Genomic DNA, 144,179 nt, shown 5'->3' with positions numbered 1-144,179 from the left:
CATGGCCCACATTCAATCCACAACACTCCTGAGTGAGTCATAAACTCACTTTAATTTAAAATGTAGATATTTAACAAAATAAATAAAAGTACAAAAATACTTAGATAATGTTAATATAATTTTCTAAGTCAATATGCTGCCCTTGGGAATCTTTATATATGGCTTAATGGTCACCTTTCTGTTTGACTTTGGTATCAGTTGTCTTAGACCAAAACCCCTAATTTTTTCAGATGAAATTGAAGCTCAGAGATGATGAGACCTTTCCAAGTACACATAAATAGCAAGAAGATTAAACTCAGGACTCATTTTGATCTTGAGCATGTTTTCATTCTCTCTCAGTAGGGGATGAAGGGTTGAATTAGATGACCTCTAAGATAATTTCAGGCTCCAGGACTATGAGCCTCTGATTCCATTATCTTTTGCCTCCAGATCTGCTACTCTTTCTACTAAACCAAAGTTGGGGAAATTGGACTAAAATCTTCTTCCCTGTTACACTCACTCATTGTTGAATCTGGCAGACCATTAAAACAAGTCTCCCCAAGATCTTGATGTCCCTTATTAGAGTTTTGTTTGACTTGTTCCTTAGATAAATTAGCTTTCTAGAACTAAGTCTTAAATTCTTTGGGACTCAGTAACCTCATTTATAAATAGGGAGGGATGCACTTGATGATCTCCAAAGTCTCTTCCAGCTCCAAATTGATGTTCTTATTTTCTGTGGTTCTAATTTTACCCCCTGTTTATTTATCTATAAGGAATATGCTTCATTTCTCTTGTACAGGTGGTAGTGGTTGTTTAGTTGTGTCCAATTCTCTATGATCCCATTTTGGTGTTTTCGTGGTAAAGATAATGGCTTGCCATTTCCTTTTCCAGCACATTTTAGAGATGAGGAAGCCAACTGCATAGCTGGTAAGTGTCTGTGTCTGAATTTGAACTCATGAATATTTGTTATTCCTGATTCTAAGCTCAGTGCTCTATCCACTGTACTACCTATGCTGCCCTCTTATACAGAACAACTTTTCAAATTTTTTAGGAAACTACCATGCAATAGTGACATAGTGAAATAGAGCTCTGGATTTGGAGTCAGGAAAACCAAAGTTTGAATTTTATCTTCAGATACTTATTAGCTATGTAACTCTGAGCAGATCATTTAAAATTTATTGGAATTTATTCATCTGAAAAAAGGGGGATAATAATCCTAAATCCCAGGGTTATTATAAGGATCAAATGACAATATTTTTAAAACTCTTTGTAGATTTTACAGTAAGGGCTATATAAACATTAACTAAAAATTTCTGTGATTCCCATCAACTGGGGAGTAGCTGAACAAATTGTGGTATGTGATCATGATGAAATACTACTTGCTATAAGAAATGATGAGCTTGTTGATTTTAGAAAAATATGGGTAGGCTTGCACAAAATAATGAAGAGTGAAATCAGCAGAACTAAGAGAATGTTGTGTATAGTTAGAGCAATACTATATTTTTTTTTGAAGAAGAAATTTAGCAAGTAGTTTATTAGGTTGTCCAGCAGAGGGGAAAGGCAAATTAAGTGCCTGCTTCCCCTGTTGTATCCCTCCCTCACAGCTTCCACCATCTCTAGAAGTTACACATCATACAAATTTCAAACAAAGGAACAAAGAAACAATCATCATGAGAGTGTCCAAATAAGGCACACAAACTGATTTTCACATAGATAGATAACTAAAATGTATTTCTCAGGAAAATCAAAATTCCACAATCTTTGGGTCTCTTGAGGTTGTCTGGGGTTGGCCAAACCTAGGATCCTAAATTAGGCATTAAACCTACCTGGTTTCTAAGCAATTACAAGTCTAGTTTTTTTTCCCATGGAAGTAGATTTAAACAATGTAAGAACAATTAATAAATTTCTAGACAATCCATAATTAATAATTTCCCCCATATTACCAAAGAGTATTTTGTACCATCTTTTTTCCAGAAATGATAAAAGATTTGTACTTTTCTATCCATGTTTTTCTCTTAGTCCATAGAGTCCAAAGTTTTTTTGGGGGAAAACCTGATATTTGCTTGTTCTCAAGTTTACCCAGTCCTTGATTTTTACATTAAAAAAAATGGACATTGGCGATTCTATCAACTTTTTAGTATTTAGAAATATTGAAATGTATATATATTTCATCAAATGTTAGGAGAAAATTTGCAATGGAAATTATATATATTAAAAATCTCATTTTCATGATCAACAGACTGATTTCAGAAAGTCCTAGACTTACATTAATTGATAGTAAATGCAACAACAAGACCACACAATAATCAGCTGTGATGGATGCAGTTCCCCCAATAATGAGGCAAATCAGGCCAAGTCCCAACAGACTTATGATGGAAAGTGCCATCTGCAATCAGAGGGAGAACTATGGGGACTGAATAAAGACCACAACATAGTATTTTCACTCTTTTTGTTGTTGTTATTTGCTTGCTTTTCTTCCCCTTCATTTCTTATCCCCTTGATCTGATTTTTTTTCTATGCAGCACAAATACGCAAACATCTCAGAACTGCACATGCCTAATCCATACCAGATCACTTACAACAATATTATTTTAAGAACAATTTTAAATGAATATTATTCAATTTGACTATTATAAATACTCAAACTAATCACAAGGGACATATGAAGGAATATGCTATTTGTATCCAGAGAAAGAACTAGTAAATAAAATATGTTGAAAAGTTTTATATACATACATACACACACATACATTTGTGTATAATGATTACTTCTCTATGGTAGGAAAGAAAAAAACAGAAGTTACATGGTAGCTATTATATTTTTAAAGTTGTATATAATAGATTTACAGTTTCATGTGCAATCATCTTTTAAACTTTATTCTATTATATAAAGAAATTATTTTATTTCATAAATTTAAAATAGAATAAGTAAAAGTTTAAAAAATGACTTTTCTATGAGAAACAGCTCTGTATTCTTCCTCCAAGCCTTATAAAAATAACAGAGTTGCCAGATGTCTCATCATCCTGGCCCCCTCACTCTGGACCTGCTCTACCGTGTAAAATCTTGTACCCATAACAAAACACAATCCTCCAAAAGGTACTTGATTAGGACAGAGGATAATAGGATGGCCACATTCCTCATTCTGGATATTTTCCTCTTACTACAGTAGCATAACATTGTATGAGCTTTATCCAGATTCACAAGTGTGCAGTCAATTGAATGTCACAAGTCTTTCCTGCGTCTTTTTCATGTGAATTATTGTCAAACTGGACTTTTCCTATTCCATTCTTGTAGAGGTTGTTTTGGGAACCTAAAATTGGGACTTTCCATTTTATTAATTACAAAATTTAGAACTAGTAGGACTTCAAAAGTCAACCTACTCATTTTATGAATGAAGAAATCCCCAGTGGAAATTAAGGGACTTGACCAAATTTGCATAGGTAATAAGCGTTCTCAGAATACAGATTCAATGTTTATTCAATTATACTTGAAGTAGATAAATAGACAGATAGATAGATAGACAGATATAGATATATAGTGCTCGAAGGGTTGTAAAGCATCTCAGAAGTATTTCATTTAATTATTACAACTCTGCCTGATTAACACAACTCATTTCAGCCTATTAAAATTACTTTTGAACTGTCATTTTCCCATGGATCATTTTGGCTGCTACAAGAAAGGATTTTGGATTTGTCTGAGAATTTGGGTTCAAATCTTATGCCTTCTCCATCACTTACCTGTGTGTGACCTTAGCCTTTTTGGGCTTCACTTTTCTTGACTGAAAAAAAGAGAGGTTTGGACTAGTGTTTTCTTAGATTAGTTCTAAGTCTGTGATCTAAACATTCTCAGTTTAGTACCTTCTGCAAATTTGTTCATTTCTTCTATATCTCTTTGTTAGTTGTTTTTATCATGACCCCCCTTCATGAGCCCTTTTGGGGTTTTCCTGGCAGAGATACTGAAATAGTTTGTCATTTCTTTCTCTAGCTCATTTTGCAGGTGAGAAACTGAGGCAAAAAGGTTTAAGTGACTTGCCCAGTTGAGAACAAATTTGAATAGGAAAGATAACTCTTCCTAACTCTGAATCCAGTTGCTCTATACACTGTGCCACCTAACTGCCCATCTCCTACATCTTATAATATCATTTATTACATTATTGGACACGGGGAGATGGCGTCAACTAAATGGCTCAGTGGAAGTCATGAAGACCAGAATTCAAATCTGCCTTCAGACATTTAAACGTACTAATTATGCAATCCTGAGTATGTCACTTAATTCCAATTGCTTTGCCAAAGAAATCCAAAAAACAAACAAAAAATTGTACAAAGTAGGGTCAAGTTTTATTAAAACTTGAATGAAAAAAGGAATATAAATCATATGTAGTTGAGTGAAGAGGAAAGTTTAATGAGGATAAAGAATGAATTAGTGGACTAACTAACATAAGACATAAGGAAACAAATATGGCCTCCTAAGCTAGATACCAAAACTAAGGAGATAGTAATTTCTCTACCACTTTGGGCAGCTGAAAGAAGAAACTCAGCTTGTTATAGGGGATGTGGAAGGTTAGAAGAGCAAGAAAGGCTAGTGACTTCAGGACAGGTCTAGATGAGAGGCTTGGTGACTGGAAGGGAAGTAATAATCAGTGTCAATAAATAAATAATAGTGTTTGAAGATTTGTGAAGCATCTCAGAGGAATCCTCTTAATCCTCACAATAATCCTGGGAGGTAGATCCTACAATTATTTCCATTTTACAGATAAGGAATCAAAGGTCATTCAGATTAAGAATGCTAATGTCTCCCACAAATTTGACAGATGTGGATTGTGAAGGAATAATGGATAGGCTTAGTTAGAGACAGGAAGATCTAGAATCAAAATCTATCTCCAGTACTTACAAAGGACAAGTCCCTTGATAAGGGAAAAGTCACAAATAAGTCCCTGAGCCTTGGGTTACTAATCTGTAAAATGGGAATGACACTACTTGGACCCTTACATTGTTGAACAAATGAGATGAATATCAATCTTCAATGATTATATATATATATATATATATATATATATAATATATATATATATATATTGACCTTGTGTATATATCCTATGCTTATTTCTCTGTGAATGAGTTGAATCTTCCCTATACAATATGAACTTGTTCTTCACAGGAATTATCTCACTTTTGTATTTGTATTCATGTCACTTAGCACAGTGCTTGGCACATAGTAGGTGTTTAATTAATATTTGTTGCAGAGGGCAGAGATTAAAGGCAAGAAGACCAATTAGAAGGCTGTAGTTAAGATAAGAAAGGATAAGGTATTAATTAGATGGTACAGTGGAGTCAGGAAGATGGAAATTCAAATTTGGCCCTCAGACACTTACTAGCTGTGTGATCCTATGCAAGTCATTTCACCTCTGTCTTCATTTGCAAAATAGGGACAAATAATAGCACTGAACTTTGCATGGTTGTTGGGCAGCCCAAATGAGATAATATTTGTAAAGCACTTAACAAGGTGCCTGCTACTGAGTAGATGCTATTAGCTACAATGATAATGGTGAGGAGGAGGAGGAGGAAGAGAAAGAAGAAAAGGAGGAGGAGGAAGAGGAGGAAATGGAAGAGGAAGAGAAAGAGAAGGAAAAGGAGATAAAGGACGTCTATATTAAGAAGATGGAGAAAGGAGTGAAGAGGAGCAGATAAATTTGTGCAGCATAGAGAGAACTGAATAGATAGGTCTTAGCAAGTTATTTAACATGAAGGTAAAAGGAAGAGAGAGGAATCCAAGAATTATGTATTGGAGGTTTTTAGCTAACAGCCCATTCCCTCTTGGTACATAGGTGGTAGAAGCAAACAGGTTGCTACAAGATCCCAACAGTAAATTCCTGGCCTTCACTTGATTCCTTCTGATCGCTTATTCTAGTTTCTCTTTCTTTTATTGCTCCCAGATGCAAATGGTGTGAGATCTGAAATTTGGCATTTTAGGAAATAATCAAATATAAGTGGAAGACTAGAGCAGGATGGAGACTGCAGGAGACAGATTCCAAGGGGTTTGTGTTCTCCATTCCTCCGCCCATCCTAATGGGGTAGGGCCTAGGTGCTCCTGCCCTTCCTGTGACCCCTTCCTTTCTGATGCCTTAATGATCGTTAAGACAGAGTGACTAATGCGAAGAAACATCCAGAAAGGGAAGAGCTGCATTGAGATCAAACTTTGTACCCAATACCCAGCCCAGAGGGTGTGGCTGGCAGCCTAAATGGTCATACTAGCCCCGTCTTAGAGCTTATACTTCGGGCTCATGGACGTGGGGGAGACAGCAGGTACAACATCACCCACAGCACATGGAGAAGATAAGGATCAAACAGGAAAAGTCTTCTTCTTTTCTGACCAGTTATAAGAAAAGGAAAAGAATGGAGACATTGATAGAAGGAAGAGCTGAAATCAAACTCGACCTAGCCTAGCTGAAAGATGGAGATGGGGAGGGGGGGGAAGCTTTTGCTAAAGGCCAGTCGCTAGTGGCCGTTGGGCAAAGACTTTCGAGGAGTCTAGACATTGCTGAGAGGTGCAGTGGATCAGAACAGGTGTGAAAGGCTTTGAGACAAGGTCAGAAAAGAACCCAGATGAAACAGGTATAAGCACACAAAGGGCTAAGTTTTTTTTCTGTCCTTACATGCTCACTCTCCCTTTCTGCAAAGAGCTCTTTCCCTCAAAAGAATTCATGATCCTCAACATTATATTTTACAAGACATTTTCCTTCCAAAAAGCTTAATACTTGTGAACTTTTGTCAGTCCTCACAGATTTCTCAAATTTCCAGGGAGTATTAAGTGTCTCTGTTAGGTGGGAAAAGTAAAGGTTAAGCTCCTTGCTTCAGAGTGAGAAACTGGAGCTGTCTCTTTCTAGACAATAAAAATAGATGCTTTATATTCATTGACAGTTTAGCCAGACAATGACATTGGCAGAGAGACAGAGACACAGAGATATAGAAACTGAGAGAGACAGAGAAAGAGAGAGATTGAAAAAAAGACTGAGACAGAGACACACAGAGAGAAAGAGAGACAGAGACGAGAGAAACTAAGGGACAGAGAAAGAGAGAGATTGAGAGGGAGAGACAGAGACAGAGACAGTGAAAGAGACAGAGACAGAGACACACACAGAGAGACAGAGAGACAGACAAAAAGAGAAAGAGAGAGACAGAGACAAGGGATTGGTCCCTCCTCTTACTATAAATTCCAATGCTGGTTTTTAAGAAATGTGTCACCATCCCCTCTGTTCCTTCCCCTCATCAAAACTGAATGCTGTATAAATATAATGATCAAACTGATCCTTAAGAAGAAATATGAAAACACATATTGTCCTTTGCAGAGGGAGGGAGTCTATGGATATGGAACAATACATAAACTGTTGACCTTGATTAATTTGTTATTTTTTCTAATTACTTTTTATTTTCCTTACTCTTTTCTTTTATTGGTTTATAAAGAACAGAATAAGGAGGGCTATATTAGGAAATGAAAATGATGAAAAAAACCCAAAAGATATCATTAAAACTTTTTTTTAAATGTGTTCCAGAAATATTTCTGGATATTTATTAGTTCAAAATTTCTTAATAAAGATCAGTATAAAAAATCTCATTTTAATGACAAATTATATGATTGAGAAGTGGGCGATTTAGATCAGATAGAGAGAATTTTTGTTAGATACTTTTGTTATAGAATTCTAGAATGGAAGCAAGAAGTCTTGGATGTAAATCTCTGTTCAATTAATCAGTTGACTAATGGTGTCTCAGTCAGGTATATTTAATTTTCAACCAATGTTACTCCAATAAGACTACTGTGAGGTTAAAAATAAGAAGCATTTTATTCACTTTTTCAAAAACCTTCAAAAACTTAAAAAAGATTATTTTAATGAACACATTCAGTGTCTACTATATGCAAAGCCCTATTAAACATGTATTTAGTGATCTATGACACCATAAATTATGTTTAAAAACTTCATTTTCCATCCAGAACTCAAGTTCCACCACTCCTGTGACCCTGGGTTCTAATTGATGACCATTGCATTTTATCTTGCCCTGTCTCAAAATATCACCAAACTTTCTACGCGTCTCTATATCATGATCATTCTTTCCTGGAACTGAAGATTCCATCTCTATAATTCTAATTAATGGGCATTTCATCTTATTTTGCCTAAGCTCAGGCCATGTTGGTTCCAGGCCATCTCCATGCCCTAAAAAATATACCTTGTTTATTTCTTTCCAATAATAAAATCTACACTACCATTTCTTATAGAAAACCTCAAGATGTCCTATTACTAGTTACAATTCTCTCTGATGATATTCTCCAAAACATTCTTCCCTGGCCAATATTCCTTTATATATGTGATTTTTCCCATTAGAATGTATTTCTATCCACAGGAGTTAAGATTTTTAGGAGTCAAGTTAATGATTGACTCCTAGAGGGTTTGATGTATTTATTATTGAATACTCTATAAAATTTGGTTGAAGGCATTATGAGTATCTTAGTAAGGTACAGTCTGCCCGCATGAGTACACACAACAGTAAAATTTTAAGCATAACTGTGAGTTTTGCCCATCCCCAAGATGATAACTCACAACAGAAGTGCCTGAGATGTGCTGAAACTTAGCCTGAGGAGAAGAGATCCCTAGAGCAGATTTTTCCTGATTAGATGGTAGTAGATGGGGCACTAATAGTGCTCCTTAGAACCATATGACAGACATAAACATATGTAAACTCTCTCAGCATGGTACATGAACAGTATTTCTGAATGTCATATCCTATGGAAGAAGGGAGATTTTGTATTTCCTAGACAGCATGCTCCCAAGAATCCAGCTTTCTAATCAGAGGAAGGTTTTCTGAGCAATACTGCATGGTCAACCCCAAGTTCAAGAGATCTCAGCTTTGAGAGTTTGGAGATCAGAACTTTAAAAAAGAAAAAAGAAAAGAAAGACTCTCTAAGCCTTAGCTAACTCTTGAAGACTAAGAGTTATAGGTTACTTTCAATGAAGTGATCTGCTTGTGATCAGTCAACAAGCACCTATTAAGTGCTAAAAATAGTGCTGAACAATAGATTTATAAAGAAAGGCAAAGAACCAGTTTCTGCTCTCAGTGGGGGAGACATCATGCAAACAATTATGTGGATGCAGGGGAAGGGAAGGAAAAAAAAGGAAAAAAGAAGAAAAGAAATTTATGTAACTTTATAATTTATTTGAAAGCAATAGCAAATTGTACATAATAGATTTGCATTTCATGCACAATCATCTTTTTATTATATAATGTTAAAAATAATTATTTTATTCCATAAACTAAAAATGAAATACATATTTTTTGGAGAGGCAATTCCTCCAATAGGAGAAACTACATTTTCTGTGTATCTCTATGACTTTGACTTCTCTCATTCTTTATCTTCATCCATATTTTCCAAAATGATTCGCTCATCTTTCACAAAGACAAGAAGTATCAAAGTATATGTTTCTCTTATTTGGAGGGTCTTATGTTTTTTATAGCATTCCTGTGCTTTCATATCCATATTAAGGCGCAGTACTCTCCACCCCTGAGGACTCTTCCCTGATTGATTCCTTCCAGAACCTCTCCTTTGAGAAAAATACCCCTGCCAACCATTTATTCTTTCTTCTTCATGCTGTACTCCTGGCTCTTCTCTGAATTTTCTCTACCATGCCCTGGAATGAGGTACCTCCATCCCTCTTTCCCCATACATTATATTTCTTCTTATAGGTTATCTTCTCTCATTAGAAGTTAGCTCTCTGAGGGCAGGGATTCTCTTTCTTTCCACTTGTATTTATGTATGCTTAGCTTAGTAGGATGCTTGGCACATAGTAATTAAGGGGAGATAGGTAGTACAGTGGATAGAGTGCCCATCCTGGAGTCAAGAGGAACTGAGTTCAAAACCTGTCTCAGACACTTAATAGTTATGTGATCCTGGACAAGTCAATTAGCCCTGTTTGTCTCAGTTTCCTCCTCCATAAAATGAGCTGGAGAAGGAAATGGTAAACCACTCCAATATTTTTACAAAGGAAAAAACCACTCTGGTATCTTTGCCAAGAAAACCTTAAAATTTTTTATTTTATATTCAAATGATATTCATGAACCATGCTGATTGGACATACACATCTGCTTCTGAAATATACTTTTACAGAAAAACTCTAAATGCCCCATTTGCTATCCTCTATTAATCTGGAAAAATCTACTCTCAGGGTTTCTTCTCTCAGGCTGAGTTCCACCACATGGCTATCTCAGTGAGATACTTCTGTTGCAAGTTATCTTGGGGATGGAAGTGGTGAGATAACTAACAGTTCATACATAGAGTCTGACACAATTAATTGACAAACAAATAAGTAAATCCTTGTTGACTAGACTTTATCCTCTGCAACAGATATTAGTAGACAAATTATCATTATTTTCATGGTGCCATGATAGGAGATGACCAAAGATTCCCATGAAATGTTGTTTTTTCATATATTGTATCTAGGATATACTGCAACATATCTAACATATATAGGACTGCTTGCCATCTAGGAGAGGGGGTGGAGGGAGGGAGGGGAAAAATCGGAACAGAAGCAAGTGCAAGGGATAATGTTGTAAAAAAATTACTCTGGCATGGATTCTGTCAATATAAAGTTATTATGAAATAAAATTAAATTAAAAAAAAGAAATGTTGTTTTTTGTTCCTTTGGACAATATGATAAAAACCAATAACTCTAATTTCTTTATCTGTTCCTCCATGGAGAAACTGTAGGTCATCCTTCCATTTAAGTGCAATTTCCTTCTATTTCTTGTTTCATTTATAATGAAATGAAAGATGGATACAATTCATCTCCTTCAGTAATATGTTCACCCAATGGTCTTTAGATAAATATTTCATGTTTACAGTAGCAAGACCTAAGTTAAAGTGTATCTATTGTATGTGTGGGTTTTTGTTTTGTTTTGTTTTGTTTTAGCGGTTTCTCCCCTCCTTTATATTTGTTCCCTGAAGATGGAGCTGACCACAGAATAATAATAATTCCGTTTCTTATTTTTCTTAATTTCCTAGGTTTCCATGGCCAAACAAACCTTAAAATCTTCTATGAATATCAGGTATCATCATCAATGTTATTATTGTTAGGCAGAAGAGGGCAAGTAGGACAGGTATTTAAGGAGTGGTAGGAAAGGAACACTCCAGAGAAGAGAAATGCTATTTGAAAAGAGGAAAGGGAATGAGAAGACAATATAAAGTGAATAACAGAGTGGAGAGCATTGCCTTTTTACCCCCAGATCAGAGTTAGAAGTAGAAAATGGGTGAGTCCTCCACAGAAAGGTGACAGAGCTGCAGGAAGCGATAAGGACTTGGAAGAAGAAAAAGAATAAAGAGAAGTGCAAAGAGTTAGCTTTGTTCAAGTTAGAAAAGACTAAGTAAGGGTATTACCCATAATTAGTGGGTCAGGATAAACAGAGACTACAAAAACCAGGAAAGTTTAGAGACAGTACAGATCAAAAAGCAGAACACATAGAGTTAAAGTTCTGGTTTATATTAATTAGATATGTGCCTCTGTGTTGTGTCTGAGAGTCATGCTTCATAGTCAGAAAGAATTCAAAGAGATTCTCTTGTAGTCATAAAAGACTTTATTAATGAAAGAATAAAACGGACTAAATTCTGCAAGTAGAGTCTAGAGATTCAAGTAATTCATAAAAGTTATATACTGAAATTTGGGGTTTCAGTCAGCAGGCTAACAGATATCCTAGATAAAGAAACAGGGTCCTACATGAGAGAACAAAGTTGTAAAATACAAAAGACAGATTAGGGAAGAGCCAGGATGTGTCTTCTAATAAAGAATTATCCATCAGATAAGGAGATATAGTGGATATAGAGATATAGGGATATAGTGTCAGGATGTGATTTTTACAAAGGACAAATTAGGATCTGGGATGTCATCAAGTAAAGAACCAGGATGGGGTATTGGCAAGGTCCTGTCAATCAGATAAAAGTTTGTTATTCTGCATTCCTTAATTAGAAATGGATTTTTGAGTAAATTCTAGACTCTGACCCATCATCTCATTGGATAAATCTCATTTCCCTGAGTCTCAGTTTCTTTATCTGGAAAATAAAGATAATAACATATTAACTATGCAACAACATTTTGAGGAAACTTTGTAAACTTTATTTTAAAATTTTGTTTATTTAAATTTAAATTTATTTAAAAATTTTTTTAATTAAAAAAAGAATAAGAAAAAAGAAAAACAGAAAAGGAATACAAAATAAAATGGAACAAAATAAAAGAGAACATTGTCATATGCCTAGCAGAACATCAGGGAAAACTCAAAATATATAACAACAGATGACCAGTTCAAGAAAGTGTGTGTGTGTGTGTGTGTGTGTGTGTGTGTGTGTGTGTGTAATAAAAATTATATTCACACCTGCTGCTTTCTCACTCACTCATTGTCACATAGTTTTTGCTGCGGAGGAATGGTAAAATGGTATGGTGATGGCTTTTGATTTGTATATAAATTGGATTTAAGTGAAGCAGAGTTGCACAAAGTTGCCAGCCTCACTCTCCTAAAGCCACCATTGTCCAGTGTCAGGAAAGAATCAATACTACTAGTGATGGCTCAAAATGCAGTGAATGATGCTAGTGGCTTCAATGTCTAACCAAGTTCTAACTGCTCCACAATACCAGTTTCTCTACCTTCATGACTGTTGTAACAATCTGTTCGTTCACTTATTCCACCAGGAGAAGTATTTACATGCTTGGGATAGACATACTCCTCACTCACCATAATGCTTGAGACCTTTTGGTTACCCTCAACCTGGACAGTTTACTGGGGTATGGCCACTATGCATGCTACAGCTTCTTAGAGCCACAGGTCAGAGTTAGGTGGATCAGGTAGATTCCAAAGGTGGAAAACAGCCTTCACTCCAGAAGTACTCCTCTTCCCTGAACACACCCTACACATAGAAAAGGCAGCATGGTTTCATCCAAAGAGCCCCAGACTTGAAACTAGGAACAAATAAATACTGGCTTGAATATTTACTATCCATGGGCATTCCCTTACCCTCTCTGAAACTTTCCTCATTCATAAAATAGGGAGAAAACTTGAATTCTGCAGGATCAAAGTGGAAAAAACTCTTTATAAGTCTTAAAATATTTTATAAACTTGAACTATTACCAGCATCTCTGAGGCCAAGGGAGAAGAGTCAAGAAAGAGTAAGTTGATACTTCAAATTTTTATATACATCATTTCAATTCTTTCCCCACCTCTGTGTAAACTAAAAACTTCTGTAAACATTGAATCATATGTCATTTCCTCATGGATAAATTAACTCACAATAAGCGCTCATTCTTAACCCTTCTTTCTTTCTCCCTTCCTTTGTCCATAATGGATTTTTTCTAGCTAATTTTTTCTTAATTCTTTTACATAATTGTCTTCTTTTACATTTCTATTGCCTTGTAGTGCTTGTTCCAAAAAATCACACTTTTCCCCTTCTTTCTAATTTTAACCATAAGTAAGAGGGGAAATCTTGCTGACTGAATCAATCAATCATTCAATCAATCAAGCATCTCAGTCTCATTTGTTCTACAAAGATGCTGATATCTTTATCAAATAAAAACATATCTACTGAATCAATGAATCAAAACAAAAATCAATCAAAATCAGGCTTTCTAATGTTATAGTATGAAATATAATTCCATAGTTTTCTATTTGAGCCTCCTCCACTAGCTTCCAATGTTATATTATTTTATTTTGAATGCTTTTTTTAAGATTGTTGACACTTTTTCATAATTTCTTGCCAAAGAAGCCTTCCTTTAAACAAAGGAAAACTGACATATTGACTCTGTCTGACAAGATATGCAACATTCTGTACCCATAATCATGATATCAATTACTTGGGAAAGAACATCTAACATTTGATTAAAAGTGAGCAAACTGAGAAGCACTTTGGCAGAAAATAAGTGTAGACCAACACCTTAAGCTGAATACCACAATAATGTCAAAATAGACCTGCATGCTAAATATAGTATCATTTAAAATTAAAAGGAACCAGATCAGGTACTTTCCATAAATATAGCTAGTCTTTAATCAAACAAAAGGGTTTAAAGGTTGAATCAGGAAGCATTTCTGAAGTGCTTACTATGAGCCAGATCTTGTGTTCAGTCCTGGAAATACAAATAATATAAAAGCAAATCAAATTGTCACAGCTACCTTCAAGGAATTTACAGGATGTCTACACATAAAAAGGAGTTGGAAACAAAGTAGGGGGGAGGTACCTACTGGGGAACAGCAAAGGAGGTCACAAAAGGTTAAAAAAAGATATCATTTTGTTCAGGGTAAAGTTGAAAAGCATTTGCCTTTATCAAGCTTGCTTTTTTGCTGAAAGAATTCTAAAAATAGTTGTAAGGTAATAAATATCTTCTCCTCCACATCCCAATTATTTCAAATGGCCATCGCTAATCATGTTGATATATATTTTGTCACTGGACCTGGATGGTTCTGGAGGGGAAAGTAAGACAGTTAACCTTGCACAGCCTTCCCTCCCTTAAATCCAATTCACTTTCATGTCTTAACATCATCTCCCTGGTATCATGGTCCTCTTCAAGAGCAAAGGACAAATAATAACAACAATATTTAGTTTAGTTGCATAGTAAGTAAATTTTGGGTTTTTCAAATCATATTCCATCTCATTATTTCTTGTTTGGGTGAAAATTCCTGCACAATTTGAATGGAAGTCCTCAATACATGATGATTTCTTCTAAGTTCTTTGGTAAGTAATCCCTTTGTCACTGTAGCTCTAAAATTTGTCTATTATATGCATGGATAAATCAAATCTGTTACTAATTCCTGACTGACTGATTGATGGTATCAGGGGAGAAATAACTCTTCCATGAGTTCATGTGATAGATAGCTGCTGCCAAAATATATTTACTATAGCAGGAGAATTTACATAGTTAAAAGTTAAGTTTCATTATATGCCCAAACATATTTTCAAACATATATTCAGTCTCAGAGAGAACAATATGTTTTATTAGATAAATACTTCTATTACATATTGCAATTCTCTATTTTCCTCTTAGGGCATAAAAGTTCAAGAAAAGACAGATTCATAATAGCTTGTTTTTTTCAATGTCATAAAAATTGTACAAATGTAACCAAACAGTCATAATGTCATATGTAAACAAACCTAGTTAAAGAGATTTTCTAGGTAAATTAAGTCAGTTTACAGATTAAACTAAAATTTAGAGGGTTCACAAATAGGCTAACTGAGAGGGAAGATTTACATATCACCAAGATAACCAAGAAGATTTAGGGAAATCCTTCCTTCCAAAGGAGAGTTAAAAAAAAAAAAAAACAAAACTAAAAAACTAAATCACTTTAGCTCTCCTTTGGTTTCTATCTAAGGAAAATCAGTCTTCTCTTAATTCACAAGTCAAATTTTGGTCATGTAAGGTTATTATTAACAGCACACAGGGTTTTAGTTAATCAACAGTTGTAGGAGCCCTCAGCCCTGAATAATAAAATGAAATAAAAAATTAAATGAATTCCCATTACAAAGGATTGATCACAATGCCCTGTTGTATTATTCAGTAGAGAAATGGAAGATATTCAGGGCACAGTGAAGAAAGTGCTGGGTCTGGAGTCAAGAAGACTCATATTCTTGAGTTCAATGTTGATCACAGCTACTAAGAAGCTGTGTGATCCTGGTAAATGACTTTTAAATAGTGAATACTATTTGCCTCAGTTTCTTCAGCTGTAAAATGAGTTAAAGAGGAAATGGCAAATCACTATAGTATCTTTGCCAAGAAAATCCCAAATGAGTTTATGAAGAGTTAGACGTCACTGAAAAATGACTGAGCAACAACAATAAAAGAGAATAGCAAAGAAACTTATTTATCCAAATCATTACAAAACAGAAATCAGAAAAGACATACATAGGAGAATAAATGCCAGACAATGCAGAATGAAGGAGCTTTCCCACTGAGAGTGAAATAACTCAGATCAACCAAATAAGTTTCCCAGGTCTTATCCTGAAGTTTCTAAATTAGCAAACTGGGTATAGGGACATGATGCCAATTTCTCTCATGTTTTCCCAGAGTCTTTTTCTTCAGCAACTTGAGATGGTATTGAACTTTTCCATTTTTCTTCTTGGATCTAGAAACCAAAAATTCCCAAAAGAATTCTGAAGAAAACTAGTACTTCAAGAATCCTAAAGGAGACTATTCCTTGAAGATCCTCAAAGGAATCTGGCAAAAACTAGAGCCCTCTTGACCCTCACTAATGTTGCCTATCCCTCACATAGGGTAGGACTTTCATCTCCATCAATAAGGAGAATCCTATACTAATGAGATTTGAGCAAAAGTTATCATCATCATCATCATCATCATCATTTGAGGGAACTGAGTTCTCCTATAACTTCACATTCTATTATCTTGCCTGAAGTCTGGAAACCTGGACAAGTAGACTTTGGCTGACTTTGTACAACTTACTTAAGCTCTCCACACCACAATTTCTTCAATTGTTAAATGGTCTCTAGGTTTCCTTCTAATTCAGATTTGTTTCCATCCTTCTATTTTTTTTTTTAAGGATTATAGCAACAGAATGACATATTCTATTACATTCATCTGTTAGGTTTAGTCAACTATAATTGAACTCTTAATATTCCAGTTCTGTCATCCAGTATACTAGCTTCCCCTCTTAGATTCATGTTAATTATAATTTGGACAAACATGTCAACTGTACCTCTGACGAAAGTCATTGATGAAAGTGTCTTAACAAAATAGAATCTGGGACAGAGGTTGAGGTATCCTGCTAGACACTTCTGACTGCATTGATACTGACAAATAATATTTGGGAAGGGTCAAATTTAGGAGTCATGTCTTCTATTCCCTTATTTTGGAGGTGAGGAAACAGAGGGTTAGAGAGTTTAAATGAATTGTCCAAGGCCATGTAGCTAGTACGTAGCCAAAGTGAGATTTGAAGCTGTTACCTCATTTTAAAACTAATGCTCTTTCCAATCCATCATTTTTTTATACCACATTTTCTTAAAATTTCATTGTTAGTATTATACAATAATCCACCATGAATCTCTCCAATATCCTTTATGTGGTGTTCTAGTTGTTTTTCTGGAGGTCTTTGGAACAGCCTTCATTTCAGCATAGTAATCATCATTAGCCAGATGATAAAGTCCAAATTCTTTATTAACTCCTTCAGTCTTATCTCCTTGCTGGGGCTCGGCTAGCTTTCTGGAGCCCTTTACACTGGCTTTGGTCTCAGTGGAGAAATGAAGGAGGACAGGCCAGCCACCACTGTATTGGGAGATGGAATGAATGTCACTGGATGAGTTTGTCCCACCTCATATGCTCTATTATAATTATGTCATTGTAGATGTGAATCTTGTAGAATAGGTGTCAATCTTGTAGAACTATATTAAGTACTAAGTACATGTACTGAACTAGAGAGCTATTAATCACCATGCTAAACTAGATAACCATTGTATTATCAATTCCACTTAGCACATTGTTGTGAGAATCCTTGCCTAAGTATATTTCTCCAGAGTTCTGGCTCTTTATACTTTAGATAATTTATAACTTTTCATTTCAGAATATTATCTAGCTTCCTGAAAAGGCTCACAATCAAAAGAATTTTATGCTAGCTATTTCTATAGAAATAATGTATATAAAGAGTGTCTCTTTTCAAGAATATGAAATGCAATCAGACGGATAGTTTATAGAATAGGTCTATATCTTGAACAGACATATGGAATGGATAATAAACTGGGTCCATAATTGAATAGGAGAAATAAAGTAGGTTTTAGTACATTTGGGAAATTGTTCAGTGCTTTTAATGATACTAATATTTTCTTATAAATAGGCCATATTTTCAAACAACCCATTTTTTCCCATTATATGACTATGAAGTATAGTATACCACAGACTCTGAAGAAGTGATAGAGTTGTAACATTGTCAAAAAAGAAGTGAAGTTCATCTGGCATGGTTTGTTCTTCATGAATTATTATGTTCACCTCTTCCCTTTAATTCAACTTATGCCTTTAATGATATGTTCTAGAATTTTTTCCAGGAAAAAAAGCTCACCTGTCTATAAACCAAAATATCAACTTTTTCTTGATTTGAAACGTAGACACCCATCTCTAATTCTGTGGCACCTCTCCCATTCTTCATAACTTTCAATGGTGGCTCAATAATCAAGTTACATTTGCAAGATTGATCAGTACTTTGGGAGATAGCCTAATTGGGTCAGTTAACTTGAATTCATCGAGGGCAATTTAGTTCACATTCTTATTTTCCTTAAATTTAAATTGCTTTGCCCTTTTCATAGTGACTAGAAACTGGAATTAAATGGATGCCCACCAACTGGAGAATGGCTGAGTAAATTGTGATATATGAATGTTAGGGAATATTATTGTTCTGTAAGAAATGACCAGCAGGATGATTTCAGAGAGGCCTGGAGAGACTTTCATGAATTGATGCTAAGTGAAATGAGCAGAACCAGGAGTTCATTATATACTTCAACTGCAATATTATATGAGCATCAATTCTGATGGAAGTGGATCTCTTCAACAAGGGGAGGATCCAAATCAGTTCCAATTAATCAGTAACGTACAGAACCAGCTATACCCAGTGGAAAAACACTGGGAAATAAGTGTGGACCACAATGTAGCATTTCCACTATTTCTATTATTGTTTGCTTGTATTTTTGTTTTTCTTCTCAGGTTATTTTTACCTTCTTTCTAATTCTTATTTTTCTCATGCAAGCAAGATAACTGTATAAATATGTATACATATATTGTATTTAACATATACTTTAATATATTTAATATGTATGGGACTACCTGACATCTAGAGGAGGGGGTAGAGGAAAGAAGGGGGAAAAGTTGGAAAGAAATTTTTGCAAGGATCAATATTGAAAAATTACACATGCATATGTTTTGTCAATAAAAAGCTATAATAAAAAAAATTAATTACTTTTTAACGCCATTTTTACTCTCATTTCTGGGAAGCAGACCATTCTCCTTCACAGAAAAGAAGATAAGCAATACGGAGAAAATTCAAATTAGTAAATATTTATTAAGTGACTATTCTGTGTAACATAGCATAAGATGACAGAGGTATGAAGTAAAAAATGAAACAATCCCTATTTTCAATGAGCTTACATTCTCCAGGGATTAGGGGGTAGGGGTGGATATAATATGTGTGTACAGCTGAGAAAATAAAAGTTAATTTGAGGAGATGTGGAATATTATCTACTGGATATTCCCTCTAAGGAGGGATCAATGAAATCTTCAAGGAGAAAATTGCACTTGAATTGAGTCTTGAAGGAAAATAGATATTCAGAAAACTGGATATTAGGAGGGAATTGTGGAGGTTTGTGCAAATTCATAAGGCAAGGGAAGCAATTTTCTATTTTGGTCCCTTCCAATCAATATTGTTGGAAAATAGAGGAGAAATATGAAATAAGACAATAGAAGTAGATTAAAGCTAAATTATAGGGAGTCTTAAATGCTACACTGAAGAATTTTTATTTTATTCTAGAGACTATGGGTAGCCATTGAAGGTTGTTAGCAGGAGAGTGGTATGGTTAATAGACTTGGAAAAGACTATTAGATGTAGAAATAAAGACAATGTTGATAAATTTGAGGAGAGTGCTTACAGCTGAGTGGTAGGATCAGAAATAAGATTATAAAGAGCTAAAATATATATGTTATGGAATTAGATGCAATGAGAATCATAAAATCCATCAGTGCCTTGGAAGTAAAAGAGAAGAGACATAGGACAATAACTTGAGTGATAGCAAGGGTTAAATGATTTTTTTTCATCATCATACAAAAGAACTGAGCATGTTTGTAGGTAGCAGGTAGAGAAATCTAAGATGAGAAAAGAAAGGAATAGTCATTGGGGGAAATTCATGTAGTGGTTGGTATAAAGGACATAAGCAGAAGGAGTAGGCTTTTACGAAGGTCCATTTTGTCCCTAAAGATGAGAATAAAGGAGGAGAGGAGAGGAGAGAGGAGGATAGGTGGATGGCCATTTAGAAACCTTTTTTTTTTTTAAAGCATGATTCCAGCAATCAGACTTTTTCAGTCACATTGACTGAGTTGCTTTCAGAAAGGATTATCCATCTACAGGGAGGCTGTACAAATGTTCCTCTTTCTAGATGATAAATTGATTATCTCAAATCTTGTAACACTGCTGTGTATCCTCGATAAACTCGTGATCTTTTTTCCCCCTGAGGCAATTGGGGTTAAAACTGCTGGGAAAATTGGAAAGTAGTATAGTAGAAACGAGGCATTGACCCACACCTAATACCATTTACCAAGATAAGGTCGAAATGGGTTTATGATTTAGACATAAAGAGTGATATTATAAACAAATTAGAAGAACATGGGATAGTTTACCTCTCACATTTGTGGAGAAGAAAGGAATTTGTAATCAAAGAAGAACTGGAATTCATTATTGATCACAAAATAGATAATTTTGATTATATTGTTAAAAAGTTTTTGTACAAACAAAACTAATACAGACAAGATTAGAAGGGAAGCAATAAGTTGGGAAAACATTTTTACATTTAAGGGTTCTGATAAAAGCCTCATTTCTAAAATATATAGTAAATTGACTCAAATTTATAAGAATCCAAGCCATTCTCCAGTTGATAAATGGTCAAAGGATATGAACAGACAATTTTCAGATGAAGAAATTAAAACCATTTCTAGTTATATGAGAAGGTGCTCTAAATCAGTTTTGATCAGAGAAATGAAAATTAAGACAATTCTGAGATACTACTACACATCTCTCAGATTGGCTAAGATGACAGGAAAAGATAATGACAAATATTGGAGGGGATGTGGGAAAACTGGGACACTGATACATTGTTGGTGGAATTGTGGATGGATCCAGCCATTCTGGAAAGCGATTTGGAACTATGCTCAAAAGTTTGTCAAACTGCATATCCTTTCATCCAGCAGTGTTTCTACTGGACTTATATCCCAAAGAGATTTTAAAGGAGGGAAAAGGACCCACATGTGCAAAAATGTTTGTGGCAGCCCTTTTTGTAGTAGCAAGAAACTGGAAACTGAGTGGATGCCCCTCAATTGGAGAATGGCTGAATAAGTTATGATATATAAGTGTTAAAGAATATTATTGTTCTATAAGAAATGATCAGCAGGATGATTTCAGAGATGCCTGAGCAGATTTACATGAACTGATGCTAAATGAAATGAGCAGGACCAGGAGATAATTATACATAGCCACAAGAAGATTATACAATGATCAATTCTGATGAACATGACTCTTTTCAACAATGAGATGATTGATGACAATTCCAATGATCTTGTGATGAAGAGAGCTATCTACACCCAGAGAGTACTGTGGGAATTGAGTATGGATCATAACATAGCATTTCACTCTTTTTATTGTTTGCTTGCATTTTGTTTTTTTTTCTTTTTGATCTGATTTTTCTTGTGCAACAAGATTATTGTATAAATATGTATATATATTGGATTTAATATGTATTTTAACATGCTTAACATATATTGGATTACTTGACATCTAGAAGAGGGAAAGGGGGAAGAAGGGGAAAATTTGGAATACAAGGTTTTGTAAGGGTCAATGTTGAAAAATTATTCATGCATATGTTTTGGAAATGAAAAGCTTAATAAAAATAATAAAATAAAATGCAGGGGCTTAGATTTACAGCAACTGATATAAAATGAGCAGAACAAAGAGAACATTGTACACAGCAACAAGAAGATGATATGATGATCAACTCGGATAGATGCAACTCTTTTCAACAATGAAGTGATTCAAAGCAATTCCAGTAGACTTATGATGGAAAGTAACATCAGCATCCAAAGAGAGAACTATGGGTCTGAATGTGGATCAAAGCATAGTGTTTTCACCTTTTGTTATTGTTATTGTTTGTTTGCTTGTTTGTTTTTACCCTTTTGATTGGATCTTTTTTTTTTGCACAGTGACAAATTTGGAAATGTTTAGAATTGCACATGTTTAATCTATATTGAATTGTTTGCTCTTATGGAAGGGGGAGAGAGAAAAATTTGGAACACAAAATTTTGCAAAGATGAATGTTGAAAACTATCTTAGCATGCATTTGGAACAATAAAATACTATTGGGAAAACAAAAAATATGCTGGGACTTAGTAAATGTTCATTTATGATAAGTGTCAGAAGACAGAACAATGAATGAAAGACAAGTTGGAGCTCAGACTCTTAGATGAGAGGGAAAGGAGCAATCAAGAAATAAATAAGTATGAATGAGAAAATCTAAGGACCACATGAGTCAGAGAGATGAGAGAGATACTGGGAATAGAAAACAGAATCAGTTCCTGATAAATCTAAGAACCAACACGAAGTAAAGGAAGAGAATTCTGGATGTGGGAACCAGGGTGGATAGAGTCGTGAATTTCGTGAAGTTTCCTGGCCAAGGCAGCTCTTCCAGAGGATTCCTTGTCATTCTAGATCTTGGGGTGGGGTAGAGTTGGGAGTTGTCCTTTGTTCTTGAAGAGGACCAAAATGATATCATTATGTTAGAATTATAGATCTAGAGACAGAAGAAGCCTCCTCATTTTACAGTAAAGGAAATCAAGATCAAGAAGTAGTGATTTGCCCAGTGTCACACAGATTGTAGATGGCAGGGCTAAAGTTCGACCTCACTTTCTGACTTTAATTCTAGGATTTTTGAGGGGACTACACTTCACTTCCTCAATATCTCAGGAATCTTGCTCTGTCTTGAATTAGGTGTAAAAGCAAGTATGAAATGGATAGATACTTTTTTCTTCAAAAATTCAAGAAAAATATATCAGCAAGATAATTGTATAAATATGTATGCATATATTGGATTTAACATATATTTCTATCAAGTTTAACGTATTTTGGATTACTTGCCATCTAGGGGAGAGGGTGGGTAAAGGGAAGGAAAACCTTTTGCAAGGGTTAATGTTGAAAAATTATCCATGCATATGTTTTGAAAATAAAAAGCTTTAATGAAAAAATTTTTTAAAAACCATTAGGGAATCTTTAAGGGAAGTGTAGTTGGGGAAGACTGAAGCTATAGTCTTAGCAAGTTGTTGCACTCTAAATTAATGGCTGAAAAAAAGACAATGACTACATAGGAAAAGGACTGAGGGCCAAGGCTACCTTTCCAGGTATCTCTCCTGTCCCCCAAGCTCCTGGGTGGTGATAGAAATGACAGCAGAGAGACTTTTGTTTTACTTATCCCTTAATTTCCCAGTTTGGAAACCATTTTCTCTTACCAAAGATTTATTATTGCAAAGAACCTTGAAGATCATTAAATTCAAACTCTTCATTTTATAAATGAGGAAACGGAGTCACAGAAATGAAATCATTTAACTAAGGTCATATGTTAGGAAGCCTGTCAGACAAGGTTTAGCCTGGTCTAAGGGCTTCCTTAGACCAAATTCAGCTAACACCAACTGCCTCCCAGTCCTTATTTCTCATCCCCATTTCTAAGGAGGAGGAAACTGAGTCCAAGAGGACAAGGTATTTCCTTTTCAAACAGCATCGGGAAAATCAAGGTGGCACTCCCTACTTTGGCATAATGTGTCTCTAGCCTGCCTTAGGCTCTCTATCCTAGCTATGATTGACACTAAAATCTGATAGCCAGACTACTTAGTGCTCATTGCCAACTTCCTTTCTTCCTTTGTTTTTGTCATCTTTCCTTCCCTTCCCAGGTGATAGATGCTAACCTGACTTTTTCAGATTCTACAAAGTGGAGTGAAGCCTTTCCCCACCCAATGTGCAGAGCCGCCTGGGATTGAAACTGTATTTTAAAAATTCATATTTCCTTGTTCCTGTTAGCTACCTAAATTGCTGCTGTCATGAGCAGAGACAGGAAGTCATTAGAAACAGAGACGTTCTTAGACATCCAACCAACCACTAAATGTTAGAGATGGGAGGGATTGTAGAGATAATCTTATTCTAGGGTTCTTAACCTGTATCTGAATAAATTTCAGAGAGTGTGTGTTTTAAAATAATCCGATAACTCTATTCCAATAGAATTGGTTTTCTTTGTAATCCTACATAGTTTATTTTAATTTTTTTTTTTGCATTTAAAAACATTCCAGAAGACATTCACAGGCTTCAACAGACTTCTGAAAGAGTACATTACACCAAGAAATGACCAGCAGGATGATTTCAGGGAGGTTTGGGGAGATTTACATGAATTGATACTAAGTGAAGTGAGCAAAACCAGGAGATAATTATACACAGCAACAACAAGATTATATAATGATCAACTCTGATGGACATGGCTCTCTTCAACAATGAGATGATTCAAACCAATTCCAATTGTTCAGTAATGAAGAGAATCAACTACACCCAGAGAGAGAACTATAGGAAATGAGTGTGAACCACAACATAGCATTTCCACTCTTTCTGTTATTGTTTGCTTGCATTTTTGTTTTCCTTCTCAGGTTTTTTCTTTCTTCCTAGATCCTATTTTTCTTGTGCAGAGAGATAACTGTATAAATATGTATACATATATTGTATTTAGCATATATTTCAACATATTTAATATGTATTGGACTACTTCCCAGCTAGGAAAGGGGTTGGGGGGAAGGAGAGGAAAGTTTTGCAAGGGTCAGTGTTGAAAAATTACCCATGCATATGTTTTGTAAATAAAAAACTATAATAAAAAAGAGTACATTACACCAAAAAAGAAAATCAAAACCCCCAAACTCATTTTACAAATGAAAAGACTGAGTATCACAGATAGAAAGTGGTTTGCTTAAGTCACACAGTGAATTTGCCAGAAGAGTTAGAACTGGGAGTTAGAATTCTTGGCTTCTAATCTGGTGTTTTCCACTATATCATGCTGTCTCTCAGTTATCTATCCTGATGCCAGAAGGACTTGCCAGGAATTATTTTGTCCATTCCTATTCCAAAAACTTCCTGGTAAAGCTTGGCTTCTTTGGTTCCTGATTCAGCATCAAGCTCCAGTTCCTGGGAATTGTCTTTCTTGTTTTTGATTGCCATCAACAGATGCATCTCATCTTTTCTGATAATGTTTGACCTTATTAAGAATAAGTTTAATGGTTCTCTATTTCTTCATCTTTAAAATGGGTTGAAAAATCACTATCCTTTTTGTCCTTCACAGGAATGTTGTGAGGACAATATGAAATAAAAGATAAGAAAGTCCTTTAGAAGGAAAAATACAATTAGGTCAGATAGTTATGATTATCCCCGTCTATAAGATGAAGAAAATGGGATAGGGGAGTTGACTTGTCCATGGTCATAAGACTGGCAGAACTAGAACTCAAGATTTGAATCTGTCCAGGAATATTATACATAAATTCAAGAGCTTTCCAGATTAAAGATGAAGTATTGTATTGCCAACAGTCAGAAAAAATTCAAATACTGTGGAGTCATGTTAAGGACCATGCCTAGGTGAAAGGGCAGATCAATTCTCTGAGAGCCTCCACAGCTGTGAATCATAATATCTGAAGGAGTTACAAAGCAGCATTTACTGACACAGGTTTTGCTTGTGGACTGGGAATGAAATAAATTGGAGACAGAGGGAAGAGGAGGGAGGTTAGACAACTCAACTGCCTCTGAGTGAAGAGGTCAGAGAATAGCAATTGCCTCTCAATCTCATTGTATCATCATCATCCTCTCACATGAAGAGATCTATTCTACAGGTCTGAGTTAGACCTCCAGCAACCACTGGTAGGTGGGTCCTGTATCACAACAAAGTCACAGTAAAGATCACACAAGATCTATCAGCTTCTACACTAAAGAATTAGAGGGCTTTGAATTAGAGAGCACTTTCCAAAGTGCAAAGAAGCTAGGATTATAACCAAGAATAACTTATCCAGAAAAGTTGAGTACAATCTTTCTGGGGAGAAAAAATGAAAATTCAATTAAATAGAAGCACTGCTGATGAAAGACCACAGCTGAATAGAAAATTTCATTTTCAAATACAGGACTGAAGAGAAGCATAAAAAGGTAAACAGGAAAGAGAAATCAAAAGGAATTCAATAAAGTTAAATTGTTCCTATTCCTATGGTAAGATATTTTTAATTCCTAAGAATTCTATCATAATAGAGAAGTTAGAAGGAGTATACATGAACAGAGGGCATGGATACGATTTGACTATGATGGGATGATTTTTTAAAATTAAGAAATGCATTTTATCCTCACAATTCTGGAGGCAGATGTTATTATTATTTCCATTTTCCAGGAGAGAAGACTAAGAAAAGTAGAGGTTAAAGGACTTTCCCAATTTCACACAGATAGTAAAAGTTTGAACTTGAACTCAGAAGACTGTATACTTTTTTAAAACAAGAAAAACATTGAATTTATTTGAGAACTAGAAAGAGATGACAGCAAGACCACTAATTTAGATTGAAAGAGGATAGCCAAATATTATGAAATATATATTTTTTTAAAACGGTGAAAAAGAATAAATGAAACTGAAAATGTCTGGACAAAGTTTAACATAGGATCTGAATTAGTTCTATTAACCCAAGAGTATTCATGGTGATAAGACAATAATTAAGACTGTATACTTTTAAATGATCTTGCTGTTGTTTAAATATGAATGAAATTAATTTCTTATACTAAATGCATGATTTAGTACAATCGCCATAGTATTGCATTCTAAAGGTATAATAAAGACTAGAAACATGAAAGATCTTTTAAAAATTAAAATTAAAATTAAGAGATGAGAAAGAGGGATACACTGTGAGAAGAGAGAATAAGGAGAGATGAAATGAGGTAAATTAAGAGTTGTAAAAGGAAGAACTTTTACAGTGAAGGGGAAGATGGTGGTGGTGATGGGCAATGACTGAATCTTATTTTCATCATAATTGGCCCAAAGAGGGAATTACATACATACTCAGTTGGGTATGGAAATCTACTGTGCCCTACAGGAAAGTAGGAAGGGATGAAAATAGTAGAAAGGGGAGTTGATAGAAGAGAGGTGTTTTTTGAACAAAACACTTTTGAAGAAGGACAGGGTAAAACGAGAAAGAGAAGATAAATGGGAAATATAGAATGGAAATAAACTTACCCCTAAAATAGAAGCAGATAGTAAAGTAGATTAAAAACCAGAATCTGATAATATGTTGTTTACAAGAAACATAACTGAATCAAAGATATGTACAAGAATAAAGCTAAGAAGCTAGGAGAAAACCTATTTTGCTTCAGTTGAAGAAAAAAGCAATCATAACAATCATGATTTCAGATGAGGCAAAAGCAAAAATAGATCTAATTAAGAGACAAGCAAGGAAACTACATTTTGCTAAAAGGTATCATAGACAAAAAAGTAATCCAATATTAAACACATATGCATCAAATAGTATAAAATCCAAATGTTAAAGAAAAAGTAACAGGTATTACAGGAGGAAGCAGATAGTAAAAATATTCTACTTTCTTTTCTCAGAACTAACTAAATTTAGCCAAAAAATAAACAAGAAAGAAGTTGAAGAAATGAATATAATTTTAGAAAAAATAGATATGATATATATTTCTACCATGTTTAATATGTATTGGACTACTTGCCATGGGCAGGGAAGCGGTGTCAGGGAAGGGAGGAAAAATTGGAACACAAGGTTTTGCAAGGGCTAATGTTGAAGAATTGTCCATGCACAAGTTTTGAAACATAAAAAGCTTTAATAAAGAAAAAAATAGATATGATATGCATCTGGAGAAAACTGAATGGGAATAGAAAGGGATATACTTTTTTCTTAGTGGTACAAGGCACCTACACAAAAATGATCATATATCAGCACATAAAAACCTGACAATAAAATATAGAAAAGCAGAAATATTAAAATGCATCATTTTCAAATCATAATGCAATATGTAAATAGAAACAGATTAAAATCAATTGGAAACTAAATAATCTAATCTTAAAGAATAAATGGATCAAAGAACAAATCATATAAATAGTTTCAGTAAAGAGGATGATAATGAAACAATATTACAAAATTTATGGGATGCATCCAAAGCAGTAGCTATGAGAAAATTTACGTCTCCAAATGCTTACATCAGCAAAATAGAGAAAGAGTCGATCAATGAATTGGGTTCGCAACTAAATAAAAACAAAAACAAAAGACTAGAAAAAGAACAAATTTTTAAAATCCCCAATTAGATGCTAAATTGGAAGTCCTGAAAATCAAAGGAAAGATTAATAAAATTTAAAGTAAAGTAAAGTAAGAAAATTGTTGAACTAATAAATAAGATTAGGAACTGGTTTAAAGACAAAAACAAGAAAATAGGTAAACATTTGATTTGATTTTTAAAAAATAAAGAAAATCAAATTACCAGTTTAAAAAAAAATAAGAGTGAATTCAGCAACAGTAAAGATGAAATTAAAGTAATCACTGGGAATTATTTTACCCAAGTGTATGCCAATAACTCTAACAATCTAAGTGAAATGGACAAATTTTACCAAAAAATATAAATTGCTCAGATTAACAGAAGAGGAAATAGAATATTTAAATACCTCAGAAAAAAAATATCTTAGAAAAATAAATTGAACAGGCCATCAATGAAAAATCAGGGAAAAAATCACCAGGACAAGATGGATTCAGAAGTGAATTCTGCCAAACATTTAAGGAATAATTAATTCCAATATTATTTAAACTATTTGGTAAAATAGGCAAAGAAGATGTCCCACCAAATTCCTTTTATGACATAGATATAGTAATAATACCTAAACCAGGAAGAGCAACAAGTGAGAAAAAAAATTGTAGACTAAAATTCCCTAATTTTAAATTTTAAATAAAATACTAGCAAGAAGTAACAGCAATGTATCTTAAAGATCATACACTATAACCATTTGAAACATACCAGAAGAGCAGGGTTGGTTCAATATTAGGAAAATTCTCAGCATAACTAACCATATCAATAAAACATTAAAATTATGTGATTGTAGATGCCAAAAAAGCTTTCAACAAAATACAATACTTATTTCTCTTAAAAGCAATAGAAAGCAATAAAATAAATGGAGCTTTCCTTAAAATGAAAATGATATCTATCTAAAACTATCAGCAATATTATCTGTAAAAAAGATAAACTAGAAAACTTCCCAATAATATCAGGGGTGAAACAAGAATAAGGATTAAGCTCATTATCACAACTATTCTTCTATTTTGTACTAGATATGATAACTATAGCAATAAGAGAAGAAAAATAAATCAAAAGAATTAGAATAGGCAGTAAGGAAACAAAACTATCACTTTTTGCAAATGTGATGTTATACTTGAAAACTTAAAGAATTAGCTAAAAATCTAGTTGGAATAATTAAAACATCAATAAATTTTCAGGATGTAATATAAATCCATATATGTATTTCTACATATTGTCAAAAAAGTCCAGCAACAAAAGATAGAAAGAGAAATTTTATTTAAAACAAACATAAATAATATAAAATACTTAGGAGTCTACCTAGCAAGATAAACCCAGGAATTATATGAATATAATTGCAAAATGCTTTTTCACATAAATAAAATCAAGTTTAAAAAACGGGGAAAATAATAATTGCTTTTGGAGAGACTGAGCTAACATAATCAAAATGACAATTTAACCTGGATTAATTTATTTAGTACTTATAACAATCAATTTAACAAAAAATTATTTTATACTGTTAGGAAAAATAGTAACAAAATTTATCTGGAAGATCAAAAGTTGAAGAATATCAAAGAAATCAGTGAAGAAAGGTGGCCTAAGTCATATCAGATATCAAACTGTTATAAAATGGTAATCATCAAAACAATATGGTATTGGCTAAAAAATAGAATGATAGATCAGTAGAATAAATTAGGTGCACAATGTATAATAATAAATGACCATGGTAAACTAGTGTTTGATAAATGCAAAGATCTAAGCTTTGGGGAAAAGAACTCACTATTTGACAAAAATTGTTAGGAAATCTTGAAAGCAGTTTTAACAGAAACTAGATATAGATCAACATCCCACATCATATACTAAGATAAGGTCAAAATAGGTACATGATTTAGATATAAAGGGCAATACCATAAATGAATTAGGGGAACATAGAACGTTTTAACTTGTAATATATAAATAAGGAATGAATTTATGACCAAACAAGAGTTAGAGTACCAAAGAATGTAAAATGGATCATTTTTGATTACATTAAATTAAAAAAAATTCACAGACAAAACCAATGCAGTTAAGATTAGAAGGAAAGCAGAAAATTGGGGGAAAAAAATTTTAGAGGAAATTCCTCTGATAAAGGTCTCATTTCTCCAGTATATAGGAGTACAAGTCATTCCCCACTTGGTGAATGGTCAAAGGATATGAACAGGAAGTTTTCAGAAGAAGAAATCAAAGCTATCTATGTCACATGAAAAAGTACTTTAAACTACTGTTGATTAGAGAAAAGCAAATTAAAACAACTCTGAAATGCCACCTCACACTTATCAGATTAACTAATAAAACAGAAAAGAATAATGACAAATGCTGGAAGGGATGTGGAAAAACAGGGACAATAATGTATGTGTAGTGAAGTTGTGAACTAATTCATTCATTCTGGAAAGCAATTTGGAATGATGCACAAAGGTCTATAAAACTGAGTCCCCATAATACCACTACTAGGTCTATATTCCAAGGAGATTAAAGGAAAGGGAAAAGTACCAATGTGTACAAAAATATTTCTAGCAACTCTTTGTGTGTCTGGCAAATTGAGGGGACATGCATCAATTAGAGAATGGCTGCGCAAGTTGTGGCTTATGATTGTGATGGAATACTATTGTGCTATAAGAAATGACAAATACTTTCAGAAAAAAAAAACCTGAAAAGACTTTCATTAACTGATGCAAAGTGAAATGAGCATAACCAGATCATTGTACACAGTAACAGCAATAGTGTAATGATGATTAACTATGAGTGGCAGCTATTTTAAGCAAAACAGTGACTCAAGATAATTTCAAAGGATTTATGATGAAAAATGCTACCCACCTTCAGAGAAGGAACTGATGGAGTCAGAATGCAAATTAAAACATACTTTTTTTTAAAAAAAAAAACATACTTTTTAAGAAATTTAATTTTCACAAGGTTTTTTGGTACATGTTTTCTTTCATAACATAGTTAATATGGAAATATATTTTGCATGATCACACATGTATAATCTGTATCCAATTACTTGCTGTCTCAGGGAAGAGGGAGAGGAGAAAGAGAGAGAATTTGGAATTCAATAATTTTAAAAACAAATGCTGAAAATAATTTTTACAATATGTTTTTAAATATAAAAGAATTTTTACATAAAGCCTAAAATGAGTAATATTTGTAAAATGTTTTGCAAACCTTGCAGCAAATACAGACACACATGCATGCATACACACATAGACACCCCACACAATACACACATATATATACACATATTTAATATCTCCTCATTCCAAGTGCAATGGTCCTTCCCTATCCCAGGATTACCGTACATCATCAAATTCATGTAAAACATACTTCTGAAATGTGCTGTAGGTACAGATGTATTTATACTAACTTTTTAAAATGGTCACACAGAGGATCAGGCTGATTCACAGATCTCTCTGCTGGGAAACAAAGGGCAACAAACGTGTCTTTCAGTGGAAAGACAGTAAGCTGTAGAGGCATAAGCCCTAGAGTTTGACCTCAGACTGAGTTTTACTACATAGGGAGCACTTCATGAGACACTTCTCTCTGAGAACACTTCATGTGTTGAAGTGTATTGCATTGAATGGTTAATAAGCTCTCTGCTAGCTTGAAATGCAGAGAATTAAAAGTGAATGGCTTAATATAGCAATGGGAAGTAATTGATTAAAAGAAAAAGAAGGCTCCATATATGCCAACATAAATTTGAAATAATGAGCTGACATCTATTTTCAGAGAAAAAAACTGATGAAGTCTGAGTACAGATCAAAGTATACTGTTTTCTGTTTTATTTTTTTTTGTGGGGGGAAAGTTCTGTGTTTTATTTCATAACAGGACTAATATGGAATTATGTTTTCCATGACTACACATGTAAATGTCTATCAAGTTCTTCCCTTCTTTATGAGGTGAAAAGGGAGGAAGAGAACTTGGGACTCAATTTTTAAAAAATTAATGTTTTTTTTTTTTTTTTTTTTTTTTTGCTGAGGCAATTGGGGTTAAGTGACTTGCCCAGGGTCACACAGCCAGGAAGTGTTAAGTGTCTGAGGCCACATTTGAACTCAGGACCTCTATAAAAATTAATGTTAAAAAATGCTTTTACATGTAACTGGAAAAATAAAATATTTTTTAAAAATTTTGAAAATACATAATCAGCAGAAGTTAGGCAAATTGAGGAGGATAAGGGAAGTCTTTCTGTAGGAGGAGTGATTTTACTTTTTACCTAAAAAACCCAGTCTTTCTGTAGTGGCAAGGAACTTTGAGTGGATGCCCATCAGTTAGGAAACAAATAAGTTATGGCATATAATGTTATGGGATATTATTGTTCTCTAATAAATGATCAGCAGGATGGTTTCAGGAAAGCCTGGAAAGACTTACATGAACTGATAGTGAATGAAGTGAGTAGACCAAGAGATCATTATATATAGTAACAGTCTCTCTCTCTCTCTCTCTCTCTCTCTCTCTCTCTCTCTCTCTCTCTCTCTCTCTCTCTCTCTCTCTCTCTCTCTCTCTCTTTTCTCTCTTTTCTCTCTTTTCCAAGAGTCACATAGCTAGTGAATATTAAGTGTCTGAGGTTTAATTTGAACTGACTCCAGGGCTGGTACTCTATTCATTGTGCCATCTGAATGCTGAATGCTCCAGGTGTAATTTTTTTCTTGCACAATATGATAAATATGAAAATTATTTTTAAAGAATAGTATATGGATAACCTGTATCCTATTGCTTACTGTCTTAGGGAGAGGGAAGGAAAGAAATAAATTTGGAGCATAAAACTTACAAAAATGAATGTTGAAAACTATCTTTACATGTATTTGGAAAAATAAAATGATATTGAGGGAAAAAATAAAAATTAAAAAGTATTGAAGAGTTTAGTTGATTTTTCCCCTCTTCCTCCTTTTCCCTACTTAAAATACATTTTTGTTGTGTGGGCTAGCTCTTTGGGACAAGGTAGAGAAAGAGATGTGGAAGTAAATTAGTGTCAGCAAGGTGATAAAGTAGATAGAGTGCCGCATCTGGCGTGAGGAAGACATCTTCCCTAGTTCAAATCTAGCCTCAGATATTAACCAGCTATGTGACCTTGTACAAGTCACTTAACACTCTTTGCCTTAGTTTCCTAATTTGTAAAAATGCGCTGGAGAAGGAAATGACAAACCACTCCAGTATCTGTGCCAAGAAAACCCCAAATGGGTTTTCTCAGAGTTGGATGCAACTGAAATACCTGAACAACAACAAAATTTAAAAAAAAAAAAAAAATTTAAGTTTATGGCCTAAGGAGAGCATATCACATCACTTTGCAAGTTCCTTCAACTTCCTTGCCACATTTTATCATTATCTTATCTTAAGGAAGCATGTATTACTTACCCTTAGGCCTCTGAGATAACTACCCCAGGTGCCAAGAGGAAGTGATTGGCCCAATCTCTGCCTTTATCTGCCTGTGGGAATCAGTCCAGATTGGTAAGCTGGTTCCTAGAGTTGGAAGCATGTGTTTGAAGGAAAAATGGAGGGGAGGTAGAAGAGCAGAGGGCAGAGACCTGGCTTTCCCCTCTGTTTACATACAGCTGAACAGAGATATGCAGCCTCCAGCAGCAACACCTCTGCAAGGGAACTGAATTTCGGAAGTAATAAATAAGCAGAATCAGCCCTCAGTTTTTTGTTTTGTAAGTTATTTGTGGCAAATGTTTATTCTGAGCCAAGTCTGCCTTGTGCCATGTATGTGTTTGAATCCTCCTTTCCCTTACTTGAATAGTCAGTCAATTCACAAGTGTTTATTGAGCATTTGCTAAGAGCCAGGTACTGTGCTAAGCACCAGTTGGTACAAAGGAAAACAGAACAGTTCCTGTCCTCAGGGAGCCAACAGTCTAATGAGGGAGATAACATGTAAAGTAATGTGTGAGTACAATATATATACACAGTGTAAATGGAAGGAAGGTTCTAATCGTTGAGGAGTGAAGGAGGATGGGGACAAACTTCGGAAAGATGGTGGCATTTGGCTTGTATCTTGAAGGAAGACCGAGATTCTGGCATGCAGATGGAAGGGAGGGAGGGAGGCAGGGAGAAAGGGAGGGAGGGAGGGAGAGAAAGAGAGAGAGAGAGAGAGAGAGAGAGAGAGAGAGAGAGAGAGAGAGAGAGAGAGAGAGAGAGAGAGAGAGAGAGAGAGATCCACACACATAGAGAGAGACAGAGAGGAAGAGAGAGACAGAGAGAAGAAGGGAAGAGGAGTCAGAGACTGGAGAGAGAGAGGAAAAAGGAAACAGAGACAGAGAGAAAGGAAGACAGAGACAGAGGAAGACAGAGACAGAGAGGAAGAGAAAGAAAGAGAAGGAGAGAGAAAGAAAGACAGACACACACAGAAACAGAGACAGAGAAGAGAAGGAAGAGAAAGAAAGCAAGAGACAGAAAGGGAGAGAGAGAAAGACACAGAGACACAGTTACTGAGAAAAAGAGACAGAGACAGAGGAAGAGAGAGACAGACAGAGGAAGAGATAGATAAATAGAGACAGAGAGGGAAAGAGAGGGAGGAATATGACACATACACACAGTAAGAGACAGAAAGAGAAATACAGACAGACAGAAGCAGAAATAGAGAGATATGAGACAAAGATCAGACAGACAGAGACAGGCAGATACAGAGAGGAAGACAGAGATACAGAAAGAGAGACACAGAGAGGCAGAAACAGGGGGGGAGGGAGGAAAGGGGGGAGAGAGGGGGAGAGGGGAAGGGAGAGAATTCCTTGTATGAGGGATGCCAGTACAAAAATATGGAGCTGGGAGTTGAGTCACATTTGAGGAAAAACTAATAAGCATTGGATTGTGCAGTTTGTCAAGAGAAACAAAATATAAAAAGACAAAGTATAGATAGTGGTCAAGTTGTCAAGAAATTTAAATGCCAAGAATATAAATGCCAAGACTTTATAGTTGAGAATGATGGTAACAGGGAGTCAGTGGAATTTATTGAGTAGGAATGGGGATGGGACATAATCAGACCTCCACTTTGGGAAAACTACTTTGGAGGAGAAGAGGATAGGTTAGAGTAGGGAGAGACTAAACAAAGAGATCAGTTAGAAGACTAGTGCAGCAGTCAGTTAATAAATATTTGTTAAATGCCTACCATGTGCCAAATAGACATCTAGGTAACTCAATGGATAGGGTGCCAGACTTGGAGTCAGGAAGTCTCTTCCTGAATTCAAATCTCATCTCAGATACTTCCTAGCTGTATGACTCAAAGCAAATCACTTCACCCTGTCTGCCACAGTTTACTCATCTATAAAATGAGATGGAAAAAGAAATGGTAAAACACTCTAGGATCTTTCCCAATAAAACCCTAAATGGAGTCACTGAGAATTGGACATGACTGAAATGATCAACAAATATGTCAAATACTGTGATAAGTCAAATCCCCTAAAAGAGAGATGATAAAGGCCTGAACTAGAATGCTAGCTGTGTGAATGTAGAGATGTATGTATGTATGTATGTTCTATATACACAAAATGCTATAGAGTATAGAGGTAAAAATGATAATATTTTGGATATGTGTGGTGAGCGAGACTGATGAATCAAGATGAACTGAAAACCTGGATGCCTAATTTTTTGTATGATTTTGTTTGTCCTTCATTTTCAAAGAAGACCAATGGCATCATAGATGATTTCTTGATTTTTGCATAGATTGGATTTAAGTGAGGCAGAGTTGCACAAAGTCATCAACCTCACTCTATCTTCTAAAGTCATCAAAGTCTAGTGACAGTACAAACTCTTGACAACTGGGATTCTGTGGATGACTTGACATCTTTCATGTCTGACCAAGCCAGCATTTCACAGCACCTGTTTCAGCCTCCTTCATGGTCATTTCCACAAAATCCCTGAAAAGGAATAGTTTGCTTGGGGAGGAAGAGGGTACCTCACTCTCTTCCTTCATCCCACTCCCCATCTTAGCTGGAGGAGGATCTTGCAAACATCAAGGAATTTGATGGAAGTTTGAAGTTCTATCAGCTTCCTCGTTGTGTCCCTGGGACAGTTGACAGCAATGTATACATTGAAAGCAAAGGACAAAATGTATTCTCTGAGGAAAGGAAGAACATAAAAAGGCAATAAAATACCTAAGGAACTTCATAAGTAACCCACAAAGGAGAAAAAGATTTCCAACAATCAAGAGCTATAAGTTAATCCTTTGATAACATGTACTGTTTAAGCTTGAACCCACTTTCTCTATATGTTCTTAAAGGAGAGTTCCTAATAGACTTTTTTCATATCAACTATTCTTGCTATAACATATTATTAAAATGTACTTTTTCTAAAGTTAATCTAATTAATTTGTATTAACATAGAAAACCATTCCCAACCATCCAGGGTCCCTTAGAATCTTGAAGAGAGAAGTCAATTTCAAATTCTAAAGACTTAGCTTGTAAATAGGAATAGGATTTGGGAGAATAAGTCCAGAGTAGGAGCCACATATGTATTGTTATTTTACTACCTTTCATAGATTAACAAATGAGAAATCCTCATATTATAAAGACCTCAAAATGTCTTGCATAATCCAATCAATAAACTTAAATAAAGTGAGACCAGAGTGTTATCACCAATCAAATTATTGCCCACAATTACCCACATATAACCTTATACAAAAAAATCTAAGAACTTTAAATAGATACTGCCACCCCAAATAATTCATAATCTCTAATCTATGTGAATGAAAAAATTTCAAGATATTGAGACCCAGCAGAAGAGATCAAATACGAGATGAATGTCATCCTTGATGGCCTCTTATTAAAAGAGTTGTCATAAAGATGCTTTCTATGAATCTACAAAAAATGAACTTACATCCTAATAATGAAACTACAAAACTCAATAGTGAAACCACAAAAATCAATTAAATTATCAACTTATTCAATAGTTTGTAGAATATCAACTATAAAAAAATAATATCCAGATAGCTATTTACTCCAGGACTACTTCTACATGAGCTCCATAGGGGGAAAATAATAACGTAACAACAGCAATAATGTTGGTTAATGTTTTGCTGAGAATGCTTCTATAGGATCCTACATCTCAAGCTTGAAGAGATCTCAAAGATCATCAGATCCATTTCTTTTATTCTATAAATAAGGAAACGGATTTATAGAAATTAAATGACTTAGTTACAAATCACCAAAGAACCTACAAAAGGTGAGCTTTGATCTTAATACTTGATTTTCAAAAAAGGGAAGACAAACAATTATAAATCATAAGCCAATGAGTTTACCTGCAATTCCTGGCAAGATTCTATAGATTATCCACAATAACAAATAGATAGTTGGTGAAAGGGTGGGGGGAGGAGGGAGGATAGAGGGGAAGTATTAATTATAAGCTTCATCATGAACAAGTCAGGCTAGATTGACTTTCTTTTTTTTTTTTTAAACAAAGTTACTAGATTGATCCATCAATGGAATGCTGCAGGTATAGTCTGCCTGGATTCCAGCAAAGGATTTGACAAACTCTCTAATGCCAAAATAGAGAAATGTGGGCAAGATAGAGCTAGTAGACTTAGATGGATTTGGAACTAGTTGAACGACCAGATCCGAAGAGTAGTGATTAATGATTCCATGTTTTCTTGGTAGGAGAACTCCAATGAAGTGCCCCAGGGATCGGACCTGTTTAGATCTGTTTAATATTTTTGTCAATGTCTTTGACAAAAGTGTAAATGTTCTATTTATCAGATTTACAGAAACAGAAGATAAGAAGGATACATAACATGTGGAATGGTAAAATTGGGGTTTCAAAAAATTTTAGAGGCAGTATACTACAAGGGACAAAATCTAATAAAGAAGAAAAATATAGTAGATATAAAATCTTCCATTTGAGTTTATAGAGAAACTTCATAAGTATAAAATGGAAAACCAGAGCTAATTAGTAACTCATCTGGAAAAAAAAAGAAAGTGGTGGGCAAAATATCAACCAAAGAAACTAAAACAATCTTAGAGTACCTTAAGTTAGAAATTGTGTCCAGAATAAGATGTCCAGACCAGAAAAAAAAATCTAAAATAATGTGTTTCATTGTTGTGAACTGATTCAACCCTTCTGGAGAGCTGTTTGGAACTATGCCCAAAGGACTCTAAAACTCTGCATACCCTTTGATCCAGCAGTGTCTCTATTAGGTCTGTATCCCAAAGAGATCATTTTTTAAAAAAGCGAAAGGACCCACATGTGCAAAAATGTTTGTGGAAGCTCTTTTTGTAGTGGCAAGGAACAGGAAACTGAATGGATGCCCATCAATTGGAGAATGGCTGAATAAGTTATGGTGTATGAATGTAATGGAATATTATTGTTTTATAAGAAATGATGAGCAAACTAATTTCATAAAAGCCTAGAAAGGCTTACTCACTAAGTGAAGTGAATAGAACCAAGAGAACATTGTACACAGCAATAAGATTATGTGATGATCAACTGTGATGGACTTAGTTCTTTTTAAGCATGAAATGATTCAAGGAAATTCCAATAAACAGGATGGAAAGAGCCATCTGCATACAGAGAAAGGATTGTGGAGACTGTGAATCAAAGGATAGTATTTCCACCTTTCTTGTTATTGTTATTATTGCTTTTTTCTCACTTTTCCCCCCTTTCTATCTGATCTTTTTTGTGCAGCATAATAGATGTGGAAATTTGTTTAGAAGAATTGCACATGTTTAACCTATATTGGATTATTTGTTGTCTAGGGTGGAGGTAGGGAGGGAGAAAATTTTGGAACAGAAGGTTTTGAAAGGATGAATGCTGAAAACTATCTTTGCATGTATTTTGAAAAATAAAGCTACTACTATTTTAAAAAATAAAATGAAAGTGTGTTTATTTGTGGGTGTCACATTTGAAGAAAAATATGGAGAGAGTGTCCAAAGGGAGACTGAATGGTGAAGAGTTTTAAAATCATGTCATATAAGGACCAATCAAAGGAATTGGGGATTGAATGGGGATAAGGATATTTAGGAATGACAAGGTAGATATCTTCCAATTTTTAAAATACTATCAAATGAAAGAAATATCCGAATTGCTTTGCTTGGTACTGCCTAGAAGGCAGAAGTAGGGTAGCATTTGCAGAGAGGCTGATTTCAGTTCAGTGTAAGGAAAAGCTTCTTAAAAATTAGAACCATTCCAAATTGGAAAGGGGTTGATGGGCCTATTGTTCAGATATGGCTTGAACTAAAATGGACCATGAGGTTCTTTCCATCTCTGAGATTCTATGATAAATAAATAGCACACAAGAGAAAATGAAACAAATGCAAAGAATGGGACCAAGCAAAGTACTACCAAAAGACTGAGGAGGGGGAGATCAGTTTTTTAGGGTTGTGGGCCAGAGCAGAGAGAATAGTCATCAGGATAGGTTATATGGAAGAGATGGCTTGATAGTTGGACATTCAAGGACTTCCAACAGATGGGTCAGTAGAGTGTAGAAACAATTTCAAATATAAGCAAAGGAATATTCAAGAAAGGGAAGAATAAGAAAGAGGGATGGAGAATAATTCAGTCTAGTTGAAACATAGCTATAGAGAGAGAAGTTACAAAGCATATGATTGAAAGGATAAATAGGAATCAGATTGTAGAGAATTTCAAATGCCAGCATCAGGAAACAGTTGGGAGTTCATGGAAATGTCAAATGCCCTGAATACCAATCCCAACACACCCTCCCAGAAACTTCCCCTCCCAGAAGTTTTAGACCCTATGCCATTTGCCTGTCAAGTTTCTGATAGAATATGGCAGGTCCTCTGTGGACATAACCATGAACTTCTCACTGGATATCATTGGACTTCCTTTCCCTTATTGACCCCCAGACCCATTCTTTCAACCTTGATCACAGTCTCATTCTCAAGTCTAGCTTTGAATCTCATCTCTGCTTTGAGTTATCCCCTGGTAACTTCTCTTCTATTCCCAGAAGAAATGTTGGAGTGAGGTGGAGGAATCCCAAATAAAAGATCTTCCATGCTCTACACTAACCACACAAGAAATCTAAATTTTACTTCCAAGTGGTCATAGCGTTAGTTGATTCACCATACATTCTGTCAGTGGTTTAGAATATGAAAAATGACTACACTGTGAAGAATCTCATGCAAACTAGCTATAAATCTTTACATTGCAGGGATACAAAAATGTAGTATTTTTGACCTGTTTAACTGATAAGTCTGATTTATAAGCTTCCTTTACCTACCTGGGGAAAAAGGGATAAAACAGGGTAGAATTAGCTCTCTGTCACTGGGCCTTGAAGAAATAAAGCCTTTGCTAGGTCATATCAGAAGCAACATGGTAAATTAAGGAACAAAACTGGATTTGAAGTCAGAACATCTGAATTTAACTCCTAATTCTCCTACATACTATTTTTTTCAATGGGAGGAAATGAAAGCAAAACAAAATAAATGCTAATTATTGAAAAATAATAAAATTAAATTACAATAAATGAAAAAGTCATTTTACCTTTTTAGAGGAGATAGGGGGAGAAGGCAAGGCTAAGCACTTGGTTCAAGTCAAAACAAAGAGGTGTAGAAATAAAGTTAACATAGAGGTTTGTTGTAGATTAAAAGTAGAATTCCTAGATTGGAGACAGTGATCACCCTCTATTCTGAGTCCTGCACTGGAACCCTCTGAGAACACCCTTTTAGTGGATGGGAAGCCCCTCAAGAGGATACACTGAAAAGATTCTAAACTGGAGGATGTGGCTTCCAAGTGTTAGGGAGAGAAAACAAAGGTCAGTGTATCAGTAGATTGTAGGATGTAGTTGTAGAAATGCCTTGTGGAAGGAGTGAGGCATATTTATTTTGTTTATTTAAACATATTTTTCCTTTCTTCCCACTCCCACTTTTCTTTTGAATGTGCTCAGAATAAAAGTAATACCTAGAAGCTCTCATCTTGGTTTGCCCATCTGCAAATCAGGCTTAAAGAAGTCTTTTAAGAAATAACTCAAGAAATAGAAAAGGTGAATAGGACCCCAGGCCCTGACTTTCCTTTGGCTTCGAGGGATTCCTTACCAGTCCTTCCTGGAGCTGTAGAAGAAAGTTGGAAAGGGAAGGGGGTAGGGAGAAGGAAAGAGACCAGTTTACCCATCCCTTTTGTATTAAAGTTGTTTGGAAAGCTGATTAGGACTTTCAGTCCTAAATTCTGTGGTTTCATTTGATCACCCATGCAGGGTTTGACTCAGCTCAGCACAAAAACTTGTGTAATTTCTGCCATTCCATCCACCCCATTCATGAATGGGGTGGGCTAATTAATTGCATGTCTTTCTGCTAAGTCTGTTCATTTGGTAAGAATGGTAAACCATTAGAGACAGAAATTATTTGATTTCACACTAACTTTCACAATACCTGGTATGTAGTCGGCACTTAATAAACTCTTGTGCCATTGTCACAATAATAGCAATATTGTATAATGACCTTCTATAAATAATTTAGCTATTCTCAGCAATACAATGATCTAAGATGATTCTGAAGGACTTATGACAAAAGTGCTGTCCGCTTCTACAGAAAGAACCAATGGAGTCTAAATGCCAATTAAAGAAACTTTTTCTTTACTTTCTTATTTTTGGGGGAAGGGGATTATCTGTATTTTCTTTTACAAAATAATAAAAAAGATTGTTCCCTCCTTCCCTACAATGAGATAAAGTAATTTACTCAAGGTCACACAAATAGCGTCTAACTAGGGAATAAGAACCAGGTTTCCTGACGTCTGTATCTGAGCTCTTTTCATTATATCAAGCTACCTTCTAGAAAATCATGAAACAGTTTATAACCATCTATACTTTAAAAGGGGGGGTTGTAATTTATTTTTATATCATTTACATCCTTTAAATCATTCTTTTCTGCTTCTAAAGTAGGGAAGGAGAATGTAGAGGAAAAATCCCTTCCTACTGCCTTGTAATACATTCTAGAAATCCAAAGGAGAGAAAATCCACAAAATAAGAAAAAGAAGGAGCTGTTGGACAGCTTATATTTTTATTTTTTTAATAATGATAGCTTTTTATTTTTCAAAATGTATGCAAAGATAGTTTTCAATATTCACCTTTGCAAAATCTTGTGTTCCAAATTTTTCTCCCTTCCTCCTCTCCTCCTCCAGACAGCAAGTAATCCTTAAATTGATCCTTGATAACCTCTGTAACAAATGAGAAAACTGAGGCAGAGCTAACTTTTATAAAATCATAAAGATAGTGAAGTATTCAAACTCAGCTCCTCTAACTACAAATGCAGTTGTCTTGAATATAACCCAAAATTATTTTCTAAAGATGTGAAGCCTCAAAATCATTGGCCTCCAAAGTAGGGAGAGCAGAATCACTTCAGGGTTCAGAAGTGGAATGTAGCCTGATTCAAAAGGATGTGTAATTTATCAATTGGAGAATGGGAATATGAATTGTATCCCAACTTGCCCACAACAGCCAATCATTAGCTTTTTTCCCAACACAACTACACTACCAACTTCACCAATTATGGCTCAAAATTACATCCTCCCTTCCCCATTGTTGGATTCCCAGGTGCCCAGCAATGGCCTCTCAGAATACCCATAACCTAACCAGAAATCTGGAATAGGTACAATTTCCCAAATGCCTCCCAAAGGATCCCAGATCTTCTTGATTCAGTTTGAATGGTCTCAATTCCTGCTGGTGAAGAGGTTAGTGGCAATAAGAGAGTTGTTAAGAATCCCCTTTAAATCGGCCACAGGTTTAGGAGTGAAAGAATTCATTCATTCCCAAATTATTAGTTGCAAAATGAAAAATTACTGTTGGATAGAAACCAGTTTACACGAGACTGACTTGTACAGTGGCAGAGTTCTATTAAGGAAATGGAATTTTGGCACTGAGAATGCTTTCTCAGTGGGCAGAAGGGTCCTGGCAGCTGGGCAAGCTACCTAGGTTCATCTGCAAAGACCTTAGGTGAGGGCAGCTGTTATATTGGGCATCTTGATGGGGGCTGGGACAGTCTAAGCTGATCAGAAGAGGTTGGGGCTTCAGGCGTTCCATTAGAAAAAGAAATAAAATAAGCTATTAATCAATTCCCTAAAAAAATCCCCAGGACCAGATAGATATACATGTGAATTCTACTCTGAAAGGGATCACAGATTAAATGGAAATACAGTTTCTTAAAGGGACCACAATTTATAGTATAGGAAACAGTTCCCTCCTGCTTCATTTTGGTGGCTGCTTTAGGCTCCCCAGCATCTTCTATTACATTATCTTTTCCCTAGTATCAATGGCAACATGATGCTGTGAAAGAGCTCTTTTTCTTTTTTTTTTTTCAGCTATGACAATTGTTAAAATCAGGCATGAAAATAAATTGAATTTAGCCTTTGACTCCCTCTAAGACAAAATGTTAAACCAAGATTTTCGATATAGTCAATTATGCTAATAGTTTTCCTAATATTGAACCAGCCCTGCATTTCTGGTATAAATCTTACTTGGTTATGGTGTACTATCCTGGGGATGATTTTCTGTAATCTTTTTGCTAATATTTTATGTAAGATTTTTGCATCAATATTCATTAGGAAGATTGCTCTATAATTTTCTTTCTCTGTTTTCAATCTATCTGGTTTTAGGTATCAGTACCATGTCTGTGTCATAAAAGGAATTTGGTAGGAGTCCTTCATTCTCTATTTTTTCAAATAATTTCTATAATATTGGAGTTAATTGTTCTTTAAATATTTGGTAGAATTCACATGTAAATCCATCTGGTCCTGGGGATTTTTTCTTAGGGAGTTGATTAATAGCTTGTTTTATTTCTTTTTCTAATAGGACTATTTAAGCAATTTACTTCCTCCTCTGTTAATTTGGGCAAGCTATATTTTTGAAGGTAGTCATCCATTTCATTTAGGTTACCAAATTTATTGGCATAAAGTTGAGCAAAGTAACTCCTAATTATTGCTCTAATTTCCTCTTCATTGGTGGAAAGTTCTCCCTTTTCATTTTTAAGACTAACAAGTTGATTTTTCTCTTTCCTTTTTCTAATCAGATTTACCAAAGGTTTATATATTTTATTGGTTAAACCCAGATAACATTTCCAATCACAGCTTTCTCACTAAAAATATCACTATGAATCATGTTTCAGTGAGAGCAAAAAATATTTAACTATTGTTAACAAAATATTAGTTTAAAAATATAATTTCCTCCTTATCTCCTTTTAAATGTCTATTTTTAGAAAAATTTCTATTTTAAATTTGTTTTATTTACATAAGTATCATTGTAGTTGTGTATGTTTATAATTTACAAGGGAGTAAATCCAAATACTTTATGTATTCTTGAATGAGATATGTTCAAAAAAAATTTTTTTACTGTGATCAAAACACTTTGAGAATACTGTTTTAAAGATTCAGATTTAATTGTAACCTATTTAATATGTATAGGACTGCTTGCCATCTCGGGGAGGGGGTAGAGGGAAGGAGGGGAAAAATCGGAACAGAAGTGAGTGCAAGGGATAATGCTGTAAAAAATTACCTTGCCATGAGTTCTGTCAATAAAAAGTTTTTAAAAAATAATAAAGATGCTGAGCCCATCCCGGCCGGGGCCCCAGGCCTCCGGATCCTGGACTCCTCGGGACCCGCCCTGGATTCGGGAGCGCCGCAGCCATGGGATCTCAGGGCTCTCACCTGGAACGAGAACCCGAATTGAACTTGATCCTAGAGGAGACTGGCTTCTCTCTGGCCAACCTCAATCGCCTCCATCACCGCTTCCGGGACTTGGACAGGAATCATAAGGGTTACCTAAGCCTGATGGATCTACACAACATAAAAGAACTGGAAATGAATCCCTTAGGGGATCGCATCATCAACAGCTTTTTCCCAGATGGGGGTCATTGTGTGAATTTCCGAGGCTTTGTCCGGGTCCTGGCCCACTTTCGACCATTGAAAGAAGAGGATCCCCGTGTTAAGGACCCCCATAAGCCTGAGCCTCTAAACAGCCGGAACAACAAACTGCGTTTTGCTTTTCAGCTCTATGACCTGGACTGTGATGGAAAGATCTCAAAGAAAGAGATGTTACAGGTCTTGAGGTTGATGGTGGGGGTGGAGGTGACGGACGAGCAGCTGGAAGTCATTGCAGACCGCACAGTGCAAGAAGCCGATTTGGACGGGGACGGAGCCGTGTCCTTTGTGGAGTTTGCCAAGTCCTTAGAGAAGATGAACATCGAACACAAAATGAGCATCCGGATCCTGAAGTGACCTCCTCCCCCGAGGCATCTCCCCCGCCCTCGAGGAACCCACTTCTAAGTCCCAGAGACATTCCCTTCCACTCCGGGCATGTATTCCTGGCAGAACTACCTTCTGCTCCTGGAGGGACCTGCCACCAGGCCTGGAAGAATTCATCTCCAGAGAGCCTCTCTCCTTTCAGAAGGACCCTGAAAAACCTTGTGGGGTTCCCCAGTGGAACCTGTTCTGGAGGGATTCGCTCCCCCCGCCCCCGAATTAATTTAGCCCAATCTAGAGAATCTATGCTGCACCATGGGAGGAACATCCTCATTTCTGAAAGGATCCACCTCGAAGGGTCTCCCCACCCCACATTCCAATAGAGTTCTAGGGGTGCTCAGCACCTCACGCAGGGGGGGTCTCCTCCAGAGCCCCGCCCCCATCACATATGCTTACAAGCCCCCCTTCCCTCCTCTCCGCCTCGCCCGCCTGCTAGGTCATGTAATCAGCACGTTTGGAAGAGCCCTGGTCAGTATGTGGACGCAGGCTCAATAAACCCTAAATGTTCAAAAATAATAATAATAAAGATTCAGATTTAGAGAAGTGGCATGGCATAATAGAAAGACCTCTGGAATTGAAATCAGAAGACAAAATTAAGCATTGCTACTTATTACTTACATACTTGGAGCAGGTTTTGAGCCTGAGTTGCTTCTTACACCTTTCTCCCTACCATGTATTCTTGATACAATAACACTGAACCTTTGACTAGCCTCAAATAAGATACACTATCTCTTGGATCAGCCTTTTTCTACTCAACTCTTTCATCAAACTTTCTTGACTTCATTTAAGTTCCAATTAAAATTCCATCTTTTACAGGAAGCCTTTACCAATCCTTCAATTCTTATGTCTTCCTTCTGTTAATTATTTCCTATTTATTCCTAATTATTTCCTCTTCGTATGCTTGCTTTGCATATATACATGCACATATACACATATACACGTATACACACACACACACATACACTTATTTGCATGTTGTCTCCTCCTTTACAATGTAAGCTCCTTGAGGTTAGGGTTTTTTTCCCTTCTTTTTATATTCCCAGTACTTAACACAGTGGCTGGCACATAGTAGGTATTTAATAAATGTTCACTGATATATTATCTGAGTAGATAGTTGTGTCCTTGACAATAAGAAAGTTCAAAAGTGGGGAGAGTTTGGGGGGAAATACAATGAGTTCACTCTTGGTCAAGGTTGAGATGTCTATAGGACATCCAGTTTGAGATATCTAATAGGCAGTTGGAAATATGAGACCAGAGGCCAGGGGAGATGTTTGAGCTGGACAAATAAATCTAAGAGTCATCTACATAGAGAAAAAAAATTAAACCCAGAGGAGTTAATTAATGAGATCAACAAGTGAACTAGTTATAAAAGAAGAAGAGCCTAGGTCCAGGACAGAGCCCTGAGGGACAACCACATTTAATGGGTATAATTTGCATAAAGGAGAAGTCTGATGGGCTGAGGGAGACCCATGATAGAACAATGTCATGGAAACCTTGAGTCTTCCTGACCTCAGACACGGCACCCTGTTCACTGGGTCTCCTTCTCCTTCTCAGGAATGGTAGAGGCATTGTGATACAAAGAATAGACTGAACTGGAGACACAGGGATCCTTTGTCACCTACCATCTCTTCCACTACCTACTTGTCAATGGGGTAAATCACAAGGCCAATTTATCCTTTATTTCCTTAGCTATAAAATGGAAGCAATGAAATAGAAGGTGTCTAAGATCCCTTCCAACTCTAGAACTATTAGACTATTATCAACAACAGGTAAATGTCTCTCAAGGACAATTGCATTTCAATGGGAGATAAAATCTGCTTGATTTAAGTCAAAGAAACAAGGTCCATTTGTGGAATTTCAGGCTTCACTGGATGTAAAACTGGAAGGAACCTGATTTTATTTCCTCATTTTGCAGCTAAACAAACTGAAGTCTGGATAAGTGACTTTCCCAAGATCATGTAGTTTTAGGGCAGAAAGGTATTGGTCCAAAGGGTGGGGAGCTATAGTTTGTTGACTTGGTTTGGTTGGGAGAGTAGGGGATAGAGGCTTTGTGGACCCTTGAAATCACCCTATTTAAGTGGCTGCCATTCCATTTATTTACAAGACAGACCAGGAAATGTCAGTAGCTCATTCAGGTCTGTGTTATATCTGGAGTCAAGATCTCTTGTAATCCTCTTACTCAGAGAATTAAGTCCTTTAGAATCAGAGGTGGGGATTTAGGGAAGTGGGGTTTCCCCCCTTCATATATTTTCATTATCTTCAACGGCATACCTCATCTTTGTTCCTTTCTCAGCTGTTTCTGGGAGTCCCCAGAAATCAGAGTCAAAGTAACATCAGGCCAGAATCTATCAAAGCACCACCCTACTGGAATGGATTGCTGTCTTATCATGGAAAGATACTAAATCCTTCTCACTTCTTAATTTCCTCATGTTAAATGAAGATAACAGTGGCTATAAAACCTACGAGTGTTGTAAAGCTCCAAATGAGATACACCTTGCAAACTTTCAAGCAACACATTAATGTCAGGTATTAAAACATATTTATTATCTTAGGGAGGAGGGAAATGAGGGAGAGAGAGAAAATTTGGAGCTCAATTTTTTTTAAATGAACTTTTAAAATTGTCTTTACATGTAACTGGAAAATATTATTTTTTAAAATTTATATTTATTAGATAAGTAGTGCTATATTAAAGTGTATGATAAGAATAATATAATATTTCAGACTTTAGCTTTGCTGAATCTCAAGTAATATAGTGGAAAGAATTGAACTTAGAATTATAGAACATAAGTTTAAATCCTACCTTTGATTTCTGTGATATTTCCCATCCTGGAATCTTAGTTTCCTCATCTATAAAAGTGAGGGGTTGTACTGGTTGATCTCTAGGGTCCCTTCCAGATCTGAATTCATGATGTTTTGGCCTACTGAGAATGCATTCCTCTCCTAAAGTGCTTGACTTGCTATGTCTACCACTCCATCATCAGCCTAGAACCTCCCTGTCTATTCAATCTTACTGCATCGTTAGCTCCTGGTCTCCTTAGAACCACTCTGGCTGGGCAGTTAAGGATCCCTATTCCTTCTTTTCCCCTCACAAATAGCTTCCCCATCTCACCATTATTTATGGAACTCATAGAATGTCCCTTTCCCTTTTTCTCCTATCTACTTAGCATTTCATAGTCTTGCTCTTTTCCCCCAAAACTAGGGGAAACCTAGATGACCAACTAATTAATCAACAAATATTTATTAAATATTATTTATTAAACATGGCATTGAAGGTATAAATACCAAACAGTTCCTGTTATTAAGGGGAAGTAGAGTACACACACATACAGATCAATAAATCACTTTTTTAAAGTTTATTTATTTTTAATACACATTGTTTTATGAATTGTGTTAGTAGAGAAAAGTTAGAGCAAAAGGGAAAAACCATGGGAAAGACTTAAAAAAAAACAGAAAAAAAGAAGTGAACATAGAATGTGTTGATTTATGTTCTGTCTCCTTAGTTCTTTTTCTGGATACAAATGGCATTTTCTGTCCAGAGTCTATTGGGATTGCTTTGAATCACTGAGCTACTGAGAAGAAACAAGCTTTCATAATTTTAGATCAATAAATCTAATGCAATTGTGAGGCCAGAGAAAATTATAATAATTGCAGAGATGTAGGAATTGGTAAACTGAGCTGAACCTTGAAGGAAGTTAGGGATTCTAAGAAACATTTTTGAAAAGGAAATTTATTCCAGGCATGGAAGACGGAAGATGGTATGTGGAGTGTGGGGGTATAATTGGTAGTCCAATTGGGCTAGAAAGTAGAGTAAGTATAGAGAAATAATATAAACTGCATCTGGAAAGGTAAACTAGAAGCACTTGTAGATCACTTTAAATACCAGGATGACAGATTTGTTTTTTATCTAAGAATCAAAAGGAGCCATTGAGGATTTTTGAGCAGATACGTAACGTAGTTTGATCTGTGCTTTAATAATATTAATTTGACAGTCTTTGGAAGAAGAAATTGGAGAGGGGAGAGACTTGAGACAGGGAGACCAATTAGAAGACAATCATTCTGGAAAAAGTTAATGAGGAACTGAACTAGGATAGTGACCAATCCTAGTAGATAGAAGGGAGGGAAATGAAGGAGAAATAAGGAGATAGAATCAATAAGACTTGGCATCTGATCAAAGATGGTAGTTAAGCAAAAGGAAGAATCAAGGATAAAGTTGCAAGCCTACATGACTGAGAGAATGGTGTTGTCTTCAAAAGACAACACCATTCTCTCAATCATGTAGGTAGAAGGTTTGAGACATAGAAGATTTGAGGGGAAAGATGAATTCCTTTCTGGAAATGTTGAGATGCTAATTGGATAAACAAAAAATATTTTATATGCATTTGGTGAAATGAAATTCAGGAGACAAACTAGGATTGGATATGTAGATTTCATATTTATTTTAAAAGAGATGAAGTTTGAACTTGAGAGCTGATAAGATAACCAAAGAAAAGAATGCATAAAGATAATTGTATAAATATGTATGCCTATTTTATATTTACATATATATTTACAATATTTAACATATATTGGATTACTTGCCATCTAGGGTCGGGGTGGAGGGAAAAGGAGTGGCAATTGGAATACAAGGTTTTGCAAGGGTCAATGATGAAAAATTATCCTTGCATATGTTTTGAAAATAAAAAGCTTCAATTAAAAAAAAAAGAATGCATAAAATAAGGGAAGAGATCCAGAACAAAACCTTAGGAGACATCTATCTCTAATGGATAGATGAAAATTGGTCCAGAAAGGGAAAGTGGAAAAGAGCAATTGAAAATTATCACAGAAGCTAAAGAAGTTAAGTACATTCAAGAAGAAAAAAAAAAAAAAGAGGAATGGATTCAAGGAAGGAGAAAGTATTTAAGGAGTGATAAAGACCAAGGGAAGAGAGAACATCCAGGGGAAGAACAATTCTGCCAACACTTTATAGGATCATACCTATCTAGAACTGGAAGGGACTGTAGGGATCCAATCCCTTCATTTTACTGATGAGGAAACAGAGACCCAAGATTACATTCAAGGCAACATAGGCAGCAAAGATCAGAGGTATAACCTGAATCCCATCTTCTAACTCTAGCATCAATATTTTAGTCACTAACCCATACTCCCTGCCTCATTTCCTCTTCCCTCCCAGTCCTTTTCCAACTCTTCTAGCAACAGGTTCTGCTGCTGCAAACCCCATAGATTTCTGGATCCAACTTTCCAGCATTTGAGCTGGAAAAGTGTGGGGATAGGGAGTTTACAAGGTAGAAACTATCTAAACAGAAATCCTTTGAGGAAGGACCCACACATCTCCAGGGCGTCCTTAGTTTCAAGTCTCAAACATTCTTCACCTGCCCCCACCCTAGCAGGGGCCAGTTTGGCTCAGGTAGCCAGTGATGCAGGGCAGTGGGTGTATCGGCATTTTTTTTTTTCCTGGTATGGGAGGGGGAGGTTGGAGCAAGGGAAGAAAAGAAGGTGCACAGGTGATTGGCAGAGGACCACGCCTTCTTTTGTCCTCTACGCCAGGTACCCTAGGTTTCCACTAAGAAACCAGCTTGTTTCATTCCAGCAGTCACAGGTGAAGGGTTCACCTTATCTCCTCTCACCTCCTCTTTTTTTGTAAAGGGCGAGGGGCCTTCTGCTTAGCAGGAGAGAGGCTTAACGTGAAGGAACCTGAGGGATCCCTGCCCTGAACCATGGGAAGATCCTACCTGAGAAGGATCCACTGGGTCTTTCTCAGCTGCTTCTACTCCTTCCTTCTTTGGCCAGTGGAACTGGGTAAGTGAAAAATCCCGGTGAGTAAAGATTAGCTGGACAAGTAGCAATGTGGTGCCAGAGATTAGGTCAGGAGAACCAAGAATAGAAATGGAAACAGAGAGACAGAGAGAGAGAGAGAGAGAGAGAGAGAGAGAGAGAGAGAGAGAGAGAGAGAGAGAGAGAGAGAGAGAGAGAGAGAGAGAGAGAACTACTGACACACAATGACAAATAAAGAAAAAGATAGCATAAAAGAGACAACGAGAGAACAAAGACTGGATGTCAAAGGAAGAAAAAATAGCAGAGATTTAGTAATAGAAAAAGAAAAGAGTATAAAAGAGAGAAAAACATTAAAGGGGGGGAGAAAGGAGGGAATAGTGATAGAATAGAAAAATCCCTGAGTAAATAAAGAGATTAAATATTAGAAGGGGGAAAAAAAAGACAGTGAGAAAATGCCTGAATAAATAAGAAAGAAATAGGGAAAGAGTGACACAAGTAAGGAAACATAGGTAAGAGGGAGGGAGCAAAAAGAGAAACAAATGCATAGGGAGAGGCAGAGGAAAGAGAAAGATTGTTCTTTGCTGCTGGACCATGTGTGAGAGGTCCTGATGGCAACTGCTGCTTTCTGGACAAAGTTTATGGTTTTCTACGGTGTTGCTGTAAGTACTTTAAACTACAGCACATCCAACCCAGGTATGCCCATTACTCTAAGAAAACGGAACAGGGGGATCTTATAGTGGTATATCTTCTGGACAGAGTCAGGAAGTTGAGGTTCTAATACTCACTCTTCTATTAACTATATGATCTTTTTTATTGTTCAATCATTGCAGTCATGTCCAACTCTTTGTGACTCCATTTGGGGTTTTCTTGTTAAAGATATTGCAGTTATTTGCTATTTCTTTCTCCAGCTCATTTTACAGATGTGAAAACTGAGGCAAATATGAGCTCCTAAAGTCACTTTCCACACAAAAATTGTATTCCTCCCAACTTTACTGACTCCCATTAGATGGCAGCATTACTGTTCTTTCTTTCTCTCTGGAAATGGGGAAAAAAAAAAGACTTGTAGATATTCTTCCCAGCCAAAGAAAAGAAGCTTCTGATATCCAGATGGGTCACTGATGTTACTGGCCAAGGTATAAAGTAGAAGGGATAAAGAAGACAGGGCAGAGACTCTTAGACCCTTTTATGATCATCAGATGTTGCTCTGGAAGGAAAACTACACTGGGAGTCAGAAGACCTAGGTCCCCACTAGAATGCAGCTTAGTTGCTGTTCAGTTGTTTTTCAATCATGTCCAATTTCCATGATTGCATTTAGGATTTTCTTAGTAAAGATACAGAAGTGATTTGCCATTTCCTTATCCAGCTCATTTTACAGATGGGGAAACTGGAGCAGAGTCAAGTGACTTGCCCAGGGTCACAGAGTTAGCAGGTGTCTGAGGCTGGATTTGAACTGAGGAAGATGAATCTTCCTGATTCCAGGATCAGTCCATTGCAGTAGAGATTCGGCAACACATTGAAAGTCTTATATTGGGTGTAGTACATTAAGAAAGTACTTTGGATCGGAAGTCAGAAAAAATGAGTTCAAGTTTTGGTTCTGGTATTTATTATATGAGTGATTCTGGGCAAGTCATATAACCTTTTCCTGCCTCATTTTCCTCAACTATAAAATGGAAGCAATAATAGCACCTCCCTCCCAGGATTCTTATGAGGATTCAGTGAGATAATATTTGTAAAACGTACTTAGTACAGTGCCTGGCACATAGTAGATACTATATAAATGCTTATTCCCTCCCCCTCCCTTTCCTTCCTCCCAGCTATATAAATGCTATTATTTCAGATTCTTCACACAGACTGACAAGGAAACATTTTTCAAATTGCCTAAGTTGATTGAACCTTAAAAGATGGTATGAGACTAGCTTGCGGAAAGTACAAGGGAGGGTATAAGTGAAAGGAAGTAGTTTGCTCTGGCCAGGAATTCCTTCAAGAGTTCTCAGTTTGGGGTGGGTAGCTGGTAAAATGAAGCTCTCAGTCTCCACACCTATCAATGGAGCATTGTGACAACATGACATTTCTCTCCCATTTTCAGAGAAGGAATTGCATAATTATAGATAACAGGGAAGTATAAGTTTTATTCCCCTACAGGTGTAATGCGTCTTTGTTGACTGATTAATGAATGAGGTGGAGTTCTGGAAGGAAATGGATGGGTTGTTGTTGATTCTTCCCTAGGACCTGATCCCCCCTCCTCCCTATTTGGGAGGAAGAGAGGGAGGGAAGGAGGGAGGGAGAAGAAGTATGATGAAAGGCTTGGAAAAGAACGTCATTTCTCTTAGACAGAAAGAGGCTGGGAGTTTTCTGAGACAAAATCCAAATTCTGGATGGTGTCCAGAAGAAGACTACTTTAGATTAGGAAGTATTTCTAAATGTGTAGCAGGGTCAGGAATTAGGATTGTCCATCTGATGCTGCTTTGTATAGTCCGCTAGATTCTGTATCAATCAAACAGCAAACATTTATCAAATGTCCATCATGTGCCAGTTGCACTAAACACAAGAGATATGAAGACAGATAAGAACAAGTCCTTGTTCAGTAGGCACTATTTTGTATCCATTTATAAATTCAAGTTCTACTCCTTGAAAATTAGTATCCATTTCTTAAAATGTGGATGGTCTGGGATTATAGAGGGATGAAAGGGTCTATCAGTCAATCAGACAACAAAAAACAGAGCGAAAAAGAAAGAGAAAAATTGAGAAGGAAAAAAATAGGGAAACTGAGGAATAGAAAGAGAATTCAAGGAAGAAAGAGACAGATAAAAAGAAGGAAGGAAGGAAGGAAGAAGGAAAGAAAAAAGAAGAGTAAAGGAAGGAAAGAAAAAAGGAAGAAAGGAAATAAGAACATATTCTTATGTAATACACTCTAATGCGGAGGCAATACATCAAAAAAGTATGCATATAAGATAGACATATATGTAAATGTGCATATATACATATGCATATATGTGTGTGTGTACCTATATATCTGTTATATATATTGAAAGTGGAAGGGATTCTCAAAAAGAAAGCACTAACACTAAGGCAGGGAATGAGGAAGAAGTATGATTTAAGCTGAGTCTAAAAGCCAAATCTTTTTCCTAAGATGGATAGGGTTCAGCATCTCTTTGACTCCTTTCTCAGAAATAGAAAAAAAAGAAGGAAGCAAGCATTTATGAAGTGCTTATTATGTGCTAGGCACTATGCTAAGGGCTTTACAAATATGATCTGATTTGATCTTTATGACAACCTTGTAAATAGGTGATATTATCCCCATTTTACATTGAAGAAACTGAAGCAAAAATAAGTGACTGGCCCAAGGTTACATAGCTTATAAGTATCTGAGGCAGGATTTGACCTCACTTCTTCCTGATTCCAGGAATGATAAGTACAGCAAGTGAGAAATTGGTGGAAATTTTTTTTAAGAAAACAATAGTAGAATTTATTTGATTTCTGATTCCAGAGCAAAAGGTAGAATCAAGAAAAAAATATTCATGACAGCAAGGTGGAGGCCAGCAATGGCTGAGTGAAGCACAGGTAAATATGGGGCTAGCTAGAGAGTGAATTCTCATCAATTAGGACAACATGATCTTCAAGGTGGGATTCTTCAAAAGCTTGTATTTTCCAGGACCTGATCTTTGGAGACCAAGCAATTTATCTCCATACCTTGAATTTTTTTCTCTCCAATTCAGCCTTCAAAGAGTAATCTCTTTGATTTTTATCAAAAAAATTATCAATTAAAATCTTTTTAATTTTCCAGTGCATTAGTAACATCCTAAGTCATTTCTCCTGCTCAAAAACCTTAACTGGTTCCCCATTTCCTATTGGATAAAATAGAAACTCCCAAGTCAAACATCCTGAGATCATAGGGGAAAAAAAATCTAACTTTTCAGTCTTATTTCATTTTCTTCTCCTTCCTGTGTTGGATATTCTAGCCAAATTAGAGAACTATCTTTTCTCCAATATCATCCTAAATTCTCCTGAATTGATGTAGGACACTTACCATATCTGGAAAAACTCACTCCATATCTCTGTGCATTGAAATTCTTTTCTTCCTTCTAGATCTAGTTCAATTGTCATTTCCTCCATGAAGTTTCCATCTTCAACTCAACAAGAGTGATCTCCATTTTTCTCTCTTAAATGTTTAATTGCATTTTTATAAAGACTTTTCTTTTCCTTTACATTCTTACACCATACTTATTTTGTTGGATGAAAGAACAGGTAAAAAGCTTTAATAGTATGACGTTTACCACATTTGTTTCTTCTAAAAGTTTAAGCGACTTTCATACTTCCTTCTAAAAGCTCTCTTGACTTCAGAAAATATGTGCTTCAAAAGACCACGAAGCTCATGAAGATGTTAGATGATCCCTTTGATTATATTAGTTATCTGATTATGTTAAACCTGTAGTTTTTGAGATGCTAGTTTTTTGAGTCTCATTAATATTCATGAAGCATGTGTTTTATTGTACTGAGTTTTGAATTTATAAACTAGGTATTGATTTTATGTTTTAGTTCAAAGTATATAGGTTTTTTCACCCTTAGTAAAAATGATTCACACAATACAATAAAATTAGAAATAAGAAAAATTCATATATAAAGATAGTCCCTACAAGTATTAGATCTAGATTCAAAGAATTTATGTTCAAATCCTATGGAGGTTGGACCAGATGACCCTAAAGCCCCTTTCACTGACAAATCTATGATCCTAAGTTCCTATGAAGCAAATTGTGCTCCAAATTTTTTGGAACTTGGGATAATTTTTAGGATAATTTTTATTAAGGATATAACCATCATCATTAATAAGCTTGTTTATTTAATCTTTAATGTTCCTGAACCTAAAAAAGTTTGGAGGAAAAAAATCACTAGAATAAGAAAGAGGAAGAAGAGAAGAAGGAGGAAAAGGAAAAGGAGAAACAGGAGGAGAAGCAAGAGGAGAAGAGGAGGAAGAGGAGAAGGACAAGGAGATAAGGATAAAGAGGGAGAAAAGGAGAAAAGAGACAGAAAAGAAGGTCATTAAAGCATTTTTTTTTAATGTACAGAAGAGAACAGAAAGAAATCCAGAAGGAAATACTAACTAGCTATGTTACTTTGAGTTACTTATTCTTTAATTATCTTTAAAATGAATCACAGAAGTGGATGGCAAACCATTTTAGCATCTTTGCTAAGACAACCTCAAATAGAGTCATAAAGAGTCATACTGGACTAAGCAATAACAACACAGTAGCCCTTGTGAGAGGTGATAAAGGTGAAAGAGGGAATGTATTCAAGAAATGTTGTGAAAATAGAAATGAAAATGTGCCAATTGCTTGGTTATGTGTGGTGAGTGAGAGTAAGGCGTTAAGAAGGAAAATGTGGATACCTAGAATAATTATAGTGCCATTTACAGTAAAAAAGAAGTTTGGAAGAGGGATAGGTTTGGGGGGAGAAGAGTGAAAATAATGAGCTCTGTTTTGCATTTGTTGAGTTTGAGATGCCTTCAGGATATCCTGTTTTAAATGTCCAAAAGGCAAGTAGTGATCAGGGACTGGTGCTAAGGAGAGGTACCAAACTCATTATGTGAGTCATCTGAAAAGATAAAGTTAATTGAACCTATGAGAATTGAGGAGGTCCCCAAGTGAGATCATAAAAAGAGAGAAAGCAAGAGGCACAGGCCAATATTTTGGAGTATACCCATACTTAATGGATGTGATATGAATGATGAATCCTCAAAGATTGGGGAAGAGCAGTTAGAGAAGCAAAAGACAAAATAAAACAAAAAATCCCTGGAGAAGGAGGAGGTAGTTTCCTTGTCCCTAAAACAAGGAGTTTTTGTAGAGAATATTCAGGAAAAATATCAAATGTTAAATATAGCAGAGAAATAAGAGAAAATAAGACTGAAAAGGGGGCATTAGTTCTGGTAATTTGATTAGCAGTTTCAAATGAATGATTAGTTTGAGAGCCAGAGTACAGGGGATTGGGAGGAGAGTGAAAATAGAAGTGGAGGCATTGAATATATATGACCTATTCAAAGAGTTTAATTCAAAAAGGACAAATATAAATAGATAGTTAATAGGAGGGGCAACTAGGTGGTGCAGTGGATTAAGCACCAGCCCTGAAGTCAGGAGGACCTGAGTTCAAATCTAACCTCAGACACTTAACACATCCTAGCTGTGTGATCCTGGGCAAGTCACTTAAACCCAATTGCTTCAGGGGGAAAAAAGATAGTTAATAGCGACAGAGGGTCTTGGTGGGGGAAGATTGAGGATGGAGAAGAATTTGATTTGTTTTGAAGGCCGCAGAGAAGGAATCATTAAAAAGAAGAATATTGAAGATGAAGAATGTTGTAGGTCAGGGCTGACTAATCCTGTGGTTCAATTCAACTGATATTCACCAATAACTCTGCTGGAGTCAATATAAGAATAAATGTGAAACACCTGAAGGAGATCTAACAGTTAACAAACTTTTGAATTGACCAGAGCTAGGGAAGGATATTCAATAGATGAAATCAGCTTCCCTGACTCTGATTTTCTCAAAGTGATCGAACAATCAAGATCAGATTGGTAAAGGGACCTTATAATGTGACCAATGAAGTCCCATCAATAGCCCAAGTCCATGAACCCATTTGAATCTTTTTTAAAATTTTAAATTAGAACTCTTTTTATTTTTTTCTAGATATAATTTTCTTTTTAGGTAATATAATTATATTTATTTTTTCACTTAATAGTCCTTTTTTCCAATTACATGTGAAGGTATAGTTTTTAACATTTACCTCCTTAAAGGAAAACATGTTAAGACCTCAGAATATTGCTCTTAAGACAGAAAATGCAGATTGATGAGTAAAAAACATTGATTTCTGGTAAAAAAAAAAATGTGTGTGTGTGTGTGTGTGTGTGTGTGTGTGTGTGTGTGTGTGTGTGTGTATCTTAAAGGCATCTAGTCCAATTCTTTATTATACCAATGAGGAACAGAGGGATTCAATGATTTGGTCAAGGTTGCATAGGTACTAATGAGCAGGGACAGGATTCAAATACAGTAACTTTGGGAAGTACCATGAGACCTCTCCAGGTCACTAAAGAAATAGAGTTAGGGGAGGGGGGAGTTGGTTATATTTTCTCTTTCCTTAATTTAGTCATTTTGTGGAAGGAAGAAGAGGAAAAAAGGAGAGAAAGCAAAAAAGGAAGGAAAGAAAGAAATATTTATGAAAGAAGGAAAGAAGGATAGATGGAAGGAAGTATTCTTTGGTCTGCATTTAGATGCCATCAGTTCTTTCTAGGAAGGTTAGCATTTTTTCATTAAGGGAAGGAATAGTTTTTAAAAACTTTTTTAAAATTTTGATTCATATCTACAATTGGTATAAAAAAACTCTTTATGAGGACATTTCCTTCACCAATTCAGATCATCAACTATTCTGCTATTTCAATAAATAGGTGGTACAATGCATAGAACATGGGGCCTGGAGTTAGGAATATCTGAATTCAAATCTGACCTCAGGCACTTAACCAGCTGTGTGACCCTGTGTGACCCTGGATAAGTCATTTAATCTCTATTTGCTGCATTTTCCTCAACCATAAATTGGAAATGATAGCAAGCCCTATTTTCCATGATTGATTTGAGAATCAAATGAAATAATATTTGTAAAATGCTTAGCAATAGTGACTTGCATATAGTAGGTGCTTAATAAATGCTTGTTCCCTTCTCCTTATACTAGGCCCTTGAAAGTCACTTGGAGGCACTGAGAGGTTAAGTACCTTCACATCAAACCACCAGTTTATGTCAAGGGTAGGACCTAGATCCAAATCTTTCTAACCCTGAAGCCAACTGTGACTTATTAGCACTTTAAAAAATAAAGGTTGATCGCTAGAATTCAGCATGCTTTCATTAAAGATAATTTAATTCCAACAAATTTGGTTTCCATTATTATAATGGCATCATTCTATAAGAAGATCAAGGGAATGCCATGGATGTGGTATATCTGACTTCAATAAAGAATTTGATAACATTGCTTATAAGCTTCTGATGTACCAGTTGGAGAGACTTGTTTGGTTGTTTGGACTAAGGGAACAGAAGAAAGCTAATATTGCCTTGGAATCAACCTAGAAAAGTGTCATTTATAACTTTCAGTTTTCTGACTTTTAGTGACCCCAGATAGGATTTTTTTGGCAGAGACAATAGAATGGTTCGCTTTTTCCTTTTCTAACTCATTTTACAACTAAGGGAAACTGAGGCAGACAGGGTTGAGTGACTTACACAGTCTCACAGTTACTAGGTGTCTGAGCTCTGATTTGTAGGAGGAGTGTGATCCACATGTCATTAAAATAGTGTGCCATAGATTTGACCTTGACTTTTATTCTGTTCAATGTTTTATCCGTGGCTTAAAGAAAGGAAAAATATTTGTTGCTAAACAGCAAATTTGCCAATGACACAAAACTCAAAGAGAATAACTAGAAGATGGGACAGCTAGATGGCCCAGTGGATAGAACATAGCCCTGGAGTTAGGAGAACCTGAGTTCAATGCAGCCTTAGATACTACTTACTGTGTGACTCTGAGCAAGTCACTTACCTCTAATTATCTCACCAAAAAGAGAGAGACAGAAACAGAGGGAGAGAGACAGAGAGAGACAGAGATGGGGAGAATAACTAGCACAATGGATTACAGAATATGATCCAAAAAGATGTTAATAAGCTGGAATGATGGGAATAAAGTCAAGAAAATTATATTTAATAGCAATAATGTAAAGCAATAATCTAAAAGTCCAGGGCAGCATGGTGGTACAGTGGATGGAGAATACTTAATCTAGAGTCAGGGAGATCTAAATTCAAATTCATCTTCAGATACTTCCTAGGTGTGTGACCCTGGATAAGTCATTTTAATCCTATTTGCCTCAGTTTCCCTGTATATCATATGAGCTGGAAAAGCACACAAACCACTCCAGTATCTTTGTCAAGCAAACCCCAAATGAGATTATAAAGAGTTGAACATGACTGAAAAATTCAACAATATGAAAAACAAAAGTGTAAAATCCTAGGATTAGCTAGGGGGCAGCTAGATAATCTAGTAGATAGAGCACTGACCCTAGAGTCAGGAGGATTGAGTTCAAAAGTATGTTATGCCACAGTCTCCTTGAATTACTCTACCTCAGTTTCCCTGCATTAGTTTCCCTAAATTATAATATCTCAATTTCCCTGAGTTAGCACGCAAACCTCCCCCCCTTTTCTGTTCTGATGGTGTGGGCTGTCAGCAACACCATTCTGTCATTCCTAGGATGCTCAATCCTTGAAACAGAAGCTCAGAGTCAGAAGTGAATGAAGAAATAATCTAGTGTCTAATCCATCACTGGGGATCTAGGCGGAATAATGTTGGAAGTCAAGAAGATCTAAATTCAAATCCTACCTTAGATATTTAACAGCTGTGTTGTTCTGGACAGGTCATTTAGCCAGCCCCTTTAATATGTTTTCTGATCTGCATTAATAATCTATTATGACATAATTAATAAAAACAACATCTTACAGAGTAATGAGGATCAAATGAAATAGAATGTGTCAAGCACTTTGCAAACCTTAAAGTGCTGTACAAATAATAACTGTTATTAACAGGAATCTTTTTTTTGCTGAGGCATTTGGAGTTAAGTGACTTGCCCAGGATCACACAGCTAGGAAATGTTAAATGGCTGAAATCAAATTTGAACTCAGGTCCTCCTGACTTCAGGCTGATGCTCTATCCACTGTGCCACCTGGCTGCCTCTATCTGGCATCTACTTGATGACTTTTAGTGACAGTCAACAATGCACCACCCCCTGAGGCAGCCTACTCTAAGTAATAGGAAGTTTTTTTAATATCAAAGCAAAATCTGTCTCTGTAATTCTCATCCATTGCTCCTAGTCTATGATATCTTTGGTCCTCTTCAAATAACAATTACAGGGTGGATAATTACAATTTTACCAGCTAGGGTCAAGCAGAATATGAGTAATCTTTTTTCTATATGGTAGTCCTTCAACTACATAAAGTCATTTTATCACACCCCGCTACTGTCTTCTTTTCTCTAAGTGAAATGTTTTCAGTTCCTTTACTCAATCTTTATATAACATACTTCCTCCTGTGGATATGATCCAGATAATTAATATTCTTTCTAAAAGGGGAGAGTGAAACTATGACTCCCTTTTTTCTGGATTTTATATCTCTCTTAATGTGCACATTAATTCTTTAGAAAGTCTTATCACACTGCTGAATCCTATTAAAAGTCACACTCCACATCTCTTGAAAACCACACCTCTAATAATAACAGTTATTAAATATAGAACAGGAGAAAACAAGGTGACAACTGTTATCTCTTCCATTTCTAGCATCTCCTTAGCAGGAAGAACAACTGGCCAAGTTGACAAATTTCTCTTAGAGGCTTAATCATTCTTTTATTTAGAACTGACTTGTATTTTTATCTATATAGGAAACTCTTGGTTAAAAAAAATTTTTTTTCTACCAATGCAAATAAATTAAATGCATTAAAATGCATTAAAAAGGCATTTAAAAATTTAGCAGTAATTTATTAGTCAACTTACAACACTGAAGTAAGAAACAGCAGTATATTTTGTTAAACAGTTAGAAAAATTTACAGTATTTCTTTTACTTTTTACAATTTAAAAAATTTGAACTTGACAAATGTGAACATTTCATTAATAATCTGTTCTTTCTATTTTGGGGGAAATTATTAATATCACCTCATAATTTCCCCTCACAATTATTCTCTATTAAAAAACCCACAAGTCCTCCCTTTTAACAATAAATATAGTGAAGTAAAATAATTCACATATTACCAATGTTTAAAAATGTTAAATAAGTCTCAGCCTGCACTCCAGTATATTCCCTCTTTGCCAAGAGCTGGGAAACAGGTTTTTTTATACATGTTTCTGGAGTCCTGGTTAAATTTGTCACAACTCTAAAGCTTTTCCAAGTTTTTATGATATTGTGATCATCATATAAAGCATTATCCTAGGTCTTCTTACTTCATTCTGCATCAATTCATACAAATCTTCTCAGACTTCTCTGAATTCATACCCTCTATTTTTTTAAATTGTGAAACTTGGGACTCAACTATTTGCAAAATATTTTTTTCTTGGTGTAGAATGATTACTCAATATTTGATAATTCTGGTAAGGATAGGGTTGGCAAGAACTTGGGCAAGAAGAGACCCTACTTTTTCTGGCTTCCAGCTTTGAGAGAAGACATACGCAGTTTCAGGCTTTCTTCAGGGACACAGCTTTAGAAAGAGAAAGACTATAAGAAGAAGCAAAAGAACAAGAATTTCTCCCCTCCCAAGCTCTTGCCAATTTTGTCTCTCTCATCACAGGTGGGCATCTAGTCATCATTCTGTACCATTGAGGAGTTTTATATTAATGAACTTGAGTACCAGTATAAATGAACTTACAAATGCAAGGATAATATATTAAAACGAATAGAATTTCAAAGCTCAAAAGAGACTTAGAGATAAAAGGACTTAGATTTGAAGCCAATCCTGTCTTAGAGTTGCCTAAAACTCTAACTAGTTAAATGACTTGCCTAGGGTCATTCAACCAATATGCATCAGAATCAAGTGAACCCAGATTTTTCCAACACAGAAATCTACTATATCTACTCAAGCTACTATACTACAGTGCTTCTCTTTAGGAAATGGTAAATCAAAACTATAACCCCAAACCAAGGATTTATGTGACCAATTACAGGAACTGGATAGCAGTAGCACTTAGCAACAATGTTTGGCACATAGTGGGTGATTAATAAATGCTTTTACTTTGCTAACTAGTACTAAAGAAAAAAAAGACCTGAGCCATAAAAAGCCATAATCTCCCCAAAACCAAGTAAAGTCAGGAAGGCTCTCTACCTTGATATCCTCTTGGACACAATTTTATTTGCATAAAAATAGGGGTACATTTGGGGAAGCAATCCCAACTGAAATCTATATACTTCCCTCAGGGTAACCTCCCTGCTTTGCCACCACAGATAAGGAAATAATAATAAGAAAAATCAGGAATTACCAAGAACATACTGGGTGAGGTTGCCAATGGTTCAACACCTCTGGTTCCAGGAACAACTTAAGAAAAATAAATTAAGAACAAAAGCTCAACTACCATTTTCACTATTATCTACAACTCTTGTTTCCTCTATGAAAAGAATCAGCAAGTAAATGACAAGAATATATTAAGTGAATTAACCTGGTACATTGGAAAAAGCTAGTTTTGGAGTTGGAGGAACCAAGTTTGAAGCCTAAACTCTGCCCCCCTTCAGGATTTTCCTGCCATATAGTAGGCATTTAATAAACATTTATTGATTGATTGAAGATGAGGGAAGCAATACATTCTGTGTATGCAGGATTCTAGAGTACAGAGGATCAGATCAGGATCTCTGGAACCAACACATCTGACCTCTTAGCTCTGTGACCTTTGGCCAATCAATTTACTTCTCATTTTCTTCATTTGTAAAAGAATAACAATAATAGTTGATATCTACCCTAATGCTTTATGATTTGCAAAGGTAATCTCATTTGGACCAGTGAGATAGGTTCCATTATTTAGTCTCAGTTTTTAGAAATGAGTAAACTGAGACTAAGACAAGTTAATTGATTTGCCTGGGATCACATAACTAAGGGTCTGAGAGTTTGAAATCGTTGCTCCTGACCCAAAGTTTAACTCACCTAGGTAGCCAAAAATGAGGACTTTGGACTATATCCCAGTTTCTTAAACTTAAATGTTTCTTTAAATGGACTGTGATCCCTTATGGAGACTTGGAACTGAATGTAGAGGTTGTGAAATTGTGATTTATTATCAATAAATGTTTGATTTGTATGCCTAATTTATATACTCATATATCAGGGTCATGTAAAAATTTATTGGACAGAAAGTAGTAGTGAATGAAAAATGTTTAAGAAATCCTGGACATGATCTCTAAGGACTCATTCTACCTCCCATGAAGCAATGAGTGACTTCTCTACTTTGAGCTAATGTCAAAAATAGAGTTTGTAAATACCCTGCCCACCCCACCCCACTGACTACATACGCCTTTAGGATAGCTCCACACCAAAATCAACAATGGACTAGTCAATACAAAGAAAACAGTAACAATTATGTAGAATATTACTGCTTTTCAAACAACTTCATAGTAACCTCTCCTTATTTCTCATTGCAACACACTACATAGATAGGGGAAAGGAAAAAGGGAACAAGCATTTGAGAACTTACCATGAACTAGGCAGGGTGCTAAGTGCTTTAAAAATATCTCATTGAGGTACTAGTGAGATAGGATTAGTCCAAGTTTATAAATGAGGAAGCTAAGGTAAATTACCAGTTCAAAGATTGTCAATGGCAGAACTGGAGAGAAACTGAATCCCAAGTTTTCTGACTCCAGTCCAGTTCTCTTTTTTACTTCTAGTCATGTCTGTTAACACCCACTGCAGCCCAACAAACACCTATCAAGAAGGAAGAATAACAAAGGTAGCATTCTTAAAGATTTCTTAAACTTAGATAACAATGAAAGGAAAAAATGTTGTAGCAATTGATGGCTTACAAAGCACCTTCCTTGCATCAACACAACAAAGGGGATAGGATACATATTATCACATCCATCTTATAAAAACACAATATACAGATTAAGGTGATTTTTCTAAAGTGAACATCTAAATTTGTCACTTCTCCAAAGCCAAAACTCCAGTGCTTCTTATTACTTCTAGACTCAAATGAAATTCATCAGTTTATATTTGCTACTCTTCAAAATCTTAGACTTTTTCAACCAGATTTCTTATAGAGTATTCCCTTCTATATAATCTATATAATATTGGTCTTCTTGCTGTACCTCACATTATGATTCTCCAATTGCCTTCTGGTTCATTGCCTTTATAGGGACGATTTCCAGTGCCTGTATTTTTTAACTTGTAAAATCCAGATAAAGTGATACTTTCTGTGGTGTATGCAAGGAAATCCACAAATTGCCCAAAATATCAGCTATTAATTTCCTCCATACTTAGTAGACACTACTTTAACATCACAAATATGCTCATTACTACAGGGGGAACTGCTGAAGGGACATCTACTTCAGGAGAATCATCTACTTCTACCGAACTTCACACCACTCATGGATCTACAACACAAATTCCTACAAGAGTAACAGAGAAAATAACGTCTGTACCATCCATTATTCAAGAAAGCAGAACATCCCAGACCACTACAACTCAGGGGACAACCCCAACACCAGCAGCTTCTTCTCATGGCTCCACCACTGTGACAACAGTTAAATCTACCACCACTAGTCAACAGCCTGAAAGTTCCCAGACCACTACAACTCAGGGGACAACCCCAACACCAACAGCTTCCACTCAGGGCACTTCTACTCTGAAAACAGCTGAATCCACAACCACTGGTCAAGAGCCTGGAAGTTCCCAGACCACTAAAACTCAGGGGACAACCCCAACCCCAACAGGCTCTGCTCAGGGCACTTCCACTCTGACAACAGCTGAATCCACAAACACTGGTCAACAGCCTGGAAGTTCCCAGACCACTACAACTCAGGGGACAACCCCAACACCAACAGCTTCCACTCAGGGCACTTCTACTCTGAAAACAGCTGAATCCACAACCACTGGTCAAGAGCCTGGAAGTTCCCAGACCACTACAACTCAGGGGACAACCCCAACACCAACAGCTTCCACTCAGGGCACTTCTACTCTGAAAACAGCTGAATCCACAACCACTGGTCAACAGCCTGGAAGTTCCCAGACCACTACAACTCAGGGGACAACACCAACACCAACAGCTTCCACTCAGGGCACTTCTACTCTGAAAACAGCTGAATCCACAACCACTGGTCAACAGCCTGGAAGTTCCCAGACCACTAAAACTCAGGGGACAACACCAACACCAACAGCTTCCACTCAGGGCACTTCTACTCTGAAAACAGCTGAATCCACAACCACTGGTCAAGAGCCTGGAAGTTCCCAGACCACTAAAACTCAGGGGACAACACCAACACCAACAGCTTCCACTCAGGGCACTTCTACTCTGAAAACAGCTGAATCCACAACCACTGGTCAAGAGCCTGGAAGTTCCCAGACCACTACAACTCAGGGGACAACCCCAACACCAACAGCTTCCACTCAGGGCACTTCTACTCTGAAAACAGCTGAATCCACAACCACTAGTCAACAGCCTGGAAGTTCCCAGACCACTAAAACTCAGGGGACAACACCAACACCAACAGCTTCCACTCAGGGCACTTCTACTCTGAAAACAGCTGAATCCACAACCACTGGTCAACAGCCTGGAAGTTCCCAGACCACTACAACTCAGGGGACAACACCAACACCAACAGCTTCCACTCAGGGCACTTCTACTCTGAAAACAGCTGAATCCACAACCACTGGTCAGAGCCTGGAAGTTCCCAGACCACTACAACTCAGGGGACAACCCCAACACCAACAGCTTCCACTCAGGGCACTTCTACTCTGAAAACAGCTGAATCCACAACCACTGGTCAACAGCCTGGAAGTTCCCAGACCACTACAACTCAGGGGACAACCCCAACACCAACAGCTTCCACTCAGGGCACTTCTACTCTGAAAACAGCTGAATCCACAACCACTAGTCAACAGCCTGGAAGTTCCCAGACCACTAAAACTCAGGGGACAACCCCAACACCAACAGCTTCCACTCAGGGCACTTCTACTCTGAAAACAGCTGAATCCACAACCACTGGTCAAGAGCCTGGAAGTTCCCAGACCACTAAAACTCAGGGGACAACCCCAACCCCAACAGGCTCTGCTCAGGGCTCCTCCACTCTGACAACAGCTGAATCCAAAACCACTGGTCAGCAGCCTGGAAGTTCCCAGACCACTAAAACTCAGGGGACAACACCAACACCAACAGCCTCCACTCAGGGCTCCTCCACTCTGACAACAGCTGAATCCAAAACCACTAGTCAACAGCCTGGAAGTTCCCAGACCACTACAACTCAGGGGACAACCCCAACACCAACAGCTTCCACTCAGGGCACTTCTACTCTGAAAACAGCTGAATCCACAACCACTGGTCAAGAGCCTGGAAGTTCCCGACCACTACAACTCAGGGGACAACACCAACACCAACAGCTTCCACTCAGGGCACTTCTACTCTGAAAACAGCTGAATCCACAACCACTGGTCAAGAGCCTGGAAGTTCCCGGACCACTACAACTCAGGGGACAACCCCAACACCAACAGCTTCCACTCAGGGCACTTCTACTCTGAAAACAGCTGAATCCACAACCACTGGTCAACAGCCTGGAAGTTCCCAGACCACTACAACTCAGGGGACAACACCAACACCAACAGCTTCCACTCAGGGCACTTCTACTCTGAAAACAGCTGAATCCACAACCACTGGTCAACAGCCTGGAAGTTCCCAGACCACTACAACTCAGGGGACAACCCCAACACCAACAGCTTCCACTCAGGGCACTTCTACTCTGAAAACAGCTGAATCCACAACCACTGGTCAACAGCCTGGAAGTTCCCAGACCACTAAAACTCAGGGGACAACACCAACACCAACAGCTTCCACTCAGGGCACTTCTACTCTGAAAACAGCTGAATCCACAACCACTGGTCAACAGCCTGGAAGTTCCCAGACCACTACAACTCAGGGGACAACCCCAACACCAACAGCTTCCACTCAGGGCACTTCTACTCTGAAAACAGCTGAATCCACAACCACTGGTCAACAGCCTGGAAGTTCCCAGACCACTACAACTCAGGGGACAACACCAACACCAACAGCTTCCACTCAGGGCACTTCTACTCTGAAAACAGCTGAATCCACAACCACTGGTCAAGAGCCTGGAAGTTCCCAGACCACTACAACTCAGGGGACAACCCCAACACCAACAGCTTCCACTCAGGGCACTTCTACTCTGAAAACAGCTGAATCCACAACCACTGGTCAAGAGCCTGGAAGTTCCCAGACCACTAAAACTCAGGGGACAACCCCAACACCAACAGCCTCCACTCAGGGCACTTCTACTCTGAAAACAGCTGAATCCACAACCACTGGTCAAGAGCCTGGAAGTTCCCAGACCACTAAAACTGAGGGGACAACCCCAACCCCAACAGGCTCTACTCAGGGCTCCTCCACTCTGACAACAGCTGAATCCAAAACCACTAGTCAACAGCCTGGAAGTTCCCAGACCACTAAAACTGAGGGGACAACCCCAACCCCAACAGGCTCTACTCAGGGCTCCTCCACTCTAACAACACCTGAATCCACAACCACTAGTCAACAGCCTGGAAGTTCCCAGACCACTAAAACTGAGGGGACAACCCCAATCCCAACAGGCTCCACTCAGGGCTCCTCCACTCTGACAACAGCTGAATCCACAACCACTGGTCAACAGCCTGGAAGTTCCCAGACCACTAAAACTCAGGGGACAACCCCAATCCCAACAGGCTCTACTCAGGGCTCCTCCACTCTGACAACAGCTGAATCCAAAACCACCAGTCAGCAGCCTGGAAGTTCCCAGACCACTAAAACTCAGGGGACAACCCCAATCCCAACAGGCTCTACTCAGGGCTCCTCCACTCTGACGACAGCTAAATCCATAACCACTAGTCAACAGCCTGGAAGTTCCCAGACCAGTAAAACTGAGGGAACAGCCCTAACACCAACAGCCTCCACTCAGGGCTCTTCCACTCTAACAACACTTGAATCCACAACCACTAGTCAACAGCCTGGAAGTTCCCAGACCACTAAAACTGAGGGGACAACCCCAACACCAATAGTCTCTACTCAGGGCACTTTCACTCTGACAACAGCTAAATCCACAAACACTAGTCAGCAGCCTGGAAGTTCCCAGACCACTAAAACTCAGGGGACAACCCCAATCCCAACAGGCTCTACTCAGGGCTCCTCCACTCTGACAACAGCTGAATCCAAAACCACCAGTCAGCAGCCTGGAAGTTCCCAGATCACTACAACTCAGGGGACAACACCAACCCCAACAGGCTCTACTCAGGGCTCCTCCATTCTGACGACAGCTAAATCCATAACCACTAGTCAACAGCCTGGAAGTTCCCAGACCAGTAAAACTGAGGGAACAGCCCTAACACCAACAGCCTCCACTCAGGGCTCTTCCACTCTAACAACACCTGAATCCACAACCACTAGTCAACAGCCTGGAAGTTCCCAGACCACTAAAACTGAGGGGACAACCTCAACACCAATAGTCTCTACTCAGGGCACTTTCACTCTGACAACAGCTAAATCCACAAACACTAGTCAGCAGCCTGGAAGTTCCCAGACCACTAAAACTCAGGGGACAACCCCAATCCCAACAGGCTCTACTCAGGGCTCCTCCACTCTGACAACAGCTGAATCCAAAACCACCAGTCAGCAGCCTGGAAGTTCCCAGATCACTACAACTCAGGGGACAACACCAACCCCAACAGGCTCTACTCAGGGCTCCTCCATTCTGACAACAGCTAAATCCATAACCACTAGTCAACAGCCTGGAAGTTCCCAGACCAGTAAAACTGAGGGAACAGCCCTAACACCAACAGCCTCCACTCAGGGCTCTTCTACTCTAACAACACCTGAATCCACAACCACTAGTCAACAGCCTGGAAGTTCCCAGACCACTAAAACTGAGGGGACAACCCCAACACCAATAGTCTCTACTCAGGGCACTTCCACTCTGACAACAGCTAAATCCACAAACACTAGTCAGCAGCCTGGAAGTTCCCAGACTACTACAACTCAGGGGACAACACCAATACCAACAGCCTCCACTCAGGGCTCCTCCACTCTGACAACAGCTGAATCTACAACCACTGGTCAACAGCCTGGAAGTTCCCAGGCCACTAAAACTGAGGGGACAACCCCAACACCAACAGCCTCCCCACAGAGTTCCTCCACTTTGACAACTTTTGAATCCACAACCACTAGTCAGCAGCTAGGAACTTCCCAGACTACCTTTACCTCGTCTTCTGTGGCCACTGTCATTACAAAACAGACTTTTTCAACGACAAATCATGTCACTTCTCCACCTGTTGTGACCACCTCCAAACCCAGCACAACTATCCAGATGACTTCTGAGAATGCTTCAGCCTCCCTAGCTCCAGGTCGGTGAGAACTCCATTTTCTTATTTTATTTTTATTTTTTTGGCAAGGTCTCCTTTAATACACTACAACCTGAGGAAGCCTCTGATTTTGAGGCAAACTATGTAACACCAGAGACAGATTTAGACTTGATATCATGGAGAACAGAGCTAAAATTCTTTTTCAGATCCTTATTAAGCATGATGATAATATTAATCTCTTAGCCTTTGTTTCCTCATCTTTTAAGTGGGGAAGCTATAAACTCATTCATCTTCTAGGTACTTTCCAACTTTAAATCTATGACTCTATTAGAGAGAGAGAGAGAGAGAGAGAGAGAGAGAGAGAGAGAGAGAGAGAGAGAGAGAGAGAGAGAGAAAGAGAGAGAGAGAGAGAAACATTAGTGCTGGATTTTATTTAGAGACTGACCAGGTTTGCTTTGGAAGATGAGGTAGTGCCTAGAGAAATCTTTTAGTTATTGTCAGTTTACCCCTTTAAAGATCTCTCAATTTCTCTTCTACTTCCATTTTTAGGTATTCCACTCTTCCCCTACCAACAGGACCAAAGATATGTTGATTGGAAACTGGACTTTACTATAGGAGTCTTCAAACCTCAGATTGGATTCCCCTTTGGTTCAAAGCTCTGGGATTTCCTCTATGTAAGTCACTTTAAGAAGCTTCTGTTAGCTGTATGGGATGATGACCATTAATTACCCAAATTAAAATCAGAGACTCAGATAAAAAGCAAAAAGAATTTATTACAATCTCACAAGAAAGGACAACTCCCAACAAACAGGGTGTCTTCAGTAGAGGAGTGCAAAGAGCAAGCTGCAAAACAAGGATTATATAGGCCCAAACATGGAAAGGTTCCCCCACCCCCTATCCTTCTTCCCATAAATTCAAAGTATGGATTTACATTTTAATCTACCCAGAGATAAAAAATACACACTCTTTACCTTAGTAGGAACTTAATGCTAATGAGAAGGTATTGGAAGGGAGAAGAAACAAGAGGGAAATATGTATGTTTATCTAATAATCAAACATGTGAAGCTTTGGGCTATAGCACAACTTGTTATTGCAAAGTCTGGGGTCACAATTAGGGCATAGAGGAAATCATATCCTTTTGAGAGGTCTTGACTCAGTTTCTCCCATTCACTAACCTATCCAATTAGTGACTTCATCTTTTTGTGCTTCCTATATCTAGGATGCTCAGGAACCTCAATTCTAGCTCCGAGGTACTCTTTTATATTTGTTTGAATTAATGCTCAACTTAGAGGGTTCTTTTGGTCCCAGAGTTCTTAACCTGAGGTTCACAGAATCCCCAATAGGTCTATGGTTAGACTTCAAAGACTCCATGATCTAGAACAGTGAAAAAAACAAATTACAGCTATTAAAAATAACACTCTTGACACTAAAAATCAGATTATCAAGGAAAATTTATTAACGAAGAATCTCAAGTAATCATCTTAAGGTTTCTGGCCAGAAGCAGGCCCCACTCCTTTTTGGGAAGAGGGAGCAGTAAGTATAGAAATGGGGGAACCTTTATACTTGTTCATGTAACTCAGCTCCTGTTCAGAAAAGGGATTGGTTCGTTTTATCCAGGTTACAGTTTTTCTGATACACCCACTACATATTTCCCCTTAATATGTATAAAACATACCCCCCCATCATACATCCCATGTTCAAAAAAGGCAAAAAACTTCTCCTCTGGGGTATGTTGTTTAATATTCAATTAGCCTATTAAGCAGACTCAGTAAGGACTTGGTCAAGTCAGGTCATTGAACCCAACTAGTTTGGACTAGATGGGCTATTATCTCAAATTTGTGGTTTTCTCAAAATTACAAGACTCTTTCTGATTGGCTAAATCCACCTGTGTCTTCCTATCCCCCCAAATTTCTTGTTTCCTCAAGGCTTCTATTGATCACTTAATTGTTCTGTGAATCCTAATCTTCCTTAACCTCTCATGTTCTGAAAACTCCTAGGTCAGTGGTACCCACTATCCCAATCCCACACTACCTCAAAGCTTGCAATACTGTGGAAACCCAACTTTTCAGCATTTCTCACACAGCTTTATTTCACTAATTTATAACTCAAATTGAGCATTTCCTTTAAGTATACTGTGTGAGAAAGAGTTCCTAGACTATGCTATCATCTACTTATCTGGTCTTTGAATAGATAGGATGAATGAATTATGTAGGATAAGGGCCATTTGCTTATGTATTGCAATAGGAAAAGAAGATTATACATGAAAACACAGGTCTCTTTTAGCTTTCCAAACTCAATTCTTTGTCTGAACTTTTGTTATGCCTTCTGCTCTTCTCTATGTGACCCTCTTATCTTTCTTTTCTTTTTTTCTTTTGTTTCTGTACTAACCCTATTTCTTCCTTTCTCCTTCTACCATCCTCTACTGAATGATAAGAGTAAAATCAAATCCTTGTAACAAATATGCCTACTGAAATAAAATATATAGGATGACCTTAAAAATGATCCTGAATGACCTGTTCTAATGCTCTTGTGATAGAGAGAGCCCTCTGCAACCAAAGAGAAGACTTTGGGAACTTAGTGTGGATTACAACATAGTATTTTCATTGTTGTTTCCTTGCATTTTGTTTTCTTTCTCTTTTTTCCTTTTTTGATATGATTTTTTTTTTTGTGCAGCTTTGTAATTGTGGAAATATGTATTAAAGAATGGCACATGTTTAACATATAGTGAACATAATATATAGTTTAACATATTACTTGCCACCTAGGGGTGAGAATGGGGGAAGGAAGGGAGAAAAAAATTGCAACACAAGGTTTTGCAAGGATTAATGTTGAAAACAATTTATGCTTTTTATTAAAGCATTTTATTTTTCAAAACATATGCATGGATAATTCTTTGATATAAATCCTTCTAAAACCTTGTGTTCCAATTTTTTCCCTCCCTTTCCCCACCCCCTTCCTTAGATGGCAAGTAGTCTAATATATGTTAAACATGGTAGAAATATATGTCAAATCCAATATATGCATATATATTTATATAATTATCTTGCTGCACAAGAAAAATCAAATCAAACAGAAAAAATAAGAAAATAAAATTATGCATATGTTTTGAAAATAAAAAGCTTTTTTAAAAATGAGCCTGAAGATAAGGGGATAGATGATATAACTTACAAGACACTCTGCCATCTCTAAGATACCAACTACTGCCCCTGTGAAGTCAGCCAAACTAATCTAGTTCTTTCTCTCTCTCTTCTGCTAACAGCCCCCCATGGCCTAAACTTTAATATGACTTCCTTCAGTTTACAGATAATGGCCAGATCATCTTCTCATCCTCAGAATATGGCATTTACTCCTACCCGAACCCACCCTCTAGAACGTTTACATCCAATTACCATTTGGCCACAGTAGCTGCATTCTGGAGTGATGCTGATTTTTCCAGCGGTCGAGGAGAAATATTTTACCGGGTAAGTATGAATGGCTTAGTCCAAATGTTTCTAAGGGAGGTTTCGTATTGAGTGGGACGAGTGTAAAGGGTGCAGGGGTAGGGAAAGACTGGCTTTGAAGCAAGGATACCCAGATAAGAGTATCATCATAGACAAAGAACTTATCCTGACCCTGCTGACCATTGGCTCCGCAGGAAATTCTAAGATGTATAGCGAGCAGATAACCAAATCAGGATATTTCCTCTCCAGAGTTTTTTAATACCAATAAATCACACATCAAACCTAGATCATTTCATGAACCCTGCTTTAATATTAAACTTGGATTAAACTTGTCAAAAAATTTGCCTGAGTGGTAAGGGATAGATATTCTTACCATCAAGCCTATCTGTGGGGCCATATTGTACTTTACTCCTCTTAGGATACTCCGCAATTGACTCAAATTGGTCTTTTTCCTATTTTTCATACGCGACATTCATCTCCACTCTACATTTCTTTCACCCTCACTACCTTTCTGGATTGCACTCCTTGCTCATTTCCACTTCTTCCTTCAAAGCTCAGCTCAAGCGCTACTGGGTGTCCGGGTGCGGGGTGAGGGGGTCTTTTACCTCATCCTGGTAGCGATTAACAGCTCTCCTGAAATTTACCTTGCCTGATACTCTGTATATTTTTTGTATTGCTTTTACTGTGTAATCCCGTAGTCTCTCTAAATAGCTTCCCCGGTAGCTGAGACTGTCTTTGCGGACCCAGTCTTACCACATAATAGGTGCTTATTAATGCTTGAGGGCGTAGTCCTGGTCCGCAGCCTAGGCTTGGGACCGGTCCGAGGACCGGCGGAAAGAAGAATTATCGGGGGGGTGGGGGTGGGGTTGACTCCTAGCACTCTGGGTTCCGGTTGGGGCTCATCATGGCCAGCCAGTCACAGGGCATCCAGCAGCTTCTGCAGGCAGAAAAGCGTGCTTCCGAAAAGATTGCTGAAGCCCGCAGGCGAAGGATTGATAAACTGAAGCAGGCTAAAATAGAAGCAGACAATGAGGTGGAACAGTACCGACAGCAGAGGGAGAAGGACTTTAAAAACAAGGAATCTTCGGCTCTTGGTATCCATGACACCACCAGCGTGGAATTAGAGAAAGAAACTCAGCAGAAAATAATCACAATCCAGAAACAGTACATGATGAAGAAGGATGCAGTCGTGAACTTCCTTTTGAATATGGTGTTTCACGTTCAGCCCAGACTCCGTGAAATGAGACTCATTACATAGTTAGGGAAAAGTAAGAGAAAGGAAAGAAAGAAGGAAGGAAAGAGAAAGAAAGAAAGAAAGAAATGGAAATGAAAAAAGGAATGAAGAGAGGAAGGAAAAGAGGGAGCAAGGAAAGACCCTCCCCCCCTTATTTCATAATTTGGAGCTTCAGTTGCCCTACTGTACAATGTGAAGTTTTAGCTACACTGTAATTATATTATGTGAAGACTTCAAATTACTTCTGTATAGTATTTGGTATAGTACTTCCACTTTGTCTAAGACTAAAGAATCTAGCTGTATATATATATATATATATTGAAAGTGCATCCAAATATTTAATATTCTTGTCTCATTTCTTACTAACTCATTTACTGAGCACAGCATTTTGTGGGCCTTTTGATGATAAGCTGGAGAATGCTCTACCACTTGCTTAAATGGCCTTAGTGCAGAAGAAAATTCCTTAAAGAAAGAAAGGGGCTAAATTCAAGGAGAGAAAAAAGGAGTTTAAAATAGTCGATTCTATGGGGAGAGTCCTACACTACTTTCCTGGGGAGGGGAGGGGTTAGTGCAGAAGAAAATTCATTAAGAAAAGTTCAGAAGGGAATGCAGTTCTATGTAGTTTTCTCAAGAGCATAATTATTGTGAATATTAAGAAAACCTTGGGAAGTTAATGGACATTCTTAAAATAGCTTCATCTAGATGGGGATTAGTGTAATGTTATTGATGAAGCTATTAGGATCTTTTGAGTTATGCTTGATGGAAAAGAACTAACTGATGGAATCCAGGTGCTTAAGAATATCATGTCTAGGGATGGTCATTTGAAAGTAAAGATTATTTAACATAAGCAGTCCTTAGCTTGCATCTTTTCCTTTGGTTCATACTTTTAAAAACAAATAGTTAAAAACAAAAACAAAAACCAACCAACTCCTTTAACCCAGTTGTTCTAGAATTGTCACTAAAACTATTTGAATTGGAATTTGAGAGGTTTATAAGATTTGATAATATTAGGCTATCCTTTAAGCATATATTTTCTAGTTCTCCTGTGGTGAATGCGGTGTATCACATTCAGCCCTATCTAACTCTTTCTAGCTGTGACTCTTAGAAAGAACCCACCATTTTAAATGGATGTTGCCTAAATCTGCTCCAGAGTCAGGTGAAAGCATGGCATTGCAGTTTTGCTAATAGGATGGGGATAGGACTTGGACATTGGTCTTTTACTGTTATAAGGAATTGTGGGATAAAAAAACTCCTACAAATGTTGATCAATATCTTCACTGTGATTTATAGTGCTAGTCTATTTGCCAGTAGGCTTTCCTCTCCCCTCTCAAATCTTAGGCCTGTAAAAATTGTTTGACCTTTTCTCAAATATATAGAGAAATAGATTAAATTTCTAAAACACAAGCCATTCCCTAGTTGATAAATAGTCAAAGGACATGAACAGCCAGTTTTCAAGGAAATCAAAGCTATCTGTAAGCATATGAAAAAAAATGGTCTAAGGGGCAGCTAGGTGGTGCAGTGGATAGAGCACCAGCTCAGAAGTCGGAGAACCTGAGTTCAAATCTTGACTCAGACACTTCCTAGCCATGTGACAGCAGGCAAGTTACTTAACCCCAATTGCCTTAGCAAAAAAAAAAAAAGAAAGAAAGAAAAGAAAAGAAGAAAAAATGCTCTAAATCAGCATTAATTAGAGAACTACAAATTAAAACAACTCTAGAGGTACCATCTCACATCTATCTAATTGGCTAATGTGACCAAAAAAAAAAAAAATGTTGGATTGTGAAGGGATGTGGGAAAAGTAGGACACTAATATACTGTTGGTGCAGTTATAAATTGATCCAACCATTTTGAAAAGCAATTTGGAACTATATCAAAAGGGCTACAAAACTGCATACCTTTTGATCCAGCAATATTACTGCAAAGTCTATATTCCAAAGACATTTTTTAAATTACATAAAAATATTTATTACAGCTTTTTTTGTGATGGCTAAGAATTAGAAATCAAAGGGATGCCTATCAATTGGGGAATGACTAAACAAGCTATGGTATATGATTGTAATGAAATATTACTATGCTATAAGAAATGGCAAGCAGAATGACTTCAGAAAAAACCTGGAATGAGTTACATAAACTGAAGCATGGTGAAATGAACAGAACTAGGAGAACCTTGTACACAGTAACAGTAGCATTATTTGATATTGTGAATGATGAACCTATTGTCAGCAGTATAATGATCCAAGATAATTCCAAAGGATTAATGATGAAGTTTGCCATCTGCCTCCAGAGAAATAACTGATACTGGTTGAATACAGTTAGAAGCATGATATTTTTCACTTTCTTTCATTTTTTTCTTTTCTTCAAGTCTTGTACAAAATGACTGATAGGGAATATTTCACATAATTGCATGTGTATAACCTATATCTGATGACTTACTACCATGAAGTGGGATGGAGGAAGGGCTAGAATTTGGACCTCAAATCTTTAAATAAAAATGATTTTAAATTTAAAAAAAAGAAAAAAGAATTGTTTGAATCATAGAATTTACATTGGCTTTGTTCACATTTATATTTGTTACCATTTTATAATTGTTTCTTTCCATTCACAAGTCCATTTTCTCTCAAAACACAAGCACCTCTTAGCATTGCCCAGCTGTAAGCATGTTCAAAAATTCCCATTTTTCATACCTCTTGCTTCCCCTTTTCTTCCAAAAAAGACATCATACTCAATCTCTTCACTATAATTCGGTACCTCTTTTCATAGTTGCTTTATTCTTTGATGGACTACAATGCCCATCAAGTTGCCTCCTTAAACATTCAATTAAAATAAATATTGACACAAAAATGCTTATTAAATTAAAGTAATTCTAATTATTTAATTTAAATTTAAATTATTTGTTAATTTTATAAAGCTTTATTTCAACAAAGGGGAAATAAGAGATGATACAGAGATGACTTAGATATTTTATAAGGTAGAATGTGCTAAGTATTTACTATATCAATGGAACAGAAATGCTATTGAGAGCCAAAGGCAGAAAAAATTATTTCTAGCTTTCTGGAGAAATCAGCATATAAGCTTAAGTTCTGAAAGATCGATCAATAAGTATTTACTAAATACTAACTTTGTGCCAGGTACTGCAATAGGTGCTAGGGATACAAATACCAAAAAATGGGTAGGATTTAATTAAGAGAGACTGAGAAGATGAAAGACACCCTGCTAGATCCTTACTGTTAGGGGTCCTCCTTGAGTCCAAGGCCTGTCCACCTATTTTTATCTCCCTTTCACTTTGCACAGCCTGCCTCACTTAAATCTAATTCACTTGCAAGTCAGGACATCACCTTCTCGACCTCATAATCTCTTTGAAAACTAAGGACAAACAACAATAACCTCCCCATGAATCTCAGTTTCCTTCTGGTAGTCAGACTCTTAATAAACTATAATTTCAGAATAAACTATATACTTCTAAGATGGAAATTCAGGCCCAGAAAATGAAAGTCAGAGGTCAGAAAGTTTTTATTTAGTTTTTTTTTTTTTAATTTTTATAAGTTAGTTATTTAGTTAGAGGCCAGAGGACTTCAGCTTGGCCCAGTGGATAGAGCCCTTCTGCCCCACTCCATGGTATAGATTAGAAAATCCTGGGAGATATCACTTAGTCTTTTAAAACCTCAGATTCTTATGTTGTAAAATGAAGACGATAATTCTTGGCTCATAAAAAATAATAATATTAATTCTTGGCTCGTGCTCACAATGAAGAGGTAAGGTGCATTAAGATGCATTCTGTGAAAGTATCTTCTGATAATCTTAGACGATTGGCTGGGTGCTCAGTGGTTTTCCTGCATTCTCCAAGAGGATCAAAATGACATCACTATGTTAGAATCGAGTTACAGCATGTCCGACTGAGGCTGATCAGACCAATATGAGCTCAGAATGCTCTGCCACAGGTTGGACACAAGTAGTCCCTATGAACATTTGGAATAGCTTTTCTAACTGCGCATCTCACTTTTTTTCTGAGCTAATTCAATTCTGTTTTGTTCATAGAGCACCTAGCCCCTAATTGCAACAGCATAAATTTCAGGATGGAATCAAGGGAAGGGATAAAGACTTGGAAAATATTAAATATTTAATGACAAGATTCAAGATGCTGAAAAAAATGATGTGAAATCATTTGGGCATGGGGGAGGGAAGTAAGGGAGTAGGGGTAGGGGTTAAAGGAGAAACCTAGAGGAAGGAGGGATGGAAAGGGAATTAGAGTAGATCTTTATATTTTCCTTCTCCTTCCTAGGAATATGAGACATTCTTTGGGAGCGATGATAACTTCCTGAAAAAAGTGGAGTATTGGATTCTAAAGTGCACAAAAACCCGCTATAAGGCCAGATGGACCCTGAAGATTACATGGGTTAAAGTCCCTCCATATCCAGCCCAAAGAATATCTGGGGTAAACAAAGACACAGAAAGCTCCCTGTTTAGCCATCTGTAAAGATGCATTCGAGAACCTTTAGGCTAGAGAGGTCTCCCAAAGTTCTCCTCAAATAAGAAAGCTACTTAACTTACTCTTAGTAACCTATTCTGGAGAGTCATTGCCCTTACAGATGGAAAAGTCTTTGCTGTGTCTAGCCTAAAGTCATTCATTCATTCATTCCAATATTTATTGCAAACCAGTCATGTCTAAGGCACTAAATGAAAAGCTATGAATACCAAGATGTGCATATAAGATACTTTAAGAAATTTCTCATCCCCACTGTAGCAATTTCTTTTATCCTGTTTTTAAGCCAAATTTTATGTACAATATATCTGAGAAGGTTGATCAGATTCTCCTTTACTCATGCCCTGTAAACTATCTTTTTTTATTTTAAACTGTAATATATATATATATATATATATATATATATATATGTATACATATATACATATATATGCACATAATTTTTTTTATTATTGCATGGCCTTAAACACCGAGTGTATTAGGGGGCAGAGGGAAGGGTGGTATTTAACATGAGAAAGTTAACTTCTCACTAAGCAACCATATGTTTGCCCCAAATCTTTAGGACAACACCTTCCAGGCCATCCTCACGACTGATGGGAGTCAATCTTTTGCACTGATCCTTTATCAAAATGGTGGGATGCAATGGGCTGTGCCCCCATACCAAGCAGCTGATGTTCTCATAGGCTTCTCCAGGTAGCATGGGTTGAATGGCTATTATTACAAATTTCACCTTCATTTTGTCATACTTGATTCTAAGAAAGAACACAGAAAACTCTACATCTACATATATCTACATAGAATTTCAGATATGTAAATTTCCATGATTTACTTCCCCACATAAAGATAACACTTATTCATACTGATTCAAATTCAATTCATCAAATATTTAGTAGGCATCTACTTGCTAAGAACTTTGCTAAGCAATGAGGACATAGAGGCAAAAATAAAAACCTTCCTCTCTTCAAAAAACTTACATATATACAATATATGGGAGGTACAACATATATAAAACATATATAGAGTAAATGGGCAAGAAGGCAAATGCTCTTTATTTTTCTTCCTTTATGCTTTGTTTTGTTTTGTTTTGTTTTCTCTTGGGAGAGACAAGTCTCCATGAGGTAATTTATATCTAAAATGCTACAGTGCTAAATTCCTCCATCCCTACTCTGAGTAGAGATTTTTTTTGAAACACTTCTCAATCCCTTTCTGGGAGAGACATAACAATGTCTGCTATTTTTATTTCTGCCATTTTTTTTTTCTATTTTTATTTCCTTGACCATTAAATGACTGAATTTGTACATTCCCTACAATTTGTACATTCCCTGTGTAATCCCTAGGGTTATGGATCAGATTCCTCACTGTGCCCAGTACAGGGCTCTGTCCACAGAACACCCAATACATCTCTTTTAGATTAACAACCCCCAACATTAGCAAGCATGCAATCTCAGGTTCTTTCCTTTGTTCCCAGTGGGGATGAATTTTTCTTCAATGATCCATTGACATCAAGGCCCCCAGAGGAGAAATATCGTCCAGATCAGATCAAAGGTTCTCATACAGGTAACAGAATGCCTTCATTTTATTCACATACCTTCAAAAAATTAGTAGACACAGAGGATATGTGTAGCTAGCAATTTTAGCCCCCAAACCAAGCAGCAAGAAATTGCAGAGCTTAAATAAATTTTGTAATTCAGTTGAGCAGGAGAAAAAATTGATTACTATGAGGCTCACAAAGAAGTATTGCTTAAAAAAAATTAGTTCTATCTGGTAGTTTATTTTTAACTAACAGTTTTTTGCTACTGAGCTCAATTGTTTCTGTGCTGTTGAGGAGGAATATATGTGGTGCTCTCTGAATTTTTAAGGCATAGGACAAACTTCTGATCATCCCAGCCCAGTTAGAACTCTGCAACAGGGCATATGTTTTCCAAGTTCACTGCTTTCCCATATCCTTTATCCATCCTGACTCTGTAACCTTCAAATCAATCAGGACTTGGATTGTAGGGTATCTTGGCTACTTCTAAAAAAGCATCCTTTCAAGGAGCCTAGAATACTTAAAAGCCTAAACACACTGTAAACTGGAATTTCTGAAAGCATGCAGTTATAAGAAGAGGAGGAGAAGAGGCAATGACATAGTCAATTATTTCCCCTGTGTCTTGAATCTGTTTTGTCCTATATTTGGAGGTAAAGATCTTTAGCTTCTAGAATACAAATTTTTCTAAGATCTTGGCTTATAGACCAAACCCCAAATTATGCCAGATGGGAAATGATTGGTGAAAAGATCTCAGATCTAAAGAATATCAAACTCCTAATGCAGAAATTTATAATATATCTCGTTCGCCAGGGACCCTCAGCCTTTACTTTTGCCTTTATTTTCTGAGCTCTTTTTTCTATAGCTTCTATTCTTTTTTCCTTATCTAGAAGAATACCCTGGGATAAATAAAGCTCCCTGGACATAATCTTCTTCATGTTTATCTCTGAGATTCTTGGAGGGAATCCCAGAAAGAATGTGTAGAGTCACTTATCTTTGTGAACTTGGACAAGTCATTTAAGTTGGCAGAGTTTTCTCTTATCTAAAATAAAAAGATTAGACTAAATGACCTTTGAGATTATTTTCACCTCTAGATCTAGGATCTGTATGATTCTATGAGAAAGTCCCAGACTATGTAGTGAAGGAAAACAGGACAGAAGACTAATACAGGAATAGGACATATCTTTTCTTTTTTAAACTACCACTAGTCCCGTAAAACCCCAAATGAAACCCAACAATAGTTATGACCTGGTCTAAACCTCTCTTTGATCTCCTTCGTTTCCCTCCACCCCAGGCTACAAGGGTTTTCAGATCTACACGTTACATAAAGAGGTACGACCAAACTATCGCCTGAAGTGTTTGCAGTGGTTGAAGAATTCAAAGACTAGATGGAACTGGAAGCTGTATTGTCCTTGCTCCTGGCAGCAGGGCATCTGGGACCTGCGATTTCAGCCAATTAGAAGAGGTGATATCCTCTCCCCATCCCCTACTGAAGCCTTTATTCTGCAGTCCAGTCTCCCCACTCTCTCTTCTCCCTTTCCAAAAATCATTCTCCCTTTCTTTCTTCCTTCCCCAGTCCTTCTTAAAACAGCTTCTTTGCCCTGCCCTGGGTCTAAGTCTTCCCAAAGAATTCAAGCTAAAGTATTATTAAAGAAATATATTAATACTGTCCTTTGGGTTTTAGGCACAAGTCTGGCAGAAATGATTTGTTTTCACACTATTCTAAATCTGGGCATTTCTAGTTTAGAGAGAAATACCCAAACTGACATAATCTCCCTGATCTGCTTCCATGTGCTTGAACAATTTGAAGTAACATATATAGGAATTTTGAATAAGAACAATAGTCACAATATAATAAAATACAGTTTGTGGTGAACTTTCTGTTCCATAAGAGAACAATAATCACTTAATCTTCTCCAAAGACTACCCAGTTCTTTTTTTAACCACTACCTCAACGGGTTCTACAATGATCAATACTCCAAACCTGCTGGGGTGGAGGGGAGAAGGCACTATTTTTACTGGTTCATAACTATTAACTCTTTAGGAAATGGGGAAAATAATGATCTTAACTAGAAATATGGGATTTCTTGTCCTAATTTTGGTCACCATCCTTAATCCATGTTTCTCAGATTTTAGCTTTTGTTCTTTATCTTTTATACATTTTCCTAAAGGGAAAAATCTGGAAAAGGACTTTAGATTTGAGGAATATTTGTTTCTTAATATTTTCAGTTGAAGTAAAAAGATATTTTGATTTGCTTCCATACTCTCTTGTTTTCCAAGCCTCCCAATTCCTCCTCCATTTCCAATTCCCTAGAGAAGTAGGATTGAAGAATAGTTTGAGAAACATAATTCTCTGCTGCCCAATCCTCACCCTCACCAAAATCGTCCAGATCTGGGATTTGAGCAGTACTGGGGCTTGTTGTAGGTTGGAGCAACAGAAAGCAGCTCTGCAGCTTTTCCTCCTGGCAAGGGAACATCTGCTGTGTGTATGGTTTCTGGGGAGAGCTTCGTGATGGCTGGAGTTTCCAGAACCCTTGGGACCTTGGTGAGTAAGATGTCCCTGATTTGACTATATCTTCCCCAAGCCCAACCATGTCTCTCTTACAAACCATTATTCTTCCCCATAGGTTCTCTTCCTATACTTCAAAGATAGAGCTTTCTAGCCCTTGCCTTTTCATCCTTCCCTGCTAGCAGTTCAGAGCCCAGAAAAAAAGGAGGAAGGAAGGAAGGACATAGGGAGGAGAAGGGAGAAAGGAGGGAAGGAAGGAAGAAAGGAAGGAACAAACAATGAAGGGAAGAGAAAGAAAGAAAAGAAGGGGGGAGGAATGGAGGAAGAGAGGGAGGGAGGAAAGGAGAAAAGATGGAAGGATAGGGAGAAAAGAAAGGAGGGAGAGAGGGAGCTCTTTCCAAACATCTAATTTTATCTTCATAATCACACTATAAGTTAGATACTATTTTTAAAATTCTGTTTTGCAAGAGAAGAATCTGAAATAAAGTAACAAGGTCACGTGGTTAGAAAGCTGAGGAAACTAAGGCTTAGAAGGAGAAGGAGAAGAGGTAGCAAGTGGAGCAATGGAAAGAGCACTGACTCTAGAATCAGAGGACTTGGATTCAAATTCTGCCTCTGATGTTTATTACACATAACCTTGGAAGAGTTTCCTGTCTGCATGGCTCTTCATTTGTTCATCTTTAAAATTAATGGATTGGACTAGCTGGCCTCAGAATTCCTCTCCAACTTTCTATCAAGGATCCTAAGTGACTCATATAAGTGACTTAAGTATCTGAAGCAGAATTGAAACCTAGCCTTCCTATCTATCACTGTTGCTACTACACCCCAATTCCTGAAAATGAACACCTCTAGACTTGTTTTAAACTTCTAACAGGTGATGTATTTTTGAAATATTTTTTAATTTTAAAATAATTTATTTATTTTTTTTTATTTTACACTGGATACAGAGGAACAAGTTCTGGCTCTGGAATTAGAAGTCCTGGGTTCAAATCTTGCCTCTGTCACTAATTATCTGTATCATTTTGGAAAAATTATTTTACTTTCTTGGGCCTCAGTTTCCTCATCTGTTTAAATGAGGGATATGGTCTTCATGGCCTCAAATGTCCCTTTATAGTTCTATAATTAATAATATATGATAATCCTATAACCATTTTTAGGTTCCATGTATATATTTCTCATCTGGCTTTCCTTAGTACCATAGCCACTTCTGCACTATCTCAGTGGCAATGCTTCTCAGATAATGTCTTCCACTAACAGAGATAACAATTCTTCTACAATTTAGTAGATTTCCAGTAGTTACTTGGCTGAAAAAATACATCACTTTGCAATCAATTTGCTGATGAACCTCCCTGAATATAGCTAAATGGATTCCTCACCAAAGATCCATGAGCAGACTAATACTCCAAACATTTTCAGCATGTTTGGAAAGAGCTTGTATTCCCCTTAATATAGCCTCTAAAGATCCTCAGTCATCTCCATGCCATAAGAATGAGGCAAAAGGATTTAGGAGACCTATTAACTGCAAGCTATAATTGCATAGTACTCGATTATTTGAAAGGGCAGCTAAATGGCACAATGAGTATTGGGCCTGGAGTCTCATCTCCCTGAATTAAAATCCAGTCTCAGACATTTTCTTGCTGTGTGTGACCCTGCGCAAGTCACTTAATTCTGTTTGCCTCAGTTTCCTCATCTGTAAAATGGGCTGGAGAAATGGCAAATCTCCAATGGGGTCACAAAGAACCAAACATGATTGAAATGACTCAACAATAATAATGAAAAATGATATAGTAATAACAATAATATGCACATAAATAATAAACCATTAACTCAAATGGTGAGAAATTTAGACTATATCACAATCCAGTGAAGGAAATATTTTAAGATATCTAACCAAGATGGCCTTTACCCAAGCAGTCAAATCCATTGCCTTTGTTACAAGCTCACTATCAGTCCAACCTCATAACACAGTGAGTGAGACAAGGAAGTTTCCCATCTTTTGATGAATCTTTCAATGACTATCAATTAATCAACAAGCATTAATTAAGTACCTACTAAATGCCAAGCACTATGTTAGGTTTTGTGGATACAAACAAGCACAAAGAATGAATGAATTCCTACTCATAAGGAGTTTACACTCTAATGGGGAAAACTAAGTACATATTAAAATACGTACAGAACAAAGAAAGTAAATATGTACATACATATAGAGAAAAATGCAGATATAGTAGTTAAATACAAGATAGGTTGGGAGGGAAGACACTAACAATTAGGAGAAAATCAGAAAAGACTTCATCTAGAAAATGGTACTTGAGCTGCATCTTAAAGGAAACCTTGAAGTGAAAGCAAATAGACAGTGCATTCCACACATGGGATGCCTAGGAAAGGAGTTGGGAGATGGATGGAGAGTAACTTTATTTATTTTTTTTGCTGAGGCAATTGGGATTAAGTGACTTGCCCAAGATCACACAGCTGAAGGGTAACTTTAAAGTTTAAACTTTAAAGTTTAAAGAAATAGGCTAGTTTGCCTGAATTTCAGAATATAGAAGAGAGTGATACCCAGTGAATCCACAAAGGTAGGCTGGGGCTAAGTGGTATAAGGCTTAAAAACTAAAGAAGAAGTATATATTATATCCTCAAGGCAATAGGAAACTCTTAGATGTAATCTGTAGGGGAGATTAATACAATGAAAATCACACCCGGATTCAAATTAATTGGATTCAAACTCTTAGTCACTTATTTTTTATATGATTTTAAGCATCATTCTTGACCATACTTGTTCACTAGATCATCTTCTCAATTCAGGGGTCCTCAAACATTTTAAATAGGGGGCCAGTTCACTGTCCCTCAGACTGTTGGAGGGCTGGATTATAATAAAAACAAAAACTATGTTTTGTGGGCCATAAAGAAACTTCATACCTCTGGGTGAGGGGGATAATCATCCTCAGTTGCCGCATCTGGTTTGCGGGCCGTAGTTTGAGGACCCCTGAAAGGTCTCTTTCAGCTCTACATCCTATGATCGCTTAAATTATATCATATTTTCCTATTTTATCCCTGCTTAAGGCTAATGAGTAGAAAATAGTTCTCAAGGTGTCATGAATTTACTTAAACGCATACCTGGTCCTCTCCCTCCCCTCCCCTCTCCCTCTCCCCCTTCTCTTCTTCTTTCCCCTCTCCTCCTTCTCCTCCCCTTCTCCCTCTCCTCCTCTCCCTCTCCTTCTCCCTCCTCCTCCTCCTCCTCCCCTTCTTCTCCTCCTCCTTCCTTTCTCCTCCTCCTCCTCCTCCTCCCCTTTTCCTCCTCCTCCTCCTCCTCCTCCCCTCCTCTTCTCCTCTTCCTCTTCCTCTTCTTCTTCCTTAACTCCTCTCTCTCCCCCTCCCTCCCTCTCTCTCCTTTAATTGATAAAGTTTTATTTTTCCAAATATGTGCAAAGATACAAACTGTTATTCTCAACAGGCCAAGAAGAGGAGGCGCAAAACTGGTGCTGCCGGTGGAATGACAAGCCATTCCTGTGTTATCTGTACCAGCAGAAGAGGCCTCCTGTCAGCTGCATTGAGTACAGGCCCCCTCGACCTGGTAAGGCTCTGGCCAGAAGGATTGGGGTTAAGGGATATTATTGAGACAATGGGACTACTTGAAGCCCAGGCAAGGGAGGGGGTCACAGACAGATTCTCTAGTCCTACCTACTGTCCAGGTCCTTGCATTGCCATGCTGATGTGTTCTCCCCAACTCTTTCAGCCTGGATGTTTGGAGATCCCCATATCACCACCCTGGATGGTGCCTCTTATACCTTCAATGGATGGGGAGACTTCATACTGGTTCAAGCCAAGAATGAAAACGCCTACTTCGAGCTGCAGGGACGGACAGTCAAGATGGAGTCAGCCGAAGCAACCAAATTCTCTGCCTTTGCTGCTCACTACCAGTTCAAGACCATAAACAACACAGTGAGTGAGATAGAACTTTTCCATGTCCCCTACAGACAACTCACTCAGGTACCTCTCGAAAGAAAATAGCTCAGTAGAGAGGAAAAGGAAATGGGAAAAAAAAGAAAAAGAGGGAGAATATTCAGCATTAGTACAGCTGCACCCTATTTTTTGATTGGGTGCCATATGTGACCTTGGAAATAAAATAATAATAGATATGTAGATAGCATTTTATAGCACTTTAAGACTTGCAAAGCACTTACATTTGTATGATCTCATTTGGCCCCCACAGCAACACTATGAAGTGATTGTTATTATTACCCCCAATTTACAGATGAGAAAACTGAAGCTGAAAGAAGTCACATAACTTACCCAGCTAATAAGTATCTGAGGCAGGACTGAAACTATGGTCTTCCTGACTCCAGAGCCAGCACTTTTACCTATTATACTATCTAGCTGCCCAGCCCTTCTCTGAATTTCTAGTTTCATCTTCTTCATGTGTCCTATTTGACTTCTGTTGGACAAGACTTTTAACAGTTTGAATTTGCTTTCAGGTTCATTGGTTTCTTATGCCTAATGATACCGTCCAGGTTCTGCTCAATAACCAGAATGTGACTTTTGCTAACAATGACAACTTTCCAAAAGGTAAAGTTTCGTCTTTTTCTGGGGCAGGACAAAGCAAGCTGATTAATGATAGGAAGGAAAAAAGGAAGGAAGGGAGGGAAGAAAGAAAGGAAAGGAGGAAGGAGGAAAAAAGAAAAGGAGGAAGAAAAAAAGGAAGGGAGGGAGGGAAGAAGGAAGGAAGGAAGGGGAACGAAGGAGGGAAGAAGGAAGGGAGGGAGGGAAGGAGTGAAAGAAGGAGCCTACCCCCAAAACTCATCTGTTCTTCCTGTATCAATGTGCTATCAAAGGAATGTTATCTGTCATTCTCCATTTAATATGTCCTTTGGGAAGATACACAAACCCACTGAGGGGGAAGAAGATAGTATAGACACTTGATGGAGAGTTGCCATAATTTCTCCTTTGTCATAGACCCTTGAGATGTCCTCCAGGTCTTCTTCAGGTTTCCCTACATTTCACATGAGTTTCATTGTTTCTAGATCCAGCTGACTTCTTTGTTTATCTCCCAACGTTCTAGATGTGAAGATCCACAATTCCTCCGGCGTTCTCTTGATTCAGAATCACTCTATGATCTCTGCCAGCTTCGATGGGGCTGTGGTAGTCTCTGTGCACGCACGCACCAACATCCTGCAGGCTTTTTCCACTTTGCCGACAGATTATCAAAACCACACTCAGGGCCTTCTGGGTAAAGAGGATATACAGTCCTTTATGTTGGGTGAAGAATTGAAATCATAGACTTAGTAGAAAGCAGGAGGTACTGAGCTCAATGGGATGCCCATCGTAGTAGCTTTCATTTGAAGACTTGGACAAGATAGCATTCAGTTTCTTTGTGGGCTTTAAGATAAGGTTCAAGAAGAAAATCTTGAATTCTAGTGCTGCTGGTGCTATCAATAGAGTGAATCCCAACTCTCCACACATTGTAGAGCTCTTTTCTTGAAAGCTCTATGTTGCCTGTCTTCTATTGCTCTGCTAACCTGTGATCCTTGTTTGAGGTACTTAATTTCATTCTTCCTACCTTCACTCTTCTCCATCGCTCTTTCTCTGGCTCTTTTTCTTTTTCTCTCTTCTCCCTTCTCTACTTCTCTCTATGTCTCTTCCTCTTTCCCTCTCTCTTTTTTCTCCTTTCCTCTGCTCTATCCCTCCATCCTGTCTCCCTTTCTCCCCATCTTTGTCTCCGTCTCATCTCTCTCCTTTTCTCTCACACTCTCTCACTGTCTTTCTATATTTCTTTCTCAGGCTGTCTCTGTCTTTATGTGTTTATTTGTCTCTGTGTCTCTGATTCTATCTTGGTCTCATCTATCTGTGTGTCTTTGTTTATCTCTCTATTTTTGTCTTGGTCTCTATCTCTCTGCCTCTGTGGCTCAATCTCTGTCTCTCTGCCTATCTCTCTATCACTTCCCAAGGGAGGTTGCATGGTACTGGATATAGATCTAAGTCTAAATTCTCACCCTCCCACTTTATTGCTTCCCACCTTCCCAGACCTCAGCTTCATCTATAAAATGAGGATGATCATGTTCAAATCTCTTAGTTCCAAATCTATCTTCCTGTGATACCTTCTTCTTCAAACAGTAACAAGTGAAGAGTTTGAAAACATTATAGACAAGCAAGATTCTTTTGAACTCCAAGGATTAAGAAGGCCAAAAAAAATTAAATAAAAAAAAGCACAGGGATGGAACTCAGGATAATTAAGGTCTCAAAGCAATTTTTCTGTAAATAACTTTATGATTTGGGACAAATCATTTAACTTTGTTGCATTTCATTTTTTCCCATCAGGAAAAGGAGAGGTTGATTTAGACAAACTCTAAGGTCCGGTCCAATGCTAACTTTCTGTGAGGTTCTTTTGTTTTAATAATTTGCAAAGCTATTTCATTTCACAAGTTCTCTTAGTCTAGTCATGCTTTAAGAAATGTTTCTTTCATAATGAATACGCCATGCTTAATTCTTCATATAAAACTTTGAAAATTTTGAGTTCCAAATTTTCTCTCTCTCTCTCTAGTCCCTCCTTCAATCTTTGAGCAGGCACTGATTAATTCTTCTTTTTTAATTTATTTTTTAAAATTTCATTTTAAACTTAAATACAAAATAGGAAAAGAAAAAATTACCAAGTGAACAATAGAACATAAGAGAGATTCAAAATATAAAGCAATAAATTTTCATTTCAAGAAAGTATATAATAAATATTACACATTGTGTTTGGAGTTGTCCATCTCTTCTTTGCTCCTTGTAGGTTTTCTTTTGTTCTCTGCTTTACTTTATTCTTTTTTCTCCTTTCTCTCTTCCCAAAAAAGCTATACAATTAAGTGTAGATAAATAAATATATTATATATGTGTGTGTGTATACATGTACACAAATATACATATACATATATAAAAATATATTCATATCTGTACATATAACCACATATATGCTATTGCTAAATGTATATGCTTAATTCTTTTTTGAGAAAGGATTGCCATATACCTAATAACTATCTTCTTTTCTCCCCAGGGGTCTGGAATAACAATGTCTATGATGACTTCAAGATGCCCAATGGTTCCTGCATTCACTATAACAGCTCTGAAGAGCTGTTATTTCGTTATGGAATGACCTGTGAGTCCTGGGGTTCTTAATTCTCAAGGAAGCCCTAGACTTTGGTTCTGGGGCCAGGATAAGAAAGATGGATAGACATAGGAATCCCAATCCTATTGGAGATAGATCTCTTCCTTTCATATCAGGGAAAGGGGTCCTTAAAGTTCGTCTAAAGAAAAATGAGAATCTAAAGAAAACTGAAAATCTAAAGAAAACTGATCTATCACATTTGCTCTCAGGGAAGGCCAATATTAATATCTCTTTCTTATTCTACTTCCAGACTTAACTTCTAAACATGAGAGAATGGAAGGGGGAAGTAAAAAGGAATTTGCCTAGTAGAAGAGTAATCCTAACAAAAAGATATCTTTCACAACTACTGGGAAGGATTCTTGATCAAACAAAGGATAGAAAGAATCAGGAGATAAAATGAACAATTTTGATTACACAACTTGAAAAACATTTGAATAAAATTGAATATAGTTAAATTAACAAGAAAACTGTTGATTGGGAAAAATCATTGACTGGGGGGAAATTTTTATAGAAAAATTTTTTCAAAACATTATATCCTAGATATAAGGGGCAATAAACTCAGATATATGAGAATAAGAGCCTTTCCCAGTAGATAAATTATGAAAGGTTATGCTCACTCAATTCTCATCCTGCCAAAAAATGCAAGAAAACAAAAGCTATATGAAATTCAGATCACTAATAAGATAAGAGATGCAAACTAAAACGAATCTAAGTTTCTACCTCACCTTCATTAGATTGATGAAAAATGATAGGTGTTAGAGAGAATACAAGAGGACAGGCAGACCAGTTCACTCTTGGTAACACTAAATTATTCTATTTTGGAGAGCAATTTGGAACTGTATTCAAAAAGTCCTTAGATGGTGCACACCTTTTGACCCAATAAAACATCACTATTAGATATATACCCTCAGAGTTTAAAGAACAGGGAAAAACCCATATTTGCAAAATATTTATGCCCATTTCATTGTAGCAAAGACCGAAACCAAGATGACTGCTTGTCAATGAGTAGCTGAACAAATTCTGCTACAGAAATAATTGTCTTTGAAATTACAATCCCAGAAGCTACACTTTCCTCCAGAAGTGTGAACAGTGACAAGAAACATAGAAGATGCAGATAATGTATCCCATACAGAATAACTGCTCACCACTATAGCTGTCTTATGTATTTCAGGGAATGTCACCGGAAAGAGCTTCTTTGACAACAAATATGATAATGCCATCAGCAACTTCACTCCCATCTTCCTGTCCCAACTGATGAAGAAGACTCCCGATGACAAGTGGAAAATTATGTGTAATGGTAGTGAGCCGTGTCTTTACGATACCCTGGCCACAAATAACAACGTTAGTATTGGGGAGGCCACCAGAACCATCCAGAGAAACTTCCAAATCATGAATGGCACCCTCAGTAAGTGGCCCATGGCTATTGTTTCCTGCTTGGCTTGGTGTTCTTGTGTCTCCAACTCCAAATGAAAGGTGGTGTGGTATAGTGGTCATTCAGGACTAAATTTACAGTCACAAGGACCTGAGTTCAAATTCTTATATCAACTGGGTCCCTGAGTGAATCATGTGTCGTAGCAAGACTCAGGAGAGAAAATCTCTACAAGCGCTTTGCAAACTTTTTATTGCTATGTAAACGTTAGGATCAATGATGGTTAAATGTCAGGATTCTGTGACCTCTGAAACAGGCACATGAATAAAAGGAAAACGCTCAGAAAGTGTTATCAAGGACATAGCCATCGGCTTCATTGTAAAACCTCTTGAGGTCCTCTGTCCCTAAGACTTCAGGCAACTTAGAGTATTTCTCAATGCAGGAGAATTTCCCCAAGGTTTAGAGGCAGGTAGAGGTCCAGCAAAATCTTTACTAAGTCTATGGTTAGGAATTCCTGAGTTCAGGAATTCACTTAAGCCCTGTTTGCCTCAGTTTCCACAGCTGGAAAATGGGAATAATAATAATACCTATTCTACAGGATTGTTGTGAGAATCAAATGAGGTGATATTTTTAGAAAACTTAGCACTTAATAGACATTATATAAATGCTAACTATTATTATTAATAGGTTATATATAACATAGTTGTTGTCCAGTCATGTCCAATTGATTTTTTGTGACGCTATTTGGAGTTTTTCTTTACTTTTTTTCTTTCTTTCTTTCTTTTTGCAAGGCAATTGGGGTTAACACATTTGATAAGTACTAAGTGTCTGAGATCATATTTGAACTCGGGTCCTCCTGACTCCAGGGATGCACCATATAGCTACCCTATGTTTGGTTTTTTGCGGCAATAGGATTACATGACTTCTCCAGGGTCATGCAGGTAGTAAGTGTCTGAATCTAGACTTGAATTCACTCCCGGGCCAGTACTCTATCTACTGCGCCCCTAAGCTGTCCCTGGAGTTTTCTTGGCAAAGATACTGGAGCGGTTTGCCATCTCCTTCTCCAGCTCCTTTTACAGATGAGGAAACTGAGGCAGGCAGGGGAAAGTGCCTTGCCCAGGGTCACACAGCCAGCTGAGGGTGGATTTGAATTCAGGGAGATGAGAGCATCTCCTGGACCAGCGCTCCGTGCGTTATGGCGCCACCTAGCGGCTGTCCGTATGCACATTCAGATACCCCAATAATCAGGATCTCTACGTCCTTCATACCTGGTTTTTCACTCTCACCTGCCAACACAGGTCTGTAGTCATAAAAGGAAGAGTTGAGATGGTCTCTGAGGAGAGTCTAGAACAGCTTCATTAGCAGCCCGTTACTGGTAGCAGCTCACCCATGTCCTGCCTCCCCAATTATCATCAATCTAGCATTATTGGGAGAGAAAGGGGGAAGTTTGTATAGCACCTACTGTGTGCCGGGCACTGTGCTACATGCATTGTCCCCCTGGATCCTCACAACACTATCCCCGGAGGCAGGTATTATTATTATCCCCATTTTACAATTGAGGGGGCTATGACTCAGGAGAGTCTGGGGCTAATTAGAACTCAGGTCTTCATCACTCCAGATCTGGTGTGCTGCTAGCTGGAAGCCCCAGCTAATGAGTCCCTCAGACTGGTTATAACCGTGTGCTAGAACCTTTGTCCTGCACGGATCCAAAAATGGCCGATCTACAATGAAAGAAACTGAGGCAGATCTCCAAGCCAATAACCATTTATTAAATGGACCTATCCACCACCCCTTAATGAATAAGACTTCAAAACTTCTCGCCATCTAAGACGTCCCCTTAGTTTTATAATGCTTGATACCCAGATGGTACAGATGAGGTAAGGGAAAATATAGTCCTATTGGTTGATAGATCTAGTTCAAAAAGAAAGTCCAAAAATTGTCAGAACTGATGGTCATTCACTAGTCCCATTTTGGACAACAGAGAGTAATGTGTAATTTTAGTAAGTTGGATCACCCACTGGCTAAGTGCCCATAAGCAATTAGAAAATAAGGGTGAAGGGATAATCAAAAATATTTGGGGGGCTTTCCATATTATTAGATCATCTTTGCCACAGTGGGCTTGGTCACCTACTTATCAAGAAAAAAGCATGGAGGTCCTCTAGTTAACTTCCTGTGATGAAGCAAGTAAACTTCATCACAAGCAAGTAAATTTATATTTTTTTTTAAATTTGGGGTTTAATATAAGAAAGAATCTGTCTAACCTTATCTAATTATCCCTAAATATAAGATATAAAATTGTTGATTAAACTGACTAAAGATATATCAAAAGATAATTATAACAAACAGTCACTATGCCTGTGGAATCATATCATGATTAATCAAACTGATTAATACTGATTGGAATAAAATAAGGGGCTAAAAAAACTATTCAAAATACCTAATGCTAATAATAAATCTGACTGCTTCATTCATTTTTACTAAAGAAATCATTTAAATATTCCTGTATAAACTCTTTTTAAAAAATAGAACTTGAGTGTATCCAGGGGTATACAGGAACTAGATCTAGTTTGGGAGTTCATTGTTAAATTTTCGGAATGTGGCTTGTTGGTTATATCTCAGTAATTAGCAGTCAAATTGGGCTTGATTTATTGTCTTATTTATTTATTTTATTTTGATATGATTTATTGTCTTATTGACTGTCTAGACTTAAGAATGCATATATAATGCAGATTAAATGCATTCCCTTCCCTCAGAGCTGATTGTTAAACATTTGCCATCATATCCCTGTAGTGTTCTAAAGACTGCTTGAGTTCAGCAGTTAAGTAGAAGAATGAAATGAATAAAATCACCACCAGACAGAGGTCTGGTAACTGTGGAGTTAATAATAATTATTATTAATTAAAATAACTGTCATTTCTGTAGTTCTTACTTTCATTATCTTATTTGAGTCTTACAACATCCTGAAATCAATCCAAGTCCAGATTTAATTCTGTCTGTGCAAATGACACACACATGATTCAATCAGATTCTTAGAAGAAATCCTTCCAGGCCCATCACACACACAGTTTAAGCAGGACTCTCAAACCTTTCTCCAAAGAGCATAAAAGACTTAATTCTTGCTATTGGTAAGAAAGAACAGCTAGTTTGGTACAATGGACAGAGTGCTGGACTTGATGTGGCTGATGTAGTAAATGATGTGCTTTCAGAGAAGCACCAAATGTTGGGGTTTGGTCGTGTGAAGAATTCACAATGGCCATTCTCTTTGGCAAAAAGTAAGTATATTTAGGAGAAGGAGTTAGAGACAAAATGAAGCGATACAATAGACACCAGGAATAGTAAGTAGGAATAGTGTGGAAGAGCATATAGCAAGGAAAGCCCTCCAGAGAGGATGGGGTTTCAGGCTTTTGACATAACTTGGATTTCTGACTGGATGACTCTACAGAGGATGGGACCATGGAGCTAAACTGATCTCTAACAGAGTCTTTTTCTTGCCTGCCCCAGGGAACAATTCCATTAATGCTTCATTTTCTCTCTGCCAACTGCATCCAGCCATCAGTCCTATAGTCAGAAAGACTCATCACCTTGAGACATGTATTAGCTGTGTGATCCTGGGCAAATCACCTACCTTTGTTTGCCTCAGTTTCCTTATCTATAAATCAAGCTGGAGAAGGAACTGGGAAAACCTCTTCAGGATTCAAGGAAACCCCAAAAGGGGTAATGAAAAAGTGAGGTGGATATAACCGAACAACTTGTGAGAAAAATGGCTTTTCTTTAGTCTCAATAAAGAGGGAAACCTGACACGTTCAAATCTGTCAGTCTGCAATGGCCTCAGCAGAAAGGAAGGCTGCAGTAGAGCCTAAATGGATATATACCTGCTGCAAGGCAAATTCATTGCCTGTCTCAGCCTTGTACCCCTGCCTCTTTCATTTCTATTAACAATCAATTTCTTAAGCATGTAGTATACTATCTACCAGGCATTGTGCTAAGCACTAGAGATGCAAGTGCAAATTGGATTAAACACAATTTATTAAATGCCTACTAAGTGCAAATATTTATTAAAAGCCTTCTATGTGGTAAGTGCTGTACTAAGCACTGAGAATACAATTTTTTTTTCCTGAGGCAACTGGAGTTAAGTGACTTGCCCAGGATCATACAGTTAAGAAGTGTTGAGTGTTTGAGGTCAAATTTGAACTCAGGTCCTCCTGACTTCAGGGCTGGTGTAGTATCACACTGTGCCACCTAGCTGCCCTGAGAATACAAATTTTAAAAAAGATAGTTTCTGCCCTCAATGAAACAATATTTACCAGAGAGGAGTTTACAGAAGAGGGTGACAGCAAATATTCTCAATGGAGAGACTTTTCATTTTTCTTTTTTTTTCTTTTAAATTTATTTATTTTAAGTTTAAATTCAAAATGGGGGGGGGAGGGGAGCATTGCCATGTGCATAGCAGAACATAAGAGAGGATTCAAAGTATAGAGGAAAAATTTCCATTTCAAGAAAACACATGTAAGAAATACTACCCATTGCGTTCAGAGCTGTCTTTTCTTTGATTCCTTGTCAGTCTTCTTTTGTTTTCTGTTGTGCACTTTTTACTTTTTTCTTTTTTTTCCTTTCTCAACTCTCCCCCAAGAAGGCTACAACTAAGCAAGATATATTTATGTCTATATGTATGTGTATAAGCATACATATGTGTGTATATGCATACAAACATATATAATATGCACATACTTATATATGCTTAGCATACATTTATAGAGATAGCTATAATCATACTCATATGTACACAAATATATTCATATACATCTATGTAAGATTGTACTTTGCTTTTTTGTTCCATTTCCCTAAAGGTAGATAACATCTTCCTTCATAAGTCTGAATCTTTCCTTATTTTTCTAAGTCTACCAACTCACCATTTATTATACCATGTCAATATTCCAACCTTGTACTGTCTAGTTATTTAAATAATCTGAAACAATACTGATTAATATGGCTGACATATAGGGTAATTTCCCTATTTTTCTCTTCTAATAAAATCTCTTTTCATTTTTCTAAACGAGATTTGAACCCAGGAGAACAGGTGTCTGTTTCTCCACTCAGCCAAAGCAACAATAGAAAGTAGAATCTCTTTCTTTCCCACCCCATCCAATCATGGTCTCTGAAGTGATTACTCCTTCATTCTCCTTTGGACTTCTCTGGCCTTCTCCACTCTATCACTCCCTTTCAGCCCTCTTTTTTTATGTGTCATCCTTCCTCATTAGAAAATAATCTCCAGGGGGAAGCTAGGAGGTGTAGTGGATAGAGCACAAGCCCTGAAGTCAGGAGGACCTGAGTTCAAATCTGATTTCAGACACTTAATACTTCCTAGCTGTGTGACCCTGGGCAAGTCACTTAACCCCAACTGCCTCAGCAAATAATAATAATAATAATAATCTCCTTAACAACAGATACTTTCTTTTGGCTTACTTTTGTACTCCCAGCACTTAGTATAGTGCCAGTCTCACAGTATTGGTTAACAAATACTTGTTAATTTGACTAAGATAGTGCATTGTATAGAGCACTGGGCTTGGAATCAAGGAGACTCATCTTCCTTATGATGTTACTTCAGATGTTATCTCAGATACTTACTATGTGACTCAAAGCAAATCACTTAACCCTGTTTGCCTCAGTTTCTTCATTTGCAAAATGAGCAGGAGAAGGAGACTCCAAAGGAGACACACCACACACATATATGTGTGTATATATATATGCATACATATGCACATGTTTATGTGCATTTTATATATACATGTATATGTGTATGTGTGTACACACCCACACACATAAAGGTCCAGAGATTCTATAGATGGAATTACTTTAGGGAATAGGCAGTTTGCCCAGTGAGAAAAAGAGAGTAAAATTAGAAAAACAGATGGGAACCAGATTATGAAAAAAACACTGAACAGCATCAGTGATCTGCCTCTTGTCCTGCCCCTGAACTAGATTTACTGTTCTTTTCTCCCCATTATTACCTTCTGTACCTCAGGGAAAAACTAGAAAAATACTACCAGGTTTTACAAGATAGATTTGTAGATCTGTGCAGCAGAAAAAACCAGTGTATTTATAGTCAAAAGACTCAGGTTTAAATCTTGGCTTTACCACTAACTTTGGACTACTAATCCTCATTTCCTTTTCTGTAGCTAGTCCATAATGTCCTTTCCAACTCTGATATTTTATGATTTTGCTTAAGCCAAGGGATGACTTCTTGCCATGTCTCTATTGTAGAGAGGATAACAAGCAGTTATTAATTACCTACTATGTACTAGGAAGGAAGCTATTATATCTTCATTTTGCTGTTCAGTCATTTTTCAGGCACAGCCTATTCTTTGTGACTCCATTTAGTGTTTTCTTGGCAAAGATGCTGAGATGATTTGCCATTTCCTTCTTCGAGTCATTTTACAGATGAGGAAACTGAGGCAAGCAGGATTAAGTGACCTGCCTAGGGTCACACAGCTAGCAAGTATCTGAGGCTGGATTTGAACTCAGGAAGATGAATCTTCCTGATTCCAGACCCAGTGTTGTGTACATTATGGCTGCCACATCCTTTTGCCAACCAGAATGCCTGCTACATAGTAAGCACCACATAAATTTTATTTATTAATACTATTAGTTGACTTGTCCAGGATAACACAAGTAGTAAATATCTGAAGCTGAATTTGAATTCGGTTCTTTCTGACTCCAAGTCTAGTGCTCTTCCTGTACTACCACCTAGGCTTCTCACCTGCTTGTGTGCCATTTCTTCTTGATCATCCAAGGTTATGTGGTCCCTTGTAGGGTTTAAGTTCTTGGGGAGGTCAGAGACGGCACCCGCTAATCCACTTTGGACAGTGACTAGTAGATCCCCTACTATTCTGTAGATGAAAACTTGTATTAAACCCTATTTAAAGAGAAAGAAGAGGAAAGGAAGGGGAAAAGGAGGAAGACATTTCTTCTTCTAAGGGCATGTCATACGCTTTACTTGCTGAGGTGGGTCATTACGCCAAGGATTGTCCGAGACAAGCCCGCTACATCGGAAAGAAGGGAGAGAGAGAATGATGGCCGAAGGATGTTTCAGAAGGTAGTCTTTCTTTGTGTTTCAGACAAGTTCCCGCCCTTCATTTATGGTAACAGCTCGATCCTTGCCTACATGAAGAAGACCCAGAGACTGATATATCACAGCAACGACAAAGGAGCCATCTTTAACCTCAGCAGAAAGGCTTCTGACATCATCTTCATGGGTAATGAAAGCTGGCTGGGCTCACTCTTCTTGGAAAGGAAGGTCAGAGCCAGACCGTTGAATGGATCTGCCTCCTTCTAGCCTGTGTAGTAAAGTTTGTGATCATTTTATGGTCTTGGGTTTGCATTACTTGTCCTCCAGGAGCTATTCCTTCATGCGCATTCTGCTGCAATTCAGGTAGATTCAACCAGACAAATGATGATACTTGGCCAATTATGACTATGTGGTTAATTTGTTAGGATATCCCCAGGGGCAGTTGGAGAGAAATGAGTCAGAGCATTTAACAATCAAATCAATTAGGATTTTCCCATAAAAGTAATAGCCACTTTAAAACCCCAAAGTATAGTAAATCAATTAATAATTAGCTGATAATATTTGTCTATATATTTAAAGGAGAATGCAATTTCCAGAAAGATTTAAAGAAATTAAAATGCTTAAGTATAATTTAATGTCTTCCTCACCAAATTTAACTGTTAACAACAACCATTTAACCTAACTCTGGCTTTCTTCATTTTGTGTAAGGGAGAAATTTTTTTTCTTTTTTCAGTTATGCTTTTCTATTGTCCAAACCATCTCCTCACCTCCAGCAATTCATAGCTAATCTGTTGATAGTTTATAGTAAAAGTATTTGACTTTCAGCTTTCTTCAGTTTCAAGAGCTTATTGTCCTAAAGAAGAATACAAAACAAAATAGGTAAATATTTTCTGTTAATTCCAGGAAAGGCCATAGGACATATACCTGGATTTTGACCAAGTTTCTTTTTTTTTCTTCTTTCTGCACAAGAAAGAATTCTTTCTTGAATCCTTTTAACCTGGGTGAGGCATTCTTTTAAACAAGAATTCATTCACATTCTGATAATATCACTGATAACTATATTTTTTGACTTTTTTTTCTTCCTGATTTCTCCTATCTTTCTTTACTCTTTAAATTACAAACTATTGTACAAAAATTATTTTGTATTAAATGCTAAATAATCAGTTTTAGTTACCTTAGCAGAATCCCAGCTCTTTTCAACTCTGACTTATTTTTAAAGGGTGTGATGCTGGGAGACAACTGGGTGATATAGTGATAAAACACTGGTCTTAGAGTCAAGAGGACCCAAGTTTAAGTATGGAATCAGAATTGTATTATCTGATCCTAGGACAAGTGATTTAACCTTGATTCCCTCTTCTCCCAAAGAAAATGACTGACTTTATTTCCTCCCAGAACTTTTAAAAATTCATATGAACAGAACAGTTTTAAATATGCATTTATATAAATATATGTGTATTATATGGATATTGATATTAGAGGTGTGGTTATATATGCATATGTATACACACACATATATATATATATTCACATATACATGTATAGGAGAGAGAGAGAGTGTGTGTGAAAGTGAATATGAAGTTGTAAAATAGGAAAATAAATATAAAAGAATCTGGGTTTTTCTTTTTTTCCCAGACTCTTTTTAGATTGGGAACAAAAGCTGGGTTTTTTTTTTTTTTAAGGGAAAAAAACTTTCTTATCCAATAAACAAAATTAAGCAAAATGAGTGAGTCCACAAAGAAGGCATGCACAAAAATGTACATTGCTGTACTTGTATCCATCATCTTTCTTCTCATCCAGGAGAACAAAGGTTGTTTGGGGTTTTTTTTGACATTCTCTATCCAAAGTTTATTAGGATTGCTATCACTGAACCGCTGAGAAGAACCAAGTCTTTCATAATTGATCTACTTATTTTGCTCAGGAGAACAAAAGTTATCAACATAATCCTGGGGAAATGTTTTGAATTCTCCTCTGAATGGTGTCCCTAATGCTGTAGTTTCTTGAGCCGGGATGGAGTGTTTTGAACTCTATCACCCAGACTGGGAAGGGGAGGAAGGAAAGGGAATTTGCCAGCTTGGAGATGGATCTGAGCCATCCTGGAGAAGCTAGCTTTGTTTGAGGCTGTTAGCACATCTCCTAGGAGATATGGATAGATGTGAGGGAGTCTGAGGAGAGGAAGGTAGGAAATAATAGAACCAAAAATCAAGTGGCCAGTTCCCATAAAAGCCACTCTGGAGATGTATCAGAAAATGGAATAGATGTTCTTGCTTCCTTAGCCTGCTCCAGCTTACAGTTATCTCTTTTTCCTGTGGGGCAGAAAATGGAACATTGCTGTGGACTCCAGCATCCCTGACCCCTTTTAACCTTGAGATCCTGGCAAGGAATGCAGAAGGCTTATATTCTCTTCTACAACCAAGAGCTGTTGTCTGCAACTGTTCAAAGGAGAGCCAGTGTAACTACAGCAACAGCAGCAAGATTTCCAACTCATCCCTTGAGGTGTGATTTCCATCAGGAGGGTGTTAGGAGAGTGTTGGCTGGGAAGAAAGGGCTACATACACACAGTGAGATTGGCAATTCACTGACAAAAATCCTGTTCTAGGTGGCAGCTTGTAAATGTGACCAGGAAAGCTTTGGCCCTTTCTGTGAACACTCAGTTGACTCCTGTGTTGAATTATGTTATCCTGGTGTCCATTGTGATCCTAAAAAGGGATGTGGTCCCTGCCCTACGAACATGATAGGAGATGGGAGACATTGTGCAAGTAAGTACAGGATCCAGAGGTTAAGAGAAAGAGGGTTAGAATATGGGAAAACGATTGACTGTCTCTGGAATTGGAATAGAAGGGCCTAGCTCTGCCACTTATGTCCTGTATATTCTTGGATAAATAATTATCTCAGTTCCCATATCTGCAAAATAAGGGGATTGGACTAAATGGCTTTTGGGGCCCCTTCCTAACTCTGTATCTGTGCTGCTGTTCTACAACTCTGATGTTTAATAGGAAGGAGCATCTAGTACAGATTGGTAACATAGGGTGGGTTTGACAGAAGCAGAAGGAATGGAAAAGAAATGGAGGAAAGGAAATGTGCCAAGTCTGGGAGGAAGAACCTAGGGGATAGCCCTCAAGCAGGAGTGGGAGAAGTTGGGAGAAAATGGATGACAGGAGTTTGGAATGAAAACGTGGGACAGGGGATTAGGGAAAACCTGAATCTGGCACTGGAGAAAGAATAGAGCATTTGGAAGCCAAGAAGTGGAGAGGCTCTGGAGAACAGAGCTCTGTGTTTTGTCCCTTGCACCTGAACAATGATGAGGTGGAAGGATGAAATTCAGTGAATTTGAAACAATGGTCTACAAACCCAGTCCAGTTTCCCCTAAATTCAGTAGATCTACTGAGGGTCCTAAACAAAGTTAGAAAGATAATCATGTGGAAGGAGTCAGAGGGAGTGGAGAGGAGGAAGAATGCTTGAAAAGAAAATTCTTCAACCTCTCTACTTCCTTCTCCTATCTCCAGGGTCTTTTTCTAGTGTCAAGGGATATGAATCCTGCTTTCTGTTTCTATGTAAATGGGAGAAGAAAGACTGGGAAAAGGCAAAGAGAAAAGCATGGGTCTGAGCTTACTGTTAGACATGTGGATAGGGGCAAAAATATCAGTAGGATGAAAAATATGCCTGATAAAGTCAGGAGTGTGGCAAGATTGGTCCTTTCTACCCATCTCATCATATTCCCATCTTTACAAGCCGTGTTTGCTGGCAGTGAAGCCAAAGAACTTTCCAACCTTGAAAATGCTACCTAAATATCAGTTCTCGTTATGGTCTACAACTCCACCATCACTTCTTTTCCTGGTGTCCAGGCATCTGATGATTCTCCTCTTCCCTTTGCAGGTTGTGAGATTTTAGAGTGCCCCAAAGATTATTGCTTCAATGATGGAAAGTGCTATATCTCCTCCACCTGCCAGTTCACCTGTGCCTGCCCCCCACCTTTTACTGATGCTAGATGCTTCCTAGCTGGGAAACCCTTTACACCAACCCTAATTGCAGGTATGAACAAGTCCTTACAGCCCTTATAATACCCTCCCATCCAATAGCCATCAAATGAAGGAAGGAATTACTCTTTAAGTCCAGATTTTGGGAAGGCTCTAGAGGAAGGTCATGGAAATAGATACTTTGGATTCCAAATATCATTTTGTGAGATAAACTTATGACCAATATCCAGAGCTATAATAAGACTAGGGCAATCAGAGCTTTCCCCAGTACACTGAAATTTAGGAGTTACAAAAACTTTGAAATAATAATTTTTAAAGATTAGGCAGGATTTTTTCCTCAATAGTATTTTATTTTTCTGGCATTCATTTTTTCTTTTTTAATTTTCTTGCTTCCTTTTCTATTTTTAATTTGTTTTTTTTATTTTTAAAATATACGCACAAATAATTTTTAACATTCATCCTTGCAAAATCTAGTGTTCCAAATTTTTTCCCTCACTTCCAACCATTCCTTCCCTTGGATAGCAAGTAATCCAATATATGTTAAACACCAGCATTCATTTTTGCAAGATTTTGTATTTCAAATTTTTCTCCCTCTCTCCTTTACCTCCCCCTTCTCCAAGAAGCAAGTAATCTAATACAAGTTAAACAAGTGCCATCTTTTAAAACATATTTTCATATTTGTCATGTTGTACAAGAAAAATTAGATCAAAAGGGAAAAACCACAATAGAGAAAAAGCAAATAAACATGTAAAAAAAATGAAATCTACCTTCAGTCTCCATAATTCTCTCTCTGGATGTGGATAGCATTTTTCATCCTAAATCTATTGAATTATCTTGAAAGATTAGGCAGTTTTAACAGGGATTACATTTATATATTGACAACTTTGCTCTTCTTCACTAACAGGGGAACTGAAATTAATATCTAGTTAACATGAATAATTAGATAGGAAGTTACCATGTGAACATATTGTTAATAACACTGATCTACAAGCCATTATAGTAACTACTTTCCCATCCCAGCTGATTTTGTCTTAATTACTTATATTATTTTCACACAATGAATTGCACAAGAGAACCATTCGGTTCTGCACACATATATTGTATCTAGGATATACTATGACCTATTTAACATGTATAGGACTGCTTGCCATCTGGGGGAGAGGGTGGAGGGAGGGAGGGGAAAAATCGGAACAGAAGTGAGTGCAAGGGATAATGCTGTAAAAAATTACCCTGGCATGGGTTCTGTCAATAAAAAGTTAAAATTATTAAAAATAAAATGAATTGCAAAATTGGCTTGAGGACCCACTTGATGCTGTTTGCCTGGATGCCAAAATGTCTAGTTATAACTCTGCCGTAAAACAACAGAAGTCGGCCTTCTCTACGTTCTAAGTCTTTTTGTTGTTCTCTCTTCCTCTGGCCCTTTAAGAAAGGCAACATGGTATAATGGTAAGAGCACTAGATTATTTATTTTAGAGTCAACGATTTTACTTACAGCTATCCCACTAATGGACAAGTGTGATGCTGGGCAAGTCATTTCACTTTTCTAGTCCTTACTTGATACATCTGTCAAATAAGGAAGGGGAGGAAATAAATTAACTGTGCTCTGGGGGGCTTTCATACTTTAAAGTTGTATGATTCAAACCTTTGTGATGATTCTAATAAAAGGAGTGCAGCATTGTAGAAAACTGAATAACTGTTTGAAGTTAGTGGTTTTTATGAACTAAAGAACTTTTTTTTTTTTTTTTTTTTTTTTTTTTTTTTGCTAGAGCATGGTCAAGGTACAGGAAATTACAGGATTAGAATTGAGAAACATTTGTCTAGTGGAAAGAATTCTTGGAAGGGAGTTGAGGGAACTGGTAATTTTCAATTTCATCAGTTTCTGGTAACTTGGTGACCCTGCTCTGGGACTTAATTCTTCCTTTTCTAGAACAAAACTTCAGTGGTGAACTTCTTAAGAAATTCTAAGTTAGTCAATCCACAAATATTTATTAAACTATATGCCAGACATTGTGTTAAGTGCCAATGATACAAGAAAGGCAAAAAAGGCAGTTCCTGCAGTCAAGAAGCTCACAATCTATGAGTGAGATGATATTCAAACATCTATGAACAAACAAGATACATATCATAATGCAGAAATAACAGAGGGAAGGCCCTAGAATTAAGAAGAAATGGGAAAGGCTTCCTGTTTTAGCTGGGACTTGAAGGAAGCCAGGGAAGCTAGGAGGTGTGGAGATGAGCAGATCCCAGAGTTGGGATGATCCCTGCCTGGGGTTGAGAAATGGAGGTTTCTTGTTCAAGGAACAGCAAAAAAGCTAATATTAATGACTCACAGAATATGTAAGTGAGATGTAAGATATAAGAAGGCTAGAAGGGATGGGGACAAGTTATAAGACACTTTTGTTATAAAGGAACTAATAGAGTCAATAAGTTTAATTTAATAGGAATTCTTTCTCTTGTCTTCAGACATTCCTGTGAGAACTATCCAGCTCTTACTCAAAGAAAATGAAATGGCTACCGAACAAGAAGTCAATGCCACGGTTAGTACTATGGACTTAGACTCAGGTCAAGTGTGGACTGAATGGGAAGCACATTGGGAAGAAACGACTCTAGCTAGCCCAGGGAATAGACCATCAACTCTAGAGTAAGGAAGGACCTGAATTCAGGGACTGAAGAAATGAATTGGGGGAACCCAATGATGGTTGGGAGGATGAAGTTTAGAATAGGATCAAGAACACTAGATTTGGTACTGGGGAAAGAGAACTTTAAATTCCACCGCTGGGACTAAATTTTCTCCTTTGTTTTGGATAAAATGACTTCTAAACTTCCCATCAACTTTAAAATCCTATGCTAGAAAGCTAGAGCCTGTTGAGTCATTCTAGCCCCTTCCTCTTTAGAGGGGTCCTTGGGGCTTTGTAAATGGCAACTCCTGAATTCAATAGAAAGAAGCAGGGAAATATAGGAAGAATTGGAGAATCCATTCTAGAGAGGAAATTGAAACAAGGAATCGGAATGTTATAAAACAGTTCTTGACTTGGGTTGATAAACTTGTTTTTAGAATACAATATTTTGATAACTCTGTTTTGTATAATTCATTTCCTTTTTAATCCTATCAATTTGAAAACATTATTTTTAGATGTTCATAAGTTTTTACAAGGCTACCCCAAAAAAGACCCATTTCACAAAAATGAATAAGAATCCCTGGTGGCAAAGAAGAGTGCAAAGTGTGGTAGCAATTTAAAAAAAATCCTATCAAGGAAATGACTGGTTGAGACAAATTCAACCTTAATGAATATTTTAAATACAAATCATGTAGAGCAAAAGTGTCAAACACAGCCTGCAGGTCTCATTGGCCCCATTTCTATTTGAGTTAGACACCATTGGTTTAGAATAATGACAAATCAAATCCAGAAGAAATAAATCATATGGATTCAATAATATTTTAATGTTATTTGTCAAAGAGTATTTCCATTTGTTTTGTAATCAGATTTTTTTAAAGTTAGTATATGTCAAAAGCAAGCTTCCAAAATTACCCATGTGGAAAACATAACTATTTGTGGTTATTCAGTTGTGTCCAACTTTTCATGACCCCGTGGACCATGACAAAGTCTAAGGTCATGTTGTTGTTTCCATGACACTATCTACACATTTCATCCTCTGCTATCCCCCTTTCCTTTTGCCTTCAACTTTTCCCAAAATCAGGGTCTTTCCCAAGGAGTCCCATCTTCTCATTATGTGGCCAAAGTATTTTAACTTTTGCTTTTAAAGTATTTGATCTTCCAATGGATACTCTGAAATAATTTCTTTAAGATTTAATTGATTTGATCTTGATGCTGCCCAAAGGATTCGCAAAGGTCTTCTCTAGCACCACAATTCAAAAGCAGTGATTCTGTAGCACTAAGCTTTCCTGATAATCCACCTTTCACAGCCATATGTTGCTACTGGAAAAACGATAGCTTTGAGTGTATGGACCTTGGCAAGGTTGGCAAAGTGATGGACCTTGGCAAGGTGATGTATCTGCTTTTTAGTATGCTGTCCAGATTTCCCATAGCTTTCCTCCCAAGGAACAAGTGTCTTAATTTTGTGGCTGCATTCACCAAATACACTGATCTTTGAGCCCAAGTGTATAAAAATCTGACATTGCTTTTAATTTCTTCTTCCTCTATTTGCCAGAAAGTGATTGGACCCGTTGCCAAGATCTTAGTTGTTAGGTTTTTTATGTTAAAACTTCAATCCAGCTTTTACACTCTCCTCTTTCACCTTCATCAAGAGGCTTCTTGATTCTCCTTCACTTTCTGCAATCAGCGTGAGATCATCTACATATAAAAAAGAGATTGTTGATACTTCTCCTGGCAATCTTAGTCTTAGCTTTTGATTCATCTAGACTGACATTTCACATAATATACTCTGCAAATGAACAATTCAATAAATAAGATAACATACAACCTTGTTGTATTCTTTTTCAAATCTTAAACCAAAGTTCTATGTTTGGTTCTAATTATTGCTTCTTTTTTTTTATGTGCTGAGGCAATTGGGGTTAAGTGACTTGCCCAGGGTTACACAGCTAGGGAGTGTTAAGTGTCTGAGGTTAGATTTGAATTCAGGTCCTCCTGACTTCAGGGTCTCCCTCACTCTCAACTTTACTGGATGATGGGGGAATAGGATTGCCTCTCTTTAACCCATATCCTCTTCCTTGTGAAGGTAATTCAGTTCAAGAAAGATTTATTAAATGCCTAATGTGTGCAAAGCCACAGGCTATTAGGTGGGTTCACGAAAACCATTATTTATTCAAAAAGTTTGGGGACCTGAGTTCAAATCTTAGCTCTACTGTGTGATCTTGGGCAAGTCACAATCTCTGTGGGTCTCATTTTCTCCATCTGTAGAATGAAGGTTTTAGACTAGGAGACCTCTAAAGGAAGTTCTTTCCAATTCCAAACTGATTATACTGTGATGTGAGAACGCTCTGAACTCTAAAATCCTATCATCTACAGTGAGGTAGCACTCACTATGTAGCAAGAAGAGCTTAGGGATTTGGAGGGCTTTCTGCTCTGTGACTTTAGGCAAATCCCTTCATCCACTGAGTCTCTGTGTTGTCAGGAACACTTATCTTCTTGAGTTAAAATCTGACTGCTGTCTTACCCTGGGAAAGTCACTTAAACCTGTTTACCTCAGTTTCCTTATCTGTATGATGAGCTGGAAAAGTAAATGCCAGACCACTTCAGTATCCTTACCAAGAAGACAATGGGGTCTTCTTGGAGTTGGAGATATTTGAATAACAACCACCAAAAAAGGGGGTAGGGGGGATTGAATCAAATAAGGTCCCTTCCAGCTCTAAATCTATTTTTCTATGATCAGCCATTGGGCTAGAATCAAGGGAGCAGCTAAGCCAATAGTCCAGTTTCTTCCTGTAATATAATGCGTATGGTTTTTTGCGGTTGGAGGAGGGGATTACAAGGAAAAGGAGGGAAAGAGGGGATGCAAAAGGAAGGAAAACCTAAGAGCAAGAGAAAATGGGAGGGAATTGTCTTCTCCGGTTAATGCTTACCCTCTGTCTGCCCATATCTCAGGTCATTTATATGCTGGAGTCCCTAGAAGGTCGGGCTTTTCTGAACAACAGCCGGGTTGAAAAAATGTAGGTGCAAATTTCATATCCCTCTGCCCATACCTAAGGGTTTTAGTACTTTTCTATCTTCTCTCCTACCCTTTTTCCTTGATCTATACTTTCTTCTTTATCACTCCCTAAAGATAGTCTTGGAGCTTAGAAAATAGTATGGAAAGAGATTTAGATTTTTTTTTCTTCCTTCCTCCCTTCCTCCCTTCCTTTCTTCCTTCCTTCCTTCCTTCCTTCCTTCCTTCCTTCCTTCCTTCCTTCCTTCCTTCTTTTTCTTTCTTTTTTCTTTATTGAGATTTATATTTTCAATAAGAGGACCTGAATTCAAATTCTGACTCTGACACTTGCGATCTATGTGATCTTCCTTTCTTTTTGGCATCTGTCATAAGGGGTTTGAACTAAAATAGTCTCGAAAATCTCTTCAGGCTCTAGATCTATGATCTCATTATCTATCTGCCCAGATGCCAACCACCATCGCACAACCTCTGATCCCATCCACTGAGAATAATTTGATGTTTTTATTTCACAGCAATGTCACAGGTCAGGTTCAGAAGTGGAATGTGACTGCAGAGTTCCAGTACCTCCCTCAGGGCTCTGTGATTGACTTCCTGAACAATAGGCTGATAGAAGCTATCCTTGAGCTCTTCTGGAAACAGGATAAACCCTCAAGGATTTCGAATCCACGGGAAAATGTGTCTTTTTCTCCTATTACAGAGAAAGATATTCTCAGTATAAAAATACGTAAGTCATTCTACGCCGTAGGGGGAAGGATATAAAAGAAAATGAAACTAACAGTAATATTGTACTTTGCATTGGTACCAATTTGTGGGAGTTTTTTCAATTTATTATTATTCAGAGTATTACCACTTGAGAGAGAGAGAGGCAGAGAAAGGAAGGAAAAAGAAGAGGAAAAGAGAGAGAGAAAGAGGAGGAAAAGAGAGACAGACACACAGAGAAAGATAGACAGGCAGGGAGGTATCCAAAATGTCATAAGATGTGCCCTCTGACATGACTCTGTCCCAAGACAGTTCTAAATAAAAATTCTTGAACCAAAAAATATACAGTAAGGGTTAACATTCCACCCTAGATCCATCTCCTCAAGGATCTATGGTTCTCCTCCCAGACATCTGTAAAGAGAAGGTTCTTTCTTTTTTAATGGAAAGGAGTATTTCTCTTAGGTACGCCCTGGGGCCAGGAGGACAAGATATTATCTCGGTGTCATACACCTGGTCTACTTGTGGTATGCAGCAGGAAGCAATTCCAGAGTACTGCAGAATCAGATTATAAAGTCATTGAGAAATATTTAACAAAATATTAAACAAAAATAAAAATAAGCATAGACAACTGTAAATTTTAAAACCAAGTCAACATATGGTCCATAGGGATCTTTATGTGGGGATTGTGGCCCCGATTTCTATTTGATTTTTATTCTACTAACATATCTCAGATTGGAGGAATTATTACCCTTAAATTAAATTTCTATCTTTCTGCATTCTATTTATCACTCCACTTCCCAATGTCTGGAAAGGACATTAGAGAAAAATATTATTTCTTAATATTTCTGAAAAAATTAAGAAAACCTTTTTAAATGTTTCTACAAGAGCAAGTACCAGAGCTAAACATGAATTTGTCAAATTACTGGATTACTAGGAATCCAAAGGCATCTTCCAGACTTCCTCTTTTCTCAGAATCAATAAATCTTGTCATTGGCAGATCCAACTCATATTTAGACAAGAATTTTCTCTGTAGCATACCTAACAAGTCGTTATCCAAATTCTGAAAACTTCTAGTGCTGTGCAACTCACTACTTCCTGAGGCAGTCATTCATTTAGCTTGCTAGCTCTGCCCGTTAGAAAAGTTTTTCCAGACATTAGGAGAAAACTACTAGTATCTCCAAATTGTTCTTTCTCTAGCATTCCAAGAAGCATACCACCCCCTCATCATTATGTAAAGTGGGGAGAGACAGCAGAATCTATGAACTTAAATTTAAAAAAAAATTACATCTTTATTTTTGTTAATCCTAACTGAAATGTGTCATTGCCTTCTATTATGAATTTTTTTTAAAAAAATCATTATTCCAAGAATTCCACAGGCTTCACCAGACTAAGAGGTCCATGGCACAAAAAAAAATTTCAAACTCATGAACCTTTATTCTAAAGTGGGCTAATTACCCGCAAGGTGGAAACCAATGTCCACATATAAGTGAAAAAAAATTTAATTTAGAGTTTTGGGGGGAAAGCAGTTGAGAGAAATAAAAAAATTCCCCTCATCCACTTTTTAAAAAATGTTAACAAAGGGCAAAAAATAATAAAGCAATAACACTGCCTGACATTTTTAATTGACTCCTCAGAAAAACATTGTTACATGAAATGTCATAAGGGTCAGCTAATTTCATGACAATAGTGTTATAAATATTATAACTGAGTGATTGACCGAGCAATGTTATAGCTCAGTTAAAAAGCATTAAACATTGTTGTGGAACGATGTTTATTGAGGCAAGGTTTACCTTTGTTCTCCCAATGCAATAAATAGTTTTTGACACACAGGTAGTCTCCTTTGGAGTGTCCTCCTCATCTGGTGTCTATGGTTGTGAATGACTATTACTGCCATGTTGAATTGTCGGTTGGGAGCCAGGTAAAACAAATGGAGAGTCAATGGGATTTTTCTACTATAGTTAAAAACTTACCTTTGGGTACAAGTCATTGGTCTAATAGAAGGGTTATTGGACTGGGTTCTAGGTCCATCTCGGTCTCCATGACCAAGTTTTTCTTCTTTTGGGACGGACCCTAGGGTCTGCAAAATGAAAGGTGTGGATTAGGTCATCTCTTGTTTTACTCTCCCAAAAAGAAAATCTTCCAGAAAGGAAGGAAGAATTTCCACCTCCATTCTCTGTAATTGCTAAAATACCTTGATAGTGACTAGCCTAACCATAATAACATTTCCTTGGGGCACTTGAGTCATGGGAAGATTCAGGTGTCTGGTCTCCTCCTACTCTAGTTTCATGAGTAGATGAAAAACGTTCTTTCTTTTTCTCTGATAGTTGAAGTGGACGAGCTGAAGCAATACTTCGACTGCAACGGCACTTACCCTGGTTATCGTCTCGTCTACAATGACAAAACTGGCTTCTCCTGTGTGTCTCCATGTGATGAGGGCTACTGCAAGCACAGAGGCCTCTGTCAACACCTGCCCAGTGGGCCGAAGTGCAGGTGAGAAGGGGCTGGCCATACAGAATGGGGGGGAGCAGTTCAAGATGGTGATTGGGACTTCAGGGCAGACCAAAGCAGAAAGCATCCAGGATTGTTCGATAATTTTCAGTCATGTTCCCATTTGGAGTTTTCTTGGCAGAGGTTCTGAAATGGTTTCCTTTTTTTTTTTTCCTCTGCTTAATTTTAAGAAGAGGCAAACAGCCTCCTGTCAAGTGACTTGTCCAGTTTTCCCCAGCTAGGAAGTGTGATTAAAGCAAGATTTTTATTCAGAAAGAGTTTTCCTGACTTCAGGACTCTATCCACCGTGCCACCTAGCTGCCAAGACAATGGGGATAGTGTTCTTTATTAACACAGGGGAGGTCATTGAGGAGTGTCACACTTGCTATGTGGATGAGAAGCAAGCAGTCTGTGCTTGAGAAAATGGGATTTTATGTGGGACTTAAGGGAAGACTACAGGCAAAGATGAGGAGGGAGAGCATCCCAGGCGTGGAGGAGAGCCAATGAAAATGAAACATTGTGAAATATTTTCGATGACTTATTTAGTATATAAAGTAAAGTCTTACCATATTTTAAAAGCCCAAGACCATCCCTCCTTTTTATACCCCGAGGTCTTGCACCTAAATAGGCCAAGGATCCATGATTCTTTCTAGCATGAGGATTCTAGGTATTTAGATTCCTTCCACCATTTCTAATTTACAGTGTTGGAACGCTGTCCAAGGTTCAGAGGAGTTAAAGGACTTGCACAAAGTCACGTAGATAATAAGTGGATATAGCTCTGGAGTTGGAATCAGGAAAATCAGGGATCAGATCCTGCCTCTGATATTCACTAGCCAGGACAAATCATTTAATTTCTCTCATCTATAAAATGGACTAGATGGCCTCTTTATGATCCTAAGTAGAAGAACAAGCTTTTATTCTAGGTCTACCTGATTCTACTTCCTGAGTTCTTTTCATGGCATCACCCTACCTCTTTGGCCTTGAACATAACAGGAACTTACTTGTTTGTTTTAGCTGAAATAAATGGAACTGGGCCTGTATCTCCTACATGGATACTATGGCGGTGCTGGTCTTGTCATGGCCCTACAGTTGAATTCAACCTCTTTTCCTGAGAGATGAATTCAGCTTATCCAAGAATGCCCGCCTTCCTCTCCAACCTTTTCAGTCCTAGCAAGTGATAAGAGAACAGAAAAGTTCCTTCTTACTCCTTTTCTCCCTCTCTCTTTTTTTTTTAAAATAAATACATTTTACTGTGTGTTTATAATCTATTCCTTCTACTGCTCCCTCTCAATATAATAACCACAATATCACATAATCACATAAATGTGAATCTAGAGCTTTTCTTTTGTTAAAGATCTCAAATTTATCCTGTATATTTATTGTTGGTACATGATTGCTTTTATAGTATCTCATCTGGGCAGCTAAGTGACACAGGGGATAAAGCATTGGCCCAAAGTCAGGAAAACTTGAGTTAAGTCCAGCCTCAGGCATTTATTAGCTGTGTGACCCTGGGCAAGTCACTCAACTACTGCCTCAGTTTCTCATCTGTAAACAGGGGATAATAATAGCACTTATCTCCCAGTATTGTTGTGAGGAACAAATGAGAGAATATTTGTAAAATGTTTGGTACAGTGCCTGACAATAGAGTAAGTGCTTATATAAGTGTTAGCTATTATTATTATTAAATGAGATACATTTTTTAAAGTGATAGCACATAATAAGGATTATTCAAATATTTATTTCCACCTTCCCCCACCATTCCTTTGCTTTGATTCCTTAGCACTTGTGGTACCTAAAACACAGCAGGTGCTTAATAAATGCTTGTTGACTTCCACACGATGACCCAGTCCTTTTCCTCTCTTCTGTTTCCAGCTGTGGATCCTACTCCATCTACTCCCCATCGGGCGAGCGCTGTGAGCACTTGGGCATAAGAATGGGAGCCTTCTTCGGGATTTTGTTTGGAGCCCTGGGTTTTTGCCTCCTCTTGGGGATTGGAATCTTCCTGATTCTTCGATACCTCCAAAATTCAAGGAATTGGTACTCTGTCAATGATTCTCAAGGGTGAAAACCCAAGGGCAAAGCAGAGCGGGCTGCAGCTCCAACTTCGCTTTTACAGTTCTATGATCTGGGGCTTTGGGAGAAAACATGGAAATGTTTCAGGATTTCTGAGGGAGAATGGCTAATGACTGAGAGGATGGACTGGGACAATGCACCATAGCAATATATACACAGGGAGACAAGTGGCAATGAGACATCCTTGTGTATATACCCAACAGGACTCATTTGGGGTAATGGGTCGATGCACTTTGGGTGATATTTTGCACATGAGACTCTTTGGATAAATGAAACCTATTTAAATAAATTGTTCTTGGATTTCATGAGTTCAAAAGCTAAGGATTCCATTTCTGACTTTTCACATCTTGGGCAACAAGTGCAATCTACGTGTCTCAAAGGGCCCTTATTATTGTTGGTCCCTTCCTACCCCACAATTTCTATAATGCTAATTCCATATTTGACCTAAAGCTGATACATGCAAAATCCTTCTATCAAAATGAGGTATAATAGTCTTCCCCGTTTTTGTTCTGGACTGCCAACAAAGAGTTCTATCTCTGTCTCTATCTCTCTCTGTCTGTCTCTCAGTCTCTCTGTGTCTGTGTCTGTCTCTCTGTGTCTCTCTCCCTCTTTCTCTCCTTCCCCCCTCTCTTTTTCTTTCTCTCTCCCTCCTTCTCTTCTTCCCTCTTTCCCTTCTTCTCTCCCCCCTCCTTCTTTTCCTCCTCCTCTCTCTCCCCCTTTCCTTCTCTCCCTCTCCCTTGCTTTCTCTCTCCCTCCTTCCTCCCCTCCCTTCCTTTCTTTCCCTCTCTCTTTCCCTCCTTCTCTTCCTCCCTCCTTCCCTTCCTCCCTCCTTCCCTTCTTCCCTCCTTACTCCCCTCCCCCCACACACTCCAATAGTCTCAGAACTCAGTAAGATTTTTGAAATATCCTATTTCATTTCTCATTAAATGCTTAACAAAAATCAATTTAAAAATAATAAGCAGGAAAGAAACAAGCACATATTTAACAGCAAGATAGAGAAATGAGTTAGAAAGATTGGTTTGAGTTCTACAATTGAATGGAGTCTAGATCCAAGAAGTCAAGGTGCCATTTTGTATATTGCTGATAGGATGTCTTCATTTTTCGGAATCTTTTTATCTATTTGTATCTAGAGAATTTTTGCAATAATATGTATATATGTGTTATATATACATGTGTGTCAGTATAATTATATACACACACAAATATATGTACATATATTTACATATACATCAAAAAATACAAGAGTAACTAGCCATTTATGGGATATCTATATATGTACAAGACTGATTTATATAAATAAGGATAGAAACTAAACCTGTGATCTAATTGGTACAAACAGAGATCTGCAACTGATAGTTAGAGTTACACAGAATACCAGGATCACAATGAAATGTAGAAGCTAATTTCAGGACTAGGGCATGCAGGATGCAAGAGAAAAACAAATTCTCCATCTGTCATCCATTCTTAACAAAAATTCAATGATCACTTCTTGACCAAGCATTGACCATAAGTCTCATCACGACTTAATTGTGAGATTTAACCATATACAACCCCTAATTTCAAATTTTAAGGCAAGACTTTCTTCTAGATATAGTGCCAAGATCTACTCTCAAGTGAATTTTAAAGTATTACCAACTTTATTGGTATATGGTCTGTGTTAGTATTTTATAAATAAAAGAAATAATTCATCATATATACACAAATGCATAAAGACAAGACTTTCCTGAAGTAACATAATATTTTAGGTTATTGCTATCAATGACTTTTACAAGTATAAATGAGGTTAAAAAAAAACCAAAACCTTGGTTTCTGCACTTTTGCCCAGAGATACACCTACTTAAGTCATCCCTGGCTGAATTGTTCCAGTGTCTTTTCTTGCATGATTTTCACTAGTCCATTCCCTGTGATTTTTTGAATTTATCTTAAAGCTCTTTAAATTTCAGGGACCATGACCATTTGCCTTCCTTTGCAAGTATCTAAACCATTAATAATCATAGATGAAAACTTCATAAAGACTATTTGAAAATTTTTGCTGGTGAGTCCCAGAACCAAAAACAAGTTGAAGTCGATTATAGTTATATACCAAGAAATGGGGAAAATCATGGCTAGGGCAGATAAGGGGAAGGAAAAGCAATGTCAATAGTGGGCTATTAGTTCCACATTATAAATTGATGATTGGCCAAATGATGTTACAGTAGGTTTTCATAATTTAATGGTAGGAGTTGATTATAATATGTTGATGACATTAGTATGAAACCTGATTTGTCAGGGGAATGGGGTATACTTGCACAATAAATTTGAGCTATTCCAGTTTGGGGGGCTAAGGTGAAGTGGTTGGGATGTATTTGGATTATATGAGACTTATATTAGTGTTTGTGTGTAACTCTTATCCAAATGACCATTTGGAAATTTGTTCTCTTTGACTAGGCATATGCATTATAAAAGTTTTGTTTTTCTCTTTTTTTCCAATGGAGAAGGGGGGGTGACAGAGAAGGAGATAAGGATAATGGGATCATATTCTTATCTCCTTCTCTGTATGGAAAAGTTGGAGCTTCTTTTGCTGTTTACATTGGCTCAAAGTAGTTTACATTCTCTGTAGAGTTATAGGTCACGTTCCCAGGACATGGCTACCATTGTACACTTATGTAAGATAATTTGCAAATCTTAAAATACTATGTAAATGCAAGTTCCCAGTTCTAAGCTCCTATGAGCCTATCTTCAAGTCTAATTGTCTCACATTACAAATGAGGGAACTGACATCCAGAAAAGCTGAAAATTTGCCCATAGCTCTTTTCAACAATGAGATGATTCAGGTCAGTTCCAATGATCTTGTGATGAAGAGAGCCATCTATACCCAGAGAGAGGACTGTGAGAACTGAGTGTGGACCAAACATAGCATTTCCATTCTTTTTATTGTTGTTACCTTGCATTTTGTTTTCTTTCTCATTTTTGTTTCCTTTTTGATCTGATTTTTCTTGTACAGCAAGATAATTGTATAAATATGTATACATATGTTGGATTTAACATGTATTTTAACATATTTAACATGTATTAGATTACGAGCCATCTAGGAGAGGGAGTAGAGGGATGGGAAAATTTGGAACACAAGGTTTTGCAAGGGTCAGTGTTGAAAATTGTCCATGCATATATGTTTTAAAAATAAAAAATGTTAATTAAAAAAAACTTTTTTTGATTTGTCCATAACCACACAGGGAGATGTCATAAAGGACTCTATGCCAAATTCAAGGCTCTTTCAACTAGACTATATAGATGACACCATTCCAACTATACATATATATAAACATATGTATACACACATGTACAAATGTATAAGCTTTACATATGTATAGGTACACATATACATAAAATTTAGAATAGGAATTTGTAATTAGTGTAAATTTCATGAGGACAAGATTCAAATGCTATCTAAACTTTGTATTTTCTGAAGCAAGTTGTACAATGCTCTGCATACAGCAAGTGTTTAATGCTTGTTGAATTAAATTGAATTGAAACTGGAGGATTTCTTTGAGAGGGGAAATAAAGTTATACATGCACAAAATCACAAAGTACTTGAATCCTAATTTCACAGAATCCTTTATCAGGGTCACCCAATTGTAACAGAATCACAACAGAATGCAAACTAGGGGGAAATAGTTCTTTATTTAAAAATACTCATATATCCAAAGAAGTTTCTTTGATCTTCTGCCCAGAACCCCCAAAGTAATTCCTGTCTAGGGTAGATGTTGTACTTGTTCTATGTGAAGGTAAGGGATTAAAGAGAATGGCTTCTGTTAGGACCTTCCAGGAAAACCTTTGCACGGGAATGTGATCTATAATCCTGCTTGTGGAGACATAGACTATTAGCAGCATTATCTTCTCTTTATTGAAGTTACTCTCCAGGCATCTGAGGCATCTCCAGGCCACTGCTAACAACTCAGCCCCTAGTGACCCGAATCAAGGAAATTTGAGTGTAGGGGACCTGTAGCAGCAGATCCTGATGAAGCTGCCAAGGAAAAAAAAGTCAATTATTTATCCATTCAACCTATCACCAGTGAATGCTACCTTTCCAACACCTTGAGTTAGAGGCTGAGCCAATCAAATTTGCCTCTGAACTTCCCTTTTATGATATCATTTGGAATGACACCAGTCCCTAGAAACAGTCTCATTTTGCTACTGAGAGTTTGACCTACCCAATAGTTTGAATTTATAGCAATTTTTCTAGACTACGAAGGCAAGGCTGCCAATCCTGGCTCCCAGGAAACTGCCTGTAAAGAGCCCTTAAGTCCCAGGGGGTGACAGACATGGGGACCTCCATCCATTATACCACCTCTAAAAGCGGAGATAGATAAAGATTAAATGACTTGTTCAAGATTACCCATCTAGGAGGCCCTTAGGTGGCACAGTGGATAGAGCACTAGCCCTGAAGTCAGGAGGGCCTGAGTTCAAATGTGACCTCAGACACTTAACACTTCCTAGCTGCGTGATCCTGGGCAAGTTACTTAATTTCAGTTGTCTCAGGAAAAAAAAAATTACCTATCTAGAAAGTGCCGAGTTGGGATCAACTCAGGTTCTCCTGATTCCAGATCCAGGCCTGTAACCAATGAGCTACCTAGAGCTGATTCTACTATCACATTAATTTTTGAGTATGAGCCAATCATTTCACTTCTCAGAGCTTCAGTTTCCCCATCTATATAGAGATTAATAATGCTTATTTATTGTCACAGTTTTGAAATGTATATCTAAACTGCTTTGCAAATTGTATAATATCCTACAAATGTAAAAAATTAATTATTGATTATATTGATGATGATGACTGATTTATCCCCAAGATTTGCGATCTAAAACATTCATTTTAGCAATTTTAAGGGTTCCTTATCTATAACCTTTCACAAAAGGAGAATGCGCTCACCTCTCAGAATCCCTAGTTTCCTTCAGACTATAGTTCTTATGCTTACTACTAAGGCCTTTTCTCATCCCTCCCAAGAATTAGTGTTTTCTCCTTCTTGAAATTATTTTGTTGTGCTTTGCATGTATTTTGCATTTCTTTGTCTATAAACATATATTCTCCAATAGAATGTAAGTCCCTTGAGGATAGTTGCTGTCTGGTCTTTCTAAAAAATAGAGCCTGGAACATTAATAGAAAGGTAGGAAACATGCATTTATTGAATACTATTACTAGGTACTTTACCAATATTTTCTCATTTGATCAACTTTGGGAGGTAAGTGCTATTATCCCTATTTTTTACAAATGAAGAAACTGAGACAAACAGAGAGTAAATGACTAGCTCAGGATTACACAAAAAGGTGTGAGTGTCAAATCTACCTGATTCTCCTGAAGAATGAGCAACTGACTATATGGCCAGAGAGAATCTCTTCTATTTCAAAATACTCTAATTATCAGGAAGTTTTTCCTGACATGAAGCCTTACTCTATCTCTCTTCCCCTTCCATCCATCGCTTCTGCCTTATTATTCTCTGCAGTACCAAGTAAATATAACCTTTTCCTATGTGGCAGACAGACCTTCACACTTGTTTTTATTCAGGTTGTGTGTAGAACTCTATCCATTGTGTAGCCTAGCTATCTGCCTAGTGCTTAATAAATATTGTTAAGATGAATAACTTTGAAAGACTCAGGAACTCTGAACAACATGATGACCAATCACTGTTCCAAAGGACACATGGTGAAACAATCAGTTCACCTCCCGAGAGAGAGAGAGATGATAGACCTAGAATTCAGAATGATTTTTTTTTGACATTGCCAATAAGAATTTGTTTTGTTTAACGCTACATGTTTTTAAAAGAGGCTTAATATTCCTTGCTTTCTCAGTGTTGGAGGCTAGAAAGGATAAGAGGAAGAGAATATAAATCTGAAAATAAAATAAAATTGAGGTAGTTTTTTAATGTTTGTTGAATTGAATTACTTATATATTATTTTAGATCACCTTCATATATCATTTAAGGTAGGTGTATATTCAGTGGAATCCACAGGTCCCAACTCTCTGCTAAAAAGATAACTGTCAACAAATACTAATTGGTCAATATGTTTGGGTACTTTTCTTTTCTTTTCTTTTCTTTTTTTTTGCTAAGGCAATTGGGGTTAAGTAACTTGCCCAGGACCACACAGCTAGGACCTGTTAAGTATCTAAATTCAGATTTGAACTCAGGTCCTCCTGACTTCAGGGCTGGTGCTCTATCTACTGTGCCACAAGGTACTTCTTGTACATATAATAACTTACTTGCCATCAAAATCATAACATTCCCAGAGTCTTGGAGTTCCTCCAAGAACAAGCTCAGACCTGGGATAAAGCTCAACTTTCCTAGGGTTAAGAGTCTCTCACTGCAGCTCCCTATCCTCCATTGAGGACTCAAATGCCATTCACAATTTCTTCTCTTATTCCTTACAAATCTTGTAATTTTGAAGCTCCCAGCAGCCTTTCTGTCTCTCCTTTCTGCTCCCCTGTCCCCAACATCTGCCCAAGGATGTCCCCAGTACCTTATTCAGAAGCTCCTTTGCCACCTTGACATCAGTAAGGTCCAGAGAGGAGGACACAACCAGACGTAGGAGGAGAAAACCTCCATCATGACCTGTGGATCAGAGACAACAGAAAAATGAAAATATACTTTCCTACCAAAAATGCTTGTGTAATCCCCAAAACATATAATAGAAAACTACCTTAATTAGCTTGGAATGTAGACTCTCTTCTTTGCCCACTTTCTTCCTTTTCTATTTCTTCTTTTCCTCTCTCCTATCTCTTTCTTTCTGCTTGAAGCTTAGTCTACCTTTCTGCACCCTCCATCCTGTTGCTCCTGCACTGTTCTTCCCTATAGGACTAGGAAGAACAAATCTAACTCTCTTCCACTTGGCAGACAGCCCTTCAAATTTTTGTTTTTATTCGAAGTTGTATGTAGTCTATAATAGCATGTTTAATGGTTTTCACAAAGGTGATTCAATTTCAAAATACCCCTGCATGTTTACTCTTTCAACCTACCAACCCCAGCTTTGCTCTCATTATGTTCTTAGGAAGGCTTTTGCATGGACCTTCAAAATATGGCCCTATGGATAGTTTGAGTATTTTCTGTTAATCTTTTCTGCATTCTCTCATTAAATCATGCACTTCTAGAGGCCAAGGATTGTGTCTTTTACCTAAAATTTTATCATAGTTGTGAGTGCAAGTTCAAAACTCTTGGCTTTTCTACTGATTCATTGAGTAACTTTGGACTTGTCACAGAAGCTGAATTTTGCCTCTATTAAATGGGGTAAGTATTTACTGTAATCAGCCTTGGTGCTTTGATTTTCAGGACAGTGGCAATATGTTTTCCTATTGTTGAGACTATTGCTGGGGTCTTGCCTGAGGTTAAAGCCTGGTGTCTGGAGGAATTTATCCCTATGATGCCTCAGGTACCATTGGGGGGATAGAAAGAAGAGGGCTAATAGTCAGAGGGCATGTGATATGTTTTATACTAATTGTGGCAGAGGCCTCAGGAGGACAGAGCTCTTACCTTGCGCTGTAGTCCCTTCTGGGGTGGTATAGACTGTATCTGAAGACTCGGCTGGGGGAGGGACCTTGGTTATGGTGGACTTTTCCTCCATGGAGACTGTGACTATATCTGGGACCTCAGTGAAGACTGTTGTCTCCATGGGAGCCAGGGTTTTTTCTGTGGTGGGAGTGTAGATTGTTTCCAAGGTGTCAGTCGCCATTTTGGCTGTAGTTTCTCCAGTGTGACCAGTGGGATCCAGGCTCTCAGCTGCATTTGGAGTTTCAGCTGAGGTTGGTCCCACCATGGTGATCCTGTTGGGCAATGTGAAGACCTCCCCATCAGCACTGGACTCTTGTTCAGCTGAGGATGATGCAGCTGATGTTTCCGAAAAGAGAGCAGTTTTAAAGAGGGATGAGGTCTCCTCTTCCACAGAGCTGTCTATTGTCACTGAGGTCCCAGGGGGAATGGCGGTCTTAGCTTCAGTACTGATTATTCCCGGGATGTCAGGAGTTAAGGTCGTCTCTCCACCTGTAGGCTGTGGCAGTGACTTATTGTCAGACCCTGAGGTCTCAGCAGAGGTCCCCATCTCAGGGGTCGTAGCCTTGGCTTTGGCGTTGGTAAGAGCCATGGACAAGGTTACAGAAGGAGTCATCTCTGTATCTTGGATGCTCTTACCTCTAGGGAAAGCATCAATGCGGTGGCTTGTCGGCTCGGTGGTATCTGTAATGGGACTGAACGTGGTCAGGGTCCCAGGGAGGGCTGTGGTCCTGACTGGGGTCCCTTCTCTCTCTAGGGTACCACTGGTTATCTCTGCTATCTCGGTGAACTCAGCCAGCAGGGTGAAGGGAATTATTTCTTCTATGATGACAGCCTCGGTTTCGGGAGATGTCGTTATGCCAGAAGTCTTCCGGACGATGGTCCGGAAAGGGTTTGAGAGCTCTGACTCTGTGAAAGTGCCAGTGGTGGTCATGAGCTCAGTGAAAGTCGGTGTTTTGATGCTGCTTTGGTTTTCTGGGATGCTGCTGTTCAAAGGGGAAGTCCAGGGATGGCCAGTCACAGAGTTTACATAATCACGGTGTCTTATGGGGCGGTGTCTATGTTTTCCGTGATTTGGATGGGGTGCAAGAGGAAATGGGTATGTCTTGACTGATGATTTCCAGACTACTCTTTGGAAGTTACTCATCCCAGGCCAAGCATTAGCTGAGACAAGAGATTCCATTTTGGTGATTTCTGCTTCTGCAGCAGAAAAGACCATTTTTAAGGTTTGAGCTTGGTTAGGAGTCTTGCCTATGTCTGTCCCTGATTCTGAGACCATTGTAACAGAGGGAAGAGTGGGGTCAGAGCTCTCCAGTAGGATCGTGGTATCTGTTTTATCCTGGGTATCAATTATTATCAGTGTCTTCGTGGGAGGAAAGGACTCGGCTATCTTAGTCTCAGCTTTGTAGGCAGTTCTGGCTAATGCCAAGTTCTCGAAATCCAGAGATGTTTTGAATTTCAAAGGAGTGTGGGTAACAGCTGAGGTCTCATAAAGTTGAGTAGTCCCAAAGATTCTCTCTGAGGTGGTCAGTCCTCCTGGGGTCACTGTTATTTCTGGGTTGCTGATTTTCACTAACTGGTCTGAGCTGCTGTCATCTGGACCTGTATTGAATGAGACTGTGTCTGGGAGATTATTTCTATCTCATAGCCAGGAAGATGAAACAACTTTATAAATGTTCCCTCCTTTATTTTCTGAGTAATTGGGGAAATAGGGCCCTTGTTTTCACCTCCATTCATTCATTCATTTATCAAACATGTACTAAATACTGGGAGAATTACAGGATTAGCAAAATGACAAAGCTCTGTCCACATTGTACATCTGTATAAATAGAGAAGGTGCACAATCTGCTAAAGATTTCATCAGCAGACTATTAAAAATAAAGCACTTTGTTCAGTTCTATGGAAGAGAATCTACCCTCAGCTAAATTGTGATGTAAGCAAAGCTCTTATTCACTATTTCCCCCTTCTCTACCTACATCTTTCTTACACACACACACACACACACACACACGCACGCACACATACACACGCTCACACATATACATCCCTTTTCAGTGCAGGGACAATGGCCTTCTTGCTTTTTTATGGAATAAGACACTTCATCTCCAGACTTCAGACATTTTCAGTGGCTGTCCCCCAAATCAGGAATGCTCCCCTTCCTCATCTCTACCTTCTTGTTCCCTTGGCTTCTATCAAATTTCAGCTTATATCCTTACAGGAAACCAATCCCTGTTCATTCTAACGTCTCCCTGTTAATTATTTCCAATTTGTCCTTCATTTAGCTTGTTTGTACATAATAGTTTTCATTCCATAGGCTTCAGCAGACTGCCAAAGACACAAAGAAGATCAAGATGCAAGTCTATAAGCCTAATAGCAACAAGTACTAATCTACATTGATAAAGATAATCTCTTTGGGGGTCTTTTATCTCAATAAAGCCACAGATCCAATCCAAAAAAGAAAGAGGGGAAGGAGGGAAGAGACAAAGGGGGGAGACAGAGAGACAAAAAGGGAGACAGAAAGACAAAGAGAGAGACAGAGACAGAGAAACATAGACAAAGACAGAGAGAGAGGAGGGAGAGACAGAAAGAGACAAAGAGACAGAGAGAGAGAAAAACACACAAAGAAAGACAGAGAAACAGAGAGACAGAGAGGGGGGAGAGACAAAGAGAGAACAGAGAAAGAGAGCAGAGGGAGAGACAGGGAGAGAAAGAGGAGGGAGAAACAGAGAAAGACAAAAAGAGAGAGAGAGAGATAGCGAAAGAGGCAGAGATAGAGGCAGAGGCAGAGACAGAGAGAGACAGAGATGGAAACAGAGAGACTGAGATAGAGAAGTCATTAGACTGGAGGGGATATTTCAGGCAAATGGACGAATCTTGAGAAACATACTGATCAGAGCACACCATCCAGGCAGAGAGTCAAGTGTACCTGTCTCTTTATGCATGAGTTTCTCTGTCTATGAAATCGATAAAAGAGTTACTAGTACCTAATCCCATAGGTTTGCTATTCAAGTTTAAAATAAAAAATAAAATCTGTTTATTATTCAAAGCCTTTCATAGTCTCTACCCCTCTACCTTTCCAGTCTTCTTTTAGCTTTTTAACTGCATTTTCCCCCACCCCCTCCTCCAAGTAATCTTGAATCCAGTAGCATTGCCTCTTTGTTGTTTCTTACACAGGACACTCCATCACCAGACTAATCAATCAATCAATAAACACAGCGCTAAAGACTGGGATACAAAAAGAGGCAAAAGACAAGCTGCTTGTTCTTGATGCTTGGAATCCTCTTCCTCATCATTTCTTCCCTTCTTTTTCTTTCCCGGGCTTCTTTCAAGCTCCAGCTAAATCTTACTTTCTGTAGGAAGATTTTCTCCAGCTAGTGGTTTCCCTGTTGATTATCTCCAATTTATGCTGTCTATATCCCACTTGTACATAATATCTCCCTTTAGACTGTGAATTCCTTGAAAACAGGGTCTGTCTTTCAGCTTCCTTTGTATTCCCAGTATTTAGCATGGTACTCAGCACACATAGTGAGGAAAATTGACATTATGTTACATCATTAGATGCTATTACACTGTAACCATTCTTTTCCCTATTTTATCAAAATCCCCTCTCATAGACTAACTTAAAAGGAGACCTCTCCCTGTCTGAACTGAGCTGTGGTTGAGGAAGTGATTACTTTGAGTCCCAGAGCACCTGCTCATTAACCAGTAGGACTCCATTTCTGTTTACCCCTAAACACAGAACCAGCTTGGGCTAGGTCCCTCCCAGGGGACAACTTCCTTCTCCTTTTCAAACTTAAAGGTGACTTGATGTTAAGGGGAAGGCTGGATGGGGCAGAGAGGAATCTGTTTGAAATGGATTTTGTTTTTTTCCTACCAAGATTGACAAGATTCTTAGAGCTGAAAGCAGGCTGGTTGACCCATTCAGGAGACTTTTAAGCGGGATCTCTTAGGGAGTCAGCTCAGAGAAATTACTGAAGAAGACGTACGTCTTCCCTTGCTTGGTGATAGGTCTAGTTAAACTATCTTTTAGGACTAAAAGGAACCTTAGATCCTTTAGTTCATATGAGGAATGAGGAAACAGGTCAAGGCCTCCCCAAACCGCCATCTTTCAGCATACAGCTGTTTCAATAGCTCCAGGACCAATCTGGAGCAGAAGCTGACTTAGTACTAAAAAATTGTAAACCTTACCTTCTCTGCCCTTCCCTTCAGACTCCTGCCTGCTCAATACCCCAAAAATGCTTCATACCCCCAAACCTCAAGATTTAACACCTGGCTTTTCTCTCCTCTGTCTAGCTTATTTCTAAAACTCCACATTCCCTCTTCTAACTCTGTGATTGTGTTATTTGTCTGTCCTCCCAAAGAATGTTCTGCCCCCTTTACTCTTGCTTTTAGTTTCTATGGTTTCCTTTAGGCCTCAGCTTAAATCCCAACTTCTGCCTTTCCTGGCACCCCACCCTGCTTCCCCTTTCAGATTACTCACATATGTTGTGAGTTTTTTCAGTTTTTTTCACATTTTTAAAAAATGTGCTGTTATTACCCCATTTTTCAGCTGTATTCAACATTTGTGAACCTCATTTGGGGTTTTCTTGGCAAAACTGTTGGAGCAGTTTGCCATTTCCTTCCTTCTGGGGCAAATAGGATTAAAATGACTTGCCCAGGGTTACACAGCTAGTAAGTGACTGAGGCTAGATTTGAACTCAGGAAGATGAATCTTTCTGACTTCAGGCTCAGTATTCTATTCTATTCTATCCTCTTCTCTTCTATCCTATCCTATCCTATCCTATCCTATCCTATCCTATCCTAGTCTCTTCTTCACCACATAGTTGCCCTAATATACTCTTTAAAAAACTCTATATATAGCTTGTGTGTTTCTCCATATTTATGTTATCTCTCTCATTAGAATGTGAGCTCCTTATGTTCAAAGGGCAACCAAACTGCACACCCTGTGATTCAGTAATTCCACTAGTAGTAGGTCTGGATCTCAAAGAGATTGTTAAAAAAAAAAAAAAAAAGGAGAGGGGAGGGAACACCCACATGTACAAAAATATTTATAACAGCTCTTTTGGTGGGGGCAAAGAATTGGCAATTGAAGGGTTGCCCATCAACTGGAGAATAATTGAACAAGCTGTAGTATATGAATATAAGGGAACACTATCATGCTATAAGAAATGATTAGCAGGCAGATTTCAGGAAAACAGGAAAGACTCACACTAATTGATGCTGAGTAAAGGAAGATCATTGTACATTGTAACAGCAAGATGAACAACCATGATAGGCTGAGCACTTCTTAGCAACACAATAATCCAAGACAATTCTAAGAAATTCATTTTGGAAAATGCTATCCATATTTAGAGAAAGAATTATGGAGTCTGAATGCTGATAGAAGCATTTTTGTAGTTTTTCCCTTTTGCTCAATTTGATTCTTACCACAACCCAATAAGGTCAATCCTATTATTATGCCATTTTACAGTTGAGAAAACGAGGCAGATAGAGCTTAAGTCATTTGCCCACAAAGCTAGTAATAATAATACTTAACATTTATATAATGTCCACCATGTACCAGGCTCTGTATAAAGTGCTTTCAATTATTATTTCATTTGTTCCTCAAAACAACCCTGGGAGATAAGTACCATTATTATCCCATTTCACAGTTGAGAAAAGGAAGCAAATAGAGGTTGTCAGCTGCCCAAGGTCACACAATTAATAATAATGATAATAAATAATAATAATATCTAACATTTATATAGTACTTACTATGTTCCAGACACTATGCTAAATGATTTACAGTTATTATACCATTTGATCCTCATAATAACCCTGGAAGGTTTGCCTCTTGAATAGTCAGGGGCTGGCCTCTGCATTAATAATAAGTAGCAGCAGTAGCAACAAGCTCCCTGTTTCTCCTATCCCACCAGGTGCTCCTAGCTGCCTACATCCTCAGAGATCTGAAGTGCACAGACTATTACTTATAAGGTTAAGCCTGGTGGTCTCAGGACCACTCTGACAGTCTCCCATAACAGAATGTGTAAGTTTATAGAACATATTTGTGGAAAAATAGTAACAATAATATTATTCTTCAAAGGCTGATACAATTGTAGCCCTCAATCAATACTTAGTTAACTCCCAGATCATTTTTTTCTCCCTGATAATAATCCTCCCCCAAATAATATTTAGCTCTGATCCCTTATGTATAACTTGTCAAAATGATTTCTAATTATTATCTCATTTGATAGCTTCAATCCAAGCTTCAAAAAGGTCACCCAAAATCAGAGGATAAGAACCCCACTCTCAGAAAGACCCTTTGGAACATCCCCTTCCTAACTGATCAAACTGGGGTCCTTGTGCTCCCAAATGAACCAGCCCTGTGTTAGAATGTGTGTCTGGGTTGTATAATGGTGCCTATTTTTGCTCTCCCTTTCCCTTTCTTCCTCATTGCTTGCAATAAAGTTTTTCATTGAAGTGATTTACATTGTCCATCATTGAACCCCTTAAGCAGTGGGGATGTCTCTGGGGTCTCTGGGAACCCGGATAAGGACTTAATCCATCTACAGCTGGGAGAATAGGACACTATAGCTTTGGGGCCCCTATGTTCTCCCAAGAGAGATTCTTATACCAGCAGATTATCTCAAAACATTATTCTGCTCCACTGGCAAAGAATCTCAGCATCTAATATAAATGCAGTTTGAGAAGTCACAGAGACAATCCCACAGTGGCTCATTTCCATGGGGCTAGCTTCACATATATATCAGGCTTTTATGTCATTTCCAGTTCCTTGTTCCTGCTTTATTCATTCATTCATTTTCAACAAACACAGTCAAACACAGAGCTGTTCTGTATGCTGGGAGAGTCCCCAAAGTTTCTATGATTCCTCGAGGTTACCTTCCTAGAATTTACAAGCATAGCCACAACCACTGCTACTTTTTGTCCTGGGAGAACTTACCCCAGGACAGAGAATTTTAGAGTCTGCTAAAGCTCTTTTTGTGATGATAAGGAATTGGAAACTGAGGGGTTGCCCATCAGTTGGGAGTGGCTGAATAATTTATGGTATATTAATGTAGTGGAATATTATTGTTCTATAAGAAATAATCAACAGTATGATTTCAGAAAAGTCTGGAGAAACTTATAAGAACTGATGCTAAGTGAAATGAGCACAACTAGGAGAACCAGCAAGATTATGTGATGATCAATTTTGATAGACTTGGCTGATTATCTAAAGTAATTTTAATAGACTTGGGATGGAAAATGCCATCAGCATCTTGAGAGAGAACTATGGATACTGAATGCAGTTTGAAGCATACTATTTTCTTTCACCTTTTATTGTTTGCTTTTTCTTTCTCATGGTTTTCCCCTTTTGTTCTGATATTTATTTATGACATGACTAATATGGAAATATGTTTTAAATGATTGTACATGTATAGCAATTGTCAGATTATTTCCTGTCTTGAAGAGAAAGGAGGTAAGGGAGGGAGAGAGAAAAATAATTGGAACTCAGAATTTTGCAAAAATGAATGTTGAACAATGTGATTCAGGGCAAATTCCAATAGATTTGTGAAAGAAAGAGCCATCTGAATCCAAAGAGACAGAGCTATAGAGATTGGATATGAATTGTTATTGTTTTTTTCTCATTTTTTCTTTCACCTTTTGATCTGATTTTTCTTGTGCAGCATGAGGAATATGGAAATATATTTAGGAGTGCACATGATTAGCCTATATTTTTTACTTGCTGTCTATGGATGGGAATCAGGGGGGAGGAAGGGAAGGAGGAAGAAAAATTTGGAGCTCAAGGTTTTGCAAAGGTGAATGTTAAAGACCTATCTTTACATGTATTTGGAAAAATAAAAAAGCTATTAAAATACTGAAAACTATTTTTACGTGTTATTGAGAAAATAAGAGACACAATTTTACATAAATAAGTAAACAAATAAATAAAGGTCTGACTGATTCTACTTATATTCTCCAAAGGAAAAAAGACTAGAAGGGTAGAAGGAACAAGAAGGGAACTAAGCTGTTCAGTTTCAATAATCTGTCAAAAGACTATTAAACTGGGAGCAAAAAAGAGGAAAGAAAGAAGACAAGCATTTATTAAGCACCTATTATACCAGGGATGAAGCTAAGCATTTTACAAATATTGTCTCATTAGCTATTTACAACAACCCTGAGAGATAAATACTATTATTAGTCCCATTTTACAGTTGAGGAACTTGAGGCAAATAAATTATTTGCCCAGGATCACCTAATAAGTGTTTGACATTCCATTCATGTTCTCTGATGCAAATGAGAAGAAAAAACTGATTTTCATAGCACCTATTTATCTAGAAAAAATCCCTGCTACTTCTAAAGGGAAGGGGAAGAACAATTTCCAAAGTGTCATTCTTGCTGTGTCCCAAAGTGTTTGTCACTCCATAATGGAGTGTCTCTCCTTCTACCCCCATATAGAGAGAAGTATTTATGAATGGAGCAGCTAGGTGGGGCAGTGGATACAGTACTAACCCTGGAATCAGGAGACCTGAGTTTAAATGTGAACTCAGACACCTACCATTTCCTAGCTCTGTGACCCTGGGCAAGTCACTTAACCCCAATTGTCTCTCAGAAAAACCAAAAAAAACCCAACACACACACACACACACACACACACACAAGATATTTGTTTAATGGGCAGTTAGATGGTCGAATGGACAGAGCACTGGCCTCTGGAGTCAAGAGGATCTCAGACACTTACTAGCTATTTGACCCTGAGTTAGTCATTTAACTCTGTTTGCCTCAGTTTCCCCATCTGTAAAATGAGCTGAAGAAAGAAATGGCAAAGCGCTCCAGTATCTTTGCCAAGAAAACCCAAATGGGTTAATGGTGAATTGAACACACCTGAATCCACTGAACAATAAATGATGAGTCTTTTTTTCTGTTCCCCACTTTTTACTTCTTAAACATAAGTGCTTGATCAATATTTTACTGAATTATAGTAAATTTAATTGAATTTGAGAACATCCAGGGATCAGTTAAAAATTCTCCTTCTCACCCATAGTTATATCTTTATGAGCTTCCTAATTCCATCCACACACTCCCTTGAGTACTGAAAAAATAAGGTTCTTTTTTGTCAGGGCTTTATTTGATATTTAGTCTTTTTTAAGTTAGTTTGTGACCCCATTTGGGGTTTTCTTGGCAGTGATACTGGCATGGTTTGTCATTTGCTTCTCCAGTTCATTTTATAGATGAGGAAACTGAGGTAAACAAGGTCAAGTGACTGGTCCAGAGTCACACAGTTGGGAAGCATCTAAGACCAGGTTTGAACTCAGGTGAGGCTTACTGATTCTAGGTCCAGTGCTCTATTCACTGTTCTACCCATCTTCCCTATTAGGGTCCTGAGTTCACCCTTTAATCCGATGTTGAAACTCTATTCCCCTACCCCCCAGTCTCTGCCTCTCAGTGATTCAGCTGCTTTCTTGGATTCTGTCCACAGAAAATTTCTCAACTAGCCTTCCAAATGCACAGTTCCCTTGAGTTTAGAGTTGCCCAAACCCTAAATCTCTTTCTCATGCTTTCTGAACCTCATCATTTCCTGAAAGCCCTGACTTTCTTCCCAATGACCCCTATCAATGTTTCCAGCTCATCTGGGTTACATCATCTCATTTTCCAGATACTATTGTTTGATCAATCAATATTCATTTTTGTCTCTATTTCCTTTGTCACCTGCATAGACTTTTATACTCACCTCCTCACCAGTCTTTCTAATTCTATTCATTTCCCTTTCATCCAATCTATCTTTCTTACAATTACCAGAGTAATCTTCATTATGCATAGATCTGTCTCTATCATTTCCTGATTAAAATACTTTCAATGGCTCCCCATTACCTATCAAATAAAATCCAAGTTCCTTTGCCACCTATTTAAATCCCTTACTCTCAATCAAATAGCATTTTCACAACCCAAGTACACTGGAATTTCTTCAATCTTAATTCAGATTTAACTCAGTCTCAGTCTCAATCTCTGTCCTCTCCTCTCCTCTCTTCTTCTCTTCTTATTTCTCTTCCTCTACTCTCCTTCACTCTTCTTCTTCCCTCTCTTCCTCTCTATCTCTCTCTGTGTTTCTGTGTCTCTGTGTGTCTCTGCCTCTCTACCCCCCTCTGTCTCTCTTTCTCTCTCTCTCTCTCTCTCTCTCTCTCTCTCTCTCTCTCTCTCTCTCTCTCTCTCTCTCTCTCTCTCTCTCTCTCTCTCTCTCCCCCCCCATTTCTCTTCCCCCTCTTCACCTCCCAAATCCCTCCCCCACAATATAACCTACCTCTCCCAATCTCCCAAATAACATTTGGCTTTTCACAAATCAAGTTAAAAGGAGCCAGGGCCCAGGAATAGCTTTGGAGGAGATAGAAGGTTTAGTTGTTTTCTCCAGCTTCAGAGATACTGAATTCTTTCTTTAATATATTCTTCATGATTCCATATATAAGCACACATTGATCTGGGCTCTCACTGGGCTTAAAATAGTATCTGGAGCATAAGTGCCAATAAATAAATGCTCTCTCTGGTTCTCTGTGTCTGTATGTGTCTCTTCTTCTTTCCCTTTCTTTTTCTTTCTCTTTCCCTCCTTCCCTCTCTCTTTTTCCTTCTTTCTTCTCTCTCTGTTTCTCCTTCCTTCTGTTTCTCCATCTCTCTTTCTCTTTCTCTGTCTCCATCTCCCTCTTTTTCCCTTTCCTCCCCACTTCTCTCTTCCCCTCTCTCTTATCTCTCCCTCCCTTCCTCCCTCTCTCCCTCTGTCTCTCTTTGTCTCTCTCTCTCTGTGTGTCTTTCTCTGTCTCCCCCACACACATCAAATTAGTCTCTCAATCTATCCACTTTTCTATCAACTATCTCTGTTACAATAAATGGACAATTCCTAAGGTACTTTTGTGCAGTGACACAGATTCCTCCATATCATTCTCTCTAGTTTGTATATATATATATCTCTACTCAACTTTTAAAGTATTATATACATGCAGAGACACAGGTACACACACAATCACCCATCCACACCCACACTTACAAGTTCAGGAGTCTCACAATCTCAGAGAAAAGACAATTCTTGCCCTTACCCGTGCTGCTCTGGGTGGTGATCCCCACCACACAATGTAAAAAGAATAGAAGCAAGCCCAGTCCCCAGAGCAGGGGGCCCATTGTCCCTTCTGCCAGAACCTCTGTCCGAGTTCCTTCTCACTGCCTCTTTCCTGTTTCCTTAATGGGCAGGAGGTGGGGCAGCCCAGGTGTAACTCCACCAGGCTGCCCAAACTGTTGCTTCTCACGGGCTTCCCAGTTGCTCTCAGAAGTCTGGGCACTGGTCCATTCCATCTTCTGCTTATTTTCCCTCATGGTTCCTATGTCCACTGCAATTGTAATTTCTCCTGTTTTATGAAATGGGGATAATGATACTTATCCCTTTTATTTCCATGTCCTAGAAGTCTCAAAGATAAATAAGTCAGAAGACTATTTTTGACAATCATTTTGAGCAAAGAAAATAGGTTGGAGGAGAGTCCTTCTACAGTTTCTGCTGGACTCCACTAGAAAAAAATGGATATTCTTTATGAATGTGGGAGTGGAGTGGGGTAAACTGATTTCAGACAAAAACTCACATGTTCCAAACTGAATTCATCTTTCCCCAAAATCTCCTGCTTTCAAATTCTGTCAGTGATATCACCATTTAGACATTCTCCTACACGAAGAACTTTGGGATTATTTTTGATGACTCCTTCTCCCCTACTTCTCACACCTTATTGATTATAGCTCCCATCAGCTATATTTCTGAAATGTTTCTCATATTCATTCCTTCTCCTTATTTTTAGTTTTAAAGATTCTTCTAGGGATGGGGATTTGGGATTTCCTCCCAAATCTAGATAGGGCAGGGCAGAACTGAGACATCAGGTGTCCCCCTCTTGTAAATTGGTGTTTTCCCCAATGTATAAAGGAAAAAATTGAAAACAGGACTTGGGAGCAGAAGCAGAGACAAAATAGAACCCCGGTCTCTAATGGATTTGCAATTCTTCGTTGCCATTTGTCTAGACTATAATTATAGCTTCCCCATGTCTTTTCCCCTTCCTCTATCCTATCCTCTCAAACTCACTTTCCTCATCTATAAAATGGGAGCAATTTTATTCATCACAAGGTTTTATATTGAATTGAGATTAAGAAAGATATGTAAATATGTGTAAAGCACTTTCCTAGCCTTTAAGCTCTAACTGATATTAGTATAGTTACTTTTTTTTTTGGCTGAGGCAATCGGGGTTAAGTGACTTGTCCAGGGTCACACAGTTAGGATGTGTTAAGGGTCTGAGGTCAAATTCGAACTCAGGTCCTCCTGACTTCAGGGTTGATGCTCTATCCACTGCACCACCTAGCTGCCCCCTATAGTTACATTTTATAAACAATAATATGATTATGAATATCATTATTAAATAACAATAATTTAATAATAATAATAATAATAAAAATAGCATTTATATAATGTTTACTATGTACCAGGCATACTAAGCACTTTATAAACATTATTTCATTTGATCCCGATAACAACTCTGGGAAGTGGGTGCTATTATTAGCCCCTTTTTTCAGTTGGGAAAACTGAGGCAGGCAAAAGTTAAGTGACTTTCCCAGGCTCACCTAGCTTATTTTGAACTCAAGTCTTTCTGATTCCCAATTTAAGTGCTATCAAACTGCTTCACTTCCAGAATAATCTTCCTTATGTATGAACTAATGCTAAGCGAAGTGAGCAGAATCAAGAGAACTTAGTGTAAAGAAACAAGAAGAATAGATGATGATCAGCTGTGATGGACTTGGCTCTTCTCAACAATGAGATGGTACAAGGCAGTTCCAATAACCTTGGGATGGAGGGATCCATCTGTATCCAGAGAGAGAACCATGGAGATTGAATGTGGATCATAACACTGTGTTTTCATTTTCGTTGTTGTTTCTTTGCTTGGTTTTTTTCCTCTTTCATATTTTTTCCCTTTTAATCTGATTTTTCTCATGCCCCATGATAAACATGGAAATAGGATTAGAAGAACAGCATATGTTTAACCTACATCGGATTGCTTGCTGTCTTGAAGAGGAGGAGGGGGAAAAGAAGAAGAAAAATTTGGAACATGAGGTTTGCAAAGGTGAATGATGAAATTTGCAAAAATAAAATACTACTAGATTATAGTATTTTGTATACTATACATGTAGATTATACATTCAGCTTTTCAGCCTCTGGCTCTTGGTCTCAGGAATCATTGGACTGATCTATCAGAGGCTCAGAAAATGTTACTTTAGCAAAAGTGTACAACATCCCAGTCTAGAAAGAGTAGAATTATTTTATTCATCCTTTTGATTATCTGATACTCTATTCTTGATTTTTTTGCATTCTTCTCTCTGTCCTTTCAATGGAGAATAACCAACCTATCCACACTTTCTAATCCTGTGGACTCTTGCCCAAATCCTTCCACAAGTCCTCAGTGGGGGTCTCCTCAGCAAGCTTGGGATATTCTGCTATATCTCTTGATAGGATACAATTCCTAGCTCCACCACTGACGTGGGACAGGAGAAGGGGAAGGAAATATGCATTTATGATACTCCTATTGTGTGAAATATTTTATAAATATCTGATCCTCACAACTCTGAGAGTTAGGTACTATTAATATTTCCATTTTTTTAGATGAAGAAAGTGATTTGCCCAGTCTCACTCAGCTAGTACGTGTCTAAAGCAGAATTTGAACTCAGGTCTTCCTGACTCCTAGATGAGGCTGGGGTGGGCTAACCAGAAAAAGGTAGAGGAGAAATGAGGAGACCAAATTCTCCTTTGATGGGCCAAAAGAATGAGAAAGTCCTGACACTCCATCAGCAAATCTAGTTTTATTTTGTCTCTACCTCTGCCCCTTATTTCTTGAAGTTCCATTTTCAATTTCCTCCTTAATACAACAAGGAAAACACCGGCTTACAAGCAAGGGAGACCAGGTCTCTCAGCTCTGGCCTGCCCTACCCAGAGTTGGGAGGGGGCTTCCTCATTCCACTTGCAGGTGGGTCCCAGGACCAATACGTAATCTATGAGCTGTGAACCACTAAGGCCTCTTCCTCACGCTAACCTCCATCTCTCCTCCCAAGCTCTATTTCCTTTTTTCTTTAATCACATAAACCATAAATAGATCTGACACTTGCAAGTCAGCTGTAGATAAGGCTTTATGGAAGTAGGCCAGGAAAAGTCTTGCTCTAATGCTTCTCCACCCTTTGTTAACCCTACCTGAAGGTCTCTTTATTGTCACCTGGAGGATTTACAGCCTTGGGAGTCTTAGGGGCTGAATTCTGCATTTTCCTCCTTCTTTGTAACTTCAAGATTCCTGGTTCTTTTCCATCAAGATTCTTATTTGGAAAAGACCCTGGGGATGCTGGTTTGGGTCTATGTCTCCTGCACCCAAAAATGTAGAAAGGACTCTAAGGTAAGTAGGCAGCCAAGGAAATGAATCTGACACTCACCAAGAACTGGGGAAGAAACAACTTGCAAGAGACAGCTGTTAGAGAACATTCTGCCTGCAGTCAGGAAGACCTGAGTTCATATGTGCCTCAGACACTCACTCAATGTGTAACTGTAAGCAAGATTGCTGCCTGCCTCAGTTTCCTCAACTGTAAAATGGGAATAATGGTAGCACTTATTTCCCAGGGTTGTTATGAGGAGCAATTGAGATGATATTTGTATTTAGTACAGTGCCTGGTACATAGTATAGGTACTATATAAATTCTTATCCCTTCTCCTCCTCATCTGCAAAAAGGAGATAATAATGATGATATGACTTACTCTCTATCACTGTCAGGAAGAAGCTATTATCAGATAATTCTACTAGATAATTCCCAGACTATCTAGGAAGGAACTCTTTAGCACTCTCATTGTCCATCCCTCAAGGTCGGGATATCTTTAAACAAGCTTTTGAGATATTGATTAGCATATCTATATTAGTAGATCTGGTTCCTGATCCCTCCCTCTATGCCCCTGCCTTTACTGCTCTGGTCTCCCTAAGAAACCCCCAAAGCCATGTTTTCCCTATAAAAGATCTGCTTATGATGAAGATCTTTGCTAAGCTTTCTTTAGGATTAAGCCCCCCATGAGGTTATTCTCCCTCCCTCCTCATAGTGCCTTCCTTCTAATGGGATCTTTCTCCTTACTCTAACTCTGGTTAGTCTAACTATATGCTCTCCCAACTCTATTTCATATTTATAATTCCTGGTGTCTATTGTATCCCTTCATTTTCATCTATAATCTCTTCCTCTAAAAACATTTACCTTTTGCCAATGAGAATGGCTATTGTGAATTTGTCACATGTTTATTTTGAACTAGGTATTGCTATCCTAATCACATCAATAGTACCTCCTTCATTGAGGTTATGAGGATCAAATAAGATAAAATCGACAAAGTGCTTTAAGAATTTTAAAGAGGTATAAAAAGTATATCTATTATAATAATAATAGCTAACAATTACCAGTTCTTCAAATTGTTTAAATAATAGACCCTAAGGGTTGCCTTAAAAAGCTGCTATATTGTGGGTGATTTCTAGTCTTAAGTATGATAGGGTAAGACAGGGCTGACCCTGCTTGGAAAGGCTCTGTGTGACTTCCCTAAAGGCCCTCCTTACATTTTCTGATCCAGAAGAGATAGAATCTGTGCTAGTCTCCTAAGCATCTGTTCTGAATAAGAACTTTGACCAAAACTGGCCAGATATTTGTGGTTGATGTTTTATTACATATTGTTTATTATTTTTATTGCTCCTATGCCAAGAGAATAGCATAGCCAAGTATGTTTTATCCATTCTTGTGGGGAATTGATTCCATTATACCAGGTCACTTGAATAGGGCTCATTGAAATATTGAAAGTTTAGGGAAGAGGTGGGGACTGAAAAGTTGGTTCTGATCCCCCATAGTCTAGATTCAGCTTCCCCAAGAGAGGTAGAATTAGGGAAAGGAAGGTTGTTCCCTAGTTAAATCTGAGAAAAGAACTCAATATTTTCTCAGCACTTCTCAGGGGAAGAGGCTCTGTGAGTGAGGATTTGCACAATTACGATCCTTCCTGCTGAACAGGATTAGGTTAGTTGTAGAGGGTCACAGTCAGTGGGGAAACTCTGGGTGAGGTATAAGACCCTTCAGTCCAGAGGGAACCTGCTGATAATGGCTCCCCTAAGGGCTCTTCCTGAGAAATCAGGGGGCAGTGACAACCTGTGTTGAGATTGAAGCAGAGTGATACCAGGTGGAAGAGTGATATCAGGTGGCAAACTATGTACAATAGCAAGTTGTTTATGTGGTTCCACGTGCACAATGTTGTTTTTGTTACATTATAAAAAGGGGAAAGTCCTTGAAATAAATGGACTCCATTTTTCTGCCATCCTCAGGAGTCCCATCTCCTCACTTCACCACTAGGAAGGTGTATTTTAATCATCCCAGTGTGGCGTCTCTAGAAAGCAATGGTGCATAGAATTCCCAATCCCTATATTTTTGTCCACCTGCACTTTTGATTTCCTTCACAGGCTAATTGTACACTATTTCAAAGTTTAATTCTTTTTGTACAGCAAAATAGCTGTTTGGACATGTATACATATATTGTATTTAACTTATACTTCAACATATTTAATATGTATTGGTCAACCTGCTATCTGGGGGAAGAAGTAGGGGGAAAGAGGGGAAAAGTTGGAACAAAAGGTCTTGCAATTGTCAATGCTGAAAAATTACCCATGCATATATCTTGTAAATAAAAAGTTATAATTAAAAAAAAAAAAAAAGAAATGGTATGTTTTGTCACTCCATCTTGGGGGCTCTAGAAAGCAGGATATTTTAATCACCCTGGTGTGAAGACTCTAGAAAGCAACGGTACGTTTTGTCACCCCAGCTTAGGGGCTCTAGAAAGCATGACACAGTATTTGGTGCCCAATGTGAGGCTCTGGGTGAGATCCTATACAAATCAGCTTGACTGATGTGATCCATCAGAGGAGTTCAGTGGAGAAGTCCATGTGACCTGGAATAGGGTAAGTATAGAAATTGGCAAGCAGAAAGAGTAGGTAAAGGCTAATTTAGTCACTTTTGTTTTTCAACCAAAATGAGGCAAATACTAAGAAAAGAGCCTCCCCTCCAAGGGAAGTATGACGCAGGCTTAGTTAGCTTAGCTGAGAAGCAAGGTTTGTTGGTAACTTGAAAGCAGATCACTGGGTTCTCAGATTCTACGGAGTGCATGTCTCTGTGACTTTGTAAGAAGAGTTTGGAGCCAGAGATGTGGAAGTTAGTGGGAGAACAATTAACTGAGTAGTAAGGAATCCCACAAGTTTTAAAAAGAGGAACGATTTTAACTTGGACAGCCAGACAAGGAAGTATGAGGAGAAAAATAAACAGAGTTGGTGCCCGAAATCTTGGACGGTAGTGCATGTAGGGCGGAGCTAAGAAAGTCTTTTTTAGCATTTTACTGATTTATTTTGCTTGTTACTTCTCTAGGGCATGGCCATTTGGGTAAAAAGAGAGTTAAGTATGTTAAGTACTTTTGCCTGTTGGGCAGAAAGGGAATTAAGTACCTTAAGTACTGAGGAGCTTGCTTTTCACCTTAAAAACTCATTTTCCATTCTGCCTACACCTGAGCATGCATCCTTAGAGTATTCCCCATCTCCTGATTCTCCTCCCTCAACTCTGCCTTCATGGGAGGGAGAAGGAGTAAGAGAGGTAGTGACACCATCAGCACCAGGCAGCTGAACTTGTTGCTGCCCCTTTGGGGTGGAGGTTTGGGGATGGAGCAGGTGATTTTGCTCCTTTTTTAGTGTTTTTTTTAAAAGATGGTTTCCCATCAATCTATGGGGAAGAGACATCTTAGAACAGTTAGGAAACAATTAAGTACTTTGGCTTTTTAGGCAGGGCTGCTGTAGAAGGCCTGCCAGAACTCTCACCTGTTCCCATTCAATGGAAAATTAATACACTGATGTGGGTGGAACAGTGACCCTTAATCAATGAAAAAATTCAGGCCTACTGATACACACTCCTGAAATTCAATTTGGTGATATTTATCCAGATTTTGACTCCGTACAACAGAATTCAGGATCAAGACACTCCTCCAAAAATAAAAGAAAGGGGGAGCACAGGTAACCCTAGAGAACTTGTAAATTTAGCTCTTTATACTATTAATTTTTTAATTTTTGGCCAAGATGCACTGGCTCTGGCACATAGGTTTTATAACCCACCAGAAGGACAGTGTCCAGTGTGAGCAGCTCTACTATCTTTAGATAATCGCCAGGTGATGTGGAGAGACCCAGAAAGTGGTGAATGGAAGGGACAAGATAGGTTAACTGCTTGGGGAAGAGAGTTTGCTTGTATCTCTACAGATGGAGAAGGAACCTGATGGGTGCCAATGACCTGTATCCACCTTGTCCATCAGAGAGAGACAAAAAGGAAGAGGATCCTTGAAGAAAGGAGAAGACCCAGGAGATTCCATCACTGACTGTGCCCACCACTGAAAGAGCCTAGCAGCTAACCCTTTGTGTACTCATGAACATCAAAAATAATTCTCAACAAGACTGATTCAGGATTTCAAAATCTGCAGGAATCATTGGATTCCCTGAGACATAAGACTGATGCAGGACTTCACAAAACCTGCAGGAATCATTGGATTACTTGACACATGAAGTGATGGACAATAGATTGCTTTTGGACTATTTCTTGGCTGCTGAAGGAGGTGTATGTGATAGTTATTTTTTACACCTTCCTTCTGGGACTCCTGGAAATCTTTATAGTATTTTGTTTATTCATATTGTTTGTTATGTTACTACTTGCTTGTGTGATTCCTCCCATGGTGATAGATTTAACCACTGGTATATACCTTCTTCAATTAAAACAAAAGAAAGGGTGAGATGTAGAGGGTCACAGTCAGTGGGGTAACTCTGGGTGAGGTATAAGACCCTTCAGCCCAGAGGGAACCTGCTGACAATGTCTGGTTGGGCTCCCATCTCCCCCAAGGGCTCTCAGCCTTCCTGAGAAGTCAGGGAGTAGTGACAACCTGTGTGGAGATTGAGGCAGAGTAATAATAGGTGGCAAAGACACCAGGTGGCAAACTACATACAATAGCAAGTTCTTTGTGTGGTCCCACGTGCTCAGTGTTGTTTTTGTTACATTATATAAAGGGGAAAGCCCTTGAAATAAACGGACTCCATTTTCCCACCATCCTCAGGAATCCTGCCTTATCACTTCTCCCCTAGGAAGGTATATTTTAGTCACCCCAGCTTGGGGGCTCTAGAAAGCAGGATACTTTAATCACCCCAGTGTGAGGGCTCTAGAAAGCAATGGTATGTTTTGTCACCCCAACTTGGGGGCTCTAGAAAGCAGGACACAATAGTTAGTTGCAAGTTAAACATATGACTTATACACAGGAGTCTAAGATCATAGATTTAAAACTAGAAAGGGTCTCAGAGACATCAAGTCCTATACCTCATTTGGTAGATGAGAAAACTGAGGCACAGAGAGGTTAAGGGACGTAGCCAAAGAGTCACAGAGCTAGTAAATGTCAGAAGTAAGATTTGTCAGACCTTCTGACTCTTAATGTAATATTTTTGCCATTGTCCCTCATTGCCTTTGAGTATCAGTTTCCTTGTGTGTGAGATGAAAGGATTACTCAACTCAGATCTCTGAGGTTCTTTTCAAGTCTTAGTGCTAATAATGGCTCAGATTTATATAGTGCTTTAAGGTTTGTGGAATGCTTTTCATTCATTTGATCTTCATAACAGTCTTAGGAGATATGTACTGTTATCATTCCCATTTAATAGATGAAAAAACTGAGGCTCAGGGAGGTTATGCTACTTAAATACTTAATAGTTGTTTGACTCTGAGCAAAGTACTGTGGCCTTCAGTCTGGCCTTCAGTTTCCTCATCTGTTAAATGCAAGTTTTGGACTCAATGACCTTTAAGATCCCTGTTTAGCTCTACATTTATGAGCCTACAACTAGCCCAAGATCATACAGCTAATAAGTTTATGAAGCAGGCTTTATACCCATATTTTCCTGACTCCAAATTCAGTTCTCTATACACTATTCTAATGTATAAGCCCAGATATATTCCAAAATTGGTCAGGAATATCATTTCAGAATAAAGCACCAGATCTGAAATCAGGAAAACCTGAGCTCAAATCCTTCTATCACAAGACTCAGAAGGAAAGGCCTGAAAGTATTGATTGCCTTGGTCCTCCTCTGGGGATAGTGCTCCTCAAAGGTTGATCTTGCTCCAAATCCCCAAGACTTCAAGGTTTCCTTCTCTATGAGACCCTACCCCTAGCACAAGGAGGTGTTTCTCTGGTCAGGCTCAGGAAAATGACCTCCATGACCTGGGAATATTTTTGTTGTTCAGTTGTGTTCTAAATTTTGTGACCCCCATTTGGGATTTTCTTGGTAAAGACCCTGGAGTAGTTAGCTATTTCCTTCTCCAGATCATTTTACAGATGAGGAAACTGAGGCAGGCAGGGTGAAGTGACTTGCCCAGGGTCACACAGTTAGTGTCTGAAGCCAGAACTCAGAAAGATGAGTCTCCATCCCCAGCTCAGTGCTCTGTTTACTGTCACCCAGCTGTCCAGCACAACTGTAGAATCATCAGTTAATCAATCACTAGAGATATAAGTATAATAATTGAAACAATCCCTACTAATGTAAGGGGCTAACATTCTAATGAAGGGGGAAAAATATATATATATATATATAGTATATAAGTACAATTATAAAGTTAAATAAAAGGAAGGTTGTGGGGGGGAGAACACTAGCAGTAAAGAAATCAGCATTTTCATAGGAAAAAAATGTTGCCTGAAGTGCCTCTTAAAGGAAAAAAATTACTCTATAATGCAGAGATAAGAAGGATGGCCAATACAGGAAGAAGGGACACTTCCCATGGGAAGGAAAGAGAAACAGCCAGTTTGGCTGGATCTCAGAGTGTGAACATATATGGGAAGTAAGGTCCAATTAGGCTAAAAGGTTAAGTTTGATCTAGTCAGTCAGTCAATAAGCAATTATGAAATACCTACTGTGTGCCTGTGCTAAGTATCAGGGATACTTTTGAAGAAAAGCAAAATTATGTGTATTTGGAAAAATAAAATACTATTAAAGAAAAAAATTAAATTAAAAAAAAATTTTAAAAGCAAAGAAAGGCAAAAGATAATTCTGGCCCTTAGTCTAATAAAGGAGACCACAAGCAAACAGATAGATAGCTAGATTAATAAATATATTGACACATAGATATATAAATAGATATACACACATGTATATACATGCATATATTAGTATATATATATACACATATTTTTGTGTGTGTACATAAACTATATGTTATATATAGTACATATAAACTATATAAACAAACTATAAATATATATATGTGTGTATATATATACACACATATATATATATATATAAATTATATGCAGGATAAATAACAATTAACAGAAGAAAGGCACTATAATTAAGAGAGGATGGGAAAGACTTCCTGTAGAAGGTGTTATTTTAGTTGGGAATTGAAGGAAGCTAGGGAAGCAAAAGAGATGGAGCATTGTAGCTATGGGGAGCAGCCAGACCAAAAAACCTGGAACCAAGAGATGGACAATATTGTACATGGAACAGCCAGGAGACAGGTGTCACTGGATTAAAGATTATATGGCTGGGAGCAAAGTATAATAAGACTGGAAGGGCAGGAGAGGGATAGGTTATGAAGGGCTTTGAAAGCCCTATAGAAGATTTTGTATTTGATTCTGTAGGCGATAGGGAGTCACTGAGAAGGGGACGACTTACGCTTTAGGAAAAGCACTGAATGAAGGTTGGATTGTATTGGGGAAAGACTTGAGGCAGATTATTGCAGTGGTCGAAGCAGGAAATAATGGCCTACTGCCTCAGGATAGTGCAGAGGAGAGAAGGGATAAGGTTTAAAAAGCTTCTGGAATACAACTCCATAATTTTATGATTAGATTTTAATACATTTTGAAGAAAAACAAAGCTATTGCTCCTACTACTTCTTGGTTCTAGTCCCAGCTTTGCTGAAAAATTACTTTATGACCATATTTTAGTTCCTGAGACTTTAGTTTCCTCATCTTTGAAATAAGAGAGTTGGACTAATTGATATTCATCTTTCTTTGTGAGTCTTTTTCTCATTCAATATATATTGAGTGATCCCAACATGTTCAAGGCACTGTGCCAAGTGTTGAGAATACAAGGATAAAAATGATCGTTTTTTTTTCCCTAAAGGAACTTATAATCTACTAGGAGTTGGATTGAAGATGTACAGATAAGTACATTACGAAGTACTTAAGTGATGGGAACAAAGGTAGAAATCCAGACAAAATGCTGAAACAATATTCTGTGTCAATATGCAAGAATATCCTAGTGGTGAGCCACTGTTAACCTCTTGGCCATAGCTACTGGTCTTGCTTGGGAAGGTCCAGAGGTAGGCAGATCCAGTGAGAGAGTTATTCTCTCTTCTTGGCTCCCTTCACTGTGCTGGAGAGGGACAAGTCAGGAAACCCAGTGTCAAGAAGATGCTGGACCTGTATTTGACAGCAAAAGAAAGTTTGGGGCATCATTATTGTGTGCCTTATACATTGTCTCAAAAGCAATAAGGTACTTGGATCAGGAGCTGAACTGATTAGTGGGGTTTCCAATATTTGTCCCATAGGTGACTGACAGCATTGAAATAGAACCTGGACCATAAATAGTGGGAGTCTAATAGATTCAATTTACTAGTGAAAAGAACTGCTCGCTACACCCAGAGAAATGTTTCTCCTTTGTCTCTCTAGTCTTTGTCTCTTAGCTATTCACAGTAGATCCTCATACAATATTGTTATTTCTGTGTACAGTGTTCTCATGATTCTGTTCCCTTCACTCAGCATCAGTTCATGTAAGTCTGTCCAGGTCTTTTTGAAATCTGCCTGCCCATCATTTC

The 144,179-nt window shown here is 37.7% G+C and overlaps 3 protein-coding genes and 1 long non-coding RNA gene across 5 annotated transcripts in view; 2 read left to right on the top strand and 2 right to left on the bottom strand.

The window, feature by feature from the left end:
• The first annotated feature begins 44,571 nt into the window (after positions 1-44,571).
• On the top strand, positions 44,572-45,798 carry LOC127557943 (calcineurin B homologous protein 2-like). Its single transcript, XM_051991207.1, has one exon. The coding sequence runs from the start codon at positions 44,665-44,667 to the stop codon at positions 45,253-45,255; it is 591 nt and encodes a 196-aa protein (XP_051847167.1). The 5' UTR covers positions 44,572-44,664; the 3' UTR covers positions 45,256-45,798.
• A 19,289-nt stretch (positions 45,799-65,087) lies between these two features.
• On the top strand, positions 65,088-117,323 carry MUC4 (mucin 4, cell surface associated). The gene is made up of 25 exons (XM_051990616.1): positions 65,088-66,453; positions 66,546-67,022; positions 67,127-70,180; positions 70,688-70,812; positions 73,435-73,599; positions 79,092-79,244; positions 79,855-79,985; positions 80,761-80,849; positions 82,112-82,282; positions 83,243-83,362; positions 86,778-86,897; positions 87,060-87,265; positions 87,799-87,889; positions 88,383-88,550; positions 90,354-90,455; positions 91,636-91,869; positions 98,949-99,086; positions 101,214-101,392; positions 101,496-101,655; positions 102,773-102,928; positions 105,337-105,410; positions 108,438-108,502; positions 109,011-109,222; positions 111,522-111,687; positions 113,557-117,323. The coding sequence occupies exons 1-25, from the start codon at positions 65,088-65,090 to the stop codon at positions 113,747-113,749; spliced, it is 8,115 nt and encodes a 2,704-aa protein (XP_051846576.1). The 3' UTR covers positions 113,750-117,323.
• Positions 117,324-117,398: 75 nt separating this feature from the next.
• On the bottom strand, positions 117,399-132,450 carry MUC20 (mucin 20, cell surface associated). 2 transcript variants are annotated; one of them, XM_051985510.1, is made up of 4 exons: positions 132,332-132,450; positions 121,257-122,888; positions 120,250-120,341; positions 117,399-117,760 (listed from the first exon to the last, which is right to left on the bottom strand). In XM_051985510.1, the coding sequence occupies exons 1-4, from the start codon at positions 132,411-132,413 to the stop codon at positions 117,692-117,694; spliced, it is 1,875 nt and encodes a 624-aa protein (XP_051841470.1). In that variant the 5' UTR covers positions 132,414-132,450; the 3' UTR covers positions 117,399-117,691. The 2 variants fall into 2 exon arrangements, with proteins under 2 accessions (XP_051841470.1, XP_051841471.1); XM_051985511.1 differs by having other exon boundaries at positions 121,257-122,873.
• A 10,743-nt stretch (positions 132,451-143,193) lies between these two features.
• Positions 143,194-144,179, bottom strand: part of LOC127557942 (uncharacterized) — a 1,582-nt gene continuing 596 nt past the window's right edge. The window contains exon 2 of the long non-coding RNA XR_007952671.1: positions 143,194-143,784. This is a non-coding gene — a long non-coding RNA (uncharacterized LOC127557942). The remainder of the gene's footprint in view (positions 143,785-144,179) is intronic.

The sequence above is a fragment of the Antechinus flavipes genome, chromosome 3 (assembly GCF_016432865.1).
Source record: "Antechinus flavipes isolate AdamAnt ecotype Samford, QLD, Australia chromosome 3, AdamAnt_v2, whole genome shotgun sequence".
Lineage (NCBI taxonomy): Eukaryota > Metazoa > Chordata > Mammalia > Dasyuromorphia > Dasyuridae > Antechinus > Antechinus flavipes.
This window is presented reverse-complemented; position numbering and strand designations above follow the sequence as displayed.

Coding starts and splice junctions, on each gene's coding strand:
- MUC20 (XM_051985510.1), bottom strand. CDS start 132,413: ATGGGCCCCCTGCTCTGGGGACTGGGCTTGCTTCTATTCTTTTTACAT. Junction 122,889..132,331: donor CACCACCCAGAGCAGCACGG/GTAAGGGCAAGA, acceptor TCCCAGACACAG/TCTCATTCAATACAGGTCCA. Junction 120,342..121,256: donor AGAAGGGACTACAGCGCAAG/GTAAGAGCTCTG, acceptor TCTGATCCACAG/GTCATGATGGAGGTTTTCTC.
- LOC127557943 (XM_051991207.1), top strand. CDS start 44,665: ATGGGATCTCAGGGCTCTCACCTGGAACGAGAACCCGAATTGAACTTG.
- MUC4 (XM_051990616.1), top strand. CDS start 65,088: ATGCTCATTACTACAGGGGGAACTGCTGAAGGGACATCTACTTCAGGA. Junction 73,600..79,091: donor GAGGAGAAATATTTTACCGG/GTAAGTATGAAT, acceptor TCTCCTTCCTAG/GAATATGAGACATTCTTTGG. Junction 108,503..109,010: donor AACAGCCGGGTTGAAAAAAT/GTAGGTGCAAAT, acceptor TTTATTTCACAG/CAATGTCACAGGTCAGGTTC.